Here is a 140,261-nt window from a genome sequence, read left to right on the forward strand (position 1 = left end):
CTTCACACACTTCAAAACATCAGCGGCTGCACACATTTGAACCATCGAACGCCTGAGCGCGACCAACACGTTCTCGCCCTCTTCTTCACACACTTCAAAACATCAACGGCTGCACACAGTTGAACCATCGAACGCCTGAGCGTGACCAACGCGCTCTCGCTCTCTTCTTCACACACTTCAAAACATCAGCGGCTGCACACATTTGAACCATCGAACGCCTGAGCGAAACCAACGCGCTCTCGCTCTCTTCTTCACACACTTCGAACGTCAACGGCTGCACACATTGGAACCATCAAACGCCTGAGCGCAACCAACACACTCTCGCCCGCTGCGAACAGTTTGAACACCTGCACAAAGCCATCACACACATAAGCTTTTCGTCGCACGATCGAACCAAATCGCAACCAACCCGACCGATGTTTTCGAGCAAGGGGAAAATAATTTCGCACGATCGAACCAAATTGCAACCGACCCGACCGATGTTTTCGAGCAAGGGGAAATAATTCTGCCTGCAAACTGCCGAAGCGCAGGCGCAGCGGCAGCAACGCCGACGCTATGCATGGGGAACGCGCGCAAATATCCAAGAGGGGAAAGGCAATTACTCTTGAGGCTTCGCGCGTGCCAGACAAAATTCGTGAGACTTGAAAAAGCCGGGAAACCGCCCCTCCGTGCAAATTTTCGGACAAGTGCGTGAAAAACGTGTAACAAAATGTCAACCGACAGTGGCGATGTGGATGGAGTGCGCGACGCTATTCCCGGTGCGGAGGCATGGGGAATCAACTGGCTGGATTTGCTGTGGACGGAAACGTAAGCGTCTAATATTTTTTTTGGATATATTTGGTTTTGAAAACAACGACTGGACTGGAGTGGCGTGACAAGGAGGCTCTGTACACCCCTTGCACAAAACTTAAATAAAGAAAAAAACGAAATATTTGAAACCTAAAAAAACTATTTGCCTGACTGTGTTTTGTGTGTGAGTGAACATAGGAGGGGAATGGGAACTATTTTCTCTTGCCTCCATCTAGGAAAACCCCTGTTTCTCTGCCGATCGTTGCCGGACCGCGTGGTGGCCAGGGATTACGACGGAGTCTTGCACTCGCTTGTCGGATCCGAGGCTGTTGCCGGTCCCGGAGCGCGTAGTGGCCGTGGATTACGACGGAGCTAGGCTCGTTTGTCGGGTTCAGGGTCAGTGCGGGTTCCGGAGCGTGCGGCTGAGAAAGATTTCGACGGAGTCTTGTACTCGATTGTCGGATCTAACTCCGCTGCAGGTTTCGGCCCATGATCGGCATCTCTGGGCGACAGTGCCCACAAAACCCCCTTCCTTTTCTTTAGTTGTTGTCTCTGCCGATCAGGGTCGGACCGCGTGGTGGCCAAGGATTACGACGGAGCTAGGCTCGTTTGTCGGGTCCAGGGTCAGTGCGGGTTCCGGAGCGTGTGGCTGAGGGAGATTTCGACGGAGCCTTGCACTCGATCGTCGGATCTAACTCCGTTGCCGATTTCGGCCCATGGTCGGCATCTCTGGGTGACAATGCCCACAAGACCCCCTTCCTCTTCTTTTGTTGCTGTTTCTGTCGATCGTTGCCGGACCGCGGGGTGGCCAAGGATTACGACGGAGCTAGCCTCGTTTGTCGGATCCAAGGATCATTGCGGGTTCCGAGGCGCGTGGCGGGTAGAGATTACGACGGAGCTCTGCTCGATTGTCGGATCCAAACCCGCTGTGAGTTCCGGGTTACGAAGTCTGAATAGGGTCATTTTTATCTCCCCCCCCCTTGAGTCCTTGAACTGAAATAAATTATTGTAAGTGACCCTGGGAGCCCTGAGCACAATATCCCAGCCCAAGGACTTCCTTACATGGCGCCCGAACAGGGACTTCAAGGTACGGGAAATTTTTAAATAATTTTTCCGCAAAAAAAAAATATATAATTTTTTTTTCTCAAGAAAATAAAAAAATTTTTTTTGGGGTATATGGCGTAAAGACCCATGAGATAGACACCCAGACCCTAAGATGAGACCAATTTTTTTGTTTACACACACACACACAGAATTTTCCTTTATATATAATTTTCCCTCTACGAAACCGCGTGGTGGCCCAGGATTACGACGGAGTCTCGCACTCGTTTGTCGGATCCGAAGCCATTGCCGGCCCCGGAGCACGTAGCGGCCGTGGATTACGACGGAGCTAAGCTCGTTTGTCGGGTCCCGGAGCACGCTGGAATTTTTTTTCATGGGGAAAACGGGAATCGGTGTGGTTGACAAAAAAAAAAAATTTTTTTCTCTCTCGCTTCCCACGTTGTCCCGAACGCGGTGGACACGTGGCCGGCGACTATAAGAGGAGCACACCGGGCTACCAGAAGGCAGTCAAGCTCCGGCCCTCAAGCGGGGAACATCGTCGCGAACAACAGACTCCTGTGAACATTAGGCATCCTAGCCCGAATCCTAGCACCGTGCACAACAAGGACCCCCGAGTCCTGTGAACATTCGGCATCTTAGCCCGAATCCTAACACCGCGCACACCAACCAGGACCCCCGAGTCCTGTGAACATTCGGCATCCTAGCCCGAATCCTAGCACCGTGCCCAAAAAGGACCCCCGAGTCCTATAAATATTTGGTACCCTCGCCCCGAAATTTTTTCCGCGTACACAATCAAACGGTACGAAAATTTTTTAATTTTTCCCCCCCTCCGCTCTCTGTCGCTTGGAAACCATGGGCGTAAGATGGATATCGTATCGCCGCAAGGAGGAACTCCAACTCCTCTTAGCCGAGTTCGGGTTACCCCAAGGGGGAACCGTCGAAGAACTGCGCAGTCGGCTAGCGACTTTTCTCACCCGGGAGGATCTAGAGCCGGAATTCCTGGACCGAGCCAGGGAATTGGCTAGTACGTTCCCAGAGGCAGCCGCACCCAGGGATAAATCCCCGACCCCTCTAGGAGGACAAGAACCCCGGGAACAGAAGCTAAGCACAGCAGTCGTCGACACCGGGAGCACCCCCCTAAGACTAGAAGTACCACCAGGCAACCGACCAACAAGGAACACAAACGCGGACCCACCTGCACGCGAGGAAATATCCTCCGCCACCTTGGCAGAAAAACTGCGCAGCTGGGGCATCTTATTTGACGGACAGTCCGACCCGCTCACATTTATCGAACGCCTGGAAGTACAAGCCGAAGCATACCGACTCAGGACCGCACGACTCCCCAGGGTAATCTCCGGATTGCTTACGGGAAAAGCGGAAAGTTGGTACCGCACATTCCAAATGCAGGACGTGTCGTGGGAAATTTTCAGGAAAGAATTTCTTGAATTCTTCCTCCCACCACAATACTTCCAACGATTGGAAGACACGATCCGGTCGAGATACCAGCAACCGGGCGAGAGCTGCAAGGAGTATGTAGTGGAGCTCCGACTCCTGATGCAGCGGGCAAAATTTACTCCGGCGCAGGAACTGGAGCGACTCTACCAGAACCTTCGACCGGAATACCAGCTATTTGTGAGGCGCCAAGACTTTGAGGATCTGGCCACTCTGATCCAACGGGCCACGGCCTATGAGATCACACGCGACCGCGATCGAGCACTGCATACAAACTTTCTAGCAGCTATGCCACACAGACAACCCCGACGATTTCCGGCTCCCATACCATCCACAGTGAGTCACCCCCTGGAAATTCCAGGCACCCCAGAGACAAATCGAATGATGGAACAGGTACCCGAACACTGCATCGATGTACGGAACGCTTGTTCCCGCTGCGGGGAGACAGGACACTTCCGCCAAGAGTGCCCCAATCCCCAAGTCCTGTTCTGCTGGCAGTGTGGAAGAAGGGGAGTGCGGACCAACGAATGCTGTCGGGCCCGAAACCCGGGAAACGGACCGAGTCCTCGCCCATCCGGGGAACCAGCGAGGACCACACACCAAGGACCCCAGAACTAGCCCCACCTTTACTGTTTGAAGGGGGCGCATCGTGGCGACGGTCAGCATCGAGGGGAAGACGTTTCACGCCACCCTGGACACCGGGGCGTCCAGGAGCTTCATCAGCGCGAAAATAGCCGACGACATTGGGAGTACCAATAACCGCCGGGATGTACGAACGAGGATTGCCCTGGCAGATGGATCCACCACCGACGTCACCCACGCCCTGACCACCACCGTAACCCTAGGACGGGATACGGCTAAGACCACACTGCTAGTGCTACCGTCCATCTTGGACGAGATCATCCTCGGAATCGACTTCCTCTGCGGGATCAAGACCACTATCCAGTGTGGGAAAGCCCAGTTGTCTCTCTGCTACTACACTCCGCCGCTAACAAGCAGAAGCAAACCACCCATCGTCATCCCACGAGTAGTCGTCAGTCCAAGCGCCGTCGGACCAACACCATCACCACGCTGCACGGTACCACCCGTGGCAGCTCCTCGACGATCGGCGTCTCGAATACAAGTCAACGAGCCTACCGCAACCCCACGACGATCACCGGCACTTCTACAAGTGGAGACCCACACCGTAACACCGCGACCCTGACCCACGCCGTCACCAGGGAATAACTCTTTTTATTTAAAACCTTTGGCCGACGCCGCCGCAGCACGGAAAAACAACCCCTTTCGAAAGTCACCAACGACTACCCACCCACCGGGAAAAAAAAAGGGGTAACAGCCAGCCTAGCAACGGTCATCACTGAAGGACCCGAGGAATCCCGGATCCAATCCTTTCTCGAAGCGGAACTCGCCCCATTTGAGCATATGACCGGTACCTCTCACATAGCCGAACATTGGATTGTCATGAAGGACGACAAGCCCATCAAGCAGAGGTACTTTCCAAAGAACCCTGCCATGCAGAAAATCATTAACGAACAGGTTGATGAACTGCTTCGCGACGGACGCATTGAGCCCTCCCGGAGTCCTCACAGCGCACCCATCGTCGGCAAGAAGACAGGAGATGTGCGCATGTGCGTGGACTATCGTCAGCTAAACGCTCACTCGGTGCCCGACGCCTACCCATTACCGCGGATAGGACACATCTTGGAAAGACTTCGCAACGCTAAGTTTATCTCGACGCTGGATTTAAAAAGCGGTTACTGGCAGATCCCGGTGGCCGCGGACTCTTCCAGTGGAAAGTAATGCCATTCGGCTTGCACTCGGCTCCTGCTACATTTCAGCGGGCACTGGACAGCGTGATAGGACCCGACATGGAGCCTCACGCATTCGCCTATCTAGATGACATCATCGTCATCGGGACCTCGTTGGACGAACACTTCACCAACCTACGGGAAGTACTCCGACGGCTTAGGCAGGCCAACTTGAAGCTGAATAAAGCAAAGTGTAAGTTTTTCCAGCGCAGCATAACCTAACTAGGGCACGTCATCAGTGAAGACGAAATCCACACCGACCCAGACAAGATAGCCGCTGTAAGAGAACTCCAGCCACCCACTAACTGCAAGGAACTTCGACGATGCCTTGGGGTAGCATCCTGGTACAGGCGATTTGTGGAGAACTTCGCCACAATCGTCCAACCAATGTCCGCCCTGCTCAGGAAGGGAAGGAAATGGACCTGGAGCGACCCTCAACAACAGGCATTCGAGGAGTTGAAAAGAAAACTCACCGAGGCACCAGTACTGGCCTGCCCGGACTTCAACCTCAAATTCCAACTACAAACCGACGCAAGCGACTTCGGCCTTGGAGCCGTCTTAACCCAGCAAGTCGATGGAACCGAACGAGTCATCGCCTATGCCAGCAGGAGGTTGCTTGCAGCAGAGGAAAATTACTCGGCTACGGAAAAAGAGTGCCTTGCTATAGTGTGGGCAATCAGGAAAATGAGGTGCTACCTCGAAGGATACCGATTTGACGTTATAACAGACCACCTCGCCCTGAAGTGGTTGAACTCAATCGATAACCCGACAGGCCGAATCGCACGATGGGCCCTCGAACTCCAACAATTCCAGTTTGACATCTCATACCGACGGGGAAAACAGAACGTCGTCGCGGACGCCCTGTCCAGGCAACCGCTAGCAACGCTCCAGCAGGTGAATGAGACCGACGAACCGTGCAAGTGGATCACCGCGAAGATCAGGCAAATCGAAGCCAATCCGGAGAAATTTCCTGACTACATCCAAGAGAACGGGCAACTCTACCGACACCTCGACAACGCGTTTAGGACGGAAGACCGTGGAGCATGGAGACTTTGCGTACCCAACAGCCATCAGCGTCGGGTTCTGGAAGAATGTCATGACCACCCCACTGCAGGACACCTAGGGATCAGGAAAACGAACACTCGAGTCTGCCAACAATATTATTGGCCGGGTTTGTTTCGAGACATCGCTTGTTACGTCCGACAATGCCCAGCCTGTCAGCAATTTGATTCAAATCGTCTTTGACTTTCAAAGTGAACGGTCGTGTTTTTTTCTGCGCTTCGAATTTTGTATTTTGTTTTCGTTTATTCCCATCGGTGGGTTTTATAAAAACAACATTAAATTTTCTTTCGGTTATTTAAACATAAATTTAAACTCCGTTCGCTTCGCGAGTGCACTTTGTATTGATACTAATAAATTGTTTTAGTTTTTCGTAATTCTTATCTGTGGTTTCTATCCTATTTATATCCACGCTGTTTCTCTTTTGTACATGCACTTTAACTTTTTTACGCTCCCGCTCTCTTGCTCTCTTTGCTTTTGAAAGTTCTAAGCGTGCGGTTTCTGCGCTCTTGCGGTACTTGTAACTGCTCGCTTATAAATTTCAATTTCGCTTTCTTGGTACAGTGGTAAATAAATAAAATGAATAATAAAAATTTAGTCTGCTTCTGCAAAAAATGCAGCCTCGTAATCAGGGCTGACCAGTCGAATATGACTTGCTGGCTGTGTGAAAATATGGTGCACACCAAGTGCGCCGGTTTTACTGGCCGGACAAGTGATGACCTTTCAAAGGGGCCCAATTTGCAGTTTTGTTGTGACGCTTGTGTCGAGGTTGCGAACGAGATGAAATCGTTCATGCGCCAAACTAAAGGCGGCCTGATGGGACTGATTAGCTGTTTCGGAGTGGCTAGAGATAGTTTTCGCCGAGCTGATGATCTCCTATCTGCGCTGGACTCGCAGTTTAATAGTCGTAAGCTATTAGAAGAGTCCCCTAAGCGCAAAAAGGCCGCTGGTGGTAAGGAGCAAAAGGGGAACACCCCGCAACCGAAATCAAAAGAACAACAGAGCATTCCGGCGGATCAGCAGCTGATTTCAGCAAACCCTCAAATGTTGCTAAGATCAGCAGCTAAAAAAGATTCGGTATCCGAACAATCCGTTACAGAATGCATGCAACCAGGGACTTCTAAGAATTCCGATTTGTCCGTAGTGGTTTCACAATTAGTGGATCCACCTATCTCTCAGAATGTAGTATCACCACCACAAGGGACTACTGAGTCCGGACAACCGGCTCAAGTTGGTTTTGCAGAAACAATGTCTGCTCCACCAAAATCCCTTTTAGTGGTTCCACTAAAGAAACAAATTTTCGTTTCTCGGCTTTCCCCTGATCAAACATCTTCTGATGTATTGTCTTATATACAAGACAAAACTAAAGCCGATTGTAATAGTGTAAAGGTGGAAAAGTTTAAGTTTTCTTATGCTAGAGACATTTCATCTTTCAAGATAACTGTCCCTAACGAGCTTTTTGAAGCCATATGCTCGGGCGACTTTTGGCCGGATAATATGGTTGTAAAAGAGTTCGAGGCTAAGATAAAGAAGAAGGGGCCCGTAGGAGTAAAACTTCCTAGTCGAGGCCAAACCAGTGTACCAATTTCAAAAAACTAACTTCTAACCTCCTTCTTTCCTATCAGAATGCAAGAGGTTTGCGTAGCAAACTCACTAAATTGTATTCTGATAGCCTTTCCTTTGCATCTCATATTATTGTGTTCACAGAAACCTGGTTAAAGCCGGAGATCTTTAGCTCCGAAGTTTTTCCAGGTAAGTACACAATATATAGGTATGACCGTCCCTCTAGACGGGGAGGTGGAGTCTTAATTGGAGTTGATTCAAACTTCCCGTCTGAGGAGTTATTTTTTGATGAATTCAATACCATTGAATTTATTTGTGTAAAGTTATCGCTTCCTGGTAACTTTATATACATAACTTGCTCTTATATTCCGCCGTTGTCTGAACTTCCTGATTATTTAAATCACCTATCCGTTATTAAGTCCGTTGCAAATAAGCTTTCCGATAGGGATCAGTTGATAGTTCTAGGTGATTTTAATATACCCGGAGTTACTTGGTCCACTGAGGATGGATCGAATGTCTAACTACCTATAGCACAACATGATTTTATTGATGGCCTGCTTGACATATCTCTATCTCAAGTAAACCATGTTCGAAATTCATTAGGTCGCCTACTTGATTTGTGTTTTGTATCGAATCCTGAAGGTGTGTTTCTGTCCAGAGTAGCACCACTCACGCAACCTGAAGATCCATATCACCCAACAATCGAACTTTCATTTGATACGGGTAGAGTTATAGAAGAAAAATCAGAAAAATCCAAACGAATACATTGTTTTCGCAAGGCAGACTTTCTGAGGCTTAATAATTTTATTTCTGGCTTTAATTGGTCTGATCTTTACTTATGCAATAATATGTCCGATGCAGTTAATGTTTTTTACACTGCAATAAACTCATTTTTTAATTCCTGTGTTCCGTGGTACTATCCGTCAACTTCCAATAAATCACCTTGGTTTAGCAAAGAGTTGACACACTTAAGAAATGTAAAGTCCAGACTTTTTAGGAAATATAAAAATACCGGTTCTCAATCTGTTTTTACTAGATATCTAAGTGCTCGGTCAAGATTTACCGTGCTTAATGCTCAGTGTTATAATAGTTACTTAAACCGTTGTAAGGTCCAGTTCTCTCAGGACCCGAAACAGTTTTATAATTTTGTTAACACCAAGCGTAAATCTAATTCTTTTCCTTCCTCGCTGTCGTTCGAAAACATGACGGGAACCACAGATCAGGCAATAGCCGATATATTTGCCCAATTTTTTCAAACGACTTACTCTACTTTAGATTATTCATCTCTGCCTTATTCTTACACCATGCCCAAGTCAAACCTCATATTCTGTCCCACTTTAACAGAAAGCTCTCTTCTTTTGGATCTTCTTCGTATTAAGCCTGTTTATTCGCCAGGGCCCGATGGTATTCCTGGGTGCGTGCTTAGGTATTGCGCTAAGGCCCTGTGCAAACCTCTTCACAAGATGTTTACCTTATCTCTAGAAACGTCCCAATTTCCAAATATTTGGAAGGAATCATTTGTTATTCCTCTTTTCAAAAAAGGTAACAAGTTAGAAGCCATTAACTACAGAGGTATTTCTAAGTTGTCAGCTATTCCTAAGCTTTTTGAAAAAATTATTACTCCTCATTTGCAGCACTTTTGCAGATCAATTATTTCTCCGTGTCAACACGGATTTATTAAACGTAGATCCACAATTACAAACCTTCTAGAGCTCACTACATTTGTGATAAAAGGCTTCAATGGTAGTTTTCAAACAAATGTCATTTACACTGACTTTAGTAAAGCATTTGACTCTGTAAATCACTTACTTCTTATTCATAAACTTGACCTTTTAGGTTTTCCAGTTGATCTGCTTAAATGGATTTCAAGTTATCTAAATGGCAGGTCACAAAGGGTCCTTTTTAAAAATTCAATTTCTGAAATTCTCCGTGTTACCTCCGGTGTCCCACAAGGGAGCCATCTGGGTCCGTTACTTTTTACATTATTTATTAACGATCTTCCCTCCATTATAAGTCATTCTCGCGTACTTATGTACGCAGATGATGTTAAGTTGTGCCTGCAGTATAAGGACATTTCCTGCCATTTAGACTTGCAATCCGATCTAGATAATTTTCAAAACTGGTGTCGAGATAATTTACTAAATTTAAACGGCTCCAAGTGCAAGCTGATGACTTTTTATCGGGCCAATCCGATATACGCGACTTACACGTTAAGTGGCAGCTCTTTGGATAGAATAACTCTTGTAAACGATCTTGGCGTTCTCTTGGACCCTAAACTAAAATTTTCTAATCACATTTCGTCCATGGTTAATAAAGCCAGAGGAGTGCTTGGATTTATTAAAAGGTGGTCAAAAGAATTCGATGATCCTTATTTGACTAAAACTTTATTTATTTCGCTAGTCCGTCCGATTCTGGAGTATGGGTCTCCCGTCTGGAGTCCACAATACGGAATACATATTGGTCGTATTGAATCTGTACAAAAAAACTTCCTTCTTTTTGCTTTACGGCACCTAAACTGGGATGCAAATCTTATCTTACCTTCTTATTCAAGTAGACTTCTTTTGATTAATTTACCATCCCTAGCCAACCGTAGAACGATGCTTGGTACTATCTTTATTTATAACCTTATACATGGTGATATTGACTGCCCCGACTTGTTAAGTCGGCTAAACTTTTCTGTGCCAAGTAGATTAACTAGAAATTATATTCCCCTAATTTTAAATCATTGTAGATCTAACTATGCCTTGCATGAGCCTTTCAGAGTATTATGTTCTGACTATAATAGACTTTTTCCTGTAATATCAAATCTTGACTCTCTGCCGCTCCTAAAACGATTAATACTTGCTTCATTGGCACAAGATTGATCTAACTATTACTTTTTTCCCCGGACCTTTACCTTTATTTTCCTATCTCGCGTCTATCCTATCGCGAATCGTGCCGTACGATACACGGCTGCGCCCCTCGGTCGGTTGGGCGGGTAAGTGGGCCGTGGGACTCCGCGAAAAAAAAAAAAAAAAAAAAAAAAAATTTAAGGTGAGTCAACGCAAACAAGCAGGGAAGATGCTAACCAGAAAATCGGAGGGACCATTCTCAACTCTGTGCGCGGACTTTGTAGGGCCTCTGCCCAGGTCCCGCAAAGGACACACGATGTTACTGGTGTTTTTGGACCATTTCACCAAATGGGTGGAATTAATACCCTTACGCCGAGCTACCGCCACCAGTCTGGAATTAGCCTTCCGGGAGCGAATACTGGCTAGGTTCGGAGCCCCAAAAACTTTTATCTGCGACAATGGGACCCAGTTTACCAGTAGGGCCTTCAAAGCATTCTGCAAGAAAGCAGGAATAGAGGTCCAACATACTGCTCCATACTCCCCCCAACAGAACCCTACAGAGCGAGCCAACCGCACCATCAAAACGATGATCGCGCAGTACGCCACAGAGGACCAACGAACAGGTGATCTGTTGCCGGAAATCACCCTGGCCATCAACACGAGTGCCTCCGACAGCACCGGAGCCCCGATTACCCGGAAGCTGGTTCAACGAGGTTACACCAGGGGCCGGCGAAGCGCCCAGAGACCCCCAGAGTAAGGCAGAGCATCTCAAGAACATTTTTCAAACAGCCAAGGAAAACATGGAGAGAGCAGCCCAGGGACAAAGTCGCTATTACAACTTGCGCCGACGGGAATGGGGACCGACCATTGGGATGTGGGTCTGGGTCCGAACCCACCTGTCCAACGCCGCGGAGGCGTTTAATGCAAAACTAGCACCAAAGTTCGAAGGTCCCTATAAGATCATAAAATTTCTGTCACCAAACATCGCCAGAGTCCAACTCCGAGGAACACGCAAGCGTCGCAACGCAAATCTAGCCGATTTGAATCCCTTTCATGGGGATCAGACCGCCGAGACCCAGAAGAGGACGCCGAAGGGATCCACGAATCCACTCTAGATATTCATCAAACCCGAGACACCTGTGCGCCACTGCCGGGTGGTCAAGGGAAAAGGGCAAACTAAAATCTGCCGCGGGGCCCTTGCTACGACAAGGAGATTCAATAGGGCCACTTGAGCCTGGGACCCCCCAGCCCCAACGCCCCACAACCCTCCCCATGGGTAGGGCGGGGATTTCTAACTCCTTAGGGTAAACCACGCCAAATTAGTCACGCCTAGTTATCACCATAGTCACCGACACACGACGACACACGACTAGAACTTCCATAACATCACTGACTCTCCACGCTAACACGTTCTTCTCTCCTATCTAGCGCCGATAGCGGGTACTTCACCCCGTCCAGCCGTGGGTCTTCCCCCACCGAGGCCTCTTGGACACCGCCCATGAGCCCCCGGCCTTGGAAGTTGCCACTATCCTGGCCCGAGTCAGCCAGTACGCTGCCCAACACGCCCGTCGACTCATTGGCACTCAGCAGCCATAGTGACCACCAGGGATCAGAACGTCCGACAGACGACGTCCCGAAGTGCAGCCAGGCTGACCCACTATGGTGCTCCGTGTCTCGACTGGCCTCCATCCACGTCCTGGAACCCCTGAGCGAGGAGGTCCAATCGGTCGCGCGGGCCGCTAGCAGCTGGGTGGACGTAGCCGGATCAGGTCCACAGCCTGGGGACGACACTCCAAGTTGCAGCCAAGCGGACTCACACCTGCTTACCGCGACCCCACTAGCACAGCTGCAAGCCCTGGAGCCCGGGGACGAGGCCACACAGCCAACCATAAGTGCCGTCAGCCACTGGGTCGACGAGGTAGGACTGCCCTCCTTCGGACCCTCCATGTTGGAAGAGAGCCTCCGCCAAATACGGATTGTAGCCACCGGTTCGGTTGGCAGTTCCGAGCTCGTCTACGGAAGCTCATCTGAGTCGGCGAGCACTTCCGAGACATCGTCTGAGCCGGAGAGACTGCACCAACACGCAGTTCTCCCTCCAGTGGCCATGCGCCTGGCTGCAGCCAACGCAGCATGGGACCAGATCCCCGTTGCGGACGATAGCTCGAGCGAGGAGTCGAACCCGGATTCTGCGCTGTCGACGGAACAAAGCTCCCGCAGCAGTCAACCGGTAATCGGCTACGACCAGGGCAGTTCCAGCAGGTCCAACAATAGCAGCATCCAAGGCGAGGACGATCCACGCGGGGAAACTCACAGTCCTCAAATGGCGGCGCCCCGGCAAGACGACTGCTACAGCGACGTCAGTGAGGAAGAGCGACCTCTACCATGGATCGTCGAGGTGGCGAACGAGGCGATGGCAGCCCTGCAGCCGGCAGACGACGTCCCCGGTGGCAGCCACGTCCAGGACGAGTGTCCAGTGCCCTGGGAACTCTGCCTCGACTTGGAAGAGGAAAGGGAGCTCTGGAACGCACTGGAGGACAACCAGCTATCTCCGGGCACCACGGAGGAGGATCAGTGGACAGAAGCCCCCGCAGAGTGGGCAGTGGACACAGAGCGACGCAGACTCCCCAACGAGCTCATCGTCTTCATCCAACAACACGAGCGCCGAGGGGTACGCTTCCTACGGAAGGTGAAGGGACGAACGTACAGGGTTGCGATCAGCAATCATCGCTTCATCCGCGTCTCGCTCCAGCACCCCGAAGGAAGGGGGGGGGGTGTGAGGAACCGTAGAACGGCCCTCACAATTTACTTTGTAGCCATGTAGGATTTTGTAGCCATGTAGGATTTTTGAAGCCATGTAGGATTTTGTAGCCATGTAGGAATATTTTTAATTTAGCTTTTAAATAGCCAACGCACGCAACACATTTGAACCATCGAATGCCTGAGCGCAACCAACACCCTCTCGCTCTCTCCTACACACACTTCAAACATCAGCAGCTGCACACATTTGAACCATTGAACGCCTGAGCGCAACCAACACACTCTCGCTCTCTCCTACACTCACTTCAAACATCAGCAGCTGCACACATTTGAACCATCGAACGCCTGAGCGCAACCAACACGCTCTCGCTCTCTTCTACACACACTTCAAACATCAGCGGCTGCACACATTTGAACCATCGAACGCCTGAGCGCAACCAACACACTCTCGCCCTCTTCGAACAGTTTGAACACCTGCACAAAGCCAACACACACGCAAGCTTTTCGTCGCACGATCGAACCAAATTGCAATCAATCCGACCGATGTTTTCGAGCAAGGGGAAAATAATTTCGCACGATCGAACCAAGTTGCAACCAACCCGACCGATGTTTTCGAGCAAGGGGAAATAATTCTGCCTGAAGACTGCCGAAGCGCAAGCGCAGCGACGCCGACGCAATGCATGGGGAACGTGCGCCAATATCAAAGAGGGGAAAGGCAATTACTGTTGAGGCTTCGCGCGTGCCAGACTAAACTCGTGAGACAAAAACCCGGGAAACCGCCCCGCCGTACATAAATTGAAAAGTGCGTGAAACGTGTGATACAATGTCAACCGACAGTGGCGATGTTGATGGAGTGCGCGACCCTGTTCTCGGTGCGGAGGCATGGGGAATCAACTGGCTGGATTTGCTGTGGACGGAAACGTAAGCGTCTACTATATATTTTCCGAATATATTTTGTTTTTGAAAACAACGACTGGACTGGAGTGGCGTGACAAGGAGGCTTTATACACCCCGTGCACAAAACTTAAATAAAGAAAACAAAGTATTTGAAAACCCAAAAGCTATTTACCTGACCGTTTTGTGTGTGAGTGAACGTAGGAGGGGAATGGGAACTATTTTCTCTTGCCTTCACCTAGGAAAAACCCCCCTTCTCTGCCGATCGTGGTCGGACCGCGTGGTGACCAAGGATTACGACGGAGCTAGGCTCGTTTGTCGGGTCCAGGGTCAGTGCGGGTTGCGGAGCGTGCTGAGAGAGATTGCGACGGAGTCTTGTACTCTATTGTTGGATCTAAATTCGCTGCAGGTTTCGGCCCATGGTCGGCATCTCTGGGTGACAGTGCCCACAAAACCCCCTTCCTTTTTTTTGTTGCTGTCTCTGCCGATCGTGGTCGGACCGCGTGGTGGCCAAGGATTACGACGGAGTCTTGCTCTCGCTTGTTGGATCCGAGGCTGTTGCCGGTCCCGGAGCGCGTAGTGGCCGTGGATTACGACGGAGCTAGGCTCGTTTTTCGGGTCCAGGGTCAGTGCGGGTTCCGGAGCGTGCGGCTGAGAGAGATTGCGACGGAGTCTTGTACTCGATTGTCGGATCTAAATTCGCTGCAGGTTTCGGCGCATGGTCGCATCTCTGGGTGACAGTGCCCACAAAACCCCCTTCCTTTTCTTTTGTTGCTGTCTCTGCCGATCGTGGTCGGACCGCGTGGTGGCCAAGGATTACGACGGAGCTAGCCTCGTTTGTCGGATCCAAGGATCATTGCGGGTTCCGAGGCGCGTGGCGGGTAGAGATTACGACGGAGCTCTGCTCGATTGTCGGATCCAAACCCGCAAACAATATCCCAGCCCAAGAACTTCCTTACAGATTATTAAAAATGTCCTATAGTTGGGCGCCAAATCTGACACTACAGGCATCATTTCGCAACTGACCCGAAAAATGTATTTTAAAGTATTTTTAAGGCAAATTGTTATTTTGGGTTGTCTACGAAAACTGTCTTCAGGATTTAAATTAGGCAGTAATGAAATGTTATTGCGGTAAAATAAAATGAAAAGCAAGTCTGAACTACTGGAAATTTCGTTATATTGCGGGCATAACTTGATGTCATCTGCGTACATAAGGACACGCGATTTGTCAAGACTAGAGGGAGATCCTTAATAAATAAAGTAAAAAGAAGTGCGCCAAGGTGGCTTCCTTGTGGGATCCGACATACCTAAGTTCATAAGGATCGGCCGACTATATCTTATAGCTGCCATATAACTGAACGATTGGAAATGCTATAACTTTGGTGTTTTTAAAGTTAGGAAGTTGGGATTTTTTATGAGTATTAAGAATGCATCAAATGAATAATTTTGGAGAATATAATTTACAGAGTATTCTGCAAGGGTATATCAACTTCCGCTCCGCCCGAAGTTAGCTTTCCTTTCTTGTTTAAAAGGACAATTTGTCCTTCTTCTAGGTTAGGACTTTCCCTATTCCATTTGTGCCTCTGCTGAAGAGTATGCAAATACTCCCCTTTCCACTTCACCCAGAAATCTCTTTTTATACCCTTGCAGATGGTATTATAATTTTGGTCAAAAGTGTGCAACGCAGTGAAGGAGACATCTCCGACCCTATAAAGTATATATATTCTTGATCAGGATCACCTCCTGAGTTGATATAGCCATGTCCGTCTGTCCGTCTGTCCGTCTGTCTGTTTCTACGCAAACTAGTCTCTCAGTTTTAAAGCTATCGAGTTGAAACTTTGCACACAGCCTTCTTTCCTTTGCACGCAGTATATATGTCGGAACGGCCGGGATCGGCCGACTATATCCTATAGCTGCCATATAACTGATTGATCGGAAATGCCATAACTTTGGTGTTTTGTAAAGTTAGGAAGCTGGAATTTTCTATGGGTTTTATATTTGGCCAATCAATCCGACCTACCAAATTTCATAAGGATCGGCCGACTATATCTTATAGCTGCCATATAACTGAACGATTGGAAATGCTATAACTTTGGTGTTTTTAAAGTTAGGAAGTTGGAATTTTTTATGAGTATTAAGAATGCATCATATGAATAATTTTGGAGAATATAATTTACAGAGTATTCTGCAAGGGTATATCAACTTCGGCTCCGCCCGAAGTTAGCTTTCCTTTCTTGTTTTTTTTTTTATAGTTTATTGAACACGCCACACAAGAATGGAACTTGTTTTAGTTTAGCTTTTTAATAGCCAACGCAGCAGTTGCACACATTTGAACCACCGAACGCCTGAGCGCGACCAACACGCTCTCGCCCTCTTCTTCACACACTTCAAAACATCAACGGCTGCACACAGTTGAACCATCGAACGCCTGAGCGCGACCAACGCGCTCTCGCTCTCTTCTTCACACACTTCAAAACATCAGCGGCTGCACACAATTGAACCATAGAACGCCTGAGCGCGACCAACGCCTGAGCGCGACCAACGCCTGAGCGCGACCAACGCGCTCTCGCTCTCTTCTTCACACACTTCGAACGTCAACGGCTGCACACATTGGAACCATCAAACGCCTGAGCGCAACCAACACACTCTCGCACGCTGCGAACAGTTTGAACACCTGCACAAAGCCAACACACACATAAGCTCTTCGTCGTAAGATCGAACCAAATCGCAACCAACCCGACCGATGTTTTCGAGCAAGGGGAAAATAATTTCGCACGATCGAACCAAATTGCCACCGACCCGACCGATGTTTTCGAGCAAGGGGAAATAATTCTGCCTGCAAACTGCCGAAGCGCAAGCGCAGCGGCAGCGACGCCGACGCAATGCATGGGGAACGCGCGCAAATATCCAAGAGGGGAAAGGCAATTACTCTTGAGGCTTCGCGCGTGCCAGACAAAATTCGTGAGACTTGAAAAAGCCGGGAAACCGCCCCGCCGTGCAAATGTTCGGACAAGTGCGTGAAAAACGTGTAATAAAATGTCAACCGACAGTGGCGATGTGGATGGAGTGCACGACGCTATTCCCGGTGCGGAGGCATGGGGAATCAACTGGCTGGATTTGCTGTGGACGGAAACGTAAGCGTCTAATATTTTTTTTTTTATATATTTGGTTTTGAAAACAACGACTGGACTGGAGTGGCGTGACAAGGAGGCTCTGTACACCCCTTGCACAAAACTTAAATAAAGAAAAACGAAATATTTGAAACCTAAAAAAACTATTTGCCTGACCGTGTTTTGTGTGTGAGTGAACATAGGAGGGGAATGGGAACTATTTTCTCTTGCCTCCATCTAGGAAAACCCCTGTTTCTCTGCCGATCGTTGCCGGACCGCGTGGTGGCCAGGGATTACGACGGAGTCTTGCACTCGCTTGTCGGATCCGAGGCTGTTGCCGGTCCCGGAGCGCGTAGTGGCCGTGGATTACGACGGAGCTAGGCTCGTTTGTCGGGTCCAGGGTCAGTGCGGGTTCCGGAGCGTGCGGCTGAGAGAGATTTCGACGGAGTCTTGTACTCGATTGTCGGATCTAACTCCGCTGCAGGTTTCGGCCCATGGTCGGCATCTCTGGGCGACAGTGCCCACAAAACCCCCTTCCTTTTCTTTTGTTGTTGTCTCTGCCGATCTTGGTCGGACCGCGTGGTGGCCAAGGATTACGACGGAGTTTTGTACTCGCTTGTCGGATCCGAGGCTGTTGCCGGTCCCGGAGCGCGTAGTGGCCGGGTTCCGGAGCGTGTGGCTGAGGGAGATTTCGACGGAGCCTTGCACTCGATCGTCGGATCTAACTCCGTTGCCGATTTCGGCCCATGGTCGGCATCTCTGGGTGATAATGCCCACAAGACCCCCTTCCTCTTCTTTTGTTGCTGTTTCTGTCGATCGTTGCCGGACCGAGGGGTGGCCAAGGATTACGACGGAGCTAGCCTCGTTTGTCGGATCCAAGGATCATTGCGGGTTCCGAGGCGCGTGGCGGGTAGAGATTACAACGGAGCTGTGCTCGATTGTCGGATCCAAACCCGCTGTGAGTTCCGGGCCACGAAGTCTGAATAGGGTCATTTTTATCTCGCCCCCCCCTTGAGTCCTTGAACTGAAATAAATTATTGTAAGTGACCCTGGGAGCCCTGAGCAAAATATCCCAGCCCAAGAACTTCCTTACAACCCCCAAAGCCGACGAGCTGGTGCCGGATCTACAGCGTGCCATCGCAGATTCTTTCGAAAATTAGCCATTCATTCGAACGTTGCACGTCACACTTTTATTCATCGGTAAGGCTATAGTTCTTTGTAAAGAATACGTACCCTTTTTAAAAACCGGTAATTTTATGGAAAATATTACGTCTGTCCTTTTCGTTATTGCCTTTAGTTCTAGAAATTCGTACATATGTTCTTCGGACATTATTTGTATACCTTGTCCTTTTAGTTCTTGCACACACTTCATTGCTTCCTGTTTGTCAAATATAAATTTCGAGATTAGCCCCATCTTTGCTAGCAACAAGCTTTCTGCTATATCATTTAGATTTAATCCTAAGATATCTATTGTTACGGAAATCCTGTCTTTGTACTTTAACATATAAATCCTTTTGTCCTCCTCTAAGAACGTCTTGCTTATTCCGTTCTTATAATTGTTTATGAACATGGTTACTCTGGTTTATTCTTCATTAATGTATTTTGTTAGATTTTTGAACATTATATTGATCTTGCTACCTGTTTTTTCCTGAGAGCTTATGGCTTCTCTTCCTTTTTCTTCTTCCTGCATTCTTCTTATCTCTGCTCCTAGCCTTTCTGCATCTAGATTCCCTGTTATCGATTTGACGACTGAACCTAATCCGTTTATCAATCGTCTCGTTTTCTTACTCTTTGGACATATAGCTTCCAGTCTTGCCTTCATCATTTGTAATTTGTTCTAAAGTGCTCTTACCAGATCCTTCGTTTTTGTATCTTCAACTATGTCTCTGAGCGTTTGCTCTATGCCTTCTACTGCTTCTGGGTATTCCTGTAGCCTTACTATGTGTACGAATGTCTTGTGCGTCTGTATTATCTTCGCCGGGCCTAAGTTGATCTGTGCCAACGGCTCGTTTCCTTTCAACGGCCGGATCTCAAAGCTCCTTTCCGCAGCCATGGTCCTTGGCCACCTGTAATTATTTATTCGTTTGGTTTGGTTAATCTTCTGATTTCCTCTTAGTGAATCTTCTGTGGTCTGGTTGACACTAGTGTCAGGCCATTGTCTTCCAACACCTTGTGTTTTGAGAACCGAGGTGTAAGCTTCTGTTTTCCTTCCTAAATATAGTATCTCCTGCCTGTACCGGACTTGGTTCTTTTCTACCTGTATTTGCTGTTTCTATTCTCTTGGTTTTCTGTTGCACAAGTTGAAAGGACGCATTCTACATTAACAGAATTAGCTCGATGCATAAAAGAAGAATTTAATTTAACCAACTATTCCGAAATAGTAATAAGAGCCGCTCAAGAACATAATCAGAGCATTCATTCTACAACTAGCCGAAAACCTTTTGATGAAATTTAAAAAAAATACAAAAGAAAAAATGTTAGAAACACATAATGAAAACAGAAAAGAAAAAGAATATCATGTAGGACAGGTAGTTTATGACAAGAAACACGGGGAAAGAAATAAATTAGATATAAAAAACAAGTAGTTAAATAAAATGTACGTAACAAAATAATGATCAACAATAGAAATAGGATTATTCACAAAGATAATATAAAATTCTAAATATTAATATATTACTTTTTTAACTTTTCCAGAAAATGTTTTATCAGGTGCTCATATTACACCTTATTTTATTAACAAAATCAGAAATAATTGACTATACAAGTCACGAGTATCCTTTATTCAAGGACAATAAAGACATATGATTCATACGCAGATTTATTCCACGTAACCAACTTAAGTTTTTATAAAGAAATATTAAAGTTGGAATCAGATAATATAAAAAGGGATACTAATAAAAGGTCACAATGGGAAATTAAGTATGACATAGAAGTAATCGAATTAATTTTATCACAATTAATATCAACTAGATCAAAAAGAGGTATATATGAGTTAGGCACTGTATGGAAATGGTTAGCTGGAACCCCGGATCATGATGATTTTATTAAAGTGCAGAATAAAATCAATGAATTAATTGAAAATAATAATAAGCAATCTATTATCAATTCCAATTGTTCAAAGAAATTGAATCTCTTTCTGATGATTTTAAAAATGTTTTTATTGATCAAGATTTACGATTACTAACATTTGATCTGCAAAATTTAATTGACACAATCACACTAGCAAAAATTGACGTTTTTAATACCAAAATTTTGAACAATGATGACATCATGGAAATATTAAAACATGAACAAAAACCAGTAATTATTGCTGACATCTCTGTTTTTAAAATTGCACTGCATAAAGAACTTTTAATAATTTATATAAAATACCCAAAAATTAAAAATAGATGCGAAATTTATCACGCTAGAGCGATTTCCCAAAACGATGGGAAACTAGTATTAAGCAACCAAGTCGCAAAATGCGCAAATATGTATTATGAAATGTCTTTAAGAACAAACTTCTCAATAATTATTGCACATAATTTAAGGAAAAAACTTGTTTTACCCGATTATTAAATGGAGAGAAAAAAAAATAAGAGAAAAAATAAAAAAATAGACATCATACAAGATGGTGCCATTCTTATAAATGGTAACAATATTGTTAACAACTCCCGTTTAAACGGTTCATTTTAAATAACATTTAATGGTACAACCAATATTAATAATATCTCATATACCAATTTGGAAAACAAAATTGTTGACTACATCCAACATATCCGATTATATATTATCAAATAACTAGGAACTTTCTTTAGATAGTATAAACATTTTAAATAGTTTTATTAAAATTAATAATACTAAATTTCACTTAAATTTATATTATTCATTTTAATCATTATATGCAAAAATGCTACATTATTTGTAACCAAAAAACAACGGCCAGAATTAAAAAACCAAAAAAATTTTTTAACAGAATTAAGAGATCAATTAAATGAATTTCATATTGAATCGGGACGATCTATTTTAGAAGGGGGAGAGTTATCCATATCCAAGAAATGAGGAAGTCAGTCCTATTTCTATCGCGACCGCGATCAGTTGTCAAGTATTGAAACTTAAATCCAAAGTGTCTTGTATTAAATGTGTTTAAGAATAAAGGTTCAACACCAAAGTAATATAATAAAAAAATTATATTTTTTGAAATCATCGAGTAACAAGAAATTTAATTTGTATGGCTATTGCATAAACTAGGATTTTTAAATTCGCACACAAATTTTCAAAATGGCGGACCTTTGAATATTTTTTTTTTAAATCGCCTTCTTTCCAGCCACAAATTAGGTTGAAAAGTAAAGAAGATCTTCACCGATATGATTTTTCCTAGTTCATGCTATATATGTGTAGAACAAAATGTATTAAAATTTGGAACCGATTGGATTAATAGTTTTTGAGTAACCTCATGCGCCAGTCGTAAAAATACTATTTCGAGAAAAACGCGTTTAAAGTTTTGAGAAGCTTCGCCGTCGCCTGACGCTTCCACCATAAATCAAGAAGAAGAATCAAAAGTCTTTAAAATTTTCACTTGCAATTTTAAAGTAACATTCTTGAATAAGATCGAATGAAATAAAAAAAAATCGATTTTTTGAAACCGAGAATGGGGGGTCCCCTTAAATAACTTTATAAATCCGGCTCTGGTTACGCCAAAAAGGGCGTAAGCATCATCCTCAAGATTTAGCGGGTTTTAAAAGGACTGATTCTCGATTGAGAAAAGTTTTTTGTAATGCTAAAACTGCCTTTTTCGTTTAATTAATTCGGATGCTGATCGCGGATGTGAACATTAAAAGCTTTCTATTCTGACGGTACTTGGGTTAAAAGGGACTATGAAATAGCTTATAAACTTAGTGAAATACAAACTTATTGATTAAAACACGCTATGCCGATTCTTCTTCCGTTTCGGTCTATTGCCAAACGTTCTCCAAGATCTTCGACTTTTGCCAAAAAGGGCGTAAGCATCATCCTCAAGATTTAGCGGGTTTTAAAAGGACTGATTCTCGATTGAGAAAAGTTTTTTGTAATGCTAAAACTGCCTTTTTCGTTTAATTAATTCGGATGCTGATCGCGGATGTGAACATTAAAAGCTTTCTATTCTGACGGTACTTGGGTTAAAAGGGACTATGAAATAGCTTATAAACTTAGTGAAATACAAACTTATTGATTAAAACACGCTATGCCGATTCTTCTTCCGTTTCGGTCTATTGCCAAACGTTCTCCAAGATCTTCGACTTTTGCCACTGATGCGGCGATGATGAGACGATGGTTTGCGGAGGGTTTTGGACGTAAAGCAAGTCTTTGATTGCGATTGGCGGCTAATCCTCTTAAAACACACTTTTGTCTTTTTTGCTCAAATTCTATGGGCAGAACCTTCATGGTGAATTTTTTTGGAAGGTCCGTGCGTACGACCGTCTCACTAAGCAGAATTACTTAGATAGGCATTCTGTCAAGTAAATATGGCTCATTTAATGGGGGTCTCACATGAAAGCAACATATAATGGCGACTTGTGCTTTTATTGAAATTATTATAACACATTAGTAATTAAGAATATCGTTCAACTCCACATTTATGTATCTTTTTTTCTGTCTACAATTTATACAATACATTTTCAATGTCAAATCAAGTTAGTAATCATATATTTATTACTTTATTACCATAATGTAATCAATACATCTAAAGATTTAAACATGACTTGGTAAAAACCGATTTCGGTGGGTGCTTGAGGCCTATAAAGAACCACGCTCACATATGACGAGCTTATGCCGGCGGTTCTTACTCGTCCCATGTAGTTCGATCTGGGGACTAATAAGACTACAAAATTGGCGATTAACAAAAGGACATTTTTTCACTCCAACTAAAGAGAGAGTCAAAATCACTCATTTCTAAGCGGCTCCTCTTATCCCTCTATTATTTGGACTACTCTGTCTGAGCCCGCCTCTCAACGCCTACGGTCCGTCGCCAGCGCATACATTTTGTTGTTGTTGATTGCAATCTGCGGTGTTCGCAATGCACGTAGCCTTGCATACATATAAACGTTATTAAACTGAAGTATTAAATTTATCTCGCCTTGTGATTTGTTTTAAATAGCTGACAAAAAGACTTGTAAGCTCAACATTTGCAGGCCCCGGCGAGATCTTTAAATTCAAGTTTGTGGAAATTCGTTTGTGCAAAAGAAACAGTGCACAAAGAAGGCAACAAAACAACTGTTACATTAGGCTGGTTCCGCTGGTCCTAATAAAATATCGTATGTTATATAATTGGATAAATATCGGCATATTTTGCAAGGGCTTATATACATATAGGGCGCTGGTTATTTTGTATGATATCATAGTTCGTTAATTCACAGTGCCTCGCCAACTGGTGACTGTACTTTCTTGCCGTTACATATACATATAGGGCGCTGGTTATTTTGTTTGATATCATAGTTCGTTAATTCACAGTGCCTCCCCAACTGCCGTTTGTCAACGGATAGGATTCCAAGCGAGGAGGATTTGCTCTCGTACCTTGAAGGACGATGCCAGAAACTGGAGAACGTTCAGCATGCCTTGGCTTCCAACATGGCCCATGACCATTCAGTTCCAAGGCCTGCGAGAAGGACGTTACTTGGTGCCCTGGTCAGCCAGAGTAGCTGCGCCTTTTGTGATACTCCTGCTCATGGAATATACTCCTGTAGCTCCTTCGCCGGTCTGTCTCCTAGTCTACGACAAAGGGAATTAAAAAGACTTTCCTTGTACTTCAATTGCCACTTGAATCCTCGCAGCCATCTGCCTCGCTTGCGGCCCAAGGATTTCATCCTGATATTGTGCTCTTGGCCACCGCTATAGTTCTTGTAAAGAACAGAGCCGGTTCCCTGGTACCTTGCCAATTCCTACTGGATTCTGGATCTCAACTACACCTAATTAGCTCTCGCTTCGCCCAGGAGTTGCAGTTAAGGAAATATTGGTCAGCAGCAACGGCAACTGGCCTTGGTGAAGGAAGTAATTACAGTCAACATCTCCCTCCAGTCGCGTTCTTCTGAATACTCTGTGGCTCTAACGGCGCTTGTTGTGCCAACGATTACGGACAATCAGCCTAGTTACATCATTGATATCGCTGATTGGAATATGCCGTCTAACATACAGTTGGCTGACCCTGCATTCAACTGTCCCCAGCGCGTTGACCTGCTCTTTTGTTCCGGCCTATTTTATGACCTGTTATGCTGGTTCATGGATTGCCTCTACTGCAGAAGACTCGCCTTGGCTGGATCGTGACTGGTGGTGGAGATAGGCTTCGCGGCATTACATCTCTTTTGGCATCTCAAGGATTGGAAAATGGAGCTACACTATATAATGTCCGCTTGGAGGATCTGGTTTGGACAGTGGAGTCATAACGTCCAGCAAGGAAGAGCTGGAGTGTGAGGATCATTTTATCAAAAACTTCTATCGTCTTCCCTCTGGCACTTACTCTGTTCGTTTGCCGTTGAAGCACCATGCTAAAGCCCTTGGCTATTCCTACACACAGGCACACCGGAGATTTCTTAATCTTGAAAACAAACTGCAAAGGAATCCTCATTTAAAGCGTCAATATGTGACCTTTATTAAGGAATACTTGGAGTTAAACCATATGTGCAGAGTCAGCCCCGAGGCTGTGGGCCTTTGCAAGTATTTCCTGCCGCACCATTGTGTTCTAAAGGAGGATAGCACAACAACCAAGCTTCGCGTTGTTTTCGATGGATCGGCTTTAGCCTCATCCGGGTCGTCTCTTAATGATATCCTTATGGCTGGGCCCGTTATACAGCCAAGGCTGTTTAACATTTTGATAAAATTTCGTACTTATCAGGTGGCCCTGAGTGGAGACATTTGCAAGATGTATCGGTGCGTAAGGGTGAGTGAACCCGATAACTACTTGCAATGCATTTTATGGCGAGACGACAAAGAGCTACGGAACCAAGCCTGCCTCATTCCTTTCTGTTCGTACAATGCACCAGCTGGCCATTGATGATAGGGATTCCTTCCCTGCTGGCTCAGTTGCTCTGCAACAAGATTTCTATGACGATGATTTCATCTCCGGTGGTAGCTCTGTTGGTGAAGCTATCGAGAAAATGCGACAGACCACTGAGATACTTGCTCGAGGTGACTTCAAGTAACGAAAGTGGTGCACCAGCCACCCTGAGATTTTAAAGGATGTGTCAGATGATGACAAGGAGAAGTATTTGAAGTTCGGCGATGGCAGCGATATAACCAAAACTCATGGTCTTGCATGGTATCCGGCAACAGACGAGCTGCTGTTCTCTTTATCGTCTCTAGATCCCGGCTCCAAGGCCTGCCGACGATCTGTTCTGGCCACCATTGATCGTTTCTATGACCCGCTAGGCGTTCTTGGCCCAGTAATCACAAAGGCCAAGGTGTTTCTTCAACAACTCTGCAAGGATAAATTGGATTGGGATGAAAGTTTGCCCTTGGCCCGTAACACCTGCTGGATTGAAATGTACATCAGTTTTCAGAGCGTCCAACGCATATCATTCCCAAGATTTTTGCTTCTTTCAGAAACTCATGTTGAAATTCATGGTTTCTGCGATGCCAGCGAGGATGCGCCGGATCTACTGGCGCTTTCTGAGATCTGGTTTCATGGCCCACCATTCTTACATGGTGGTCTGCATTATGACGATCCGAGCCTTGAATTACGTAAACAGGTGCTGATGGTCAAGTCTCCTCAGGTTGATGTTACCCTTAGATCCAAGTATGGCAACTCGTTCCCTTCCATGCAGCGCGTGTGTACATTTACAAATTTTCTCACCGCTTGTGGCATCGTGGTCTCGAGGTATCTGATATGCAACGTGGGACATATATGGTCTGGCGAGGCGTCCAATTGGCTCATTTATGGGAGGATATAAAGGAGCTTCGTTCAAATGGCATTGTTAAAAAATCAAGTTCAATTGCTTCGCTCTTGCCCTTCGTAGATGCATGTGGCCTCCTTCGAGTTGGTGGACGTCTCGAAAATTCAAAATTCATCCTATAATAGTGCCACGTCGTCACCAACTCGCCTTAGCGCTCATCATGAACTTCCATAAGATGAACCAGCTTGCAGAACCGCGCGTTCTGTTGGCCAGCATCCGACAACAATACTGGCCTATTGGAGGACTGCGAACGGTCTCAAATGTAGTGAAAGGCTGTGTGGAGTGGTTCCGGGCCAGGCCCAAATTTCTGGAACCAATCATGGCTAATCTTCCGAAGGAACGTTTGGAGTGCTTACGGGCCTTTGCTGTTTCTGGCGTCGACTATTGTGGAGCTTTCTTCTACAAATCAGAAGTTCGCACTAGGTCACCCACAAGTGCTACGTATGCGTGTTCATCTGCTTTACAAGCAAGGCTGTGCACTTAGAGCTTGTCAAGGATCTAACAACTGCCTCGTTTTTAAGTACTTTAAAAAGATTCATTTCTACACGTGGAAAGCCTAGTCAAATTTGGTCGGACAATGCTACCAACTTTGTAGGAGCAAAAAATGAGTTGGCGGATTTGAAGCGGCTGAAGCGGACATCAGGAGAGCTGTCAATAAGTTGTGCCTGCTGCCCATCAATGATGAAGTTGAAAGTTAATTGGACTACTCTGTCTGTGCCCGCCTCTCAACGCCTACGGTCCGTCGCCAGCGCATATATTTTGTTGTTGTTGATTGCAAGCTACGGTGTTCGCAAGGCCGTAGCCCTTACATACATATAAACGTTAATAAACTGATGTATTGAATTTATCTCGCCTTGTGATGTGTTTAAAATAGCTGACAAAAAGTCTTGTTAGCTCAACAAATTCTTTTAAAAGTCATTTTTGGTGCACCATAGACACATGGAGGATATACGCCTATAGTTTGGCCCATGAACGATCTTTGCAGCCCCAACGCAAGCGTCACAATACAATTAGAGATTGGCCCCTTGGAAAGGTTCGGCCACTAAACCAGTACAAATGCAGTGTATATTTTTACACAGCCAGCAAGTCATGTTTGATTTGTCACCCAGATAAACTAAATTAGTGCTAATAATTTGTCTTATTAGGACTACTGTACTAAGTAAAGGGAGCAGTTACATGTACCGCAAAGTTAAGTCTTTTCAAGATGATTTAATCAGCTGCTTTTCCAAAAAGTTTAAGAACCAACGTTATAACTATCGTTGAACAAACGTTATTTCTATTGTCCAACTCAACGAAAATGATTCCATGATCCTAAAAAGATCCTTCAATTCATATCAAACTGAAAACCAGAAAATTAAAAAAAATTTTATTTTGATAAATACCTAAAAATCTTGTCCATTTAATATCTTTAGCAATACCGTCAACAAGAAAGAGACTAGGCTAAATACATGAAAGATTTTAAAAACCGTCACAACTCCAATTTTCTTAATTTGTATTCATACCAACAAGTTAAAGCAACCCATTTGTGTCGATCCGATCGAACCATCACAGCAGATTTTTATTTTGGTAGTCGCCTCCTCACACTATCCACTATTAAATTCCATGACGGATAGGCAAATCAACGAACTTATTTATGTTGGCCAAGGAGGGACTGACAAAAACTAATGTACAAATTACAAATTTGTATAACTTTATTTTTAGTCATTAACAGATTTAAAAATAAAAATGTTAAAATTCATGTTTTTGAAAAACAAAATGTTTTGTGTCTTTTTCATACAGCATATTTGAATAAAATATGTACCACTGTAAATTTTTAAGCTTTTGAGCATTATTATTATTGTATTAATTAAATTTTAAATTTTCAACTTAATCTAGTGTCTGCATGAATACAGAAAGTCATTAAGCACATAGGGTTTAATAACTATACCAATACTAAAAGTAGTTACATTTTTTTACTTTCAGAACAACACTATTTTAATACGCACCTGTACTGACGTCATAGGAATAAATAACACGTATTCAAATTTTTCTGGTAAAAATGATTTTAGCAACTCCGCTTCTTTTCTCTGAAATTAAAAACGGTTAAACCCATTTAACTCTGCTTCAACCGTTATACATGAAAAATTAAACATAGCAATTTGGTATAAAATTTAAACATACAAATTTTTGAACGTGAAGAAATAATTTGTATACCCTTGCAGAGGGTATTATAATTTCAGTCAATAGTTTGCAACGCAGTGAAGGAGACATTTCCGACATTATAAAGTATATATATTCTTGATCAGCATCACCAGAAGAGTCGATCTAGCCATGTCCGTCTGTCCGTCCGTCTGTCCGTCCGTCCGTTTCTACGCAAACTATCCCATCAGTTTTAAAGCTATCTGCTTGAAACTTTCCCAAAAGCTTTCTTTCTATTGCAGTTAGTCGGAACGAGGCGGGTCGGGCGAATATATCATATAGTTCCCATAGGAACAATTGTAAAAAGTATTCAAAAATATTATAACTTTTGTTGTTTTTAATTGTTTTTTTGTTCTTTGGAATTTGGTTATATTTAAATATTTTGGTATTACGCTTTTAATTTAATCAAAATCGGACAACAATATCATATAGCTGACATAGAAACGATGGCAAAATGCAGTGCAAAATCGACATAGCTTTATTTTTTTTAGTAATATAGGCATAGAAATCGGAATGAAGTAGATTTGCAACAACTGCAAGGGTATATAAACTTCGGCTTGCCAAAGTTTGCTTCCTTTCTCGTTTTTTGTGTTATTTTATTATTTTAGTCTAGGTCTTTTATGTGCTAGTTCTAGTCTAAACATAGATTATTTACCATAATCATCTAAGTTATATAGCGGATCTGTAGTATCGACGCTATTAAATTACATAGCTCCTTGTGACTGCCTTGGTTTAGACCTTTATCACGGTCGCCTCGTAATTCAGAGTTCCCATCACAATAAGTTTTAGATTTTTATTTTATATATTTTTATTTGAGCAGCAAAAGTGCCATTTCAAGCTCTCAAGAGTTTCTGTTTTTACAAAATGTAACTTAGGAGCTAAAAAGGGCTAAACCACTTGGTTTAGCGACAGGGACTCGGAATTTTTATTTTATAATTGTTCATACATATGCAACAATGTATGAAGTAAAGTGTGCATTGGATAAATGTGCATATTATAGAATGTAAAATTTGGTGAATAGTGCTTCGAGTACTAAAAATGTTTGAGTGTCTTGCTGGTCTCGCTTGCCAGGCTACTACTTCACGCAGGCTGGGAAGTTTTCGTCTGATTCTGGCGATTGAAAGGTTCTCATAGGGTGAGGTCTGTGACTACTACCACTGCTTATTTCTTTCCTATTAGTATGTTTGGCTTTATTAAATTATTTTCTGCACTCTTGATTTCTGTTATTGCTAAAGATCTACCTTTCGTGCTGTATTTCTGGGTAGTCGTTTTTTAAAGCTTTTATACGGGTGTCTGTAAAAATATTTTTGTCTATGTTGTCCAGTTTCAGTTTTAGAATGTTGTATAAGTTTTGAAGTGTTCTTATGGTAATAGTAAAAACCTCCTATTTTCTTTAGGTTATTAATATCCTTCGTTGGAGTTTGGGTCATAACATTTGTTGCAGATGTATAGATTTGAGTAGGAGTAGGAATCTATCAAACAATAACTTTAATTTATGTTGGTAAATTGACGAGTTTGCTTCCGCTGCAAAGTTGAGTTCTTTGGACGACTATGCATGTATGAGTTTTTTTACTCTTGGCCTAGGTAGAATGATGCAATTTAGTGTTGTGTATGTTGGCTTAGCTCGCGTCTGACCGTATTGAGAGGAATACCATTAAAGTGTGTCTATATTAAGATGCAATTTTTTGATTTGCTTAAGGTATAAATTGTTGCATAGTGGGGTTGATAAGCCACAGAGCTCTTGAATTGTATCTTTTTTGTCCAATTTAAGGCTCTTTAAATGGGCTTCTGATGCTGTCTTGCTGTGATGCATATTACCCTCTGCCTCCTCTGTTATATTCTGCAGCATGTGCTGGTAAGCTCCGTGTCTGTTGGCGAGAATCCGGTAGGCTACTCAGTCTCTGGTATGACGTCACTTAATGGTTTAAAGCACACGCTGCCAAGTTGTCCGCCGCTGGCTTGTCCGCATCATAGATGCGAGGCGCACCTTCTCGAATATTAAGTTGATCGAGTGCTGATACGCAAAGGGTTCCAGGCACTTTTTGTTGACATTTGCCACCTTTCTCTTATCTATTGGTAACTCTGGACTCAAATGGTAAAGAATGAGTTCTGTGCTTTACGGAATTTTCGTGACTTCGCGGACGTCTGCGAGATCTGGGGTTAACCTCGGCAGCCTTAGACAGTACTGACGATTTTTTGACCTCTCAGACAATCGGTGTTATAAAGTCTTGATACCACCCTGCATCGGTGTAGTAAGGCGGAGGTCCTGGGTTTTAGACTAAGGCTCCGAATGCCACAGGCCGAATAGGTTTTTTCAATGGACCTTACACGCTTTATGATGTCGCAAGGGGGAAAACTGGTATGACTGGCTTTGCCCAGACTATATCATCTTGAAGTTTTTGTGAGAAGTCTGGTCTGCCGTAGCCAAGCAGTTAAGTATGCGGTAAGCTATTGACATCGTGCTTACCACGAAGCCGGAGTTAGACCGACCGCCAGACCGGGCCTTTGGCTGGTGCCCCATGTGAGAGTGTCGTTTTCCTAGTTGGTTTGACTTGTTGTTCTCCATGTTCCGCTCCCACGAGCTGCGGAGAAAGGACAGGTCCACCTGTGTAGAGATTCGCTGTGCTCGGGATAGCCAAGTTACAAGACAAAGTTATTTGTTAACTCGGGCTCGGGATGCTACGAGCGACAGCTTATCCAGCCCAAGGTAAGAGGATTGTTCGGAGAAGGATAGAGGTAGGTTCGCGTGTGGGGAGAAGGGGTGCCTGTAAGATTTTTGACGGAAGCGACACAAGTGTCAGCTTCAACGTCAATGCTGCTATGTCGAAGGTACCCAATGACTGTCCATGGTTGTTTTTTTGCGGTTGCAGTGTTTCAGTGTTTCATGGCGCTTGCAGTGTCATCTTATTTCCACACTTATGCGCATTTATCCTATCAAAAACAAAGCTTTCGCTATCTGCAACCAGCGAACCGTTGGGTTGCCTTCAGCTCGGCGAACTACAAGCCATCCGCCGACTAGCTCTTTGGCTAAAACGTAATGGTATATGTCACTGAGAATATTAACGTACGTTCCAATTATTTCTTTATTTCGTTGCAATACGTGTACAAATCCTCCGCTCTAAGGAAACCTTTCCTATGAATTTGAATTAATTTCTTGGGCTAACATTGCTTTTTATTTAATTAAATGCAGTTGAATTGTGAGCTTAAAAATATTTCTCAAATCGTTACTCCCATTTTACTTCGGGGTACCTCTGGTAAAAACGCTTCCATGAATTTCCCTAGGTGTGAGTCTGTAAAAGGTTCGAACTAGGATCAAAATGCTAGGTTGCCTTCTTAGTACTATATGTCGCGGAAGCGACACAAGTGTCAGCTTCAACGTCAATGCTGCTATGTCGAAGGTACCCAATGACTGTCCATGGTTGTTTTTTTGCGGTTGCAGTGTTTCAGTGTTTCATGGCGCTTGCAGTGTCATCTTATTTCCACACTTATGCGCATTTATCCTATCAAAAACAAAGCTTTCGCTATCTGCAACCAGCGAACCGTTGGGTTGCCTTCAGCTCGGCGAACTACAAGCCATCCGCCGACTAGCTCTTTGGCTAAAACGTAATGGTATATGTCACTGAGAATATTAACGTACGTTCCAATTATTTCTTTATTTCGTTGCAATACGTGTACAAATCCTCCGCTCTAAGGAAACCTTTCCTATGAATTTGAATTAATTTCTTGGGCTAACATTGCTTTTTATTTAATTAAATGCAGTTGAATTGTGAGCTTAAAAATATTTCTCAAATCGTTACTCCCATTTTACTTCGGGGTACCTCTGGTAAAAACGCTTCCATGAATTTCCCTAGGTGTGAGTCGGTAAAAGGTTCGAACTAGGATCAAAATGCTAGGTTGCCTTCTTAGTACTATATTAGTAATGCTCAATTTGAATAGTTAATCGTAAAGCTATGCTGGGTACTACCCTCATACATCATCTTGTCAGAGGTGATATTAGTATCTTAGGCCAACCCGCAATTTTCATCCTCTCAACTTTTCAAGATGTACATCTAAACCCTTTAAATAGGAACCATATCATGTTCGTTGTAAAAATTATCTTAATCTATATTATAAAATTTATAAGAAGCTCGTGTTTGGTCCGCTGAGCAATTTGTTTTCACTGTTTAATCTAGTAACAGTAATCTAAATCCTTGGTCTACTAATGCTCAAAGTGGTATCCATCCTCCATTCAAATTACGCCGTGACCAAATAGTTGGTTTTCCCGTTCGTGATACAACAAATGCATTTGTCCCTTTCTGCCCATGTAATAACTCATGTAACAACTCTGTTTCCACTTAAAAGCGCTTGGAAAGTATATATTTGTATACTTGGAACAAAATTGTACTCGACGCACAAAACTGCACTTCTCCGTGATAAGCTAATGACAAAATTTTAAATAATTTGTGTCCCGACCCGTGGAGTGTGTCTTTGTAGTCTGACTGCAAATATTTCAAATATTTTTTTATCAGTTTTTCTTTTACTTATCTTCATATAGTTACTGTCCGTGCCGTTCCAATTTTCTTAGTCATATTTCAGCATAAGATAGATCAGAGTCTAATTAAATGCGAAAATTTAGATTTTTTTTTGTATATGTGTCACTGCCTTTAATTAATAATTTATAGTTCACCCGGGGTCGCCATGCAAATTTAGAATAGTTATCTAAATATACAAAAACCGAGGACTTGGTGTATCGGGAAAGAACTTTATTGTGCTCCCGCCTTCGCCTTAAACTAACTTAAATCAAAAAAAAAAAAGTCAGCTTAACTGACTTCAGCCAACACCGCCCCTTTGAACACCTATCGGGCGGCTTCAACTCATTGGAAGCGGCACCAACTTGTGAATGGCCCGCCGAATGCCTCCTCCGCTAGTTCTGACGTCGCCGACCCTGGCCATGCCGTTCTCCCCTGCGTGCCAGGCGACTATTCTCCCGAGGAGCAATTGTTGGGGCTGCAGGTTGTCCTCGAGGATGTTTAGCTGCTGCTGGTGCCACTTGCCCCGAATTCGCAGGCCCAGGACATATTCCCGGGACCATCGCCGCCAGAACGTTTCCCTGATTGACGAGACAAGCCGCCATCGCCGCAAGGATCTGAGACCCTCCGGGGTCAGCGGTCCGCCTGTCAGCAGGTCACCGGGAGTCAGCTCCTCTCCGTCGCTTGGGTATGTGTTTCGTCCCGTTGTCGCAATGGACGACTTGGGGACATCCTCGGCGCCCAACGAACCTTTGAAAAGCCAATTAAAAGGAAATCTGAAACACCATCTAGATGGACGCAAAACAAACGAAGAGCGCAATGTAGGACTTATACGGAGGCCTACCACGAATTTTCAAAGTCTTATAGATAGGGCCACAAAAATCAACGTCACATATATCAAATAGGCCGAAAGCACGGAGACGATCTGCGGGTAAATTTCCCATAGCATAAAGCAGCGTATGCATAATCGAACTATCTCACATAATCGAACTATCTGAGCGTTTACGATCCAAATACGCTGTCGTAGGAGACTCACAAATGCTCGTGGACCAACATTAATATTGGAATGGTGAAGATGCCGAACATAGCTCTTACAAATTGGGAGTGTTTTGTTGAAGACTTGAGCAACTCTGGAGCCTTTACGAACTTTCTCCCTTTCCTCATGATACTCGTGCTTCTGTACTATCTCGACAATTTTTAGAAAAGCTTCATTATTTATACTACTATACTACAATACTATACTTTTGTCGCACGAGTTAACTAAAGGAAAGGTATTCCAATTTGGTTTGGGAGCTATTCCAATAATTAACAATACCAAGTTGTGGTTTCTTTAACAATATATTTCAAATTGAATTCTTTATTTAATTATTCGTCTTTCAATGCTCAAATGTTCGCTTCTAATTCAATCATATAACTGATTGATCGGAAATGCCATAACACAGCAAATTTTGGATGGATTACTGATTCAAATCGTCGTTCACAAGCTGGATCAACGGACTCCGGAAAAATGAGAAGAGGATTTGCCAATCGCTGAGATATCTTCCTGGACTGCTATGGAGTCGTTTTTGGAGAGGAGGTGCAGGATGATGGAAAATTTGGATCAAGCCTTGGTAACGCAAACACCAGGCCATCAGGTGGGAAAAAATGTGCATAAATATAACCCAAGTGTACTCATTGCGTCTTCTACTAACTTAAATCATCCAAAATGCCTATTTTGCGATGCGAGAGATCATTATTTGCCAAAGTGCTCTCGATTTTTAAATTTGAGCCCGCATCTTCGATTTAGAGAAGCCAAGAAAATGCACCTTTCTCTAAACTGTTTGCGCAAGGGGCATAGTTTGCAGCAATGTAAATCAACTCATTGCAGATATTGTCGCATGAAGCACCACTCACTATTGCATATGACCCCTGACTCATCCGCACCACCTCCATTATCAGACCCACTCTCGAACTCTCAGTCATCATCATCTACTTCATCAGCACTAGTGTCATGCTCACAACTTGATCGTCAGGTATCCCACCCTTCACCAAATACTTCAAATACTGTGCCAATAAATTACGTGTTGCTGCCTACTGCTATTGTCTATGTAAAAAATAGGGTTGGTTCATTTATGCCCTGTCGAGCAATCTTAGATTCTGCTTCTCAATTAAACTTCATAACTACGCGCCTAGCTAGCCAGTTTAATTTGAAATATAGGCATTCGCATACACTCATTTCTGGAATCGGTGAGTCCTCTATGAACTCTGATAAATCAGTGGATATGTTTGCGCAATCACGGGATGCAGGCTATCGTGCGTCATTTACAGCTGTTGTGACTCACAGTATCATTGATTATCAGCCGAATTTGAACATAAATACATCAGGATGGAGGATTCCACAAAACATTTCGCTCGCTGACCCTTATTTCAACCAATCGACTTGTTAATTGGCGCTGGTCTGTTTTTCGAAATAATTGGTATGGGGCAAATACATTTGGATAGCATGTTGCCAACACTCCAAAACACCAAACTTGGTTGGATCGTATCTGGTGGGATGTCGACTACTACAAATCATAAGTCTGTCTCAGTCGCCATTGTCAAGGATACTACGGATCATTCTGAGGATGACGCACTTGCTGCCATAGTAAAGCGTTTTGGGAATTTGAGGATTGTAATCCATCAAAGCCAGCACTGTTGCCTGAGGACTTGCAATGCGAACAACTGTTCAAGGAAAACTGCACTAGACTTGGGAATGGTCAATACTCTGTTCGTCTCTTATCCACTTCGGTATTCGAAACTTTAGGTGATTCCTATCGCCTAGCTCGTCGTCGTTTTAGGAGTTTGGAAGCTAAGCTAGATAGAAACCCTGTTCTCAAAGCTCAGTATTCGGCTTTTCTCCAGGAGTACATCAACTTAGGCCACATGTCTCTCGCACCAAAGGATCCAACAATACCACAATTCTTCTTGCCACACCATTGTGTACATAAGCAGGAAAGTACGAGCACAGAGCTTCGAGTCGTGTTTGACGGGTCTGCTAGAACTACTTCTGGCAGCTCTCTGAACGACTTGCTCCTTGCAGGGCCAACAATTCAACAAAAAATCTTTAACATTCTACTTCGCTTCCGATTTTTTAAAGTTGCCCTCTGTGGAGACATCTGCAAGATGTAGGGCTTCTGCGTGGGTGTTTACTCTTGAATTGAGTTAGATTGTCGTCAGGCCAGCTATTGTCGCGACCTTTTCATCCGCAAGTGGTATTGTAATTGGCGGGAAGGAGAGTCTCACGGATAAGAGTTGAGTGTTTACATAACTGTAACAGCGGTGACTTAGCCTGGGATACTTCTTAAGACCAGCTTTGTTCAACTTTTTGGCTATAATATCGAGTCACCAACCGTATTGCACTTTCAAACAATAGTCAAATTCTATGACCCGCTCGGTTTAATAACACCGAATGTCACAAAGGCCAAGATCTTCTTCTTATCAATCGTCCAAAACTTGAAATTTTCACGATTCGTAATGCAACCTCAGGCTTTCATCCAGTTGCATGGATTCTGCGATGCTAGCATAGCGGCCAATGGAGCGTGTTTATACTTGCGGTCGGAGGCCAATGGAGAAGCAAAGGTCCATTTGCTCTGCGCCAAGTCGAGAGTGGCCCCTTTAAAGGCTTTGACAATTCCAAGATTGGAGTTGTCGGCAGCGCTTTTATTTCATTGCTGGTCAGACTCGTCTATCGTACTGGCGTGGATTCGGCAGCCTCCGAGGGATTTCAACGTATTTGTATCCAACAGAGTCGCGAAAATTCAGGAGATGACAAAAGGCATGACTTGGCATCATGTTCCAACAAGCTTAAATCCGGCGGATGTCGTGTCGCGAGGCTGCACCCCGAGAGAATTGCTGGACCACTTCCTGTGGGCTAACGGGCCTCCATTCCTGCAGCAAAGCTCGTCAAAATGCAGTTAAGGATCTTCCAGAACGTCGTTCCGCAGCGTAAATTGGAACTGTTTGCACTGACATTTCGATCAACTGCAAATTTCTTAACTCTTTTCATAAGTTGCAGAGTGTATTTTCGTACATTTATCGGTTCATTTCGAATTGCAGAGCAAAATCTTCACCTTCAAGGAACCGTTTTACCGTTAAGGAGCTCAATTTGGGGACCGTACTTCTTCTGAGGAGCATCCAACAGGTTCACTTAGCCAAGGAGTATGGATGTCTTAGCCAGGACAGGCCGTGTCAACAGAAGAGCAAGCTTATTTCGCTGAGACCAATAATCGGCTCCGATGGTTTACTTCGCGTTGGTGGAAGAATTCAGAATGCAAGCCTGGACTACGATATTCAGCATCCGATATTGTTACCCAAGTATCATCCAGTTACCAAGGCAATCATCGCATATTTTTATAGAAAATACTTGCACGCAGGATCGCAAGCATTACTTGGCACATTAAGGCAAAGGTATTGGCCAATTGGAGGACGAAAGTTCGTGGCTACCGTCATCAACAAATGCGTCAGATGTTTTCGGATGAAGCCTGTCACTTGGCAGCACGTTATGGGCAGCCTGACCCAGCATTTTATACCACGGGAGTGGATTATTGTGGACCATTTTATCATAAGGCAGAGGCCCGCAACAAGGCGCCTCACAAGTGCTACATCGCCGTCTTTGTCTGCTTCTCTACGAAGGCCACGCATTTGGAAGTCGTCCAGGATCTCACAACGGATTGTTTCATCGCAGCGTTGAGAAGATTCACCAGCCTGAGAGGCACTCCGCGCACTATTTGGAGTGACAATGCGACGAGTTTTTTTGGCGCCAAGAGCGAGCTAACCGAGCTGAAGAATCTATTTCTGAGCGAACCCCACACGGCTGCGATAGCTTCCTCCTACTTAGCTGATGGGATTGATTGGAAATTCATACCTCCGCGTGCCCAACATTTCGGTGGTTTATGGGAGGCTGCTGTTAAATCGGCCAAATTTCACTTTTATAGAGTCGTCGGTGCTTCCATCTTGGGCCTCGATGAATTGAGAACTCTCGCTTATAAGATTTCTGCCATCCTTAACTCCCGTCCACTCTGTCCAATTTCAGAAAACGCTGAAGGTCTTGAGTTGCTAACGCCGGCCCATTTCCTGAAAGGCTCCAGCTACACAAGGTTTCCTCAGCCTGATATCACGCATCTCCGAGAAGGCCGCCTCGGCGTCGTCAGGGTAGCTATGGTCCGTACAGCTAGGGGTCTAGTCAAGAAAGCCGTCGCCAATTAGCCGTTCTGCCCATCGATTCCCATTTAGTTGGAGCCCTACTTCCTCCAACGGGGGGAGTATGTTCGGAGCAGCCCGCCAGCGCCTAGTCTAGTGCGCATAGGTGTATGGCTGAACCTGTTGCGCTCTTGCGCTCTCCTCTTTATATTTGCCTTATCTCGCTAAGCTGTCGAGCTACCTATTCAGCGACTACATTTGTAAAAACCGAATTAAAATATGTAGCCAGGCTTTCGGCTGCAGCAGTGCAGATTCGACTGGCAGAATAAACACGACACGTACATAAACTGATAAAACTAAAAAGCGTTATTATTACATAACATGTTGTCTCCCCCAAACAACAATTTTAAATAAGTTGTTTCCGCTTGCCGAAACTCACAAATAAAAACGACTTTTAAATTAAAGTAAATTTAGTTTTTAATTTTTTTTTCTACAACACTATTTAAAAATTAAATGGATTATAAAAGAATATAAAATATTGGTGAAATGAATTTGGATAATATATATATATATATATATATATATATATTCTTAATATTAGTTTACAATCAAAAATATAAATCTTTGTGTGGCAATATAAACGTTAGAAATTATGATGTGTAGATTATTATATATATGTATATATAAATTGAAGTTGGATATATTTTAATATCTTCTACAACACAACGTTTTTTCAACTTGACCTTTATCACACTTGCACTCACTGGGGAGTGAACCCTATGAAAGGACTAGATAGTTTCGTCTCCACGTCACCTCAGACTCATCAGCTATCTAGGGGGATAGAAGAAGAGCGTCAGAAACTTCTCAATTTTACGATCAGAGAAGCTTTTTTGCAATTGTGGAGTTCCGTCGTTAAAGCTTCTATTAGTTTGTGAAAGTTTTCAGTGTTTTGTCTGTTGGAAAAAAAAAAAAAAAAAATAAAATAAAAAAATAAAAAAATAAAAAAAACGATCAGAATTGCTTTTTTCCATTTTGAGTACCAAACTTCATTCGTTTTTACATAGATGGAGTTCTGCCGTTAAAGCTTCTATAGTGTTTTTTTTTTGTTTTATATTTATTGTTAAAAACGCCACACAAGGATGGACCTTGTTGCCAAATGTCTTGCAAGACAGTTTTTATATGTGAGCAGACGTTCCCGGTATCGACTTTTTGCTCATATTAATTTTAATCTTCTGCTGAGCATAAAAAAATATCAGTCCACAATCAATTTCTTCGCTATTAGCTTATAAACAAGTCGTAGTGCTGTTTTTAGTGTTGCTTTTGCATGCACTTTAACTAATTTACGTTCCCGCTCTCTCGCTCTCTTTGCTTTGAAAGTTCTAAGCGTGCAGTTTCTGCGCTCTTGCGGTACTTATAACTGCTCGCTTATAAATTTCAATTCGTTTTCTTGGTACAGTGGTACGAATAGATAAAATGAATAATAATAATTTAGTCGGCTTCTGCAAAAAATGCTGCCTCGTAATCAGGGCTGACCAGTCTAATATGACTTGCTGGCTGTGTGAAAATATGGTGCACACCAAATGCGCCGGTTTTACTGGCCGGACAAGTGATGACCTTTTAAAGGGGCCCAATTTGCAGTTTTGTTGTGATGCTTGTGTCGAGGTTGAGAACGAGATGAAATCGTTCATGCGCCACACTAAAGGTGGTTTGATGGGGCTGATTAGCTGTTTCGGAGTTGCTAGAGATAGTTTTCGCCGAGCTGATGATCTCCTCTCTGCGCTGGATTCGCAATTTAATAGTCGTAAGCTATTAGAAGAGTCCCCTAAGCGCAAAAAGGCCGCTGGTGGTAAGCAGCAGAAGGGGAACACGCCGCAACCGAAAACAAAAGAACAACAGAGCATTCCGGCGGATCAGCAGCTGATTTCAGCAAACCCTCAAATGTTGCTAAGATCAGCAGCTAAAAACAGATTCGGTATCCGAACAATCCGTTACAGAATGCATGCAACCAGGGACTTCTAAGAATTCCGATTTGTCCGTAGTGGATTTACAATTAGAGGATCCACCTATCTCTCACAATGTAGCATCACCACTACTGAGTCCGGACAACTCGCTCAAGTTGGTTTTGCAGAAACAATGTCTGCTCCACCAAAATCCCTTTCAGTGGTTACACTAAAGAAACAAATTTTCGTTTCTCGGCTTTTCCCTGAGCAAACATCTTTTGATGTATTGTCTTATATACAAGCCAAAACTAAAGCCGATTGTAATAGTGTAAAGGTGGAAAAGTTTAAGTTTTTTTATGCTAGAGACATTTCATCTTTCAAGATAACTGTCCCTAAGCGGCAGAGAGTCAAGATTTGATATTACAGGAAAAAGTCTATTATAGTCAGAACATAATACTCTGAAAGGCTCATGCAAGGCATAGTTAGATCTACAATGATTTAAAATTAGGGGAAAATAATTTCTAGTTAATCTACTTGGCACAGAAAAGTTTAGCCGACTTACCAAGTCGGGGCAGTCAATATCACCATGTATAAGGTTATAAATAAAGATAGTACCAAGCATCGTTCTACGGTTGGCTAGGGATGGTAAATTAATCAAAAGAAGTCTACTAGAATAAGAAGGTAAGATAAGATTTGCATCCCAGTTTGAGCGCCGTAAAGCAAAAAGAAGAAAGTTTTTTTGTACAGATTCAATCCGACCAATATGTATTCCGTATTGTGGACTCCAGACGGGAGACCCATACTACAGAATCGGACGGACTAGCGAAATAAATAAGGTTTTAGTCAAATAAGGATCATCGAATTCTTTTGACCACCTTTTAATAAATCCAAGCACTCCTCTGGCTTTATTAACCATGGACGAAATGTGATTAGAAAATTTTTGTTTAGGGTCCAAGAGAACGCCAAGATCGTTTACAACAGTTATTCTATCCAAAGAGCTGCCACTTAACGTGTAAGTCGCGTATATCGGATTGGCCCGATAAAAAGTCATCAGCTTGCACTTGGAGCCGTTTAAATTTAGTAAATTATCTCGACACCAGTTTTGAAAATTATCTAGATCGGATTGCAAGTCTAAATGGCAGGAAATGTCCTTATACTGCAGGCACAACTTAACATCATCTGCGTACATAAGTACGCGAGAATGACTTATAATGGAGGGAAGATCGTTAATAAATAATGTAAAAAGTAACGGACCCAGATGGCTCCTTGTGGGACACCGGAGGTAACACGGAGAATTTCAGAAATTGAATTTTTAAAAAGGACCCTTTGTGACCTGCCATTTAGATAACTTGAAATCCATTTAAGCAGATCAACTGGAAAACCTAAAAGGTCAAGTTTATGAATAAGAAGTAAGTCATTTACAGAGTCAAATGCTTTACTAAAGTCAGTGTAAATGACATCTGTTTGAAAACTACCATTGAAGCCTTTTATCACAAATGTAGTGAGCTCTAGAAGGTTTGTAATTGTGGATCTATCGTTTAATAAATCCGTGTTGACACGGAGAAATAATTGATCTCCAAAAGTGCTGCAAATGAGGAGTAATAATTTTTTCAAAAAGCTTAGGAATAGCTGACAACTTAGAAATACCTCTGTAGTTAATGGCTTCTAACTTGTTACCTTTTTTGAAAAGAGGAATAACAAATGATTCCTTCCAAATATTTGGAAATTGGGACGTTTCTAGAGATAAGGTAAACAACTTGTGAAGAGGTTTGCACAGGGCCTTAGCGCAATACCTAAGCACGCACCCAGGAATACCATCGGGCCCTGGCGAATAAACAGGCTTAATACGAAGAAGATCCAAAAGAAGAGAGCTTTCTGTTAAAGTGGGACAGAATATGAGGTTTGACTTGGGCATGGTGTAAGAATAAGGCAGAGATGAATAATCTAAAGTAGAGTAAGTCGTTTGAAAAAATTGGGCAAATATATCGGCTATTGCCTGATCTGTGGTTCCCGTCATGTTTTCGAACGACAGCGAGGAAGGAAAAGAATTAGATTTACGCTTGGTGTTAACAAAATTATAAAACTGTTTCGGGTCCTGAGAGAACTGGACCTTACAACGGTTTAAGTAACTATTATAACACTGAGCATTAAGCACGGTAAATCTTGACCGAGCACTTAGATATCTAGTAAAAACAGATTGAGAACCGGTATTTTTATATTTCCTAAAAAGTCTGGACTTTACATTTCTTAAGTGTGTCAACTCTTTGCTAAACCAAGGTGATTTATTGGAAGTTGACGGATAGTACCACGGAACACAGGAATTAAAAAATGAGTTTATTGCAGTGTAAAAAACATTAACTGCATCGGACATATTATTGCATAAGTAAAGATCAGACCAATTAAAGCCAGAAATAAAATTATTAAGCCTCAGAAAGTCTGCCTTGCGAAAACAATGTATTCGTTTGGATTTTTCTGATTTTTCTTCTATAACTCTACCCGTATCAAATGAAAGTTCGATTGTTGGGTGATATGGATCTTCAGGTTGCGTGAGTGGTGCTACTCTGGACAGAAACACACCTTCAGGATTCGATACAAAACACAAATCAAGTAGGCGACCTAATGAATTTCGAACATGGTTTACTTGAGATAGAGATATGTCAAGCAGGCCATCAATAAAATCATGTTGTGCTATAGGTAGTTAGACATTCGATCCATCCTCAGTGGACCAAGTAACTCCGGGTATATTAAAATCACCTAGAACTATCAACTGATCCCTATCGGAAAGCTTATTTGCAACGGACTTAATAACGGATAGGTGATTTAAATAATCAGGAAGTTCAGACAACGGCGGAATATATGAGCAAGTTATGTATATAAAGTTACCAGGAAGCGATAACTTTACACAAATAAATTCAATGGTATTGAATTCATCAAAATATAACTCCTCAGACGGGAAGTTTGAATCAACTCCAATTAAGACTTCACCTCCCCGCCTAGAGGGACGGTCATACCTATATATTGTGTACTTACCTGGAAAAACTTCGGAGCTAAAGATCTCCGGCTTTAACCAGGTTTCTGTGAACACAATAATATGAGATGCAAAGGAAAGGCTATCAGAATACAATTTAGTGAGTTTGCTACGCAAACCTCTTGCATTCTGATAGGAAAGAAGGAGGTTAGAAGTTAGTTTTTTGAAATTGGTACACTGGTTTGGCCTCGACTAGGAAGTTTTACTCCCAAGGGCCCCTTCTTCTTTATCTTAGCCTCGAACTCTTTTACAACCATATTATCCGGCCAAAAGTCGCCCGAGCATATGGCTTCAAAAAGCTCGTTAGGACCAGTTATCTTGAAAGATGAGATGTCTCTAGCATAAGAAAACTTAAACTTTTCCACCTTTACACTATTACAATCGGCTTTAATTTTGTCTTCTATATAAGACAATACATCAGAAGATGTTTGATCAGGGGAAAGCCGAGAAACGAAAATTAGTTTCTTTAGTGGAACCACTGTAAGGGATTTTGGTGGGGACCCTGAAGTCAGCCACAAGAGAGAGAATAGGTTGCTTGGGGACCCTGAAGTCAGCCACAAGAGAGAGAATAGGTTTCTTGGGGACCCTGAAGTCAGCCACAAGAGAGAGAATAGGTTGCTTGGGGACCCTGAAGTCAGCCACAAGAGAGAGAATAGGTTGCTTGGGGACCCTGAAGACAGCCAAAAGAGAGAGAATAGGTTGCTTGGGGACCCTGAAGTCAGCCACAAGAGAGAGAATAGGTTGCTTGGGGACCCTGTCAGCCACAAGAGAGAAAATAGGTTGCTTGGGGACCCTGAAGTCAGCCACAAGAGAGAGAGAGAGCGCGGCCGGTAAACCGAGCGTAAGGAGGCGTGATACTGAAATCAAACGTCTCCTAGTGAAACCTTCGGATCGGCAAGCCGAGCCGGGCTTCAGGAGAGTAGTGGGAGAGAGAAGTACTACGGGAACTAACTACAATTTATAAGCGGACTCAGATCGAATGATCCAGTCCACCAAAAAGAGACTTTGCTGCTCACCACCTACTGGGGAGTTACCTCTGGTCCCAAAGTCGGTCTGCTGCTCAGTGACGTTTTATGGCGCGTGGTCCGCTTTATATAGGGCTCGCCGAGATCTAGTGTGCCCGCTGCCTGTGTGAGATTTGCCGTTATAAGTGTGGCCACCTCTCTCGGTCTAGTGTGCCCCTACCCACGCGATCGTTGGCGCGCGCGCGTTCTTAGTTCGAATTTGAATTAAACGCTCTTTCGTTTAACTTTTTTAGTCTTTTTATTTACATATTGTTTTGTGCGCGCACAGCGTCACACCGCCATTGGTATCGGCTCCACCAACTTGGCACTAGTCTGCGCTGCCGCTATTTCGCCTGCTTTTCGCGGGATTTCCGCACTGTCTCCGTGAACTTGTTCATGTTTTGGTGTTCGTTCTGTATTGTATTTGTTCCTACGTACGGCTTAGTGTCTCCAATGTATACCCTCTTTGTTTTCTGTGTGTTCGGATCTTTTACTGCCACTTTCATCAGCATCTTCCTTGCTTATCTCTGCTTTAATACCTTGTATTTCTCTTCGATCCAGGTCTCCGTGTACTGTATCGTTTTCAACTTGTCCTGTGCTGCTCTGGTAAGGCGTCTGTATGAAGGGCGTCATGATCTGCAAACTTGGTTGTAAAACATGTCCTTTTTTAATTTTCTTGTATTCTTCTATAAAGACATTTTTATACCCGTTAGTCGTAGAGTAAAAGGGTATATTGTATTCGTGCAAAAGTATGTAACAGGTAGAAGGAAGCGTTTCCGACCCTATAAAGTATATATATTCTTGTTCAGGATCACTAGCCGAGTCGATCTAGCCATGTCCGTCTGTCCGTCTGTCTGTCTGTCCGTCTGTCTGTCCGTATAAACGCTGAGATCTCGGAAACTATAAAAGCTAGAAGATTGGCATTTTGCATGTAGATTTTAGGAGTTTCTACGCGGCGCAAGTTCGTTTCAAAATGGTGCCACGCCACGCTGTGGCCACAGTTTTGAAGCTATTATGAAAATCTTAATTGACATGTATTTGTTTCGTCAATACCTATCGATTGGCCTAATAAAAGTTTGCCACGCCCACTCTAACGCCCGAAAACTCATTAAACGCTTAAGCCTGGCTAGCGCCTGCATTTCAGCCTTTCATGGCCCGTGGTACCGATGTCTTGGGGTAGATGGCGCAATACAATAGAGCCATCTAACGGATGACTTTGGAACAGCTGGCCAAGGTGCTCAATTCTCGATAAGGATTTCTATTAAAGGAAATTGCGATGGTTTTCATTTGTCAATACCGAACTAGATCCCAAGAACTATGCAAATCAAATCAAGTTAGCCAAATTGGAGGTCTGGCTCAAACAATGGCGTATGTGTGTATGCTGGTGCAGGACAAAAGCTGCCTGTGCTAAAGCAGCGCTGGTGCTGATGCTCGTGCTGTAAAGCTGCCAGCTCTAAGAGATCGCCTAATTGAAATTGATAATTTGAACTTTTTGTCCTTTTTCCTGTGGTCACTCTAATTCACATTATGTTAATACAAAATCTGTTTAGCTGAGTAACGGGTATCTAATAGTCGAGGCACTCGACTATAGCGTTCTCTCTTGTTTTGGATGATTTCCATCAGTTTAAAAAATGATAGTTGTAACTCTCTAGCAGTCAGACTTACTGATCTTTCTCGTGATTTAGCTAGGTTTAGAAATCTGTAAACGTATCCAAGAATTCTAGTGAGTTTGGGAAACGATGAGATACGAGTAATGAATTCAAACGGAGTTGATAGCTCGACGGCTGTACTACACTTGGGCAGCTCTTTTTTAACTCTGAGTTTTTTAATTCGGAAGGTATAGACAAAATGCGAGTCTTTTCTGGCCATGATGACTCATTTTCATACAGAAATTTCGGACCTTCGAACCAGATGGACTCAGTCAATTCAATTAGCATTTTTGATAGGTGATACCATTGATTTGGTTGTAAAAATGTCCTTTTTTGTACTTTTACAAAGAATTTTTGATTTCCATCAGTTTAAAATAAGATGGTTGTAACTTTCTAGCAGTAAAATTTTTTATTTTTCTCGGTAGAGGTTAGAAATGTAACGATCCAGAATTCTAATGAGTGGGTTATCACCTACATCGTAGCCACGGGACGCAATGTCTGCTGGATTAAACTGCGAAGGGACATGTCGCCAGGATATATTTTCTGATAGCTCTTGAATTGTGGCTACCCTGTTTGAAACAAAAACTGCAAGTGACGAAGGCTGCGACTTTATCCAATGTAAGGTTATTTCTGAGTCTGTCCAGAAATAAAGACTCTCGATTTCACATTTGTCAAGAACTTGTTTGACGTAGCACCAAAATCGTGCCAAAAGTGTGGCGGCGCATAATTCAAGCATTGGTATGGTTTTCGTTTTTAGTGGAGCCACTCTCGATTTCGCTGCTAGCAATCGACAATGAACCTGACCGTTTTCGATTGCTCGAATGTATATGCAACATCCATAAGCTTGGCTGGATGCATCTGCGAAACCGTGAACTTGAACGGCTGAGCACCCACTGGCAAACGTGTACCTAGGAATGGTGACTGCGTGAAGATTAAGTAGATTCTTCTTTAACCTTTCCCAACTCGTATGTAACGACATCGGAATGGATTCATCCCATTCCAGTTGAAGTTGCCAAAGGCTTTGAAGAAGAATTTTAGATGTAAGGCCAATGGGGCATAGCAATCCCAAGGGAGCAAAAAGCCGCGCGCTTACTGAAAGAATTGTACGTTTTGTGGGAGTCAATTTTGTAAAGCTCTCATCTAAATGAAATCAAAACGTGTCTGTGTGTGGCATCCACCGCACACCCAAGGCTTTGGTCGAATCGGTATCATTGAAATTTAGGGATTTTTCAGTGTTGTTTCCTTTTTCTAGTTGTGGATGGTTTGAAAACCGTTTAGACAGCTGGAAACCGCCACTATTGAGAATTTCTGACACTTGATTACACAACACGTTCAAGGTGTCAATATCATCGGCTCCAGTAAGCATGTCATCCACATAAAAGTCGTTGCAAATTACGTAGGAACCAATTTCATGCTTATCCCTATTACGCACTCCAAGTTCTTGTAAGCTACGGATGGCCAAAAATGGAGCTGAAGACGTTCCGTAGGTGACTGTATTAAGACGAAATATTTGTAGCTCATCAGATGGATTCTCGCGCCATACTATCAGTTCATAGTTACGATCTTCTTCTGCGAGACTTACTTGCCTATACATTTTCGATATATCTGCTGTTAAAGCGAATCGATTTAAACGAAATTTAACAAGTGATAACAACAGTTCCCTCTGAATAGTGGGCCCCACCATTAAAATGTCCTTTAATGACTGCGCTGAAGTTGTCTTTGCAGACGCATCAAACACGACTCGAAGTTTGGTTGAGGTACTATCAGGCCTCAGAACGCATTGATGTGGTATGAAGTAGTGCGGTCCTGGTGGAATCTTATTGCATGTTGGAGACATATGACCCAGCTCCAAATATTCTTTCATAAAAGCGATGTACATTTCTCGAAGTGAGCTGTCTTTTAGGCTTCTACGCTCTAACGATAAAAATCTACGTTTAGCGACATCGAACGAGGATCCAAGCACGAGCGGATCAGATTTAAAAGGTAAACGGACTAAAAAACGACCACAATTAGAATTGGCTACGTTTTTCACGAAGTGATCCTCGCAGGCAATTTGTTCTGGTGAAAATTTAGCAAGTGCTTTATTTTCTGGGACGGTATCTAACTCCCAAAGCCTTTCAACAAGTCCTCCTAAAACCATGTCTTCCTTCGACAAGGCGATACAAGAAGTAGCTTCTTTTTGTTGTTGCTTACACCGTCCAGAAACAACCCATCAAACTTGGATTTGGTGTACGGATCTACCTTTGAAAGAACTATATGTATAATCACCGCATTGACAATATCTTTTTCGTCCCCTAGGGAAATAAGCGAATCGAAAATTGCACTAACTGTATCAATTATTAACCTCAAGGCAGACGCATTAAGGTTTTGTTATTGAAGGGATTTCAAACAGCTGCGCTAGAGTTTCAAAGGAAATTAAACACTTGTTGTCATAGACTGTCTTAAAACTCGCTAATGCCTTTTTATAATTTGCATCTGAGACTTGAAGAGCTTTTATTGTTCCCAATGCCTCGTCAGAAAGGCAGGCTAACAAATGGTTAAATTTTTCGATGTTAGATAACGAATTATCAGAGTCAACCAATTGCTCAAAAATTCCAATAAATGGTTTATACTCTGAATGTTTGCCGCTAAATTTTGGTAACTTCATTTTTGGCAGATTTGAATGTGAACTGCCCATGACTAAAGCCTGCTGTTTATGATTTTCACCTGTACTAGCAGCTGACATATATAATGCCTTGGTAATTACGCAATTTTCTTCTAATGCCGACCTATTCCAGTTATCTGGATCTATTATATCAATTTCCGACTGCAATGCCATGACTTTTGCAATATATGAATTTAAAATTTCCAGTCGACATTGAATTTGAAGCGGATTAAACGAAATTGTATTCTCCTCGAAAGCTTTTCTCATTCTTGTAATATCTTCACCAACCCTATCTACCTGCGGAAATAATTTCGTTAATTGCACCAAGGAGCAGCTATCTTCCATCTCCCCTTCTGTCTCCGATGCGCTATCATTCTTTTTGATTTTTGTAGGTGCCATTTTAATTAAAAATTATTTAATTTATTTACAATATAACCAATAGTTTTCTTTTATTTTTTTGTGTATTTATGTAGTTATTTCTGGGTGGCTCGAATAAATTTGTTTAAGTGTAGAGCATTTGGCGTAACAAAAGAAATGAGAGACGAGAACGTAATTAAGAGCGTGCACCAACACCCGAAAGAGAAAACACAAGCAGTTGCAGTTCGTTGCACTGGCGCTTAGCGGTCTGCAAAAAATTCGAAGTTAAAACAGCTAAAACAAAATCGAAACGAAAAGGCAGACACAGCGAGAACTAACTGTTACTTTCCACCGGCACTGAAGCTGTTACGCTTGTTATTTTCTTTCGCGAGGGCGGCACCAAAACTATGTGGTTGTTCACTTTAATTTATTTATTGATTTTTTGTTTTATTAATTTTGTATTGGTTATCTCACAATTTTGTAGCGGTTTTTATTTGTGGTTATTGGGAATATATAGGCACAAAAATTGTTTTGCTTCCAATTATTATTATTATTTTGACCAATGCCAAGGCAATAGTTGCAACTATTATTTTGCAGCGATAAACTATTGATTTGACACTGTTACCTGGTCATCAGATGAGTCCACTTCCCTCGAGTTGGTGTTGCGGTCCATAGATGTTGGCTCCAGTTCCACTTCCACTTCCGAAAAATGCCAATTGTTGGCGCCGAAAATTGCAAATACAAAATGCCAAAAAATGCCAAGTCTTGGCCCCGAAATTCGCAAGCAGCGATCTTTGAAATGATTTTAAATCCGAACAAAACTTTTCGGTAGTCCCTGTTCGGGCGCCATGTAGAAAATCGAAACGAAAATAATTAATTATTAATAATTGAGAATGCCGAAAAGTGAAAAGACTTGGCTTGGCTGCTGCAAAATTTGGGGGAAGGAGAAAACACAAGACTGGCCGATTCGATCTTCAAAATTCCACTACTTTATTGTGCCCAGCAGAGCAGTTTTGTGAGAGCCTTTGTAGGCCCGCTGAATTTGATTTTAGCTTTGGCGCTGAGCATAACGCAGTTGGGCTCTCTTAAGCTGTTACTTATGTCTATCTTAACATAAACTTCATCATTTGCGTTCTGCGCTTCAACACCATTGTTATTTCTGCTCGGGTTCCACACCATTTGCCTTGTTATTTCAAATCTGCTTCAGCTTGCTGCGCTTCTCGACGCTCCTGTGTCCACGATTCCTTTCGCTGTCTTGTTTCCGACCCTTATCCGGGCTACTATTTGGAACCCGTCGCAACACAGCTGTTCCCCTGCTGCTGGGTCTTTTATTGCCGCCTGAGCTGCCAGCTTCATCTGCTCAGGCCTCCTGCGTTTCCCGGCCCTGCCCTGCAGCACTCCTTGGTTCTCGTACCGTTTCTTCCACAGATCCAGCAAAACAGCCTCGGCGAATTGCTGCCGCATATCCGGTTCTTCCGCAGCGCATGCATATCTCCGGTCTTAGTTGCAGCTGTGCAGGTTGGCTTGTCTGTGTCAGGTCCTCTGCCTCTATTTCTTCTACTTCCTCCGCTAGTTTGAGGAATTTTGTCAACGAGCTGAATCCTGTCCTCCTAGCGTATAGCTTTATCTTACTCGGTCCAGTTTTGCTTCTTCTGAGAGTTTTGTGAATTGCATCAGTTTTCTTAGTCCCATTGCGTATTCTCTTACGGGCTCCGTTTCTCTCTGTTTCATCTGTGCAATTTGAGTCTCCAACTGTTCCTCATACCTCGGCGGCAAAAAGTATTCCAGCAGTTCCGTTCTAAGATGAGTCTACGTTACGATCCTGTTCGGCGTGGTGTTCCCCCATTCGCTCGCGACCCCTTCCAGGATGAATGGCATCGTCTGTATTCCATTTAGCTTAGGAACTCCAGTGGGGTTGTTGTTCCTTGGTACCGGATGCCCCAACCGCGTATCCGGTCTATGACTTCTTTTTCCATTTTCCTCTCCATTTTTATTTCTCACTTTTCGTCCATTTCGTCACTTAGACTTGCGCCTTTGGTGGCCATTATACCAGCTGTTGTCTCCTTGTCTGACTGTTTCTGTATGATCCGTTTTTGTGGCGAACGCTGCCAACAAACGTCTTAAATCTTCGCTTCTTTCTGCCGTTCCAAACCCGAACTCTTCCGTGTATTTCGTTAGTTCACTCTTTGGTGCCAGATATACCCAGCTCGACATTACTCCGCCGGAGTCGGTCGGGCGCCACTGTGGCGGTTTGTCATTGTAGGTTGGCTCAGGGATGGCCAGGGTTCGTCACAGAAATTTGTTTGTGTACGGAGTGGTTGCTGAAAGAGAATTCCGACCCAGCCCAGAGTAGAAGTCGTGGAGAATTGATTATAACTAGGTTTATTTCAATAAGATTATTGACATTTGATTGATTCTGACCAACGAATTCTCCTGACTGGCGGTGTGCCTCCCTTGCTGCTTTTGCTTCCTTCGTCCAATCCGACTGTTGGGTGACAGGAGTCGTCCCGCTGCTCAAGAGGCACAGAACGGGATTACGGCTGCTAGTAGAGTAGAACCCGGTGCTGGTTGCCACATAGAGAGCCTGAAATAATAGTACGTTGCTTGGGGATTTGCTTTTTATTTAAATATATATATGATATTGTGACAGCGTCACAACTTTTCCGTTATTAAGTCTGTTGCAAATAAGCTTTCCGATAGGGATCAGTTGGTAGTTCTAGGTGATTTTAATATACCTGGAGTTACTTGGTCCACTGAGGATGGATCGAATGTCTTACTACCTATAGCACAGCATTATTTTATTGACTGCCTGCTTGACATATCTTTATCTGAAGTAAACCATGTTCGAAATTCTTTAGGTCGCCTACTTGATTTATGTTTTGAATCAAATCCTGAAGGTGTGTTTCTGTCCAGAGTAGCACCACTCACGCAACCTGAAGATCCATATCACCCTACAATCGAACTTTCATTTGATACGGATCGCCTTGGTATAGCAAAGAGTTGACACTTTTAAGAAATGTAACTTTTTAGGAAGTATAAAAGTACCGGTTCTCAATCTGTTTTTACTAGATGTTTAAGTGCTCGGTCAAGATTTACCGTGCTTAATGCTCAGTGTTATAATAGTTACTTAAACCGTTGTAAGGTCCAGTTCTCTCAGGACCCGAAACAGTTTTACAATTTCGTTAACACCAAGCGTAAATCTAATTCTTTTCCTTCCTCACTGTCGTTCGAAGACATGACAGCAACCACAGATCAGGCAATAGCCGATTTATTTCCCCAATTTTTTTCAAACGACTTTCTCTACTTTAGATTATTCATCACAGCCTTATTTTTACACCATGTCCAAGTCAAACCTCATATTCTGTCCCACTTTAACAGAAAGCTCTCTTCTTTTGGATTTTCTTCGTATTAAGCCTATTTATACGCCAGGGCCCGATGGTATTCCTGGGTGCGTGCTTAGGTATTGCGCTAAGGCCCTGTGCAAACCTCTTCACAAGTTGTTTACCTTATCTCTAGAAGCCTCCCAATTCCCAAATATTTGGAAGGAATCATTTGTTATTCCTCTTTTCAAAAAAGGTAACAAGTTAGGTGCCAGTAACTACAGAGGTATTTCTAAGTTGTCAGCTATTCCTTAGCTTGTTGAAAAAATTATTACTCCTCATTTGCAGCCCCTTTGCAGATCAATCATTTCTCCGTGTCAACATGGATTTATTAAACGTAGATCCACAATCACAAACCTTCTAGAGCTCACTTCATTTGTGATAAAAGGCTTCAATAGTAGTTTTCAAACAGACGTCATTTACACTGACTTTAGTAAAGCATTTGACTCTGTAAATCACTTACTTCTTATTCAAAAACTTGACCTGTTAGGTTTTCCAGTTGATCTGCTTAAATGGATTTCAAGTTATCTGAATGGCAGGTCACAAAGGGTCCTTTTTAAAAATTCAATTTTCGAAATTCTCCGCGTTACCTCCGGTGTCCCACAAGGGAGCCATCTGGGTCCGTTACTTTTTACATTATTTATTAACGATCTTCCCTCAGTTATAAGTCATTCTCGCGTACTTATGTACGCAAATGATGTTAAGTTGTGCCTGCAGTAAAGGACATTTCCTGCCATTAAGACTTGCAATCCGATCTAGATAATTTACTAAATTTAAACGCATCCAAGTGCAAGCTGATGACTTTTTATCGAGTCAATCCGATATACGCTACTTACACATTAAGTGGCAGCTCTATGGATAGAATAACTCTTGTAAACATGGCGGTTTCTTTGACCCTAAACTAAAATTTTCAAACCACATTTTGTCCAAAGATTTATTAATAGGTGGTCAAAAGAATTCGATGATCCTTATTTAACTAAAACTTTATTTATTTCGTTAGTCCGTCCGATTCTGGAGTATGGATCTCCCATCTGGAGTCCACAATACGGAATACATATTGCTCATATTGAATCAGTACAAAAAAACTTTCTTCTTTTTGCTTTACGGCGCCTAAACTGGGATGCAAATCTTAACTTACCTTCTTATTCTAGTAGACTTCTGTTGATTAATTAACCCTCCAACCATGCCGCTCTGAGGTCAAAGGAGTCTTTTTTAACAAATTGACTTAGAAGCTAAAGAGGTCTAAGTCTCGTAGCTGCGCTGCCAACAGCGGCAGCGGAGAGACGGTTATATATTCTTAAGTATATAGCTATGCTCACTTAGGCTGGAGCGCGGAGGTATATGCACATACATGAGGTCCGCTCGTGTTACATTTATGCCGACACATGCACTTTCTGTGTGCGGTCCAAGGCATAGCGATCGGTAGGTGTTTCGGCCACTTAGGTTTATGACCGAGACCTTGAATTACGTAAACACTGCAACAAAGTGTTACAGTGTGTACCCTTATAGTATTCTTAGTACAGTGGGTGATCAATACATATATACATCTCCCTGCTTTTGAAAAATAACGTAATATAATGGAGTTATTATCTAATTTAATTATGAATTTTATAGAAATTAAGAAATGATATAGAAATAAAAATTTAATGTTTTTATATACATATATATTTATATATATATATATATATACTCTTATTTTACATATGCTTATCTTATGTATGGCCATACGTGATATATTTATAAAAGAATTCAATTGATTATGAAATAAAAATTTTTAATCTATCTTTATGTACTAATTATTTCTTATTTTTATTGTTTGATATAGTTATGTTATCTCTATCTCCTATTTGTTCTACCTTATAAGGACATGTATATTTAAAATCTAGCTTATGTCCTTTTTTATTTTTCAATAAAATCTGATCTATTTTTAAATCAAAATCCAAAGTATTTTTGTCGTAACTAATTTTTTGTTTTAGCTTATGAGTTTCTAGCATTAGTCTAGCTCTCTTAAATGCCTGTTCTAATCTAAATTTTGATTCCTTAGCATGGTCTTCTATATTATAAAGGGGTTTTATGTTATCTATACTATTAAAATGTTTTGGTAAATTTGAAGTTTTACCAAAAACTAGCTCATATGGACAATAGTCATGTGCCATAGAGGGGGTCGTATTAAAACAATAAACGGAGTATCGTAGCCATACATCCCAATCTGTTTTGACAACTGAGATGTATGAATGAATGCACTCATTGAGTGTTCTGTGCCTTCTCTCCAGGGTACCTATAGTCTGGTGGTGATCTGCAGTTTAAGTTATGTTTTTAATATATAGATTTTTACATAGATCTTCAATAATTCAATTTTTATATTCCGTTCCCAAGTCCGTAATGAACGTCTTCATTGGACCGTACTTTAGAATAAAATCTTCAAATATAGTTTTCGCTACTGTGTTTAGTATAGCTACTAGATATTTAGTTAAATCGCAGATGAGTTTTACTGCGTATTCGTTTCCATTATTAGATTTTAGTAGTGGACCAATTGTATCCACTATTACCCTATCGAAAGCTCTTTGGTTTTGGTTATAGTTATTGCCCATAATTTTAAAATTATCAATTGAAACATGTTCAAAGATATTTTCCCACGGTGCCACTTTGAGTTGGTTGACTTTGTGAATACCGGCCTGCTTTTCAAGCCTTTGAAAGAATTGACCTAAGTCAATGGTTCCATTAGTATACAAGTCGCTAACATCATATCTTGCTGTAATTTTCTTTCCGTGCTTAAATAAACACATTTTATAATTTACAAGCAAGGTCACTAGTTTACGTACTTCATCATTATTAATGACTTCATATACGTTGGGCTTTGAAGCTTTTTCTAGAGATTGCTTATGCAATTCTATTTGTTCTTTCCCTGCACAGGATTTTTGTCTACTTTGGTTTCTGGTAGTGACTTTCAGAATTGTATTGTTTGTTAGTATATTTTTTAAGTCTGTGATGGTTATTCTAGAGAGCGCATCGGCTACATAGTTATCATTACCCTTTAGATACTCAACCGTAAAATTATATTCCTCCAATTCAAGTCTCATTCGTGTTAGTTTGGAACTGGGATTTACCATTGAAAATAAGTAGGTAAGTGCTCTATGGTCTGTTTTGACAGTGAAGTGTCTACCTTAAATATATGGTCTGAAGTGTGTTGTTGCCCAATGAATGGATGCTAATCCTTGATCTGTAGTGCTCTTGTTGCTTTCACCTTTTGTAAAGGATCTTGATGCGTATACAACTGGAACCGTCCATTTTTTTTTTGAGTTAGGACTGCTCCACAAGCGTATTTGCTAGAATCTGTGATTATGCAAAATTCTTTGCTAAAATCTGGGTATTGCAACACAGTCGGATTTATTAATGCTGATTAAAGATGTTCGAAGGCGTTTTGACATTGTGTTGTCGATTCGAATTTTACATATTTCTACATAACCTTGTTATGTGACGGGAGTATTCAGCAAAATTCTTTATAAAACGTCTGTAATAATTGCAAAATGCAATGAATCTTCTAGCGCTGTCCGCATCATGTGGGACTGGATAATTTTGAATTACGTCGTATTTTTTGTCGTCAGGCAAGATTCCTTTATCTGTGCATTTATGTCCTAAGAAAGTGACTTCATGCATGAAAAATTAACATTTTTCAGGATGTAACTTTAGGTTGTGTTTCCTACATTTCTCGAAAACATCATCTTGAGCATATGTTTTTCGGAACAACCTATGACTATTAAGACATCCATATAAAGAAATGCTTGCGAAGGTTCTAACCCAGAGAAAGCTATAGTCATGATCTGAAAAGAGTTTGGCGCTATTTTTAAACCGAATGGTAATCGCGTGAAGCGATACGAACCATTGTTTGTTGAAAAGGATGTTATATCCCGTGAACTTTTTTCCAGTTCAATTTGATGAAAACCTGACATTAAGTCAAGGCATGAGAAACATTTTGCTCTACCTAGTTGATCTAAAATATCATCTATTCTAGGGAGTGGAAATTTATCAGACAAGAGTTTTTTATTAATTTGACGATAGTCAATTACTAATCGCCATTTTTTATTTTCCGAATTTGGAAGTGACTTTTTTGGTAAAAGTGGGCTATTATAAGGTGATACAGAGGGTTCCACTATTTCATCATTGATGAGTTTTTGGACTTGTTTTTGAATATCGTCTTGTTGACTATGAGGATTTCTATAATTTTTTTATATATACGGGTTCATCATGAATTAATCTCAGCTTTTGTTGAATTGAGGCGGGAAATTTTTTGCAAGTTGGGATAATACAATTTTTTGTCTGGTTTCAACTACTACTACTTCGTAGTTTGAAAGTGGTTCATGATGAATATTTTTGATATAAGCTACTTGATCTGTGTTTGTCGTATTTAGTAATCTTATATATGCATTTTGGACTGTTGCTTTGGTATTTGAGAATCAAGAAATTCAGCATGGTATCTAATGCTGAATTTCTTGATTCGGAATTAATACACTGTCTTCTTCTGAATTTATTTCGATTTTTCGCACGACTTGGGATCTTGCCGTCAGAATTAGGGAGTTGTTGCCAGAACTGTATGTTATTTTAACATAAATTGGATATTTTAGGTTATTTGGTCTTATTATAAGCCAGTCCTCAGACGGCTTGAAGTCTAATTGACAGTTGTATCTTTTGATAAAATCGATCCCTAGTATTCCATCACATGGAATAGCGAATTGCATATTTACGATATGGAAATCGTGTGGGATTATATATTTAGAAGTTTGTATTTCAATGAGAGTTAAGCCTTTTGATTTGGTAACTTCCTGACTTATTCCCTGTATGTTTATTATATGATTATTTTTATTTTATTTATCTACCTGCGGAAATAATTTCGTTAATTGCACCAAGGAGCAGCTATCTTCCATCTCCCGTTCTGTCTCCGATGCGCTATCATTCTTTTTGATTTTTGTAGGTGCCATTTTAATTAAAAATTATTTAATTTATTTACAATATAACCAATAGTTTTCTTTTATTTTTTTGTGTATTTATGTAGTTATTTCTGGGTGGCTCGAATAAATTTATTCAAGTGTAGAGCATTTGGCGTAACAAAAGAAATGAGAGACGAGAACGTAATTAAGAGCGTGCACCAACACCCGAAAGAGAAAACACAAGCAGTTGCAGTTCGTTGCACTGGCGCTTAGCGGTCTGCAAAAAATTCGAAGTTAAAACAGCTAAAACAAAATCGAAACGAAAAGGCAGACACAGCGAGAACTAACTGTTAATCTCTTTCGCAAGGGCGGCACCAAAACTATGTGGTTGTTCACTTTAATTTATTTATTGATTTTTTGTTTTATTAATTTTGTATTGGTTATCTCACAATTTTGTAGCGGTTTTTATTTGTGGTTATTGGGAATATATAGGCACAAAAATTGTTTTGCTTCCAATTATTATTATTATTTTGACCAATGCCAAGGCAATTTTGCAGCGATAAACTATTGATTTGACACTGTTACCTGGTCATCAGATGAGTCCACTTCCCTCGTGTTGGTGTTGCGGTCCATAGATGTTGGCTCCAGTTCCACTTCCACTTCCGAAAAATGCCAATTGTTGGCGCCGAAAATTGCAAATACAAAATGCCAAAAAATGCCAAGTCTTGGCCCCGAAATTCGCAAGCAGCGATCTTTGAAATGATTTTAAATCCGAACAAAACTTTTCGGTAGTCCCTGTTCGGGCGCCATGTAGAAAATCGAAACGAAAATAATTAATTATTAATAATTGAGAATGCCGAAAAGTGAAAAGACTTGGCTTGGCTGCTGCAAAATTTGGGGGAAGGAGAAAACACAAGACTGGCCGATTCGATCTTCAAAATTCCACTACTTTATTGTGCCCAGCAGAGCAGTTTTGTGAGAGCCTTTGTAGGCCCGCTGAATTTGATTTTAGCTTTGGCGCTGAGCATAACGCAGTTGGGCTCTCTTAAGCTGTTACTTATGTCTATCTTAACATAAACTTCATCATTTGCGTTCTGCGCTTCAACACCATTGTTATTTCTGCTCGGGTTCCACACCATTTGCCTTGTTATTTCAAATCTGCTTCAGCTTACTGCGCTTCTCGACGCTCCTGTGTCCACGATTCCTTTCGCTGTCTTGTTTCCGACCCTTATCCGGGCTACTATTTGGAACCCGTCGCAACACAGCTGTTCCCCTGCTGCTGGGTCTTTTATTGCCGCCTGAGCTGCCAGCTTCATCTGCTCAGGCCTCCTGCGTTTCCCGGCCCTGCCCTGCAGCACTCCTTGGTTCTCGTACCGTTTCTTCCACAGATCCAGCAAAACAGCCTCGGCGAATTGCTGCCGCATATCCGGTTCTTCCGCAGCGCATGCATATCTCCGGTCTTAGTTGCAGCTGTGCAGGTTGGCTTGTCTGTGTCAGGTCCTCTGCCTCTATTTCTTCTACTTCCTCCGCTAGTTTGAGGAATTTTGTCAACGAGCTGAATCCTGTCCTCCTAGCGTATAGCTTTATCTTACTCGGTCCAGTTTTGCTTCTTCTGAGAGTTTTGTGAATTGCATCAGTTTTCTTAGTCCCATTGCGTATTCTCTTACGGGCTCCGTTTCTCTCTGTTTCATCTGTGCAATTTGAGTCTCCAACTGTTCCTCATACCTCGGCGGCAAAAAGTATTCCAGCAGTTCCGTTCTAAGATGAGTCTACTTTACGATCCTGTTCGGCGTGGTGTTCCCCCATTCGCTCGCGACCCCTTCCAGGATGAATGGCATCGTCTGTATTCCATTTAGCTTAGGAACTCCAGTGGGGTTGTTGTTCCTTGGTACCGGATGCCCCAACCGCGTATCCGGTCTATGACTTCTTTTTCCATTTTCCTCTCCATTTTTATTTCTCACTTTTCGTCCATTTCGTCACTTAGACTTGCGCCTTTGGTGGCCATTATACCAGCTGTTGTCTCCTTGTCTGACTGTTTCTGTATGATCCGTTTTTTTTGGCGAACGCTGCCAACAAACGTCTTAAATCTTCGCTTCTTTCTGCCGTTCCAAACCCGAACTCTTCCGTGTATTTCGTTAGTTCACTCTTTGGTGCCAGATATACCCAGCTCGACATTACTCCGCCGGAGTCGGTCGGGCGCCACTGTGGCGGTTTGTCGTTGTAGGTTGGCTCAGGGATGGCCAGGGTTCGTCACAGAAATTTGTTTGTGTACGGCGTGGTTGCTGAAAGAGAATTCCGACCCAGCCCAGAGTAGAAGTCGTGGAGAATTGATTATAACTAGGTTTATTTCAATAAGATTATTGACATTTGATTGATTCTGACCAACGAATTCTCCTGACTGGCGGTGTGCCTCCCTTGCTGCTTTTGCTTCCTTCGTCCAATCCGACTGTTGGGTGACAGGAGTCGTCCCGCTGCTCAAGAGGCACAGAACGGGATTACGGCTGCTAGTAGAGTAGAACCCGGTGCTGGTTGCCACATAGAGAGCCTGAAATAATAGTACGTTGCTTGGGGATTTGCTTTTTATTTAAATATATATATGATATTGTGACAGCGTCACAACTTTTCCGTTATTAAGTCTGTTGCAAATAAGCTTTCCGATAGGGATCAGTTGGTAGTTCTAGGTGATTTTAATATACCTGGAGTTACTTGGTCCACTGAGGATGGATCGAATGTCTTACTACCTATAGCACAGCATTATTTTATTGACTGCCTGCTTGACATATCTTTATCTGAAGTAAACCATGTTCGAAATTCTTTAGGTCGCCTACTTGATTTATGTTTTGTATCAAATCCTGAAGGTGTGTTTCTGTCCAGAGTAGCACCACTCACGCAACCTGAAGATCCATATCACCCTACAATCGAACTTTCATTTGATACGGGTATAGTTATAGAAGAAAAATCAGAAAAATCATCCAAACGAATACATTGTTTTCGCAAGGCAGACTTCCTGAGGCTAAATAATTTTATTTCTGGCTTTAATTGGTCTGATCTTTACTTACTGCAATAAACTCATTACACTGCAATAAACTCATTTTTTAATTCCTGTGTTCCGTGGTACTATCCGTTAAATTCCCAAAAATCGCCTTGGTATAGCAAAGAGTTGACACTTTTAAGAAATGTAACTTTTTAGGAAGTATAAAAGTACCGGTTCTCAATCTGTTTTTACTAGATATTTAAGTGCTCGGTCAAGATTTACCGTGCTTAATGCTCAGTGTTATAATAGTTACTTAAACCGTTGTAAGGTCCAGTTCTCTCAGGACCCGAAACAGTTTTACAATTTCGTTAACACCAAGCGTAAATCTAATTCTTTTTCTTCCTCACTGTCGTTCGAAGACATGACAGCAACCACAGATCAGGCAATAGCCGATTTATTTCCCCAATTTTTTTCAAACGACTTTCTCTACTTTAGATTATTCATCACAGCCTTATTCTTACACCATGTCCAAGTCAAACCTCATATTCTGTCCCACTTTAACAGAAAGCTCTCTTCTTTTGGATTTTCTTCGTATTAAGCCTATTTATTTGCCAGGGCCCGATGGTATTCCTGGGTGCGTGCTTAGGTATTGCGCTAAGGCCCTGTGCAAACCTCTTCACAAGTTGTTTACCTTATCTCTAGAAGCCTCCCAATTCCCAAATATTTGGAAGGAATCATTTGTTATTCCTCTTTTCAAAAAAGGTAACAAGTTAGAAGCCAGTAACTACAGAGGTATTTCTAAGTTGTCAGCTATTCCTTAGCTTGTTGAAAAAATTATTACTCCTCATTTGCAGCCCCTTTGCAGATCAATCATTTCTCCGTGTCAACATGGATTTATTAAACGTAGATCCACAATCACAAACCTTCTAGAGCTCACTTCATTTGTGATAAAAGGCTTCAATAGTAGTTTTCAAACAGACGTCATTTACACTGACTTTAGTAAAGCATTTGACTCTGTAAATCACATACTTCTTGTTTGGAAACTTGACCTGTTAGGTTTTCCAGTTGATCTGCTTAAATGGATTTCAAGTTATCTGAATGGCAGGTCACAAAGGGTCCTTTTTAAAAATTCAATTTTCGAAATTCTCCGCGTTACCTCCGGTGTCCCACAAGGGAGCCATCTGGGTCCGTTACTTTTTACATTATTTATTAACGATCTTCCCTCAGTTATAAGTCATTCTCGCGTACTTATGTACGCATATGATGTTAAGTTGTGCCTGCAGTAAAGGACATTTCCTGCCATTAAGACTTGCAATCCGATCTAGATAATTTACTAAATTTAAACGCATCCAAGTGCAAGCTGATGACTTTTTATCGAGTCAATCCGATATACGCGACTTACACATTAAGTGGCAGCTCTATGGATAGAATAACTCTTGTAAACATGGCGGTTTCTTTGACCCTAAACTAAAATTTTCAAACCACATTTTGTCCAAAGATTTATTAATAGGTGGTCAAAAGAATTCGATGATCCTTATTTAACTAAAACTTTATTTATTTCGTTAGTCCGTCCGATTCTGGAGTATGGATCTCCCATCTGGAGTCCACAATACGGAATACATATTGCTCATATTGAATCAGTACAAAAAAACTTTCTTCTTTTTGCTTTACGGCGCCTAAACTGGGATGCAAATCTTAACTTACCTTCTTATTCTAGTAGACTTCTGTTGATTAATTAACCCTCCAACCATGCCGCTCTGAGCTCAAAGGAGTCTTTTTTAACAAATTGACTTAGAAGCTAAAGAGGTCTAAGTCTCGTAGCTGCGCTGCCAACAGCGGCAGCGGAGAGACGGTTATATATTCTTAAGTATATAGCTATGCTCACTTAGGCTGGAGCGCGGAGGTATATGCACATACATGAGGTCCGCTCGTGTTACATTTATGCCGACACATGCACTTTCTGTGTGCGGTCCAAGGCATAGCGATCGGTAGGTGTTTCGGCCACTTAGGTTTATGACCGAGACCTTGAATTACGTAAACACTGCAACAAAGTGTTACAGTGTGTACCCTTATAGTATTCTTAGTACAGTGGGTGATCAATACATATATACATCTCCCTGCTTTTGAAAAATAACGTAATATAATGGAGTTATTTTCTAATTTAATTATGAATTTTATAGAAATTAAGAAATGATATAGAAATAAAAATTTAATGTTTTTATATACATATATATTTATATATATATATATACTCTTATTTTACATATGCTTATCTTATGTATGGCCATACGTGATATATTTATAAAAGAATTCAATTGATTATGAAATAAAAATTTTTAATCTATCTTTATGTTCTAATTATTTCTTATTTTTATTGTTTGATATAGTTATGTTATCTCTATCTCCTATTTGTTCTACCTTATAAGGACCTGTATATTTAAAATCTAGCTTATGTCCTTTTTCATTTTTCAATAAAATCTGATCTATTTTTAAATCAAAATCCAAAGTATTTTTGTCGTAACTAATTTTTTGTTTTAGCTTATGAGTTTCTAGCATTAGTCTAGCTCTCTTAAATGCCTGTTCTAATCTAAATTTTGATTCCTTAGCATGGTCTTCTATATTATAAAGGGGTTTTATGTTATCTATACTAAAATGTTTTGGTAAATTTGAAGTTTTACCAAAAACTAGCTCATATGGACAATAGTCATGTGCCATAGAGGGGGTCGTATTAAAACAATAAACGGAGTATCGTAGCCATACATCCCAATCTGTTTTGTCAACTGAGATGTATGAATGAATGCACTCATTGAGTGTTCTGTGCCTTCTCTCCAGGGTACCTATAGTCTGGTGGTGATCTGCAGTTTAAGTTATGTTTTTAATATATAGATTTTTACATAGATCTTCAATAATTGAATTTTTATATTCCGTTCCCAAGTCCGTAATGAACGTCTTCATTGGACCGTACTTTAGAATAAAATCTTCAAATATAGCTTTCGCTACTGTGTTTAGTATAGCTACTAGATATTTAGTTAAATCGCAGATGAGTTTTACTGCGTATTCGTTTCCATTATTAGATTTTAGTAGTGGACCAATTGTATCCACTATTACCCTATCGAAAGCTCTTTGGGGAGTTTTGGTTATAGTTAATGGGGTCTTGGTATGTTTAGTCGCTTTAGACTTTTGGCATTTATGTTATTTCTTTATGTACTCTTTTATGTCTTTAGACATATTTTTCCAGTAATAGCGTCTCTGGACCTTGGCCAAGGTTTTTGTAATGCCTGTATGACCTCCTTGTATTGATCATCATGGAATGTGCTTAGCTTTTTTTTATTATTTTTATTACGGTACGGGTTAGTGCCTACTCAATGTTTCAATATATTATTGCCCATAATTTTAAAATTATCAATTGAAACATGTTCAAAGATATTTTCCCACGGTGCCACTTTGAGTTGGTTGACTTGTGAATACCGGCCTGCTTTTCAAGCCTTTGAAAGAATTGACCTAAGTCAATGGTTCCATTAGTATACAAGTCGCTAACATCATATCTTGCTGTAATTTTCTTTCCGTGCTTAAATAAACACATTTTATAATTTACAAGCAAGGTCACTAGTTTACGTACTTCATCATTATTAATGACTTCATATACGTTGGGCTTTGAAGCTTTTTCTAGAGATTGCTTATGCAATTCTATTTGTTCTTTCCCTGCACAGGATTTTTGTCTACTTTGGTTTCTGGTAGTGACTTTCAGAATTGTATTGTTTGTTAGTATATTTTTTAAGTCTGTGATGGTTATTCTAGAGAGCGCATCGGCTATATAGTTATCATTACCCTTTAGATACTCAACCGTAAAATTATATTCCTCCAATTCAAGTCTCATTCGTGTTAGTTTGGAACTGGGATTTACCATTGAAAATAAGTAGGTAAGTGCTCTATGGTCTGTTTTGACAGTGAAGTGTCTACCTTAAATATATGGTCTGAAGTGTGTTGTTGCCCAATGAATGGATGCTAATCCTTGATCTGTAGTGCTCTTGTTGCTTTAACCTTTTGTAAAGGATCTTGATGCGTATACAACTGGAACCGTCCATTTTTGTTTTGAGTTAGGACTGCTCCACAAGCGTATTTGCTAGAATCTGTGATTATGCAAAATTCTTTGCTAAAATCTGGGTATTGCAACACAGTCGGATTTATTAATGCTGATTAAAGATGTTCGAAGGCGTTTTGACATTGTGTTGTCGATTCGAATTTTACATATTTCTACATAACCTTGTTATGTGACGGGAGTATTCAGCAAAATTCTTTATAAAACGTCTGTAATAATTGCAAAATGCAATGAATCTTCTAGCGCTGTCCGCATCATGTGGGACTGGATAATTTTGAATTACGTCGTATTTTTTGTCGTCAGGCAAGATTCCTTTATCTGTGCATTTATGTCCTAAGAAAGTGACTTCATGCATGAAAATGAACATTTTTCAGGATGTAACTTTAGGTTGTGTTTCCTACATTTCTCGAAAACATCATCTTGAGCATATTTTTTCGGACAACCTATGACTATTAAGCATCCATATAAAGAAATGCTTGCGAAGGTTCTAACCCGAGAAAGCTATAGTCATGATCTGAAAGAGTTTGGCGCTATTTTTAAACCGAATGGTAATCGCGTGAAGCGATACGAACCATTGTTTGTTGAAAGGATGTTATATCCCGTGAACTTTTTTCCAGTTCAATTTGATGAAAACCTGACATTAAGTCAAGGCTGAGAAAATTTTGCTCTACCTAGTTGATCTAAAATATCATCTATTCAGGGAGTGGAAATTATCAGACAAGAGTTTTTTATTAATTTGACGATAGTCAATTACTAATCGCCATTTTTTATTTTCCGAATTTGGAAGTGACTTTTTTGGTAAAAGTGGGCTATTATAAGGTGATACAGAGGGTTCCACTATTTCATCATTGATGAGTTTTTGGACTTGTTTTTGAATATCGTCTTGTTGACTATGAGGATTTCTATAATTTTTTTATATATACGGGTTCATCATAAATTAATCTCAGCTTTTGTTGAATTGAGGCGGGAAATTTTTTGCAAGTTGGGATAATACAATTTTTTGTCTGGTTTCAAAGCCAGTTTTTACTACTTCGTAGTTTGAAAGTGGTTCATGATGAATATTTTTGATATAAACTACTTGATCTGTGTTTGTCGTATTTAGTAATCTTATATATGCATTTTGGACTGTTGCTTTGGTATTTGAGAATCAAGAAATTCAGCATGGTATCTAATGCTGAATTTCTTGATTCGGAATTAATACACTGTCTTCTTCTGAATTTATTTCGATTTTTCGCACGACTTGGGATCTTGCCGTCAGAATTAGGGAGTTGTTGCCAGAACTGTATGTTATTTTAACATAAATTGGATATTTTAGGTTATTTGGTCTTATTATAAGCCAGTCCTCAGACGGCTTGAAGTCTAATTGACAGTTGTATCTTTTGATAAAATCGATTCCTAGTATTCCATCACATGGAATAGCGAATTGCATATTTACGATATGGAAATCGTGTGGGATTATATATTTAGAAGTTTGTATTTCAATGAGAGTTAAGCCTTTTGATTTGGTAACTTCCTGACTTATTCCCTGTATGTTTATTATATAATTATTTTGAATGTGTTAAAAAATATCGGAATTTTCCTTCAATATGGATATTTCCGCACCTGTATCTAGTAGAAAAACTAATTCTTTTCCTGTTGATACGTTTATGTACTTTGTACTTTGACTGAGATTTATGGTGTGAATTTTGATGTTATCTACTGCCGTGTATCTAAAGGTGTTTGGGAGTTTTCCGAATTTGTTTGGGCTACCCTAACATGGTTGCTTTGATTATTGTTGTTATTGCCATTGTTGTTTCCCCCGCTGTTATTCTTTCTATAATAATTGTTATTTTGGTTATTATTATTTCGGTTGTAACCGTTATTTTGGTTATAGCCGTTGTTTTGGTAATATCCGTTGTTGTGATAGTTACATCTATTGTTACCCCTACCGCGATAATTGTTTTTGAAGATATTGCCGCGATAGTTGTTTCCTTTTTGGGTGTACAATATTGAATAAGCATTGCCAGTCATTTCAGTACTGCATTGTATGTACTTGGTGACGGCTTCGTTCATAGTTGCAAAATTGCCTGCTTTCAATATAGTTTTTAGGCGGCCGTGCTCACAATTTTTAACCATTGTGGTGATGGCTTTCTTTGTTCTGAATTTGTCAGCGTGTTCGGCCGATAGGCCTTCATCAATGTACGAAGCTTCAAGGAGCTTTCGTAGGTTGTCTATTTCTGTTGTACATTTTTCTGCTGTTTTGCCTTTCTGGCTTGTTTTTGCCATTTTGGCTTTAACTACGTCGGACGTTTCGCCGTCTATAGTGTCCTGCAGTTTTTTGATTATGGCATCTATCGTTGTTTCGTTTTGAACTCTGTATAATGTCGATCATATTATTTTGGATTTGATGACTTCTACAGCCAAAACTTCGAATGTGCCTTCTGTCAGGTTAACCAACTTCAAAGCTGTTATGAATCATTGAAGGTTTAGCCTTGCCCGTTGAACTCCGGAATGGCATTCGATATTTCTTTTATGTATGCCCTTTGGGCAATGGTTTCATCAGCCATTGTGGTCGGTTTTACTTCTACAATGCTATCGTTATTATCAGAGTCTGTCAAGTCCTGATCTGACAATTCAGATTGAATAAGGACTGCAGGAATAGTGAGGTTCTTTAAGTCTTTTTCCTCTATTTCGGGACCTGTAGAGATAGGTTCATCAGTCTCAGCCTGCTCAAGTGATGGTGAATCTGATAATTCTGACTCTTCTCCAGTTTCGATTGTCAATGGGGTGTTTAGGATAGTTGGTACAGAAATGGTTAAATCGTACCTTTGTTTTATATATATGAGGTTGTCTCGTAATTTGTTTAAAAATTTTGATACTTGAGACCAATGGGCTTTGTTTAGCCGGTCTCTCTGATCATGTTTTAGTATACGAGCTGTATTGAAGCGGTTTACTAATATTTCGGCATGCTTATTTACAGTGTTTTGCTGTGCTGGCCGAGGTCTTGATAATGACTTATAGGATTTGTCAAAATCAACTTTGAAGTTATTCAATTCCTTATATAATTCATTCCATTCCATTATTTAATGGAATATCTAGAATATCTAGATCCATGAAACCATCATTAAAAGATGTCTTCCTAGTATCTCATTATTTTCGATAACAGATCTAACCTTTAGACTTGGAATTGTACTCAATACTATTGCTTTCTAGGTACTTGAGCAATGTATTAGAGGACCTATACCTATTCATATATTCGTATTCCAAATCAGAAACTAATATAGGCTCTGCTCCGTTGCCAATTATGGCTAATACCATATTCTCAAAATTAGGCTCCTTATCAACAGTAAGTCTAATGCACTCAGCAGTATTCATATTTAGTTTTTATATTGTTTTATTTTTATTTTATTTTATTTTATCTTCGAAATACATAAGATAAGGTAATTTTAATTATATTTAAGTTCTATCTTCAAAATACATAAGATAAGGTCATTTTAATTATATTTAAGTTCTATCTTCGATATATCACTATATGGATATACATATTTGTATTTAGAGGGGTTTTTTTGTAGTTTTTCTTTTTTTTTTTTTAAAACATCTTTTTATAATTAATGTTAATTAATATTGCCTTTTGCCTTATTGGGCTATAAGTTAATTAAGAAATATTCATAAAATATTCGTGTTTATAAAAAGGAATTTTTACATGATAGCCTAGTTTTTGCATGGTTTTCAGGCCACACGCTAATTGGGCAACTTTAATGTCGCTCAATTTTACATTCATTTTTTATACTATAAAAAAAATATGCATCACAGTGCAATATAAAAAAAATTTTGCAACGCAGTGTACGGTGAAAAAAAAAATGCGCTCTAGGAAGCGCTGTCGGTTCACTTTCCTTGGTCTTACTTGAGTGGTAAGACGTTGCCGGTGCTGGCTGCACAGACTGGACTTCTACAATAGGACACCGGTGCTGGCTGTGGTCCCTCACAGTCGTTTGGACACTTCTTCTTTAGCTACGGGATCTTTTGTTTCTCTGGCGGAGGTAATTTTTCATAAGTTTTAGCAAGGCTTTGGATTGCAGGGTAGGTGGATGGGTGGCTGTGGTTTGACTTTTTCTTTCAATTAGTAGATTTTTTATATGCTCAACTTCGGCGTGTATTTTTACCGAGTTGTTCCAGTTCAGTTTACTTCCGCTATTTAGTAGCTTCAGCCCTTCTGGCTTTAGGTCTCTTAACCACACCACTGCATTTAGCACACATCACACTCTACTCACTGCGGTTGTTGTTTTTTCATCGGCTTCTGTAGTCCATCCTCCGTTGACATTCACTTTAATTCTTTGTGCGTTTTTGCTAGTGTCTTATGCTTGCGGTTATGCTTATGTTGGATTGCGGTCCTTCGATGTCATCTTCCTTGTTTTCCTTCGATGTCATCATAGAATCACTGTCACGGTCGCCATGAAATAAATTTAATCCTCCGACCCATGTTCCTCTAAATAATATAAGTCCGATTGGTTTATTTTGGTTTGTTTCATTTATAATTTTTATTCAATGTATTATTTAGAGCAGAGCAGCCGTTGTTGCCGCTCTGAGCTCAAAAGAGTTTCAATTTGATCGAATTGACTTAGAAGTTAAAAAAATATAAATTTTATTTTTGATGTATTGGCTGATTAAAAAATTAAATTTTTTTTTTAATTTCACTTTATTGGTGCAGACCTTAATTCACTAACTCTTTATTACATCAAGACACTTTCACTTATTATTATTTCTTATGACCGATCCCGGTTTCAATCCTAATAAGACTGACTCCTTAATTCTAAAATCTTCTCCAACGAACCTCGGCCAGAAGCTTTTCTTTTTAAGCTTCTAGAACTTTGATTTTTGTTTAAAATAAAAGCTTATGCTGAAACTGTCGCATCTCGTTGTGAAATTCAATTATGCTGACCGATGCAATTTTGATTAAAAATTGGAACGCAATACTTTTGTCTTTGAACGTGAGAGTTTGGCTTCGAACGGAAGCTGTTGTTTACTTTACTATAGGTTTATTTATCTTAGCAGAACGGTCAAGCGCGGCCTTCGAAGTTAATGAAAAAGGCGAAGGCAGAATCATAAATAAAGGCAAAGGCAATGTAGCTCAGATTGAATTTAAAAATTTGTTTATTAATCCCATAAGTGGAACCGTTGGATAATTGAATTTAAAAATTTGTTTATTAGTTCCATAAGTGGAACCGTTTCACGGGTTGGATAACTCTCCCCCTTCTAAAATGGATCGTCCCGATTCATTATGGATTTCGTTTAAACGATCTCTTAATTCTGTTAAAAATATTTTTTCGTTAATAGGTTTTTCTAATTCTGGCCGTTGTTTTTTGGTTACAAATATATGTCTGTATTTAATAATAGGTAGAGAAATCAAATATATAATGATTAAAATTAATAACATAAAGGATATAGATATTTTGGTATTATTAATTTTAATGAATGGATTTAAAATATTTATATTATCTAAAGAGAGTTCCGAGTTATTTGAAAATATATAATCGGATATTTCATAATTTTTGAAGTGGTTTGTGGTAATATAGTTAAGAATTTTGTTGTCTAAATTGGTATATGAAACGTTATTTATTGTGGTTGTACCGTTAAATGTTATTAAGAATGAACCACCTAATTCGGAGTTGTTGACGATGTTGTTACCATTTACTAAAATGGCACCATCTTGGATAATGTCTATTTTTTTATTTTTTCTCTTATTTTTTTACAAATTGATTGTTCACCGTTTAATAGTCGGGTAAAACATGTTTTTTCTAAACTTAGAGTGCAATAGTTATTAAAGAGTTCTTTCTTAAATGTAGACATTTCATAATATGTATTTTCGCATTTTGCGACTTGATTACTTATTAATAATTTTCCATCGATTTGGGAAATGGGTCGAGTGTAATATAATTCGCATCTATTATTTATTATTGGGTATTTTATATAAATTATTAAAAGTTCTTTATGTAATGCGATTTTGAACACAGAGATGTCCATTAAGTCAGCGATAATTACTGGCTTTTGCTCGTGTTTTAATATTTCTTTTATATCTTCATTATTTAAAATTTTAGTGTTGAAAACGTCAATTTTTGCAAGGGTGATAGTATCAATTAAATTTTGTAGATCAAATGTTATCAATCGTAAGCGATGTTTTCTTAGTGGTAAATCTTGATCAATAAAAACATTTTTAAAATCTTCAGAGAGAGATTCTATTTCTTTGAACAATTTGGAATTAATAATAGACTGTTTATTATTATTTTCAATTAAGTCATTGATTTTATTTTGTACTTTAATGAAATCATCATGGTCCGGAGTTCCAGCTAACCATTTCCACACGGTGCCTAACTCATTTATTCCTCTTTTTGTTCTAGCTGATATTAACTGGGATAAGATTAATTCGATTACTTCTAAGTCGTACTTTATTTCCCATTGTGACCTTTTATTTAAATCCTTTTTTATATTATCTGATTCTATATTAATTATTTCCTTATAAAAACTTAAATTAGTTACGTGGAATAAATCGTTGTAAGATTCATACGTAAGTACATCCTTGTTGTCTTTGAACAGAAAAAATTCATGGTTCGAGTAATCAATTATTTCTGAACTGGCCAATATTATAATTGATAAAATATGTATTAAAGAATACATTTTCTGTAAGTTAAAAAAAAATAATTTATTAATGCTTAATATTATCTTTGTGAATAATTCTGTTTCTACTGTTGATTATTATTTTATTAGGCATAACATCTTTAACTATTTGCTTCTTATATCTTGGTTTAAGTTTATTTCTTTCTCCATATTTCTTCTCATAAACAACTTGTCCTACGTGATATTGTTTTTCTTTTCTGTTTTCATTATGTGTTTCTAACATTTTTTCCTGTGTATTTTTTAATAATTGTGGAATATTATCGTGTTCGATTTTATTATAAAGAATGTCAATAGGTTTTTGGTTTGTTGTGGAATGAATACTCTGATTATATTCCTGAGCGGCTCTTATTACGATTTCGGAATAGTCAGTTAAATTAAATTGTTCTTTTATGCAGCGAGCTAATTCTGTTAATGTCGAATGTGCCCTTTCCACTTGTCCGTTTGAGGTACTGTGCCTCGGGTCTGCGTAATGTAGAGTTACGCCGCATCTTTGTGCAAAAGATTTAAATTGAGCTGAGGTAAAGCTCGGTTCGTTATCGGTCATAATTACTTTGGCTAGGGGAAAATGTTGAAGTAGTTCCATTACTTTATTTTCGATATTTAATTTATTCTGAATTTCTTTAACTACTAGGAATTTAGAGTACGCGTCAATACAAGTTAAAAAAGTTAAACTTTGCGCATAATATATATCAATGTGTAAATTTTCGCCTTCTTTAGTTGGGACTGGGGCTTCCCCAATTGGAATTTTAATAGGGTGTCTGTTATATTTGTTCTCATTGCAAATTTTACAATTTTTTATATATTCTTTTAGTTTTACAAATAGATTGGGCCAATAATATAATCTACTGATTTGTTTATGATTTTCGTCTAGTCCCCTATGAGCTCGATTGTGTGTTTCCTCTATTATTATAGCTCTATCTTCGGCGTTTTCTACGTCTTGTAAAAATAATCGCGTAAAAAGAAATTTGTTAGTAAAACTATTTCTTAAAGAAACTTGAATATGATATAAATCTTCTAAACTACAATGAATTCCAACCGTTATGTTAGGTGGAAGATACTCTCTTAATATGCTTATTAAATTCTCAACTGTATCATATTCGATTATGTGTCTTGTCTTGTCAAAAATGTCCAGTGACTCATGTATTGTATACCTCCCCGTTGTTAATAACAATTGTTGTTTAAATTGATTTAACGGTTTACGGGTCTCTTGTATTACATTTTCAAAACTACTTTCAGCTGAATGCTGTGTGTCTTGGTCTGAGTTTGACTGTTCAGAAACGTCTATATCGCTGTTTGTAATATTATTTATTTGTATTCGTGATAATGCATCGGCTACAACATTTGTTGTTCCGGGTTTGTATATAATTTTTGGGGTAAAACTTTCAATGAAAGAATACCATCTTTTCATCTCTACGTTTGGATTTTTATCCGAAATTGTGAACGATAAGGATTGATGATCCGTTTGTATTTCTATGCCAATTACTCCATATAAATAATTCCGAAGATTTTTTAAAGCCCATACTATAGCTAACAATTCTTTTTTATTTGTGGCATAAAGTTGTTCCGTTTTATTTAATGTTTTTGAAATAAACGTAATTGGTTTATTATCTTGTGTTAGTACTGCCCCGATAGCTACGTCTGATGCGTCTGTAGTTAAAACGAATTTCTTACTATAATCTGGCTGAATTAATTCGACTTGTGCTATTAGATTCTCTTTTAGCTCGTTGAAAGCTTGTACAGCTGATTCGTCAAACTGTATTGAAACTTTAGTAGACATTCTTTTAGAAACCTTTCCATTTTCCCCTCCTAGATATTTTGTTAATGGTTTAGCAATTTTTGCATAGTTACGGACAAATTTTCTGTAATACCCTGTTAAACCTAGAAAACTTCGGAGTTCTCTAATATTACGTGGAATCGGATATTTTTTAATTGTGGCAATTTTTTCGGGATCCGTTTTAATTACATTATGAGAAACAATGTACCCTAGAAATGTGGTTTCTAATTTAAAGAATTTAGATTTTTCGAGAGAAATTTTCATATTTGCTCTTTGTAAAATATTAATTATTTTAATTAAATCAGCATAGTGTTGTTCAATAGTGTTTGAAAAAATAATTATATCGTCCATATAAACATGGCAAGTTTTTCCTACTTGTTCTCTTAAGATATCATCCATAGCTCTTTGAAAAATTCTGGGTGCGTTTGTTAACCCGAAAGGCATTCGTAAAAATTCAAATTTTCCGTTATTAATAGAAAATGCTGTTTTTTCAATATCTGAATCTTTCATTAAAATTTGGTGGAATCCAGATTCCAAATCAATTGTTGAGAAGTATTTAGCCTTTCCTAAATTAGCTAATATTACAGACGGGTCTTGCATCGGGTATCTGTCCGGTATAGTGTTTTCGTTCAGTTTTTTGTAATCTATTACTAATCTATGTTTGAGACTGCCATCATCATTTTGACCTTTTTGGGTACCACTAACACTGGAGAATTATAAGGACTTCTACTAGGTCTTATAATATTTTCCTTAAGCATTCTATTGATTTCCGTATTAACGAAATCTGATACTGATAAGGCATAAGGATATTGTTTACTATAAATTGCCCTGTCATTTTCGGTGTTTATTTCACTCCGAATATCGGTACGAAATGGAATTTGTAAATTTATTTTTGAGTGTTCCTCCTCGATTATGTCAATTATTTTCTTCTCCAGTACTTCTATTCGATTTGTACTGGTCATATTAATATTGTTCATTTTATTTCGCTTTTTTATTCTTTTGTTGACGGAAAAATCGACGTCGGGGTGTTTAGGATTTTTAGATCCTAAACCAATAATTTTTTTGTTGACGGAAACTACATCGTCGGCGTGCTCAGGATTTGTTGATCCCAAACTATTTAATTTTTTGTTGACGGAAACTACATCGTCGGCGTGCTCAGGATTTTTTGATCCCAAACTATTTAGTTTTTTGTTGACGGAAATTTCATCGTCGGCGGGTTCAGGATTTGTTGATCCCAAACTTTTCTCGCTTCTTTCCACAAATATAAAATCTGTGTTTTCGAAACTTATATAATCAAAATATTTTTTAAAATAAATTCTTTTAATGGAAGAGTATTATTGACTTCCATTAAACTTGTTTCATTTTTTTCCTCACTATCGTAATATAATAACTTTTCTGTATTCCCTTTATACTCCAACACTCTCTTTTCAATATTTATAATTGCTCCGATTTTTCTTAATAAATTAAACCCAATTAATAGGTCAGATTCCAATCCTTCTATTTCATAGAACAAATGTCTTGTTCCAAATATATTTATATAATGGTAATATTTAATAATTGAATACCCATGAACTGTAGATACTTTTTTGTAAATAGATAATTCATTTTTATTCTCAAAAATTCCCTTCTTTATATAGCAAGCCGTAGCTCCCGTGTCTATTAAAATATTTAACTCTTTCTTAGTTTTTCTGTCCACTCTTTTTAGATAAGGCATTCCCCTGTAGGGGTCTGATCTAAAAAATGATCTTCATTGATATTATTTAATCTTGTTACCTTATTAGCAGGCTGATTAACTGTTCCTTCTAGTTCCCTTTTTTGAGCTTGAGTTTGCTCTTTGGTTTGATTTGGACGATAATAGTTTGTGCGATTATTGTTTTGATAATAATTATTATTATATCTACCTCGATTATTATTTGACTGCCAATTATTTCTGGGCTTATTTTGAAATTGGAGCGATGAATCTACATCCATTGGCTCGACAGGTTGTTCTTTTTGATTGGTATTCTGATTATTATTTTGCCAAAAATTCTTATTCTGTGGCCAATTATTATTTTGATTATAATTCCAATTATTTCCGTTCCCTTTAGTATTAGTGTTTTGTTTAGAATTAAATCTTAAATTATTTCCCTGATTTTTATTTTCATTTTTAAAGCCATAGTATCTGTTTGCAAATTGAGCTCGGAAATTGTTTGACTCTAATTCCTGGACCTTTGCCAACGCATTGGGCAAGTCCGGTGGATTTAATGAGAAAAGGGTTTCTGCTATCGGACCATTTAATCCAGAGATAAAAATTCGTAGAGCATTGCTCCTTATTGTTTTGTTTGTTTCTTTGGTAATTACGTTATCTTTTCCGTATGTCATTATAGTTTTGTTTATTAGTAAAGTCATTTTTTTATTAACTTCATTATAGTATTCAGTAACTGTCATTCTACCTTGTCTAAGGATACTTAATTCGGACTCAAGAATATGGATTGGTCGTTTATCACTATATATAAAATCCAATCTAGATAAAATTCCTTGAAAACTTAGAACAGTGCCATGATTGGTAAGAGCGTCGTGGGCTGATCCCATGATTTTATTTCGTAAAATTGTTAACGCGATAAAATACTGCTGACTCTGAATTTTATAAAGGCTCATTGCAGTTTCTGCAGCTTCTCACCAACCTACGTATTGTGTTGGTTCCCCGGTGAAATTCGGTAATGATTTGATTACTTCAAGAGTGGTTTCACATTTTATATTTGGGTCAACTTCTTGAATTTTATAGTCCTCTACTATGTTTGCGTCTGTTGCTAACTTTTCTTCCAAACCATCTATTTTTTTGCTTACTTCGCTCAATTGAACATTAATTAATCTGTTAATTAATTCCACAGTTAGGTTACTGGCTGTGGCTAAACCACCTGCAGAAAAATTAGTTGAACTTCCAGTTGCCATTTTTAAATTTAATTCACCGAAACTATCTATTAAATTTTCCAGATTGTTCTTTTTTATTCTCACTGTTATTTCATAAAAAATTTGCTTGTCTTAAATTAATTTTCTTTTCAAACTCCTTAATTAAAGTAAAATTATATTTATCCTCACGATACTGTCCGATGGGGTCTTCCTTCAATTTATGCGATGTTCTTCTTGTTGTCGACAGAGATTAAAAAATTTTTTCCAGTGTTGGCGAGGGATTGCCCTACAGCCCTTCCTTTCAATTTGTCTTTGGTTGGTTATATTGTTGTCTGATTATTTGCTTGTTGTTTTTGGTTGGTTTTGTAGTTTTATTTGTTTTAGCGGTTTTAGCGGTTTTCGGATTTATTTTATTTTTATAGTGTTCTTGATGTTTGAGATTTAGATCTTCAGTCCACCAACTAATCAACTTAATGGATTATTTCATTTATTGATTTCCATTACACGATCACTGTTTGGTGTTGGATGTTTTAATTTTTCCAATAAAAATTTGAGTTCTTGGCTGCGCGAGTTCCGTTGTTAATTTAACTTTGTTTTTCATTAAATTTTTATTTTTGGAACTTTTTAATGACACAGCCCCACGTTGGGCGCCAATTAAATTTGATCGTATTGGTTGATTAAAAAAATATAAATTTTATTTTTTAATTTCACTTTATTGGTGCAGACCTTAATTCACTAACTCTTTATTACATCAAGACACTTTCACTTATTATTATTTCTTATGACCGATCCCGGTTTCAATCCGAATAAGACTGACTCCTTAATTCTAAAATCTTCTCCAACGAACCTCGGCCAGAAGCTTTTCTTTTTTAAGCTTCTAGAACTTTGATTTTTGTTTAAAATAAAAGCTTATGCTGAAACTGTCGCATCTCGTTGTGAAATTCAATTATGCTGACCGATGCAATTTTGATTAAAAATTGGAACGCAATACTTTTGTCTTTGAACGTGAGAGTTTGGCTTCGAACGGAAGCTGTTGTTTACTTTACTATAGGTTTATTTATCTTAGCAGAACGGTCAAGCGCGGCCTTCGAAGTTAATGAAAAAGGCGAAGGCAGAATCATAAATAAAGGCAAAGGCAATGTAGCTCAGATTGAATTTAAAAATTTGTTTATTAATCCCATAAGTGGAACCGTTGGATAATTGAATTTAAAAATTTGTTTATTAGTTCCATAAGTGGTTGGGAATTTTTAAAAAAAAAAAAAAAAAAAAAAAAAAAAAAAAAAAAAAAAAAAAAAAAAAAAATGTCATTACTTTACACTTTAAATCCAAAAGATTTTCAAGACGACATGTTTGAAAAGCATTTGGGTCCGATTGTAAGTCTGAACTACTGGAAATTACGTTATATTGCAGGCATAACTTGATGTCAACTGCGTACATGAGGACACGCGACTTTGTCAAGACTAGAGGGAGATCCTTAATAAATAGTGTAAAAAGAAGTGCACCAAAGTGGCTTCCTTGTGGGACGCCTGAAGTAACTCGGAACAAATTAGAGATAGAGCTTTTAAAGAGGACTCGTTGAGTCCTACCACAAAGATAACTTAAGATCCATGTTAGAAGTCATGCTGCGCTAAAGGAATTATTACAGTTTTGATCTCGATCCGACAGTTTTTTGAAAATGGACTGAATAACGGAAAGGTGATTTGCGTAAATAGAGAACTCAGATGATGGTGGGATATATGAACAAGTAATATATATAAAACTACCGGGAAACGATAATTTTATACCTAGGAATTCGATGTCATTAAATTTTTCTAAAGTTAGTAATTAAGACGAAATCAAGACACCAATCAAGACTCCACCTCCTTGTCTGGACTGACGATCAAGCCTTTAAATTGTACCGGAAAAATTTCCGAGCAAACAATATCCGGCGTTAACCAGGTTTCTGTACACACAATACTATTACATGGGAAGGAAAAACTATCCGAGTACAATTTAGTCAGCTTACTAAGTAAGCCTCTTGTATTCTGATAGGAAAGAAGAAATGAGGAGGCTAGTTTTTGGGCCGAAGAGGATGTGCAGGGCGCTGGTGTTGGTTCTTTAATGGTATTTTCCAATTCCCCTGAATCACTTTTTGTCCCCGATCTTAGGACGATTTGAGGGCGCCTAGGATTGGCAGCTGAGCTGAAAGCGAATGCTGTCCAGCCGAGATAACTTTCTTGCAATTTTTCAATGAACAGAAAGCCATTATCACTCGGACCACTGTGCAACAATAGCGGACAAAAAATCCGAAAGAACTCAAGAACTTTTTGATGAAACGAGATAGATCGAAATGAGAGAGAGCAGGAGCGTAACACCGATTAACTCCGATATTACCCACCTCTGAGAGATATTACCGTTGGAGTGTGTGCCGCTCCAACAGCGCCCAACGCCGAAGAAAAACTTAAAAGGGAGGCAATAGAAAAGAATAACAACAAGCCAGCACCGAAATAATGTTGAAAAGTTTTATTTTCTTAATACAAGTGCACTCGCGAAGCGAACTGAAAGTTTTTAACTAAACCGAAACCGAAGCAGTTAAAAAAAAGTTACACCAATATAAATAAATACAAAAGAATTAAAGATTAAAGAAACAAAGAAGCTGTAAAAATAAAAGTGAAGTAATAAGAAATAATAAAAGTGAAATAAACACTAATTGCCCAAAAACAAACAAGAAAGGAAAGCTAACTTCGGGCGGAGCCGAAGTTGATATATCCATGCAGAATATTCTATAAATTATATTCTCCAAAATTATTCATATGATGCATTCTTAATACTCATAAAAAGTCCCAACTTTCTAACTTTAAAAACACCAACGTTATGGCTTTTCCGATCGTTCAGTTATATGGCAGCTATATGATATAGTGGCCCGACCAGGCTCGTTCCGACTTATATACTACCTGCAATAGAAAGACAACTTTTGGGAAAATTTCAAGCAGATAGCTTTAAAACTGAGGGACTAGTTTGCGTAAAAACGGACGGACAGACGGACAGACTAGATCGACTCTCCTGGTGATGCTGATCAAGAATATATATACTTTATAGGGTCGGAAATGTCTCCTTCACTGCGTTGCAAACTTTTGACTGAAATTATAATACCCTCTGCAAGGGTATAAAAACTGGAGAGAATCAGCGGAAAATATGTTTGGGGAAGTAACAGATATTACTTAGCCTTACCAATATTTCGAAGTAAAATTACAGGAATCGCGAGTGATTAACTAACTCATAATACAACCGTATTAAATGTTGATGCCATAATGTCTAGATTTCGAATATAGTATAAGAACAGGAAAATATACTAATAAAAGTGAGCTCCCAATTTATAAAAGAGTGTCAACTGCGTAATATTTAAATATTATCATATGATAACTATGATAACATATTTTTTATGACATAAAAATACGATAAATACAGGAAAGGCTATAATTTAATATAATAGTATGAAGATAAATTGATATTCGGTAATAAATCTGGGAAAAGAAAAAAAAAATTCTTCCTTTAAATTAATTTATAATTGAAACATATTACGACGAAAACAACGAATTAAGAAACCGAATAACTGTAAGTAGAAGAAAATTGGGAAATTAAATCCTGAGCCAGCCGACGTCGAAAAATGTTTTTTCTGCCATCGACTTTGCAAATAGCGAAATCATTAGAATGCTATCAGATGAATTAATACGATCTTACAATTCATCAGTATTGATAGTTGTAAGGAAGGGAAAAAATTAAGACGGAAGTTATAATTTAAGACTCGTCATTGATTATAAAAAATTAAATGAGAGTACGATACCTAACAGGAATCGAATGCAAGACCCTGCAGTAATTCTATCTTATTTTGGAAAAAGCTAGATATTATTTTCAACCATATGTATCGAATCCGGATTTAATCAGATACTAATGAAAAAATCTTTTTTTTTTTGTTTTTTTTTTATTGTGAAAGAAATGGTGACAAAGATAGATGCACTGTTACCTAACTGGGCAACTTAAACAAATCAGAAATAATATACAGAAAAATTAGTTATATCAGCAGCACATAATAAATATAAATTATAGAAAAATTATATAAATTGAGCCTAAGGATATGCGAGAAATTTAAGTTTAGCATTGCTGGTAATCATTAGGTCAAGACCCGAGCCAGCAGGTCTTGAGGATGATGGCGTTTCAGTCACTCTTCTCATGCGATGACTCGGCGTTAGTCGCCTAGCTAGGCTGTTAGGATGCCCTCCAAGCCTCTCCGTGTATTTTTGTGCAATCGCCCGAATTTTATCGCCGTTCTCATGTACCATGGAGCTCCTGAAATCCTCCTCAGCGTCTTGGCTTGAAGTACCCGCATTTTGTTGAGGTGCGTTTTAGCAGTGATACCGTACACCTGCATTGCGTAGAAAAGGCTCGGAGCTAGAATGCACTTGAAGATTCCAACCTTGTTGATCAGCGAAAGCTTGTTTTTAGCGGAGAGTAGCCGGGACATGCGATTTAACTTAGTTCTAGCGTCCTTCCAAGAAGCTCCTTATTACCAAGAAAAGCTGTGGTGTTAGCAATTTCTTGGCTCTGTGAAGAAGTCCGGGATGCCACACTCTGTCAAAAGCTTGCTGGATATCCAAGAAAGCCGCCACCGCGTACTATTTCTCCTCCAAGGCCTCCAGCGCAAAGTTGACAACTCTATGTAGTTGCTCTGGGGTGCCATGCTGTCTGCGGAAACCAAACTGGAACTTGGGAATCGCACGGATGACAGCCTCAACACTCAGCATTCTGTTTAAAATCCATTATTTTTCCTAAAGAAGGAAGAAGACTGATAGGCCTGTACGAATCCACATTTTATGGTTGCTTTCCTGGTTTGAGTATCATAATGATGCTCGCCGACTTCCAAGCTCTCGGTTTGGGAAAACGCAGGATGCTGTTGAAAATGAGGACCAAAAATAGCAAAGCTTGATCTGGAAATAGTCTGATGGTCCTGTTGTCCAGCAAGTCCTCGCCAGGGGCTTTCTTTACTTTTATTTTCGAAATTAGATGCTTAACTTCGTCCAGCGTGACAGGATCTGCTGGCTAAGCCATTTGAAAAGGGGTTTCTAGTGACTCCGCAATCATTCGTCGACGGCTCTCTGGCGTCATGTGGCCTAAAACGTTGCTCTAAATTGTAGCAAACACTTCTGCTTTGTCACGACTAGTGCGGCACCAGCCTCCTGCAGGGTCCCTAAAAGCAGACTTTGTTGTGGGTAGCGTCTTGTACCTTTTAGTTATTTTCCACAGGGAGTAATTAGTAAAAGCATCCGTCCCTAAGCTATCGAGCAAGTAGCAATTTGCATTTGTTTCCTGCGGGCCAGCACTTTGTGAAGACGATTGGCCAATCTATTGTGAATCTGCTGGATTCGAGCATCACCATCTTCTGATTTTGCGCTTAATTCGGAGGAGTTCGATGATTGCAGGAGGAAGCTGAAGCTGTCGTTGTTCATTCGCATGCTGTCGGTTTCTGGGAGCAGCTCTTGTTGCAGCTTGTGTTAGCTGGTTCATGAAGATATTGATGGCGTTGTCAATATCCTCCTCCTCTTGAATTTCCATGTCGAGGTCCAACTCCTCATCCAAGTGCGCCTTGAAAATTCTCATATCAGCACCACGATGATGGTAACAAAAAAATCAATTGCTGATGGTGTAATTTGTGGGTTGTAACAATCTGGTATTGGCTATTCGCTTCTACTTCTTGCAACAGTTTGCTTCTGGAGTAGGCCCTCGGGTTGCCACTCGTGGGGCCCCACCATGCATGTTTGGCATTGTAGTCACCTCCAGCAACAAATTTGTTTCCAAGCTCGGTGAACAGGGATTCGAATCCCACACTGGTCCATGGTTCATTGGGTGGGAGATACACGGCCGAAATTTCCACAATTGCAAAATATTCGCTTTCAAAAAATATTCGGAAACTAAGAAGTTTCCTAAGCCTCACAGGCTATTATACAAAATTTGTTCAAAATTTTGTTTTAAAAGCCAAACCTTTACCAACATATTTGAAAGGTTACAATGGTAAAATATCAAAAAAACAAGAAAGGAAAGCTAACTTCGGGCGGAGCCGAAGTTGATATACCCTTGCAGAATACTCTGTAAATTATATTCTCCAAAATTATTCATATGATGCATTCTTAATACTCATAAAAAATCCCAACTTCCTAACTTTAAAAACACCAAAGTTATGGCATTTCCAATCGTTCAGTTATATGGCAGCTATAGGATATAGTCGGCCGATCCTTATGAAATTTGATAGGTCGGATTGATTGGCTAAAAATAAAACCCATAGAAAATCCCAACATCCTAACTTAACAAAAACCAAAGTTATGGCATTTCCGATCAATCAGTTATATGGCAGCTATAGGATATAGTCGGCCGATCCTTATGAAATTTGGTAGGTCGGATTGATTGGCCAAATATAAAACCCATAGAAAATTCCAACTTCCTAACTTTACAAACACCAAAGTTATGGCATTTCCGATCAATCAGTTATATGGCAGCTATAGGATATAGTCGGCCGATCCCGGCTGTTCCGACATATATACTGCGTGCAAAGGAAAGAAGGGTGTGTGCAAATTTTCAATTCGATATCTTTAAAACTGAGAGACTAGTTTGCGTAGAAACAGACAGACGGACAGACAGACGGACAGACGGACAGACATTGATATAACTCAGGAGGTGATCCTGATCAAGAATATATATACTTTATAGGGTCGGAGATGTCTCCTTCACTGCGTTGCACACCTTTGACCAAAATTATAATACCCTCTGCAAGGGTATAAAAATGTCATCAATAATGTTAATACAGAGTGATGATCCAACTGTGAAGGGTTTTATAAAGCAAAGAAAACCTTATTACTAAATTATTTATTTATTTATTTATTTACCTATGCTTCGGAAGTAGCAATGAGTGCGGTATTATCTTACAAGTGAAAACCAATAACCATTATTTCTAAAATCTTGACTAAATCAGAACAAGCTTACGTAACTAATAATAATGAATTTTAGCCAAATTATGGAGTAATTGGAATTTAAATTCAAACTGATAATCAACCATTATCCTTCTCAATCGCTGATTAAAAGTATTTTTTTATAGAAAGTTTTACACCGACAGTTATTTATAATCCAGGAACAACTAACGTAGTTGCATACACGTTATTTTAAATTCGGATTTATAATTTACAATAATTCTATTCTGATCAAAATACCTCGTATTCTGCAGAAAGTGGTTTTGAAAACTTTATTTACATATAATGGAGTAAGAAACCACGTAATATTGTATATCATAGTCGACCTGATAACATTGTTGACCTGGTGACTTTTATGAAATTTAAAACCTCTTAAAAGAAAGCTTTACTAACTAAACAATACACATAAAATTGAAAATTCTGTAATCAAAATAAATATAATAGGCATTCCTCAGAAATATCTACGACGGAAGCTCCAATACCATTTAGCAGAGGGATAATAGCCATTTATGCTAATAGCCAAATATACATAGTAAATAGTAGTAAATACTCATAGATTCCTATTCAAAATTTTTATTAGTAAAGAAAATTGAAAATAAAAAAAATAAATAAATTCTAGAAATAAATTTCTTTAACAATTGGTGAGAATTTAATGAGAAAAAAAACACGGGGAAAGAAACAAATTTAATTCTAGATAAAAAAAAAATTTTACAACATGGAGTAATAAATAAAAACAGAAGTGGAATATTTAAGAAAGGCAATATTATTTACTTAAGGAGCCTTAGTTAGCGAAAATGAAATATTATATTACATCACCGCTATAAAGTTTCAAAATTTTTAAATTATATGAAATGATTCTGAACTTTCCTTTTGTAACATCGTAAATCCATTTATTAAAATTAAGCAAACCAGAACTCCAATGACCTAAAGGGTTATCCGGGTCTTGACACTTCAAAAAATTCATTTTTATACTTTTTTATATAATAGTACAGTGCCAAGGAATATTGTCCGAAAATTTCAAGTCGATCGAAGCAAAACTAGGAATGTCAGAAATTTAAAGTCCAGCAAGTCGAATGAGTCACAACTGACAATTCGGGCTCTGGCGTCGAGCAGATGCGGCACTTTAAAAGCGTTTTTCTCAAAACCACTTTTTTGAAGTCGGTAGTTTTCTTAAAAACGATTTGCAAATCCTCAAGTCGATACCGGGAACGTTTGCTCACACATGCAAACTGTCTGGCAAGACATCTTGCAACACCACTGGGTCGACGGCGTCTCCGCAGACGAAACCCGGCAGACTTATGGATTCTCGGCCGTGACAGACACGGTCGCCTTCTGTAATAACACATCTTGATTAACTTTTGACCGGCTATGACCACACCTGATTTGCTCAAGAATGGAGCACCCGTTACCCGATTTTTTTTTGGGATCTTTAGAAATAATTCGTCAATACACGAAAACAAGGTCCATCCTTGTGTGGCGTGTTCAATAAACTATAAAAAAAATTGCACACTTCTTTTAAACATGTTTTTGTTGTCGTTGAACGAAAGATTTTTTATCTTCAATTACACTCATTTTATAACCCAAAATATGGCCAAAATTTACGTAAAAAATTAAACTTTTTATGAAAAACTCTTCAAAAAATGCAATTTTTAATTTAAAAAATAATCCTTCGTTCTAAGACAAGCCAGACACATACGCTACCAGAAAAACTTCGGTTTTTTGATTTCAGATAAAAATTGACGGAGATATTATGCCTACCGCAAGGACACAATTTTTGGTGTGGTTAAGTTCAAGCCTTTCGTTCGCGAACGTCGCGAACGTCGGCGAGTGCAGACATGTCTTTTTTGTCTTCTTATCGTGCAACGAAAATTTAAATAAAATCAAAGCATAGTGCAGTGCAAGCTCTAAACAACAATACACAGTGGACGAAAAGACGCTCAGTGCGATTAACTTCGTACTTTTTGTGTAAATAAACAAGAAGAAAACATTAAGCTATGAGTGAATTCAACACTCATACGGTGCTCCATCGTCAGCAAGACAAGTGTCGGCTCTCTCTGAAACCAAACAACGCATACCATTCAATCGTGTCAATGCAAGACAACGCGACCGCAAACCCAACAAAAACTAACCAACCGCGATCAATAACCCCAAGCCCGAGTAATGAACTTAATCCAACATCGCAAGGCAGGGCGCACTCTTGCTCTCAAGGGCTCTTGTTGGATAAAACCCCATACCCTTCCCTCAAGCCAACCTGCTTAGCCACGGTCACCAGTACAGTGACGTCATTAGCAACTGTAACGGCAACTTCTACAACAACTACAACAGGAATCTGCTGTGCAAGCAAATAATGCAGCACTTACACCAGCGCGCTCTCTTCAAAACAATGTTCGGCCGTACAAATTGGTATGGATCGCTACATACAAATGAAACGTAAGCTTAGCCCGCAGAACTCTAGACTTGGTAATTCTGCTAAAAAAAAACTCGCGGCACCTCAAAACAATCTACAATAGAGAAGCCCATAGAAGGAAACAGATTTGCTATTTTGGCAGATAAATCCGATGATATACCTCCTGAATACATCGTAGGGGATAATAAAAAGCCTAAGCCGCCGCCGATTTACATTCGAGAGAAAAGTTCTAATGCTCTCGTAAACTCGATACTGAATCTAATCGGACCAGACAATTTGCACATAATTCCATTAGCAAAGCGAAATATTCACGAGACAAAAGTTCAGACTAATACGGAAGTTAGTTACAAAATTTTATTAACATTTTGAATAGAGAAAGAAAGCCTCAACCTCTTTTCAAGGTAGAACTTGAACCCGAGACCAAATCCAAGCCTATGAAAAAAAAATGAAGTGCATCCAATTTTTACTCTCCAGTTTCTACTACACCGCAGAATAACTGTAGAAGAGCCGCATAAAAGAAATGGGTCGGTGCAGTGTAATAATGGTCAGGAATATGGCCACACAAGGTCTTATTGCACGCTTCGTCCAGTATGCGTTGCTTGTGGAGACCTTCATAACTCCCACAAATGCACAAAAAATAAAGGGGATCCCAGCAGCAAAAAGTGTGGAAACTGTGGAGGTAGCCATACGGCTAACTACAGGGGCTGTCCAGACTACAAGGAACTGAAAAGTCGTACACACCAAAGAGTGACCACAGCGCAAACTCGAGTTAACTCAATTCCTTAATAATAACCATATCGATGTATTGCTACTCGCAGTAACTCATCTTACAAATAAATACAATTTCCAAATTCGAGACTACATCTTCTACAACACGAATCACCCAGACGGGAAAGGAGGCACTGGGATTCTTAGAAAACGCATTAAGCACTGCTTCCACAATAGCTTCGCCACTAACTACATGCAAGCTACATCTCTAGATGTACAGATGGATCACCGTTCTTTAAAGCTTGCCCCCATATACTGTCCTCTTCGGATTACAATATCCGAATCCCAATTCATGGACTATTTCAACTCTCTGAGCGAACAATCTATAGTAGCAGGAGACTTTAATGCCAAGCATACGCACTGGAGATCTCGACTTGTGACTCCAAAGGGAACGCAGTTGTACAATGCAATAATAAAAGCAAGCAACAAGCTTGACTGTGTGTCACCTGGGACAACAGATCCCAGAAAACTGCCAGACTTGATAGATTTTGCAGTCATAAAAAACATTCCACGCAACCTGATAGGCGCCAACTCCTTATCAGATCTATCGTCTGATCACTCGCCTGTACTCCTTCTACTAAATCTACATCCAGTTGCGGTAGATAAACCATTCAGACTAACAACGAATAAAACCAATTGGCTTAAGTACAAAAAAATATGTAAGTTCGCATATTGAGTTGAATCCACGTTTGAATGACGAAGCTGATATCAACTTATCCACAAACACTCTTGAATCCGTCTTGGTCGCAGCAGCTCGCATGTCAACTCCACAAACGCAAAAAACATCGTACAATCATAGATACACGAACGTTGAAATAGAACAGCTTGTTCTAGCGAAGCGACGCTCACGGCGAGACTGGCAATCCAACAGATCACCATCTGCAAAACAAAGGTTAAAAGGCGCTACACGGAGGCTCTCAGCTGCATTACGTCATGAAGAAGAAAGGTCCCAAAAACATTACATAGAGCAGTTATCCCCAATGAGCTCCAAGTTCCCACTTTGGAGAGCACACTCATCACTCTGCGCACCAATCGAATCTGCATTGCCAATAAGGACATCCACAGGCAACTGGACGCGCAGCGACGGAGAAAGAGCCGACAGATTTGCAAAACATCTTCAAAATGTATTTCAGCCCAATACAGCATCAAACGGGCTGCAACATCAGATATCGACACATCTACGTATAAACCAATTATTGTATTTAGGCTACATGAGTTACTTAAAATCATAAACGAACAACTCAACCCAAAAAAATCTTCAAGATGCGACCTAATATCACGAAAAATGCTTCTTGGCACATATTACCCCATATCTCAGAACACACAAAAAATTCCCGACGCATCAATTCGGTTTTCGAGAAAAACATGGAACCACAAAATTAAAGAAATGCTCCCAGCCAACACTCACAAACTTCTGAAGTCATACCTTTACAACAGGAAATTCTCAGTAAGATGTAATGCTGCCTGTCCAATGACTACATCATAAGAGCAGGAGTTCCTCAAGGCAGCGTGCTTGGACCAACACACTACCTTATCTATACTGCGGACATCCCAACGAGCATGCAACTAACCACATCCACTTTTGCTGATGACACAGCGACCCTAAGCCGCTCGAGATGCCCCAAGCTAGCAAACGCGCAACTTGCTAAACACCTGGTGGCAGTGGAGAAATGGCTATCCGACTGGCTAATCAAAGTTAACGAACAAAAATGCAAACACGTAACGTTCACACTTAACAGGCAAGACTGCCCTCCACTTACTCTAAAGAACACAGTGGTTTCGTTAGCAAATGAAGTAACATATCTTAGCGTACACCTCGATAGACGTCTTACTTGGCGCAGCCACATTGAAGCCAAAAGAACACATTTAAAGCTCAAAGCCAACAGCCTCCACTGGCTTATCAATAGACGCTCGCCCCTTAGCCTGTACTATAAAATACTTCTATACAACACCGTTTTGAAACCAATCTGGATGTACGGCTCTCAGTTGTGAGGGAATGCCAGTAACAGCAGTGTGGATATAATGCAAAGAACTCAATCAAAAATTCTCAGAACCATCACCGGGGCATCGTGGTACGTACGGAATGTAAACATTCACAGGGACCTTCATATATCACTCGTCAGAGAAGAGATAGCACAAATCATAACAAAGTACTAGAACAGGCTATCAGTACATCCAAATCATCTCGCGAGAGCCCTCACACGAGTTTCCAGCAGTTCTCGTCTTCGTCGCAACGACCTTCGCATTCAGCGCTAATTATTAAGACCATTTGTCTCTTTTAAGTTAAAATTAAACTGTTAGATAATGTATTATTTTAAGATTTGCAACCTTATTGTTAGACTTATAAAGAGAAGATCCAATAAACAAAAACCAAGCTTAAAAAAAAAACGGTTCATTTTTTAATATCTTTTGTTCAAATTTTTACAAAAAGTTGTTCAAACCTTATACATGTACAATAAATGAAATTTGTAAAATTGTCGTAAGATCTTTTTAAAAAAAATCACGAAAATAGGCCTTTTTTTGTGCTTCAAGACCCGGATAACCCCTTAAATAATGCTTTTGGTAATGTATTTAAACTTATTATTGATATTAAAAATAAAAGAAAATATTTAGGCAAAACTTATCTCGGCCGTGACAGACACGAGAGTCTCCTATATCTTATTTGCCCAAGAATAAGTACCCGCTACCCGCTTTTTTGGGATCTTTAGAAATAATTTGACAATACACCAAAAATCCTTGTGATACATCCTTGTGGGGCGTGCTCAAAAAATTTTATAAAAAGTGCCAAAAAATAAAAATGAAATTAAACCTTTGCATATCTTTAGCCTCATTTCCCACCGTCATATTAATTTTAATCTTCTGTAGAGTATAAACAAATATCAACCCACAATCAACTTTTTGCGCTCCGGCTTTTGCAGCTTATAAACAAAGTTCGGTCCGCCTAAAGTAAACATTAACATTCGGCGGGGAAAATTTAGATGATTAAACACTTTTTTGAATTTGCATCGGAGAATGTAATTTCATTTGTAAAGGGGGGTATAGTATTTAAATTTGTATACCCTTGCAGAGGGTATTATAATTTTGGTCAAAAGTGTGCAACGCAGTGAAGGAGACATCTCCGACCCTATAAAGTATATATATTCTTGATCAGGATCACCTCCTGAGTTGATATAGCCATGTCCGTCTGTCCGTCTGTCTGTTTCTACGCAAACTAGTCTCTCAGTTTTAAAGATATCGAATTGAAACTTTGCACACACCCTTCTTTCCTTTGCACCCAGTATAGATGTCGGAACGGCTATATCCTATAGCTGCCATATAACTGATTGATCGGAAATGCCATAACTTTGGTGTTTGTAAAGTTAGGAAGCTGGGATTCCTATGGGTTTTATATTTGGCCAATCAATCCGACCTACCAAATTTCATAAGGATCGGCCGACTATATCCTATAGTCGTCATATAACTGATTGAACGGAAATGCCATAACTTTGGTGTTTGTTAAGTTAGGAAGTTGGGATCTTCTATGGCTTTTATTTTTGGCCAATCAATCCGATCTACCATTTCATAAGGATCGGCCGACTATATCCTATAGCTGCCATATAACTGAACGATTGGAAATGCCATAACTTTGGTGTTTTTCACGTTAGGAAGTTGGGATTTTTTATGAGTATTAAGAATTTACTGTTCGTGATGAATTTTGTGTGTACTTGAACGATTGATTTTTCATACAAAAATTGTTACTTCTCCGAAATAGATACTTTTGTAGGAATTCTAGCGACCAAAACCTTAATTTTTTGCATAAAACGTTCCCGTATGCACAAAAAAAATTATAACAAGAAAGGAAAGTTACTTTCGGGCGGAACCGAAGTTGATATACCCTTGCAGAATATTCTGTAAATTATATTCTCCAAAATTATGTAGGATGTTACTATCAGCTATTTACCCTATAATTAAGTCGAAAGTATCAGGAGAGTCCAGCTTAAATTTATTTTATGAATAGCCCTTTTTTTTTTAATCGAGGTTATCGAAGACAAAAAGGGCAAACAATCGAGTGGTAGACGATATAGAAGTCGTCGAGAGTGCAGCAAGACAGAAGTGAAGAATAGGGAGAAGTCGTCGAGGAATTTTATAAAAAGTTAAAGTCGTATAAAGTGTGGTTGCGGTTTAGAAGTCGGTCTCGGTAAACATTTAAAGTTATTTTAATCATATTAATAAATCTAAATTTGTACTATCTCACAAATTTAATGGGGGCTCGTCCGGGAAAGTCGCAAAAATAGAAAAAGAACCCTGTATGCGTTAACATAGAAAATACGATTAAGTGAGAGCGCAAGTGTTGATCCTAGACAAAAGACCAAAATTTTAAAAGTCAAAACTGCTTATTAACGCTGAAAACCACTCCAAAATTTTCTTTACGCAACCTTGAAAATTATGGTGAAATAAATTTTCATATGTGTGTGTCACGTGAAGCGTCACTCGCCAGATTTATTTGCAAGCCAAGAAGATTTACTTGTCTAAGTGGATGCTACGTCGTAGGAAATTTTGCAACATAAGATGAACACAGGAGAGAAGGAGACAACCGTAGAATAAACTGAAGACCACACCACTATAGAGAATAACAGCGAGAAGAACGACTGAATTCAAAATTGGCGAACGAGCTGTGACGTTTTTTGAAACACGAGCTAAATATTTCAAAAAGAGACTAAAAAATCTGCTGAACGACAGCTAAGTCAAAAGCAAGGAGTCGGCCGTGTTTTACAAAGTCGCAGGTGCGCTTAACATTACGAGGCTACAACCACAAGGATAAGCAGAGGAGCATCAGAGACGTTCGAAGTGGAGCCACCAGAGAAGGACGGCCAGTAGTAGTTCTATCAGAAGAATGCTATTAGAAGAGGCGCTACCAGAGAAAGTCCTACAAGGACTATTAAAGAAGTTCTGCCCAAGAAGAATCAGCAGAAGAGGTGTTTCCAGAGACGTACTGCTCGAAGAAGTTCTAAGAGCTGCAACTACCCAGAAGAGCTGCAACTACCCACAAGAACTGCAACTACCCAGAAGAGCTGCAACTACCTAGAAGAGCTGCAACTACCCAGAAGAGCTGCAACTACCTGGAAGACCTGCAACTACCAAGAAGAGCTGCAACTACCTAGAAGAGCTGCAAGCCGTGCCAGCCTGTCCTGCAAGCTGAACTTGAGTATTTTCTTTGCATTTCCTTAACATTTATTTACATTTAAAATAGAATTCGAAATTAAGTCACCTTTCTTTTGTAGTTAAACAAAGCATTGTAAACGACATCTTAATCGCAACCATGGACTCGAAAGATATATTATCGATGACAGTAGCTTCTCTGAGGGAAAAGCTGAGTGAGTTGGGCTTGAATACGGATGGTAGGAAGAGCACTTTGCAAGATAGACTTTTGGATCATTTCGAGGTGGCACATACTGTTGATGTTGACGAGGATGAAACCGTAAGCGAGGGTGGATCACACAGTACTGAGTTTCATGAAGCTATGAGCAGCATTAGCTCGAGATTTACATTGAGAGATGTCCAAGATAGCATATCGTCTTTTTCAGGATCAGATCAGCAAGACATAAGCCATTGGCTTAATGAATTTGAAGATGTAGCTATAACTGTAGGTTGGGATAACCTTCAAAGATATATTTACGCAAAACAACTTTTAAGTGGAGCAGCTAAGCTTTTCATTAGAAGTTTGACAGGAGTGCGAGGTTGGAATAAACTTAAGTCCGAGCTGGAAAATGAGTTTGGAAAGCAGTTGTGTTCGGCAGATGTCCACAAAATATTAAGACTTAGGGAGAAAAAAGTGACAGAAACATGTCTAGAATATTTGTACAGTCTAATGGAATTAAGCAAACCTATTAAGCTAGAAGAAGAAAGCTTAGTATCTTACTTTATTGAAGGAGTCCCTAACAGCAAAGCAAACAAAGCCGGCTTGTATAGAGCTAAAACCGTAAAGGAGCTTAAAGTTGAAATATAAATCTATGAGAAAATAAGAGGAAATGCTGTAAATAAAGAAGAAAAAAAACTAATTCTCACCATAACCAGAAGCAAGTTAAGAAAATGCAGAGTAGTTCGACCAGAAAGTGCTACAAATGCGGAAAGGAAGGACATTTCGCTAAAGAATGCGTTGACCAAGTAATTTGCTACAAATGCTATAAAACCGGCCATATTGCTAAGCAGTGTGAAGAAGTGAAACAGTCGTCCACGGTCAAGAAGGAAGCAACAAATGTAATTGAGGATAAATCCCCAAAGGAAGGCCTAATTTTCAAAAACTTCAGCGCACAGAATACTAGCTTTACCGCAATGATAGATTCTGGCAGCGATCTAAGTCTCATGAGAGAAGATGTGTTCAACAAATTCGACAGGCTGCAACTCAGAAAAGAAATCAAGCATCTTAAAGGCATTGGAAGAGGCGAACTGATTACCACAGGATGTTTTGACTTAAACGTTTTTGTTGACAATATAAGCTTTACAATAACTTTTCACGTAGTTAAACAAGAAGAGTTTGAGTATACGGCTATTGTTGGCAATAATATACTACAGAAGGTTGACATATTGTTCAGTACAAAAGGAGTCAGATTCATTGCAAAATCCACTGAGGACGTATTTGCTGAAACTTGATGACGTGCTAGATCGTTTGCAAGGCTCAAAAATTTACTACTTTAGATTTAGCCAACGGATTTTTTCACGTACCGGTCGAAGCAGAGTCCAGAAAATTTACTGCCTTCCTAACTCACAACGGGCAATATGAGTTTACACATGTCCCGTTCGGTATAAGCAACTCCCCCGCAGTATTCTGTCGCTATGTAGGAGCCGTACTAAGAGACCTGATACAGTCGAAGAAAATTGTCGTATACATGGATGACATTATAATACCAACAATTGATGAGGATACAGGTCTATTGGTATTAAGAGAAGTATTGCAAGTAGCATCTAGGGCAGGGCTGCGTATCAAGTGGGAAAAGGGTCAGTTCTTGAAGCGGAAAATTACATTCCTAGGATACGTAATTGAAAACGCAACTATCGCGCCGACAGAGGATAAGGTCAAAGCTGTTGTTAACTACCCAGTACCGCAAAGCAGAAAAGCACTTGAAAGATTTTTGGGATTAACATCATATTTGCGTCGTTTCATGAGAGGCTATGCTCTGGCAGCGAAACCTTTAAGTGATATACTTCGTAAGACAGACAAGTCGCGAGAGGGAAGGAACTTTCAGTTAGACGATCAGTGCTTAGTCAGCTTCGAGAATCTGAAGAGCTTATTAATAACTGCACCAGTTTTAAAACTATATGATCCTATATAACCGAAGTCCACACAGACGCGAGTAAATTCGGATTTGGAGGAATTCTCATGCAAAAAGACTCAGAAGACCAATTATTTCACCCAGTAGAATTTATGAGCAGGAAAACTACACAATGTGAGGAGAAATACAGTGCGTATGAGCTAGAAGTTTTAGCAGTCATCAATTCCGTTAAGAAGTGGCGTATATATCTGTTGGGAATACATTTTACAATAATTACCGATTGCGTGGCATTTGCGATGACGATGAAAAAAGACGATGTCCCACCAAGAGTCGCCCGATGGGCTATGTACTTACAGGAGTTTAAATTTTCCGTTCAACACAGAGCAGGAAATCAGATGACAGAGGCACCGCGTTTACATCAAGGACTATTGCAGTAGCCAGGGAATCCAATTGCTGCAGATAACAACAGGCATGCCGAGAGGTAATGGACAGGTTGAGAGGATCCATAAAAGCGTCATACCGATGCTAAGCAAACTTTGTCAGAATAACAAAGCAAACTGGTATTGTCACGTGGATAAAGCCCAACAAATTATCAATGACACACGACCCAGAACGACGAAATATTCTCCCTTTAAAATTCTTACAGGAATGAATATGATGATGACATTAGAAAGCTTTGCGAGGATATAGAAATAGACGAACTAATTGATGAATGAAACGAAATAAGGAGGAAAGCTCAGGAAAATATTGAAAAAGTACAACAGGAAAATAGGAAAACATTCAATGAAAAAAGAAAGATTGAAACAGAGTACGATATAGGTGAACTAGTGGGAATAAAGCGAACTCAATATGGAGTAGGAATAAAGCTCAGACCTAAGTTCTTCGGACCCTATAAGGACACAAAGAAAATGAAACATGGACGTTACGAGGTCGAGAAAATTTGAAACCAAGAGGGACCAAAAATAACAACTACAGCAGCTGAATACATGAAAAAGTGGAGTTCATTCAGGGGCGAATAAAATTTCATGATGGCCTATTGTAGGATTGGTAAAGTTAGTATCAGTTATTTACCCTATAGTTAAGTCGAAAGTATCAGGAGAGTCCAGCTTTAGTATTAAATTTATTTTATGAATAGCCCTATTTATTTTTAATCGAGGTTATCGAAGACAAAAAGGGCAAACAATCGAGTGGTAGACGATATAGAAGTCGTCGAGAGTGCAGCAAGACAGAAGTGAAGAATAGGGAGAAGTCGTCGAGGAATTTTATAAAAAAGTTAAAGTCGTATAAAGTGTGGTTGCGGTTTAGAAGTCGGTCTCGGTAAACATTTAAAGTTATTTTAATCGTATTAATAAATCTAAATTTGTACTATCCCACAATTATTCATATGATGCATTCTTAATACTCATAAAAAATCCCAACTTCCTAACTTCAAAAAACAACAAAGTTATCGCATTTTCGATCGTTCAGTTACATGGCAGCTATAGGATATAGTCGGCCGATCCCGACTTATATACTGCGTGCAAAGGAAAGAAAGGTGTGTGCAAAGTTTCAATTCGATATCTTTAAAACTGAGAGACTAGTTTGCATAGAAACTGACGGTCATGCTTCAATCAACTCAGGAGTTGATCCTGATTAAGAATATATATACTTTATAGGGTCGGAGATGTCTCCTTCACTGCGTTGCACACTTTTGACCAAAATTATAATACCCTCTGCAAGGGTATAACAATGTAGCCATGTCGATTTTGCACTGGATTTTGCCATCGTTTCTATGGCTGCTATATAATATTGTTGTCCGATTTTGACAAAAGGAATATTTTGATAATTAGAAAAACAGATAAATAAATTTGTATTTATTTTCATTTACATATTTTTTAATTGTTCGATTTTCTTATGGGAGCTATATGATATAGACGTCTGATTTTAATTTAATTAAAAACGTAATTCCATAATATTTAAATATTACCAAATCCTAATAAATATTAAAAACAATAAAATTATAATTTTTTAGCATTTTTTTTCCGATTGTTCCTATGGAAGCTATATGATATAGTCCGGCTCGTTCCGACTTATATACTACCTGCAATAGAAAGACAACTTTTGGAAAAGCAGATAGCCTTGAAACTGATGGTCGGACGGACAGACGGACATGGCTAGATCGACTCTGCTGGTGATGCTGATCAAGAATTTATATACTTTAAGGGGTTATCCGTGTCTTGACACTTCAAAAAATTCATTTTTTTCAAACTTTTTTATATAATAGTACAAAGTTTCAGGAATTTTGTCTGAAAATTTCAAGTCGATCGAAGCAAAACTGTAGGAATGGGAGAAAGCCCAGCGCGTCGAACGTCACAACGGGCAATTCGGGCTCTGGCGTCGGGCAGATGCGGCACTTTAAACACACTTCTTTTAGACATAATTCTTTTGTCCTTAACGGAGGGATTTTTTAAATTTTTAATTACAACTTATTTTATAAGCCAAAATATGGTCAACATTTACGTAAAAAATTACACTTTTTATGAAAAGAGGTACAAAAAATTAAATTTTTAATTTTAAAAAAAATGGCTCGTAGAGGACAAGCGAGACACATACACTATCAGAATAATTTTAGTTTTTTGATTTCAAATAAAAATTGACGGCGATATTTTGCCTACCGCAAGGACACAATTTTTTATGAGGTCAAGTTCAAGCCTACCTCAACGGCTCAATTTCAAAAAATTTTGGTTCAAATTTTTACACAATGTAGGTCAAACCATAAACATTAATGTACAATAAATAAAATTTGTGAAATTGTCGTAAGATTTTTTAAAAAATTCACGAAAATAGTCTTTTTTCGTGCTCCAAGACCCCCTTAAAAGGGTCGGAAATGTCTCCTTTACTGCGTTGCAAACTTTTGACTGAAATTATAATACCCTCTGCAAGGATATAAAAACCAACTTTGACTGCGTGTCGACAGAATTGACTTGAATCGTAGTAGAATGCTGAGCTCGGGCTTGCCTGCCAAACTCCCTTTATAAGGCAAATATAAAGTTCAATAAGGTAGTGTTTAATTTGAGTTAAGGAACATGCACCTTTTAAAAATGCCACTGGTCCAAAGCTTCTCTGCATGGTGGCTTGAAAGTGAAAAAGATAAGTTCTATTTGCTCATCTCCTTGGGCGCCCCCCTGCGCTGCTGGTGTCTCCTGTCCAGCACCACGACGCTGTTTTAAAATTTGTTTTTTAATTATTAATAAATTGTTCTTATTATTGTGCTATTGCTGCTACTGAGATCACTGTAGTTCATAGGCGACTAAACTCCTGAAAGCATGCAAAAGAACGAGAGTGAGAGCATGCTCCTTCAACACATTGCTGACTGAAATTTGAGTATTCTCTGCAAGGGTAAACAAATGCTAAACGTTTCTTAGAAAAAACGATTTATTGAACAATTTATAAACAAAATTTGTTCAGAATCGGTAGCTTACAGATGATATAATTAATCGATTAGATTGTGAGGAACCGTAAAACGGCCCTCACAATTTATTTTGTAGCCATGTAGGATTTTGTAGCCATGAAGGATTTTGTAGCCATGTAGGAATATTTTTAGTTTAGCTTTTTAATAGCCAACGCACGCAACACATTTGAACCATCGAACGCCTGAGCGCAACCAACACGCTCTCGCTCTCTCCTACACACAATTCGAACATCAGCAGCTGCACACACTTGAATGAAAGACCAATATAAACTCTAAGATGCGTAACGCCATACGATTTTTTTGCACACGAATTTTTTGTGCTGGCTTTTCAACTGGCTTTTCGCTCTCTGCCCAAAAGCCAGCAAGAGAGCGCTCTAAAGCCAGCCGCTCTTTTGCGCGCATACTGCGACAGCTGACGAATGTATGTGTGCACATGTATTCACAAGCGAAGAAATTCGCTGCAGCGCGCTGTCGAAATATACTCTATATTTTAAAATTATAACATTATTAAAAATACTTATATTGTATTGCCTTTATATTTACTTTATTTACTAATTATTCGAATGTATAAATGACCAAATATTTCTAAGTATAAAAAAAACATAATTTATTTCATACATGACTTCACATTGGAATAATTGTCATTAGGGTATTCAGTATGCGACGTGTGAACAATTTTTAGGAGCCTCAGAAATTTTGCGATTGAACAGGATGAATATTTTTATATTTATTGTATTTTAAATATATGGATTAAAAAATATGTGGTATTTTTAATTTATACGTATTATAATAACATTATATAAAATTATTATCATAATATAAATTAAATTTACATAAATATTTGTAAATTAACTATTTAAATTATTTAGAAAAAAGAGAAACCCAAATGGGAAACAAAAAGGTTTAAATAATTTAAGTAGTCAATATATTAAAAATACTATTTAATAATTAAAATAGTTAATATACAAATACATACTTAAATATTATATATACATTTTATAAAAATTACCCATTTTTAGTATTTCTTATGAATATTAAATTTGGTTAAATGATTTTGTGCCTTTTAATTTGATTTGTAAAACGCGCGCTTTTGGGTGAATTGTAAGCGACACTAATAAATAAATAATATTTTATTGAAAAATTAAAAAAAAAGGCACCGAAAAAACATTCTAAAAAATATAACAAAACGCTTTCGACAACTTGGAAAAAAGTTATAAATATGTATGTACGTAATATTAAATATAAATAGGATATCCTGTAGCTTAGTTTTATAATTAAGCATTCAATTCGTGTTATTATAAATAGTTTAACTTTTTATAAAATAATAATATTAATAATAATAATAATAATAATACAAAAAAAAGACGGATAAATAAAAATGAATATCTGCAAATTAAATTAAATGTTTCGTTTTATATATTTAAATTAATTATAAAAACATACCTTTTAACACAAAACATATCAAACTGCTTGAGTAAATAAGAATAGATTAAAATGCAGGTTGATAATATTAGATATGATGTTATTCGTATTTACTTAAAATTTTTTAAGTCATTAGATCAAAGTTTAAAATATTTGAAAAAAAATTAAATTTAATATTTCCATTTTAAAGTTAATAAAAACAGCCATGGATAAAAAAAAAGCGAAATATATTTAAATATATTCAATTTAAATATAGTTCCCTTTGTTTTTGTTTAATAATCATATTATATTCAAATCTATTAAACTTTATTGAAAAAGTGTTACATTTAATAAGCCAGTTTTATTTGTTTTGATTTAAAAGTTTTGTTTTCAGCTTTAATTTAAATATGTAAAACGAAACTATGAATTAAAAATGCAGATATTAATTTTTAAGGAATATAAAAAAGTTTTACATCAAGCTTCATTGCCATATCTACATAAATGCAATTTAAATAATCATCCTGTTCAATCATATAAGTTCTTTTGACACACAATTAGTTTCTTAGTCCAGAAATGATTTCTGGACGAAAATCGTCTTTTGGAACAAATACGCACACATACGCACTTTCTTATTCGTGCAATTCTATTTTTAGATTTTTACGCTCCCAACTTTGTGCGAGCGGAGAGAGCGGAATTTTCGTCGCCACCAAAAAACGAGCTGCATATTGCAAAACCAATGTATGGGCGTTACGCATCTTAGAGTTTATATTGGTCTTTGCTTGAACCACCTCCACCCTGTGAGGAACCGTAGAACGGCCCTCACAATTTACTTTGTAGCCATGTAGGATTTTTGTAGCCATGTAGGATTTTGTAGCCATGTAGGAATATTTTTAGTTTAGCTTTTTAATAGCCAACGCAGCAGTTGCACACATTTGAACCACCGAACGCCTGAGCGCGACCAACACGCTCTCGCTCTCTCCTACACACACTTCAAACATCAGCAGCTGCACACATTTAAACCATCGAACGCCTGAGCGCAACCAACACGCTCTCGCTCTCTCCTACACACAATTCGAACATCAGCAGTTGCACACACTTGAACCATCGAACGCCTGAGCGCAACCAACACGCTCTCGCTCTCTCCTACACACACTTCAAACATCAGCAGCTGCACACACTTGAACCATCGAACGCCTGAGCGCAACCAACACGCTCTCGCTCTCTTCTACACACAATTCGAACATCAGCAGCTGCACACATTTGAACCATCGAACGCCTGAGTACAACCAACACGCACTCGCCCTCTTCGAACAGTTTGAACACCTGCACAAAGCCAACACACACACAAGCTTTTCGTCGCACGATCGAACCAAATTGCAACCAACCCGACCGATGTTTTCGAGCAAGGGGAAATTATTCTGCCTGGAAACTGCCGAAGCGCAAGTGCAGCGGCAGCAACGCCGACGCAATGCATGGGGTGCGTGCGCCGATATCAAAGAGGGGAAAGGCAATTACTCTTGAGGCTTCGCGCGTGCCAGACTAAAATCGTGAGACAAAAACCCGGGAAACCGCCCCGCCGTAAAAAATTGACAAGTGCGTGAAACGTGTGATACAATGTCAACCGACAGTGGCGATGTTGATGGAGTGTGCGAATCAACTGGCTGGATTTGCTGTGGACGGAAACGTAAGCGTCTACTATATATTTTCCGAATATATTTTTGTTTTTGAAAACAACGACTGGACTAGAGTGGCGTGACAAGGAGGCTTTGTACACCCCTTGCACAAAACTTAAATAAAGAAAACAAAGTATTTGAAAACCCAAAAGCTATTTGCCTGACCGTGTTTTGTGTGTGAGTGAACGTAGGAGGGGATTGGGAACTATTTTCTCTTGCCTCCATCTAGGAAAAACCCCCCTTCTCTGCCGATCGTGGTTGGACCGCGTGGTGGCCAAGGATTACGACGGAGTCTTGCACTTGCTTGTCGGATCTAAATCCGCTGCAGGTTTCGGCCCATGGTCGGCATCTCTGGGTGACAGTGCCCACAAAACCGCCTTCCTTTTCTTTTGTTGCTGTTTCTGTCGATCGTTGCCGGACCGCTTGGTGGCCAAGGATTACGACGGAGCTAGCCTCGTTTGTCGGCTCCAAGGATCATTGCGGGTTCCGAGGCGCGTGGCGGGTAGAGATTACGACGGAGCTCTGCTCGATTGTCGGATCCAAACCCGCTGTGAGTTCCGGCCACGGAGTCTGAATAGGGTCATTTTTATCTCGCCCCTCCCTTGAGTCCTTGAACTTAAATAAATTATTGTAAGTGACCCTGGGAGCCCTGAGCACAATATCCCAGCCTAAAAACTTCCTTACATGGCGACCGAACAGAAACTTCAAGGATGCGGAAAATTTTTAAATAATTTTTCCTCAAAAAAAAAAAATATATATCATTTTTTTTTCTCAAGAAAAATAAAATTTTTTTTTGTTGGGGTATATGGCGTAAAGAAGCATGAGATAGACACCCACCCCCTAAGGTCAGACCAAAAAAAAAAAGGATTTTTTTTTACACACACACACAGAATTTTCCTTCATATATCATTTTCCCTCTACGAAACCGCGTGGTGGCCCAGGATTACGACGGAGTCTTGCACTCGCATGTCGGATCCGAAGCCATTGCTGGTCGCGGAGCGCGTAGCGGCCGTGGATTACGACGGAGCTAAGCTCGTTTGTCGGGTCCCGGAGCACGCTGGAAAAAATTTTTCCTGGGGAAACGGGAAAGAAAATATAATTATGTGTGGCTGCGCAAAATTTTTTTTTCTCCTATCTCGCTTCCCACGTTGTCCCGAACGCGGTGGACACGTGGCCGGCTACTATAAGAGGAGCACATTAGGCTACCAGAAGTCAGTCAAGCTCCGGCCCTCAAGCGGGAAACCGCCCCGCCGTGAAAATTTGACAAGTGCGTGAAAAACGTGTGATACCATGTCAACCGACAGTGGCGAAGTTGATGGAGTGTACGACCCTGTTCCTGCTGCGGAGGCATGGGGAATCAACTGGCTGGATTTGCTGTAGGCGGAAACGAAAGCGTCCACTATATATTTTCTCGATATATTTTTTTGAAAACGACTAGACTGGAGTGGCGTGACAAGGAGGCTTTGTACACCCCTCGAACAACCTTAAATAAAGAAAACAAAGTATTTGAAAACCAAAAGCTATTCGCCTGCCGTGTTTCGTGTGTGAGTGAACGTAGGAGGGGAATGGGAACTATTTTCTCTTGCCTCATCTAGGAAAACCCCCTTTCTTTTCCTTTTTTTTTTTTTTTTGCTGTTTGCGTGGTGGCTAAGGATTACGACGGAGTCTTGCACTCGCTTGTCGCATCCGAAGCTATTGCCGGTCCCGGAGCGCGTAGTGGCCGTGGATTACGACGGAACTCTGCTCGATTGTCGGATCTGAATAGGGTCATTTTTATCTCGACCCCTCCCTTAAGTCCTTGAACTTAAATAAATTGTTTTAAGTGACCCTGGGAGCCCTGAGCACAATATCCCAGCCCAAGAACTTCCTTACAAGATAAACAATTTAGAAACAATGGATTGAAGACGATTGGTGCGATAAAAAATATCAACTACCCATTCACAGCAAACTACTGGCCAAAAGTTTTAAAAATGTTGTTGAACTTGTTTTGGATATGCTTTAGTTGCCAAAAATAAAAAAATTTAATTAATTTAAAAATTTATATTTTTTGTTATCATTTAAACGGTAGTTACCTGAACAAACTTAGATAGTTTTTTGTGTAGCACATACGATCGCTGCTTCATTACCGTAATATCCTTTTTACTGGAATCTTTATGCTGACCATTTTTTATTGGATTCGCGTATAAATTAGCAAATTCCCGTTCAGTCCCAAGGTATAAAGGTTTAATGAAGTTCACCATGCTATAATCTGTAAATTAAAATTTGTGTCGGTTATAAATAGTTTTCATTATTTAACGTTTTTTATTAACATAGAATTTATCTACAGCACAGTAATTTAAATCGATCGGTTACAAGGGAAACCAGGTTAAACTTAAAAACTGGACATTGGGCCCACTGAACGCGGGGAGTCTAACAATAAATAAATGTCTAACAATATATGGGCATACTTCGGATGCACCGTAAATTATCCGTACATCAGCCCTATGACCCGAACAGTGAGTGAGAAAATGGTTTTTCTGCAAAGAACGTTAGTAACATTACTAACAGGAACAAAGAGCCGCAACCACTCTTCAAGCCGGACAGCAGAGTCTTTATGAAAAATTAGTGCATCCCATTTATAACCTGCAATACCTATTGCACCGAAGAATTAAGGTGGAAGAGTCACATAAAGGGAACGCACCAGACTTTCACAATTCCGCTATCTGCCCTGCCAATAAGGAAGACCCATAAAGAGCCGAAACTTTTGCTTCACATCCTGGAAGCGTTTTTTAGCTTCCTGTCACTAGTCACCCTGTCACTAGTCCACTTCTCCTGCCACAAATCGAATCTTATATAGTTTCCTTACCAACATTGTTTCAGCCAAAGGAGATCGCGTAAATCATTGGGGATCTGAAACTGAAAAAGGGTGACCTAATAACACCAAAAATGATAATAGACCTTCCAAACTCTGCTATTGAGGCTATTTGTAAATTCTTCAATGGGATCATACGTCTCGGCTTCTATCCGAGCAAATGGAAAAAATCTACTATTATAATAAGTTTATTATCGTGTCTGTCTAAATTATTCCAAACACGCATAATACCATATCTGGATGCACACAATGTTATCCCGGCGCATCAAATTGGATTTCGTCAAATCCATGGACAAAAACAATTGCCTACAAACAGAGTCTTCGCAGTAAGGTGCAACACAAAAACATGTGAGGACGCCTAAAGGCGCCTCTCATAATATCTCAGCCATTGAAGCCCATATGTACGTCCTAGCCACTGAAGGCCTGATTAGATATTAAGTTTCTCAAAATATGTTTAAGTCTAAAACCTAAGTAATCCTAGTTTTCAAATAGGCGCGCGCGAGGTCACCAGTATTGATCAGCAAGATCAGTCCGCTGGCCAGTCGGGGCAAATGCCCAACAGTATCGATAAGTTATCGCAATCACCCGTGAGTAAGCGCGCGTGCTGTTAAACGCAATGCGTGCGATTAAGGACAAGCTTAGTTCTGTTAATAGCAAAAACCGTGCTGTAAAGAGAAAAAGCGTGTCGACGTGGAACCGCGATCGACGGGGATCGGCCTCATTCTTTTGCGGCAGCCAAGCAACTCGGACCACAAGGACAACACCAGCAGCAGAAAACCCCGCGGACGGCAACGCCATACCAAGCTATAGAGTAAGACAAGAAGCAGAGACTAGAAACCCACATACTGAGTGCGAAGGTTAGGGAGAAAGACTAAGTGAATAAAATAAACATAAAGTTGTGAAATTCAAACCCCCAAGCCTGGCTACTAAAATTTAGTGAACTTCGCTGAGTGTTTTCGGGTCGGCTAGGTTACCGTATTGCGTATCCGAGGTTTATTTTCTCTACGCAACGCGGACACCAAAGCTACCCACGTGCTACTCCAGGTCGGGCAAGTTCTTGTATTGCGTTTCCGAGGTTTATTTTCTCTACGCAATACGAACGCTTACCAGACTAGAGAAAAGAGCGGGAAACTATCGTCGGCCTTTTCTACTTACGCTCAAGTTAGGGAGAGGCTAATAAGATTTAGTGCATTTCGCGGAGGGGCTTTCGGGTCAGTGAGGTTTCTGAGTTGCGTTTCCGAGGTTTATTTTCTCTACGCAACGCGGACGCCAAAGCTGCCCGCGTGCCTATTCACGTCGGGCAAGTTGCCGTATTGCGCTTCCGAGGCTTTCTCTGTGCAATACGGACGCTTCCCGGACCGGAAAAGCTAAGCCCGATCGCCCGCGCTTAGGCCCAGTCGAAATCCCCGTGAGTTAAATTTGCGGCGGCCCCCGTTTTCGTGTTGCGTTTCCGAGGTTCGTTTTCTCTACGCAACACGGACGACGAGGCTGTACGCGTGCTCGTCCGCGTCAGACAAGTTCCCGTATTGCGCTTCCGAGGCTTACTCTGTGCAATACGAACGCTTGCCAGACCGGAAAAGCTACCCGGGTGCTAATTGGTGTCGGCCAGTTGACATTACGCCTCCGAGTGATCTGCGCTACGTAGAGGTGGAGACCCAGACCACGTGATCCCGTAAACAAAATCCCGGCGGCAACTCCTAGTCCCGTTTCGTCTCCTGTGTTTCTACAAATTTAACTGTAGAGGACTCTGGCCGGACTGAAGTCTATCCCAGCCTAAGAAAAAGACCTTACAAACATTTGACGACTACATGTCCCGAAAGGAAGCGCACTTGGGCCTACTCTGTTTGTCCTATATACAGCAGATATTCCTACACACGAGCAGCTAAAAACATCTACGGTCGCTGACGTTGAAAGGTGGATATCTGACTGGTGTATGAAAATAAATAAACAAAAATGTAAACACATAACGGTTGCTCCCAACAGGCAAACATGACCTCCACTATCATCGAATAGAACGCCGATTCCCCAAGTCAACGAACTAAATTATCTCGGCGTCCACCTCGACATCCGAATTTCCTGGAGAATACACATCGAATGCAGGAAACTACATCTAAAACTAAAAGTCAGCTCGATCGCCCCTGCGTCTGGACTACAAGGTCCTGCTCTGCAACTCCACTCTCAAGCCTATTTGAACATATGGCTCCCAGCTATGGGGGAACGCGAGCAGCAGCAACATTGACATCATACAGCGCCCACAATTGAAAATCCTGAGATTTATGCTTCAAGGAAATTAATCTCGCACTTATAACAAATAATTATAATAGTTTTATTTTCTGCTACATATTATGGTTGAAGTTCGGCATATTTTGAAAAACCAAGGTTTAACAAGAGAGAACGCTATAGTCGGGTGCCCCGACTATTAGATACCCGTTACTCAGGTAAAGGGAGTGCGAGGGAGATGGAGATAGAAATTTTGATCACGCATAACTTTTTAACGAATGGTCCGATTTGAAAAATTTCTTCTACATTTCGATAGGTATTGATAAACACAATAAAACTGCATTTTTACTTTTCCGAAATATTTAAATTTTTAAAATCGCATATGAGCGATTGTGGGCGTTAAAGGGGGCGTGGCACCATTTTGAAACAAACTTGCGCTGCGTAGGAACTCCTAGAATCTGCTTGCATAATGCCAATCTTCTAGCTTTTATAGTTTCCGAGATCTCAGCGTTCATACGGACAGACAGACGGACAGACGGACAGACAGACGGACAGACGGACATGGCTATATATTTATAGGGTCGGAAACGCTTCCTTCTAGCTGTTACATACTTTTGCACGAATACAATATACCCTTTTACTCTACGAGTAACGGGTATAAAAAGGCACTAAAATCTAAATACACATTTATGCCATTTTTTTCTGAACTGCAAGATCTGGAGATATATTATTTTAGTTGGTTCTTCCTCAATTTTTATACCCTTGCAGAGGGTATTATAATTTCAGTCAAAAGTTTGCAACGCAGTGAAAGAGACATTTCCGACCCTATAAAGTATATATATTCTTGATCAGCATCACCAGGAGAGTCGATCTAGCCATGTCCGTCTGTCCGTCCGTCTGTCCGTCTGTTCGTCCGTCTGTCCGTCTGTTCGTCCGTCTGTCCGTCCGTCCGTCCTTTTCTACGCAAACTAGTCCCTCAGTTTTAAAGATATCTGCTTGAAACTTTCCCAAAAGTTGTCTTTCTATTGCAGGTAGGGAACGAGCCGGATCGGCCGACTATATCTTATAGCTGCCATATAACTGAACGATCGGAGAGGCCATAACTTTGGTATTTTTAAAGTTAGGAAGTTAGGATTTTTTATGGGTTTTATATTTGGCCAATCAATCCGACGTACCAAATTTCATAAGGATCGGTCGACTATATCCTATAGCTGCCATATAACTGATTGATCGGAAATGCCATAACTTTGGTGTTTGTAAAGTTAGGAAGTTGGAAATTTCTATGGGTTTTATTTTTGGCCAATCAATCCGACCTTCTAAGTTTCATAAGAATCGGCCGACTATATCCTATAGCTGCCTTATATCTGAACGATTGGAAATGCCATTACTTTGGTGTTTTTAATGTTAGGAAGTTGGGTTTTTTATGAGTATTAAGAATGCATCATATAAATAATTTTGAAGAATATAATTTACAAAATATTCTGCAAGGGTATTTCAACTTCGGCTCCGCCCGAAGTTAGCTTTCCTTTCTTGTTTAAGTTTGGTTGAAATAATTTCAAGGGATTATGGCCGAAGCGAAAAAGAGATATAAACGAAAACCTCGAGTTTTCGCCGAAATGATAGAGCTAAGAGCGTTAGAGTGAAGACGAGAATTAAGGGCAAGAAGAGACAGGAAATATATTTTTATATATTCATTTATTTTTATATCCTAGCAGAGGGCTTTATAATATCAGTCAAACGGTTGCAAGGCAGTGGAGGAGTCGGGCAGATCGGAACGGTCTGAAAAGGCCGGAACGGACAACTATACCATATAGCTCCTATTGAAACGATAAGAAAAATATATGAAAAAATCGTAGACACGGGCTACCTTTATGGCCCGAAACATTATCTCCATATGTGCGGAAACAAATGGGAGCCGTTGTGTTAAAAGACCATCTGCTATTATCCTTACCGGATTTCACCGCTCTTATCATTTAGACACCCATCCAAGCTCGTGATTGCAACCTTATTGCAACCTTTATTTAATCATATAAAAAGTCCAAAGAAGTGTGAATGGGTACTTTGAAAAAAAACCTTTATAGCCAATGTTACAATGGATCCCGAATCCAACAGAATGCGGTGTCGACAGTCGTTCACTACTTGAGCTAGTGTGAGTGAGTTTCAGATTTCGAAGAGCTGCTCTCCGTTGTATTAGCTAAAACCAAAGTGTGAAAAGATTCTTGCCTTTTCTTTTACAAATTATCGACGATTCTTATCGACAAGGTGCATGTCATAATGGAAAGCGGCTGTGTGCAGACCAAACATTTTCGGACAAATTTTAGGTTTCGGTAGTGACTTGTGCGTTGGCGATAATTCTTATAAGTCTTCGGAGACACTAGTATCGAGTTACTTACTTACCCCAAAGTTACTTACAAAGTAGCAAAGGACGATGGACGTATAAGCTTATCCCAGAACTGCAGAGATGGCTGGGACGGAAGCATGGACATGTGGACTTCTACTTAACGCAACTGCTGACAGGACATGGATGCTTTAAATACTATCTTAATAGATTTAAGCATGAACGTTATCCGCACTGTCCACTCTGCGAGTCGGATAACGAAGACGCAGAACACGTGTTTTTTGTCTGTCCGAGATTTAAAAATGAACGAAGAGATCTGAGCATTAGGGTTGGGAGGACGCCAGCCGCTTGTAACCTGGTGGACATTATGCTCGTTTCAGAAGAAAATTGGTCTGCAGTATGCAATATGGCCACAATAGTACTCAAAAAGCTGCGCAACGCAGAAAGACTGCGAAATTCCAATAGGATAGAATCCTAGAAAGCCCTAAGGGCATTCCCCCCCCGGCGAAGTAATACCTAACGGCAGTTCCGCCGGGGAAGCGGGGAGGGGGTGGAGTATTTACTGGGTTAGAGTCCCAGACTTCGGCAAGCTATCTCAGCTCCGAGTTGGCTTTCGATGCTTTAGACCACCAATAAAAAAAAAAAAAAAAAAAAAAAACTTACCCCACGTTTCAATATTATTTTCTTCAGTGACGGCAATATGTTAAACTAAGATAAGTGCTTATTTATTCAAATATGATGTTAGTTAGGTATTGGAATTTCTAGCAGCGTCGGTCCACGGTCCCACGAACATGTCGCAAATAATCAGTAATTCATCACTCTTTAATCAGTAATTCATCACATTTAAATCACTATTTCATCGATTAATAATAAAAATAAGAATATTATATGTTATAGTATATTTTTTAATATTTCAGAATAAATTTCACTTCGGTTTATATGTATGTATTCTAATTAATAGAAATCAATCTCCTGAGATAGGAACAGGGCATATCGCAGTCGATGTCACTTAAAACACCGACTACTCCTAAGTGGTTGAGAAAACTTTAAACTAAATCAGCTATTGTTGTCGTTCTACCCTACTGACGACTGCATTTTAGGGATATGGGCAGAAACAAAGACAGCTGTTTGGCTATTGATCTGTTTACATTTTTTAATGATCTTTGGTTGATTTCTTTTTTTATGATTTGCAGTGTAATTTTGTTTAATGTTGTTATTAAATGATCTAATTGTATATATTCTTATGTATGTTTGTTCTGTTGGCCCTGTCGCTAAGAATTTTTTGTGTCCATTTTCGTTGTATGAAATGACTAGTCTATATGTTGTATGGTTAGTGGTACCACGTACAAGAGAAAGGCTACAATAAGGAATCATACGGGAAGTTATAAACAGAAGTGCATAAAGTGCATATAGCCTTACCAAGCGCAACCGCCATATGGAGCAGTGATGTGCTCCTACCAAGAATCACCAAGAGTTGAAAAAATTGAGAGCTCTCTCTTGCAGAAATAATTATACGTTATATGGATCTGAAGGAAGAAAACAATATGCAAGCATAGGAAATACTAATAGATTTACATAACAATCCGTTTACGGTACCAAAGCGCAGTTCGCGAAAGAGTTCAGTCACTACAGTTCTTAATTATTACCACAATAGAATCCCTCGCCTTATTAAGGGATCTACATTTTAATATATCAACGTGGGATTCCGTTGCTGGTAATTTTGCTAATAGATAAGCTAGATATGACCAATAGGTCACACAACAGAAATAAAACCTTTACATTCGTTGCTCGATTTCGTGGAGCAAAGAATAAGGGTATAGAACACTAGAAAATCTCGGCAGACTTTTATGCAAGCATTAAAGAAATCAACATGAGCGTGTTCCACAAACACCAAATGGCGCATAATACAAAAAGGAGAATCAGGAAACCGTATACGAAAGATTGAATTGGGTACTTAAGCAAATAATGTCTGCAAATTGATTGAGCACTGATCACAAAACTAAGGAGTATCGGTGAAAATGTGTTTTAAATCTTGAAACCCTATTCGGAGCAATTGAGCATTGGGGCATAACAGTAGGTATCTAGAAGTCCCTCAGCACAGCCAAAGTACAATACAACAACGGATACTGTGCCAACTTCAGAGTTTATCTCAAATAAATTTGGTATATGAGAGGATAACATCAATGCTAATATTACATTTCGATAGGTATTGATAAACACAATAAAACTGCATTTTTACTTTTCCGAAATATTTAAATTTTTAAAATCGCATATAAGCGATTGTGGGCGTTAAAGGGGGCGTGGCACCATTTTGAAACAAACTTGCGCTGCGTAGGAACTCCTAGAATCTGCTTGCCAATCTTCTAGCTTTTATAGTTTCCGAGATCTCAGCGTTCATACGGACAGACAGACGGACAGACGGACAGACAGACGGACAGACGGACATGGGTATATCGACTCGGCTAGTGACCCTGATCAAGAATATATATACTTTATAGGGTCGGAAACGCTTCCTTCTAGCTGTTACATACTTTTGCACGAATACAATATACCCTTTTACTCTACGAGTAACGGGTATAAAAAGGCACTAAAATCTAAATACACATTTATGCCATTTTTTTCTGAACTGCAAGATCTGGAGATATATTATTTTAGTTGGTTCTTCCTCAATTTTTATACCCTTGCAGAGGGTATTATAATTTCAGTCAAAAGTTTGCAACGCAGTGAAAGAGACATTTCCGACCCTATAAAGTATATATATTCTTGATCAGCATCACCAGGAGAGTCGATCTAGCCATGTCCGTCTGTCCGTCCGTCTGTCCGTCTGTTCGTCCGTCTGTCCGTCCGTCCGTCCTTTTCTACGCAAACTAGTCCCTCAGTTTTAAAGATATCTGCTTGAAACTTTCCCAAAAGTTGTCTTTCTATTGCAGGTAGGGAACGAGCCGGATCGGCCGACTATATCTTATAGCTGCCATATAACTGAACGATCGGAGAGGCCATAACTTTGGTATTTTTAAAGTTAGGAAGTTAGGATTTTTTATGGGTTTTATATTTGGCCAATCAATCCGACGTACCAAATTTCATAAGGATCGGTCGACTATATCCTATAGCTGCCATATAACTGATTGATCGGAAATGCCATAACTTTGGTGTTTGTAAAGTTAGGAAGTTGGAAATTTCTATGGGTTTTATTTTTGGCCAATCAATCCGACCTTCTAAGTTTCATAAGAATCGGCCGACTATATCCTATAGCTGCCTTATATCTGAACGATTGGAAATGCCATTACTTTGGTGTTTTTAATGTTAGGAAGTTGGGATTTTTTATGAGTATTAAGAATGCATCATATAAATAATTTTGAAGAATATAATTTACAAAATATTCTGCAAGGGTATTTCAACTTCGGCTCCGCCCGAAGTTAGCTTTCCTTTCTTGTTTAAGTTTGGTTGAAATAATTTCAAGGGATTATGGCCGAAGCGAAAAAGAGATATAAACGAAAACCTCGAGTTTTCGCCGAAATGATAGAGCTAAGAGCGTTAGAGTGAAGACGAGAATTAAGGGCAAGAAGAGACAGGAAATATATTTTTATATATTCATTTATTTTTATATCCTAGCAGAGGGCTTTATAATATCAGTCAAACGGTTGCAAGGCAGTAGAGGAGTCGGGCAGATCGGAACGGTCTGAAAAGGCCGGAACGGACAACTATACCATATAGCTCCTATTGAAACGATAAGAAAAATATATGAAAAAATCGTAGACACGGGCTACCTTTATGGCCCGAAACATTATCTCCATATGTGCGGAAACAAATGGGAGCCGTTGTGTTAAAGACCATCTGCTCTTATCCTTACCGGATTTCACCCTCTTTATTTAGACACCCATCCAAGCTCGTGATTGCAACCTTATTGCAACCTTTATTTAATCATATAAAAAGTCCAAAGAAGTGTGAATGGGTACTTTGAAAAAAAACCTTTATAGCCAATGTTACAATGGATCCCGAATCCAACAGAATGCGGTGTCGACAGTCGTTCACTACTTGAGCTAGTGTGAGTGAGTTTCAGATTTCGAAGAGCTGCTCTCCGTTGTATTAGCTAAAACCAAAGTGTGAAAAGATTCTTGCCTTTTCTTTTACAAATTATCGACGATTCTTATCGACAAGGTGCATGTCATAATGGAAAGCGGCTGTGTGCAGACCAAACATTTTCGGACAAATTTTAGGTTTCGGTAGTGACTTGTGCGTTGGCGATAATTCTTATAAGTCTTCGGAGACACTAGTATCGAGTTACTTACTTACCCCAAAGTTACTTACAAAGTAGCAAAGGACGATGGACGTATAAGCTTATCCCAGAACTGCAGAGATGGCTGGGACGGAAGCATGGACATGTGGACTTCTACTTAACGCAACTGCTGACAGGACATGGATGCTTTAAATACTATCTTAATAGATTTAAGCATGAACGTTATCCGCACTGTCCACTCTGCGAGTCGGATAACGAAGAGTGGACGCAGAACACGTGTTTTTTGTCTGTCCGAGATTTAAAAATGAACGAAGAGATCTGAGCATTAGGGTTGGGAGGACGCCAGCCGCTTGTAACCTGGTGGACATTATGCTCGTTTCAGAAGAAAATTGGTCTGCAGTATGCAATATGGCCACAATAGTACTCAAAAAGCTGCGCAACGCAGAAAGACTGCGAAATTCCAATAGGATAGAATCCTAGAAAGCCCCCTAAGGCATCCCCCCCCGGCGAAGTAATCCCTAACGGCAGTCCCGCCGGGGAAGCGGGGAGGGGGTGGAGTATTTACTGGGTTAGAGTCCCAGACTTCGGCAAGCTATCTCAGCTCCGAGTTGGCTTTCGATGCTTTAGACCACCAATAAAAAAAAAAAAAAAAAAAAAACTTACCCCACGTTTCAATATTATTTTCTTCAGTGACGGCAATATGTTAAACTAAGATAAGTGCTTATTTATTCAAATATGATGTTAGTTAGGTATTGGAATTTCTAGCAGCGTCGGTCCACGGTCCCACGAACATGTCGCAAATAATCAGTAATTCATCACTCTTTAATCAGTAATTCATCACATTTAAATCACTATTTCATCGATTAATAATAAAAATAAGATAGATATGTTATAGTATATTTTTTAATATTTCAGAATAAATTTCACTTCGGTTTATATGTATGTATTCTAATTAATAGAAATCAATCTCCTGAGATAGGAACAGGGCATATCGCAGTCGATGTCACTTAAAACACCGACTACTCCTAAGTGGTTGAGAAAACTTTAAACTAAATCAGCTATTGTTGTCGTTCTACCCTACTGACGACTGCATTTTAGGGATATGGGCAGAAACAAAGACAGCTGTTTGGCTATTGATCTGTTTACATTTTTTAATGATCTTTGGTTGATTTCTTTTTTTATGATTTGCAGTGTAATTTTGTTTAATGTTGTTATTAAATGATCTAATTGTATATATTCTTATGTATGTTTGTTCTGTTGGCCCTGTCGCTAAGAATTTTTTGTGTCCATTTTCGTTGTATGAAATGACTAGTCTATATGTTGTATGGTTAGTGGTACCACGTACAAGAGAAAGGCTACAATAAGGAATCATACGGGAAGTTATAAACAGAAGTGCATAAAGTGCATATAGCCTTACCAAGCGCAACCGCCATATGGAGCAGTGATGTGCTCCTACCAAGAATCAATTTTCCAAAGAAGAATTTAATGAAGAGTTGAAAAAATTGAGAGCTCTCTCTTGCAGAAATAATTATACGTTATATGGATCTGAAGGAAGAAAACAATATGCAAGCATAGGAAATACTAATAGATTTACATAACAATCCGTTTACGGTACCAAAGCGCAGTTCGCGAAAGAGTTCAGTCACTACAGTTCTTAATTATTACCACAATAGAATCCCTCGCCTTATTAAGGGATCTACATTTTAATATATCAACGTGGGATTCCGTTGCTGGTAATTTTGCTAATAGATAAGCTAGATATGACCAATAGGTCACACAACAGAAATAAAACCTTTACATTCGTTGCTCGATTTCGTGGAGCAAAGAATAAGGGTATAGAACACTAGAAAATCTCGGCAGACTTTTTATGCAAGCATTAAAGAAATCAACATGAGCGTGTTCCACAAACACCAAATGGCGCATAATACAAAAAGGAGAATCACGAAACCGTATACGAAAGATTGAATTGGGTACTTAAGCAAATAATGTCTGCAAATTGATTGAGCACTGATCACAAAACTAAGGAGTATCGGTGAAAATGTGTTTTAAATCTTGAAACCCTATTCGGAGCAATTGAGCATTGGGGCATAACAGTAGGTATCTAGAAGTCCCTCAGCACAGCCAAAGTACAATACAACAACGGATACTGTGCCAACTTCAGAGTTTATCTCAAATAAATTTGGTATATGAGAGGATAACATCAATGCTAATATTAAATTGCCTGGTATTGGACGCTATCCAAAAATAGTGGTGATAGCCGATTAACCAGCTCAGGCATTATATATTTCATGTTAAAAATTTTAAGCGATATAATGCTGGCAGACCTGAATTTTGCTATGTCAGGAAAATTATATATGCTATACATAGAATCGTACTGCATTCCTGACAATTTTTAATACAAAAGAAAACATAGGTTAGCAACTGAGATTCACTTCCACGTTGCTGCGTTGCTCCTGGCTTGCTGCTGCGCTGCCCCTGGCGAGCTGCTGCGTCGCTCCTGGCTTACTGCTGCGTCGCTCCTGGCCTGCTACTGCGTTGCTTCGGCTTGCTGCTCCGGGTGACTGAGATCGGGACGAGCTTCCCCACCGGGACCGGCAAGGTGTATTGCCTAGCAGGTAGAACAAAGTTCTCCCTTAACGCCTAGCCACCTCTATCGCCTGACACCGCGCAAGGACTCCCTAAGCCTTTCCCGCCTCCTCCGCTGTTACTAGGCCGATCTCCTGCTTCGGGATTTGTGGGGAGTTTAAGACTCCACCAACAAAACGCAACATTTTGTCCATCACAGCTCGTTTGTTTGATGGGTTTATTGTGCCCTTGATCATGAGAGCAAAAATTTGATTCAGAAACTGTGATGACGGAAATAGGTGTGCATACCAGCTGGAATAGGTTCCAGCGGTATTTACTAAAGTTAATGAAGTCCTCCATACCTTGATATATCTGCCTTAATGAAAGTGTCTAGATCCATGGCTTTGGAAATGCAAAGTGAAGCATACGGATGTTGCAAATATGTATTTACCACTGGTCACCGCCAAGTCGCGAGTCCCCATAAAACAATATCAATTTCAAGACTCGAGTGGTGTGTAGCCAATTTTCTTGCCAAGCTATTCGCTATATTGGTTAAAAAAAGATCAATCCACAGTATTAACGTTCGTTGCAAATAGAGTTTCTGAGATCCAAGAGCTCGCACTGGACTACAGTGTCATGTGCCTAGAGAACAGATTTCGGCAGTTTGCTATCACTGAGAACAGACATAGACGGTTTGAAATAAACTCAGTGGGAAAATTAACCAGAATTCTTGATCAGAAGTCACGATGAGTGGCTTCGTCTTCATCTGGTATAGGTAACAGGTTCTCGAGAGCAAATGAAACATGACACTAAGTTCTGTAACAAAAAGGCGACAGGCGTGCACGAAGATGATTTGTATCTGCGCCCACTGTGTTCGTTATAAGCCCAAGCCCAAGTCAGATTATCGGTAATTGTTCCGCCGATAGGGTTAGATTTGCAAGAATATGGATCAATTCAGGGGGTTCGCTGGTAAAGAGGCGTTCTCGTTCGATTTTCTGCCAACGACGCCAAAGATGGAAAGGCTCTCTTTTTAACGTGACAAAAATCCACGATCTCGTATTGGCAGACCGCCGATTGAAGATACGCCAGATAGCTGAGACAGTAGGCATGTCAAAAGACCGCGTGGGTCATATCCTGCATGAAATTTTGGGCATGAGAAAGCTGTCGGCGCGATGGGTGCCGCGTTTGCTCACTCCGGACAACAGACCGGACCACTTAAGAGCAGTTTTTGACGCTGTTTAAGCGCAATCCGAAGGAGTTTCTGCGTCATTTCGTTCTTGTCGACGAAACATGGATCCACTGGTACACACCAAAGACCAAGGAACATTCGAAACAGTGGACTTCACCCGGCGAACCTGCTCCGAAAAAGGCGAAGACTGTCCCATCGGCCGGAAAGGTGATGGCCAACATTTTTTGGGATTCACAAGGTGTGATCTACATCGACTACCTGGAGAAGGACAAAACGGTCACAGGGCTGTACTGCGCCAAATTATTGGGCCGATTCGCCGCCAAATTGCAGAAAATACGGCCCCATTTGGCGAAGAAAAAAGTGCTCTTCCATCATGACAACGCACCGGCTCACACTTCCGCTGTCGCTAAGGCCAAATTGGTCGAATTGGGCTACGAACTGCTACCCCACCCACCATATTCTCCAGATTTGGACCCGTCTGACTTCTTTGTGTTTCGAAACTTGAAAAAGTCACCCGCTGGGCAGAAATTTGCCTCGAATGAGGAGGTCGTCGCCGCCACAGAGACCTATTTTGCAGACCTAGAGAAAACGTATTTTTCAGACGGGTTAAAGAAGTTGGAGCATCGCTGGGTTAAGTGTATCGAACTAAAAAGAGATTATGTTGTGAAATAAATCGCCACTTTTCCAACATTTTCGTTTTTCTTTTGAGCTGCAGTTTGCCTTTCAATGACAGCTATATGATATTGTTGTCCGAATTTGAGAAAACTAAAACCTTAATTATAATATAGTTAGTATCTCAAAAGAATATTTTGATAAATAGAAACAGCAAAATAAAATTTTTTTTATTTTGATTTTTTTTAGTTTTTAGAATTTTCTATGGGAGCTATATGATATAGATTTTAATTTAATTAAAACCGCAATTCCATAGTATTTAAAAAGAACAACAACAAGAATTAAAAACAAGAAAGGAAGAAAACTTCGGCAAGCCGAAGTTTTTATACCCATGAAGTTATTTAAAATCGACTACATTTCGATTTATAGGCCTATATTACTAAAAACAATGAAGCTATGTCGATTTTGCGCTGCACTTTGCCATCGTTTCTATTGCAGCTATATGATATTGCTGTCCGATTTTGACAAAACTAAAAGCGTAATTCTGAGATAGTAAATACTTACTAAATCTCAAAGTAATATTTTAATAAAATCCACCAAAATACATTTTTTTTTTCATTTTTATCTTTTTTTAATATATTGATTTTTCTTTGGGAGCTATATGATTTAGATGTCCGACTTTAATTTAATTAATCGCAATTCCATAATATTTGATTATTACCAAATCACAAAGAACAAAAAGAAAAAATTAAAAACAACAAAGTAATAATTTTTTGAATTTTTTTTTCGGTTGTTCCTATGGGGGCTATATGAAATAGTCGCCCGATCCGGCTCATTCTGAAAGCAAGTTTCAAGCAGATAGCTTTAAAACTGAGAGACAAGTTTGCGTAGAAACGGACAGACGGAAGGACATGGCTAGATTGACTCTCCTGGAGATGCTGATCAAAAATATATACACTTTATAGGCTCGGAAATGTCTCCTTTACTGCGTTACAAATTTTTGACTGAAATTACAATACCCTCTGCAGAGGTATAACAACAAAGTTATACATTCTTAAATTTTTTTTCTTATTGTTCCTATGGGAGCTATATGATATAGTCCCCCGATCCGGCTCTTTCCGACTTATATAATACCTGCAATAGAAAGACAACATTTGGGAAAGTTTCAAGCATAGTATATAGCATTAAAACTGAGGGACTAGTTTGCGTAGAAACGGATGGACGGTCGGAAAGACGGACGGACAGACAGACGGACAGACAGGCGGACAGACAGACGGACAGACAGACGGACAGACTTAGCTTATATTTTTGTCAAAATCGGACAACAATTTCATATAGCTAAAAACGATGGCAAAATGCAGAGCAAAATCATTGTTTTTGGCAATATTGGCATACAAATCGAAATGTTGTCGTTCCATAACAACTGCAAGTGCAAGCCGAAGTTTATTTGAAAAATCATAAATTAACCGTGAAGAACCTCACGGTTTTAAAAAAAAAAAAAAAAAAAATAAAAAAATAAAAAATATTTTAGTTATAAAAAATTTGGTAAAAAAAAAAACAAAAAAAAAATAAAAATTATTTTTTTTATTTAGAAAAATAAAAAAAATTAAAAAAAAATTTTAAAATTTAAAATTTTAAATTTTAAAAAAAAAAAAAAAAAAAAAAAAAAAAAAAAAAAAAAAAAAAAATAAGGGGGAAAAAAAAAAAAAAAAAAAAAAAAAAAAAAAAAAAAAAAAAAAAAAAAAAAAAAAAAAAAAAAAAAAAAAAAAAAAAAAAAAAAAAAAAAAAAAAAAAAAAAAAAAAAAAAAAAAAAAAAATAAAAAAAAAAAAAAAAAAAAAAAAAAAAAAAAAAAAAAAAAAAAAAAAAAAAAAAAAAAAAAAAAAAAAAAAAAAAAAAAAAAAAAAAAAAAAAAAAAAAAAAAAAAAAAAAAAAAAAAAAAAAAAAAAAAAAAAATAAAAAAAAAATAAAAAAAAAGGAAAAAAAAAAAAAAAAAAAAAAAAAAAAAAAAAAAAAAAAAGTAAAAAAAAAAAAAAAAAAAAAAAAAAAAAAAAAAAAAAAAAAAAAAAAAAAAAAAAAAAAAAAAAAAAAAAAAAAAAAAAAAAAAAAAAAAAAAAAAAAAAAAAAAAAAAAAAAAAAAAAAAAAAAAAAAAAAAAAAAATAATTAGACAGACGGACATGGCTATATCGACTCGGCTAGTGACCCTGATCAAGAATATATATACTTTATAGGGTCGGAAACGCTTCCTTCTAGCTGTTACATACTTTTGCACGAATACAATATACCCTTTTACTCTACGAGTAACGGGTATAATAATGGAAATCTACTATGGCAAATGTCTTAAAAACTATGTCATTTTAAGCCAGGCATTCCTAAAGAAGAAATAATTCAAAATACCGAAAATCTTACATAAATTATAGATTACAACAAGAAAGGAAGCAAACTTCGGCAAGCCGAAGTTTATATATCGACTACATTTCGTTTTTTATGTTTGTATTACTAAAAACAGTGAAGCTATGTCGATTTTGCGCTTCATTTTGCCATCGTTTCTTTATGATATTGTTCTCCGATTTTAATTTAATTAAAACCGTAATTCCATAATATTGAAATATTACCAAATCCCAAAGAACAAAAAAAAAAAACAACAAAGTTATAATTTTTTTGAATTGTTTTTTCGCCCGATCCGGCTCGTTCCGACTTATATACTTATGCAATAGAAAGACAACTTTTGGGAAAGCAGATAGCCTTAAAACTGATGGACGGGCGGACAGACGGGCAAGGCTAGATCGACTCTCCTGGTGATGCTGATCAAGAATATATATACTTTATAGGGTCGGATATGTCTCCTTTACTGCGTTGCAAACTTTTGACTGAAATTATAATACCCTCTGCAAGGGTATAAAAACAAAACAGTGAAACAAAATTTTTTTTCACTTTGCTTCAGTTATACAGCAGCCACGTCCTGCAAAGGAACGATTTGTGCATGGGACCGTTGTCCGGTTACAGCTTGTACTGTAGTCTACTTTGGTTTTTAGGATTAACGAACCCAAAATCTGACAGTTAATTAATTTTGTAAGTATCCAACTACAACTTTTGGTCGTTATATTAATAAAAATTCGTACGCATTTGGATAGAAAATCCAAACATCCTAACTTTACAAACACCAAAGTTATGGCATTTCGAGCAATCAATTATATGACAGCTATTTGACCGTTCTGACTTATATGTATACTGCGTGCAGAGGAACGAAGGGTATATCCAAAGTTTCAATTCGATATCATTAAAACTGAGAGTATAGTTCGTGTAGAAACAGAAAGACGGACAGACGGACATGCTTATATCAACTCAAAACGAGATCCTGATCATGAATATATATACTTTATAGGGTCGGAGATGTCTCCTTCACTGCAATGTACACTTTTGACCAAAATTATAATACCCTCTGTAAGGGTATAAAAATAACGTCGTTCTAGTACTCTGTCTCCTTGTTAGCATTGTCGCTGTTTCTTTCTGGCAACGAGTAACGAGTAATGTTAAGTATTGAGAACTTTTCTCACAGTCTCGTGGCTCACTTTATATTGCAATCATTTTTTATTTATTTATTTTATTTTGTCAAATTAAAACTATTATATAATACTAAAATTAATATAAAAGAAAATGGCACTGGAAACTGAAGTCCTTCGGCCTAGCTATTGGAGTTTAATTAGTTGATTTATATTCGGAGATGAGCTTTATTAACAAATTTATTAATTTTTTTAATATTTGATTTGGAGGGGGATGTGAGTAGGAAAGATGGAAGGGTGAAGGATCCAAAAAACAAAGTGGGTGTGGGCTTTAAGGCCTGGCAAATGTTAAGAAGATAGTGTATTGAAGAAATCCTGTCACCGCAAAACCGGCAAGGAGGGCAAGCAGATCCTTGAAGAAGGTGTTCGTGCGTTTCCTGTGTGTGTCCAATGCGAAGGCAGGTGAAAATCCTACGATTGAGTTTATTGAGGTCGGTGGGAAATATGGGTTTTTCGCAGGCTGCGTTTAGTGTTTTAAATCTGTGGTTGAAACCTTTCCAACCAGTAATTTGCTTTTTTTTGTTGGTAGTTTTAATTAGCATAGGGATGTCTCTGGAACTGATGGGTGAGAATTGGAAGGTTGATGCTACGCTCATATATCAGGCAGCCGCGTCAGCTTGTTCGTTCCGAAGAATTCCTTGGTGTCTGGGGGCTCAAACGATGGTTATTTTTGATTTTTTTTTGGGCAAGAATGTTCCTTATTTTGCTTATTGTGGGATCTCTTTGCAAGGGGTTTTCCAGCGCTGCGATGGAAGGCTATTGGTGCAGATGGCGAATTTCCCTTTAACGTTGAAGGACTGCGAAAGCCTCGATGGTAAATATAGAGTTGAAGTTGGGAAGGGTTCCTCCCCAGCCATAAATTGAGATTTTGGAGAGGATTAGGGCACGGGTTATGTTAATTAGGATATTGGGATGAATGTGCGAAAATTTAGAACTTAGAAATTTAATTATGTTATCCCGCACATCAAGTTGTTTTCTTAACGTAATACAGTGTTCCTTAAAGCTAAACCAAGAGTCGAAAGTTATTCCAAGTATTTTTAAATGCTTGACTGGTTCGATGGTCTTATTTTTAAGCTCCAACAACATCTGATCTTACGACAAATGTGAAGAGAGGCGCCTGAAGATAATCCCCAGGATGAAAACTCCTCGACAATTTTTAGGAAAGTATTTTTTACATTGCTAAGGTTTTTTTTTTGTATAAATTATGGCGTCATCTGCGTATGAAGATATATTTATTTCCTTGTATTTGGCTATTACGAGATTGATGTGATCAAAAGCTATGATGAAAAGAACTACCGATAAGGGTGAGCCTTGTGGGACTCTGTTTAGCAGGTTTGCCGAACCTGAAGTCTTGTCGTTGATTCTAACTTTAAAGATCAGATTATGTTTTCAACTAGTTTACTTAGGCAGGGTATTAGAGATATTGGGCGATAGCTATTAATTTCTGAAGATTTTTTATTTGGCCTTGGGATGGGAATAACGATAGAAGATCGCCAGGTGTGGGGGTAATTGCCAGTGGATAACATGCAGTTATATATTACATGTTAAGTAATCTTTGCTTAAGGCATGGAGGGATCTGTTTAAGGATGGGATAGGAAATTCTATCAGCGCCAGGGGATTTACCTTTGGCTGTTTAAAGAGCTGCCTCGAGTTCATGCAGTCTAAATGATGTGTCCATACTTAGTGCCGTTGGGGATATTTGGGTAGTGTTGTATGGTGTGATATGAATCTTTAAGACCTGTCTAAGCGTTGTGAAGAATCACATTTTTTTCTTTTTAAATATAATTCTTATGATTTTGTTAGATCTAAGTTAAAGCAATAGGTTAAGAGACATTAATTATGAAGTTGATAATTTAAATTAGCCCTAAGGAATATAATTGTTAGATCTAAGTTTAAGCAGTAGGTTAAGAAAACATTAATGCTGAAGTTTATAAATTTGAATTAGCCCTAAGTGGCCGCCAAAACTATCGAATAAGCTAGGAGAATAGTTAAGTTTCCCCGCCGAAGTCAGTACACGAAACACGATCACGCCACTGAAAATACCAAAAGGAAGCCACCACGACGGAATCCCACAGGAAAGGTTTTCTAGAAAAGAGAGCAACGGCCAAACTGTGATCAGAGACTTGAAGCGGGAACGACGCGCGTGAGGTTAAATTGTGGCGCACTAGAAGATTGGAAGCCAAGAAAACGCAAGTCCTCGAGGCACGTGGCGAAGGAGCAAAGAGAACGCAGAACCAAAACACCAGGACACTGGCTTCGGCAAGCAGGGTGAGCATAATGAGTGCGACAGGGACAGACAGGGCTTAGAAAAGGAACCCATTGAAATAAAACTAGAGTAACTCAAAAATCAAAACGCTAAAATACTTTGTGCAGCCAGTGTTACCTCCGATTATGCCGTCTGCGAGTATTCCGGGCTTTTTCGTAGAGGTTTTTCTCAGCAGGGTTAGCTGCGACAGTGCCGTCTGCGAGTATTCCGGGCCTGTTCATAATAATTAGAGCCACCAGTGTTACCTCCGATTATGCCGTCTGCGAGTATTCCGGGCATTTTCGTAGAGGTTTTCTCAGCAGGGTTAGCTGCGACAGTGCCGTCTGTGAGTATTCCGGGCCTGTTCGCAATAATTAGGGCCACCAGTGTTACCTCCGATCATGCCGTCTGAGAGTATTCCGGGCATTTTCGTAGAGGTTTTTCTCAGCGGGGCTAGCTGCGACAGTGCCGTCTGTGAGTATTCCGGGCCTGTTCGCAATAATTAGGGCCACCAGTGTTACCTCCGATTATGCCGTCTGCGAGTATTCCGGGCATTTTCGTAGAGGTTTTTCTCAGCAGGGTTAGCTGAAACCGTGCCGTCTGTGAGTATTCCGGGCCTGTTCGCAATAATTAGAGCCACCAGTGTTACCTCCGATTATGCCGTCTGCGAGTATTCCGGGCATTTTCGTAGATGTTTTCTCAGCAGGGTTAGCTACGACAGTGCCGTCTGTGAGTATTCCGGGCCTGTTCGCAATAATTAGGGCCACCAGTGTTACCTCCGATTATGCCGTCTGCGAGTATTCCGGGCATTTTCGTAGAGGTTTTCTCAGCAGGATTAGCTGCGACAGTGCCGTCTGCGAGTATTCCGGGCCTGTTCTCAATAATTAGGGCCGCCAGTGTTACCTCCGATTAGGCCGTCTGCGAGTATTCCGGGCATTTGCGTAGAGGTTTTCTTAGCAGGGTTAGCTACGACAGTGCCGTCTGCGATTATTCCGGGCCTGTTCGCAATAGTTTGTGCCACTAGTGTTAGCTACAATTACGCTGTCTATATCTCCCCAGACATTTTCATAGAGTTTTCACTGTAGTGTCAACCGCTATGTGGCCGCCGGTGCATGTCCAGGCCGGTCCACAGCGTTTTGTACGCGACTCGGTGACCCGAGTCAAATTTACCAAAGAAAACATAGTGATAGCCGCCCCTCAACTGTCTCAAAGATAACAAATTTTATCTGATGAGGATCCTGAGCGGACTGAGACGCCGACCCCAGCTAAAAGCATCCTTACAGATTGGCGCCCGAGCAGGGACTCGTTGCGAAAATTTGGGGAAAATTCCAACCATCGTGGCCTAAAGAACCACTAGATCATTTTGTTTTCCACCATTTGGGTGTTGGAAAATTTTGTCAAGGGGTCATTTGTAAAATTTGTAAGAACGGCAGAGAAATAAATAACGTGATCGCTCCGCCATCGGGTATATAACAGCGGGACTCATCATCATAAAGGAGTCGGTCGTGAGAACTCAAGCAGGCAACATCGTTCAAAACGAACAAGATTTTATCGTCGTCAAGTGTACAAATCAAACGAGTAGTGTACAAACCCCGTCAATTAAAATCGCGAACCACGTGCACCGCGCAGATAAATCCCAATTAATTTGGCATTCGCTGCAGGGATTCTGAACAATAATCAGCGTCGTAGACCGTGACCGTCGAAACAATTTCAAAAGAATTCGTAGTACCCCCGAGAACCTAAATCAAGAACGTCGAGTGACAAGAGTTCCGTAATGGGACGTCAAGTGGATCTCGTATCGTCGAAAACAGGAACTCGTGACCTTGACCGCCGCGTTCGGGTTAAATAGCAGTGGAACTGTCAAAGAGTTGCGCCAACGACTCGCCGAGTTTTCGAGGCGGGAGGATCTGTCACCGGAAACACAGACACAGTTGGCAAAAATGGAAGCGGTGTACAGGAACGCCGTTACTCCTGACCAAAAGTCGCCCCTTTCTGTCGTGGTCGACCATCCGAACGAAAAAGGACCTGGCGGCTGTAGGAGCAACTCTCTCCAGTTACCACGGACCACTTCTGCTCCTAATTTAACCACGCTACTACAGACCGACGAACGTCGTGGGGCACAGGCGCGACCTGAGGTCACTTCCTGCGCCACATTGGTGGACAAAATGGACGATGGGGGCTTACTTTTGACGGGTCCGGCGACCCACTACGATTCATGGAACATATCGAAGAAAGGGCAGCCACGTATCAAGTCGATCTTCGGACGCTACCCCGAGCGATGCCGGTGCTACTAGCCGGAAGGGCGGAGAGCTGGTTTCGTACGAGCAGACTGCAGGGTACAACATGGGAAACTTTTAAGAAGGAGTTCCTTGAGTTTTTCTTACCGCCGCGCTACTTCCAAAGACTGGAAGACCAGATCCGGACATATACGCAGCAACCAGGTGAGCTGTTCAAATTCTATTTGATCGATCTCCGCATACTAATGCAGCGGGCAGGATACACCATGGCGCAAGAACTTGAACGCGTGTACGAAAATATGTTGCCTGAGTACCAACTGTACACTCGACGTCAGGATTTTCGAACATTAACTGAACTGACACAGCTCGTAGTTAACTTCGAGGTCATAAGGAGCCGAGGAGAGGGGAATCAAACAAGTCTTCAGGAGCGCGAGGGATTTAACCTCCCACCTCGAGAAACTCAAGGTGCCCCGATGGGTGCGCGTGTGCACTCGAACTGGGAAGGGACAACAGGGAGAGGTACCGAAATACAACATGGGACCATCATGCCGGAATCGGAGGCTCCGATCAACGTCCAAAACGCCTGCAGGAACTGCGGGTAAAACGGCCATTTCCAACGGGAGTGCCGACAACCCAAAATTTTATTCTGCTGGGACTGTGCCTTCGCACCGTGGAATGTTGCCGGAGATCGGGAAACGGCTACGGGCCTCGAACAGGCGGGGATCGCCCGAGGAACCCGAGAGATTTCCCAAACCAGTAAGTCAAGCATTAAAGTTATCATCAAAGGGAAACCGTTTAAAACCACCCTGTGGCTCCCGTAGCCACACGGAGCTTCATTAGCGAACAACGAGCAGCGAAGATCGGTCGTGGAAGAGATTGGTGAGAGATTCGCACTCGGATCCGATTGGCCGATGGCTCCCACCGTGCCCTTACGAGGGGCCTGGTAGTAACCATCCACCTGGGTCTCCAACAAGTAAAGTTATTCTTGCTAGTGATGCCCACGGTACTAGATGATCTCCTGCTAGGAATCGATTTCCTTTGCGGCATCAAGGCCACCATTTGCTGCGGGGGAGAATTATTGCAACTGGACTCGAGGGCTGAACTAACCAGCGACCGGCAAGGCAACGAGAAAACCATGGAAATTCCAGCGAGGGACAACGCACCGAACGAGGAGTGCGTGGTTGCCCCTTCTGGAATCTTGCGAGGCAACGAGGAAACCATGGAAATTCCAGCGAGGGACAACGCACCAAACGAGGAGTGCGTGGTTGCCCTTTCTGGAATCTTGCGAGGCAACGAGGAAACCATGCAAATTCCAGCGAGCGACAACGCACCAAACGAGGAGTGCGTGCTTGCCCCTTCTGGAATCTTGCGAGGCAACGAGGAAACCATGGAAATTCCAGCGAGGGACAACGCACCAAACGAGGAGTGCGTGGTTGCCCCTTCTGGAATCTTGCGAGGCAACGAGGAAACCATGGATATTCCAGCGAGGGACAACGCACCGAACGAGGAGTGCGTGGTTGCCCCTTCTGGAATCTTGCGAGGCAACGAGGAAACCATGGATATTACAGCGAGGGACAACGCACCGAACGAGGAGTGCGTGGCTGCCCCTTCTGGAATCTTGCGAGGCAACGAGGAAACCAGGGAAATTCCAGCGAGGGACAACGCACCGGACGAGGAGTGCGTGGCTGCCCCTCCTGAAATATTCAAGAGCAACGAGAACACAACGGATCCAGTCGTGGAACTCATATTCGAATCTAGGCCCGACCATCGTCGTCGATAGACTTCCGATGCGAAGAAAGTTTGGCCATCATCGACACCAACCCGAGCTTGACAACGGCGCCGGAAGCCATGGATCCGAGGGTGAGTGCTTTTCTACAGACCGAGCTAGACAAGTTCGACCATCTGAAGGGTACATCTAATATCGCGGAACTTCACATCATTCTGAGGGATGGTAAGCCCATCAAACAGCGATATTACCCGAAAAATCCAGCGATGCAAGCAGTTATCAATAAACAGGTGGACGAGCTATTGCGTGATGGACGGATCGAACCATCAAAGTGCCCCCATAGCGCGCCCATAGTGCTGGTCGGCAAGAAGACAGGTGATATCCGTATGTGCGAGGACTATCGTCAGTTGAATGCGCGATCCGTACCCGAAGCGTACCCACTACCCAGAATCCTCCACATTCTGGAACGTTTACGAAACGCTCGGTGTATCTCAACGCTTGATCTTAAGAGTGGATACTGGCAAATCCCGGTCACACCCGCCAGTCGGGAATACACCGCCTTTACCGTGCCGGGGCGAGGCCTCTTTCATTGGAAGGTGATGCCAGTCGGGTTACATTCGGCCCCCGCGACGTTCCAAAGAGACCTCGATAGTGTCATAGGTCCGGAGTTAGAACCTTCGGCATTCGCGTATTTAGACGACATTATCGTCATCAGTACGACCCTTCTCCGCCCTGGCCGTTCGCGTAGCCTTTACATTGATGGGAATAGGCTCAAGCACGAAGATAAGGTGACGTACCTCGGAGTTACCTTAGACTGTCGCCTTTGTTGGAAGGGACAAATTGATCGAGTTTGTGGATCAGCAAGAACAAAACTTGACAAAATGAACTGGCTCCTTCGTCCAGGCAGCGGCCTATCCCTTGAACCAATATCCACACTCCTCCGAAAAGGCAAGAAATGGAGCGAGTCATAGCTTACGCCAGCCGACGATTAACGCGAGCCGAGGAAAACTACTCAGTAACTGAGAAAGAATGCCTCGCGATCGTATGGGCCATTCGGAAAATGGGTTGCTACCTTGAAGGGTATCGTTTCGAAGTCGTGACAGACCATCTGGCGTTGAAATGGTTGAATTCAATTGACAACCCGACCGGGCGAATCGCAAGGTGGGCGCTCGAACTTCAACAATATCAGTTCGACGTTCAATATCGACGCGGAAAGTTTAACGTAGTTTCGGACGCTCTCTCGCGCCAATCCCAGTGCAAGTGGATACGTAAGATAACGCTTCAGGTAACTCAAGAACCTGAAAAAATTTCCAGACTATCGGATCGAAAGTGGCCATCTGTACCGAATGACGGGAAATATACCCCAGGAGGAAGATCAAGTCCCGAGGAAACTATGTGTCGGCCAGGAGTACCGCCAACGGGTCTTGAAGGAGTGCCACGATCACCCAACAGCCGGACACTTGAGCACACGGAAAACCGGCAAACGCGTATCACAAACGCGTATCAGGGAAGTTACAAAGTATGTACGAAGTATGTCACACTTGCCAGAAATATAAGGTAAGCCAACTTAAACCCGCCGGTCGGATGTTCACACGCCAAGTCGAAGAACCATTCAGCGTAGTATGTGCAGACTCCATGGGCCCTTTTCCACGTTCTCGTCACGGAAATACCATGCTACTGGTATTTTTGGACGCATTCACTAAGTCGGTAGAGTTAGTCCCACTTCGGAAAGCGACCACACCCTATCTAGAGCGATCATTTCAAGACAGAATTTTAAGCCGCTTTGGAGTTCCCCGTACATTCGTATGTGACAACGGGACCCAGTTCACAAGACGGTCTGTTAAAACATTCTGTAAAAGTCTAGGAATGGAACTTCAACACAAGGCTCCCTACACGCCCCAACAAAACCAAATGCTGGTCCTGTACTTGGATGGAGCCGAACAAAACACTTGGGATGAACTGCTCCCCGAACTTTCGTTGGCCATAAACTCGAGTATTTCGGATACAACAGGGTTCAGCCCCGCCTTCATCGTGCAAGGGAGGGAACCAAGACTACCCAAAACCCTATTCGATCAAGCCACCACCCGGAGAAAAGGCAGAGCAGATGCGGGAATTGTTCCGGATCGTCAAGGACAACAGCGAGCGGGCATCGAACGAACAGAGACGACACTACAATCTCAGACGCCGGGAATGGCGACCCGCCGTGGGATCACTAGTACTCCTCCGCCGACACGTGCTATCCAAGGCCTCAGAGGGATTCACCGCAAAACTTGCGGCCCAATACGACGGACCATACACTGTGCACAAGTTTCTGTCTCCTAATCTCTTACAATTACAGATACCTGGGAGTCGACGGCGACGTACAGCCGGCCTAAGTGACATAAAGGAATATCATCACGACGACACCGAAGACGACAAGCCACCTGATACCATCGAGGAAGCCACGTCTTGAGTAATGGGGCCACTTGCTGGTAGTCGCGACTACCCAACGTCCCTCCCCGCCAGGGGAACTCAGTGCCAGGCCACTAAAGTATTCCACCACCGACGTTTAATATTACTATTAGATACTTAGAAAACATTGTTAAGATAATGCATACAAATGAGTTACGTAGGAAGAAGTTAGGTTTAGTTTAGACAATCGCACTCATAGGGACAACGAGTATGTAAGATATAATAAGTTTCTTTCCCCACAGCTCCATGAGTTCCAGGGATCCGAGACGCCCAGTGGGGGGCACAGTGGCCGACGACGACGACGACTACGACTACGACGTTATCGCCAATCAGATGGACGAGGCTCTACAGCATTCCATGAGAGACCTCCTGACTGACCCGCTGTGGGAACCCGGTGAACTCATGCAAGAGGCTGAGGCCACGGGTTTTTCCATCGACGACGTGCTCGACCTCTGCGCACCAATAGGAGAGCACTTTGGGAGCGCCAGCGACATGGACGTGGAACCAGACAACCGATTCGGGAACTACCGCAACCCGACCCCGCCAAGGCCAAGCGACGTCGTGCTGTCCATCAATGGCGAATTGTCTCACGACACCCTGCTGGCCACTACTGGTGAGTTGCCCAGCGCCGCTGTGCTGGCGACTACTAGAGAGATGTAAAGCGTCGCCGTGTGGCCCACTCCCGTCGAAATGCCTACCCAACCTCAGCGGTATGAAGCCATTTCCAGCGCCGACGAATCGGAGACTACGGCCAGGTCAGCCGCCACGACGAACGCAAGTACGGCGTCCGGAGCGCAGTCATCCCCCATGGCGCCCGTCGAAGTCATCGAGCTCTCGGACTCCGACGACTATCGCCCACCCCTGTGGAGGGAGACACAGCCACGACAGGTCACCCCACCACCGTCCTATCAGGCACTATATGGACCAGGTCCCTACGACAGTCCTCGTACAATGGCTAGGAATCACTTGCCGTCACCGGGTATCGCCGTACCAAGGGTCGAAGGAGTCGCCACCAACGAACCGCTGTTCGATGGCCCCAGTACCTTCAGCCAAACAGCCAACACGGCGCAACCTCAAGCGGCCGCTAAGAGGAGACGTCAACGCCTAGAAGCTGTCTACCAGACATGGGAAGAGGTCGCTTGCGGAGCCGTGCACGAGATCGAGTGCCCAGTGGCCGCCATACGGTCCAGTCAGCGTCGCCGAGCCGTCCAGTCAAGGAGCAACTCGTCTACGGACAGTTCACTTGAGCCGAGGCCTGGACCGACCAGACCACCCACAAGCAGTAGGTTAAGAAAACATTAATGCTGAAGTTTATAAATTTGAATTAGCCCTAAGTGGCCGCCAAAACTATCGAATAAGCTAGGAGAATAGTTAAGTTTCCCCGCCGAAGTCAGTACACGAAACACGATCACGCCACTGAAAATACCAAAAGGAAGCCACCACGACGGAATCCCACAGGAAAGGTTTTCTAGAAAAGAGAGCAGGCCAAACTGTGATCAGAGACTTGAAGCGGGAACGACGCGCGTGAGGTTAAATTGTGGCGCACTAGAAGATTGGAAGCCAAGAAAACGCAAGTCCTCGAGGCGCGTGGCGAAGGAGCAAAGATAACGCAGAACCAAAACACCAGGACACTGGCTTCGGCAAGCAGGGTGAGCATAATGAGTGCGACAGGGACAGACAGGGCTTAGAAAAGGAACCCATTGAAATAAAACTAGAGTAACTCAAAAATCAAAACGCTAAAATACTTTGTGCAGCCAGTGTTACCTCCGATTATGCCGTCTGCGAGTATTCCGGGCTTTTTCGTAGAGGTTTTTCTCAGCAGGGTTAGCTGCGACAGTGCCGTCTGCGAGTATTCCGGGCCTGTTCGCAATAATTAGGGCCACTAGTGTTACCTGCGATTATGCCGTCTGCGAGTATTCCGGGCATTTTCGTAGAGGTTTTCTCAGCAGAGTTAGCTGCGACAGTGCCGTCTGTGAGTATTCCGGGCCTGTTCGCAATAATTAGGGCCACCAGTGTTACCTCCGATCATGCCGTCTGCGAGTATTCCGGGCATTTTCGTAGAGGTTTTTCTCAGCGGGGCTAGCTGCGACAGTGCCGTCTGTGAGTATTCCGGGCCTGTTCGCAATAATTAGGGCCACCAGTGTTACCTCCGATTATGCCGTCTGCGAGTATTCCGGGCAATTTCGTAGAGGTATTTCTCAGCAGGGTTAGCTGAAACAGTGCCGTCTGTGAGTATTCCGGGCCTGTTCGCAATAATTAGAGCCACCAGTGTTACCTCCGATTATGCCGTCTGCGAGTATTCCGGGCATTTTCGTAGAGGTTTTCTCAGCAGGGTTAGCGCGACAGTGCCGTCTGTGAGTATTCCGGGCCTGTTCGCAATAATTAGGGCCACCATTGTTACCTCCGATTATGCCGACTGCGAGTATTCCGGGCATTTTCGTAGAGGTTTTCTCAGCAGGATTAGCTGCGACAGTGCCGCCTGCGAGTATTCCGGGCCTGTTCGCAATAATTAGGGCCGCCAGTGTTACCTCCGATTGGGCCGTCTGCGAGTATTCCGGGCATTTGCGTAGAGGTTTTCTTAGCAGGGTTAGCTACGACAGTGCCGTCTGCGAGTATTCCGGGCCTGTTCGCAATATTTTGTGCCACTAGTGTTAGCTACAATTACGCTGTCTATATCTCCCTAGACATTTTCATAGAGTTTTCACTGTAGTGTCAACCGCTATCCAGGCCGGTCCACAGCGTTTTGTACACGACTCGGTGACCCGAGTAAAATTTACCAAAGAAAACATAGTGATACCCGCCCCTCAACTGTCTCAAAGATAATCTGATGAGGATCCTGGGCGGACTGAGACGCCGACCCCAGCTAAAAGCATCCTTACAGGGTTGATGAAATTTGCATCAGCTTCGTATTTGGCCCAGACTTCCCTTAATTCTTCCGATATGGAACTGGAGTCAGTTATCAAAGAGTTTGTGGTTTTAATGCATTTTATGGGTATTTTGGGAGAGCCGGCCAGACGATTAATGTCTGACCAAATCTTCTTAATGGTGGAAAGAGAAGAAATACGTGATGTGAAGTTTTCGAGGCATTTCCGTTTTTCTTTTGTATTTATTTTTCTCTTTTGTATTTATAAGGTTGGTGGAAGACATTCGGGTCTTAAATGTGTGGAAAAGTTTTTTCTTTTTATCCCTGAGCTGATGAAGCTCCGGGCTCCACCATGGAATTTTAGCTTTATAGGGAATCCGTTTTGTTTGGGATGGAGGAATTAGCAGTTGTTCCAATGAATTTCGAGAGATGAGCAACCAAATCGTTTAAGCATCCGGGAGTCCACCTAGTCTCGAGTTCAGTGCAGGTTTTGCCGAACGTATTCCAGTCAGCGAGATCGGTTTTATATTTCGGGATGGGTAGGGTTACGTCTGGGGAGAAAGGAAAAGCTAAGAAAATACAAATGGGGAAATGATCGCTACCATGTAATTGATCACAAAAGGACAAACTGCTACGGTGAGCGAGCCTGGGTGAGATCAATGAAATATCTCACAGCATGTGCACAATTAGGTGAGAGATTGGTTGTTGTGGGAGATTGTTGTTCGAGAATCAGTCTAGCTCTCTTATACTACATTTTCGTGTATGTTGGATCAACGCAAAACTTTCTATTAAAACTTATATAATTAATTCTGATAAACTAGTTGAAATGTATTTAAATCTCGCGCGTATCATGCTTGCGTTTTGTCTTCACCATTCTCGCATTTGTATTCACCATTCACCATTCTTGTATTCACCACGAGTTAGCCGCTGCGCCGACACGAAAATGGTTATTTTTAAAAATACGATCGCCTAGAACAAACACAATTCGCAATTCGAGTTTTATTAATCAAATTCGCTAAATCACACCGCCCAAATCACACCCCGGCAAGAAAACGCTCTTGTCCCTACATTTTGGCGCACAACGTGGAGCTGTGTGATTAATTTCGCTTAACTTGGATTTTTCGTCGTTGGATTGCTTAACCGTCATCCCCCTTCTGACGTCGCTTCGCACAGTTGCCATTTACCGTTGATCTTCGCCTCGCTGGAAATTTGCCTGGAAAACACGCCGTTCGTTTACAGTTGGTATATTGGAAATTTCCACTCGCACACAAAGCTTGAACTCGTCGTCGCTGGCTCAATTGGAACTTCGCTGGATAACCAATTAGTATATTTAAGTATTTTCGTCGCCAACGGTACTTGAAGGTATTCTGGTCTATTTTGTTTCGCTACAAAAAGCGGAAAATTCTATTGCAACAATATGAGTCTCGATCAGCTAAAACAACAGCGTGCAAACATTCGCAGGAACATTTCTCGGGTCGCTAGCAAACTACAGGGTACACACGAAACTACCTACCATCGAGCTCCCCAAATTTGACGGAAATTATTCTGGCTACAAAAACTTCATTACATCGTTTAAGCAGGTGATAGATCAACATGCAGGCTTATCGAATATTGAAAAATTCAATCAGCTTATCAGTTGCTTATCTGGAGCAGCTTTAGAGACAGTAAAGGCCTTTCAAATTACTCCCGACAACTACCCAAAGGCTCTCGAGCGCCTCAAGGAGCGCTATGATAACCCCACTCTGGTATTTTTAGATAGCATATCATCCTTGTTCAACCTGCCAGCCGTTACCAAACCAAATAGAAACCAACTTCGTAGCCTAATAGATAATGCAGCCGCCCTATATAACTCGTTGAAGTCATTGGGCTCTGAATCCGAAATTGCTCAGGCTATGCTAATTTCAATTATAATGCAGAAAGTTTATCCGCTCACCAAGAAGAAATGGAATGAGTCATTAAGCTTTGCGGGCTTACCCTAATGGAATGAGTGTAAAGCATTAATTGAGAGGCATTGTAAATACCTGGAAACTTCCGACCAGACCGAAACTAGTACGAAAGCGCACCAAGCAGTTAGTGGCGGTAGATATCGCTATCAACAAGGACAACGTCTAGGGGCAAGCTTTAAGTGTACCACTCAGACCTGCATCTATTGCTCCGATGCTAATCATAAAATATTTAGCTGCCCCCAATTCAAAACTCTAACAGCCCTGACGCCGTATGAGGTTGCTAAAAGACAATTGCTCTGCCTAAACTGCTTAGAAAAGGGACATCATCTGTCTAAGTGTTCTTCTAGCCAGAAATGTCGTTTGTGCTCTCAATCACATCACTCCCTGCTTCATTGTGAGAGTACAAATTTAGCTCAGCAAACCCATTCGGAACCACCATCCAGCGTCGACGTTGTTTCTCACACTCATATAGGCTATTCACATGACCAAGTTATCTTGGCCACGGCCATGGTTTTGGTAAGGGATGCAAACGGTAGTTATAGAATTGGTCGAGCATTACTTGATTCATGCTCGCAAGTCAACTTTCTTTCTGATAGTTTCGCTCAAGCCCTTCGGTAAATACGGAGTAACAGCAATATAAATATCTGTAGCATCGGGGACAGCCAAACTCGGATAAGACAACTGGCAACAACAGCAATTAAGTCTCGGCTTAACAATTTCGAACTTGCGCTTGAATTCTGTGTCACTAAGCATATCGCCTATCAGCCAGATTCCGATATAAGCACCTCATCTTGGAATTGGCCTCGAAATACTCCACTAGCAGATGATACATTCTATAGAACTCGCCCAATAGATTTGCTGTTAGGAACTGAAGCATTTTTCGACATAATTTCAGTCGGACAAATCAAACTTGGTCCTAGTCTTCCTACCTTACAGAAAACCTTGTTTGGGTGGATTGTCACTGGTCGCTGTAAACGGGCTAGCCCGACAACATCGCACTGTTATTCTCTTACATTAGAGGAATCGATAAACAAAAACCTGGAAAAACTTTGGCAGTTAGATGAAGTGGAAAAGGTGGACAAGGTCTTCCCCGAACATCGTAGTTGTGAGCAAGCCTTTCTGAAAACAGTATACCAGGAGGCGAATGGTAGAGTAGTCGCACAGCTGCCATTAAAGGATGATCCTTCAATGTTGGGCAAGTCCTACGTCACAGCTCGTCGCAGATTTGAAACTCTTGAGCGTCGTTTAAAGGCATCACCTGAAGTCAAGGCCGCTTATGTGGATTTCATGCGAGAGTACGAAGAGCTCAATCATTTAACACTGGTTCCTAAGCCCAGGTTAGATGAGCTTCACTTTTATATTCCCCACCACTGCGTATTCAAACCAAGTAGTACCACAACTAATTTGAGAGTGGTTTTCGACGCGTCATGTAAGACTTCTACTGGAGTATCGTTGAATGACCTACTTATGGTGGGACCAACAATACAGAGTGATTTGTATACATTGCTTATTTGCTTTCGGACCTTCAAATATGCCATTACTGCCGATGTTGTCAAGATGTTTAGACAGGTTTTAATTGATACGCCACATCGCAAATTTCAGTATATACTTTGGAGAAACTCGCCAGAAAGTGAGCTGAAAACGTATCAATTGAACACCGTTACCTACGGTACAGCGTCAGCGTCGTATCTTACCATCCGCAGCATGGTCTATCTGGCCGACTTGTACGGCGCAAATAATAAAGCTGGTTCACAAGCGTTAAAATCATCATTCTATGTGGACGATTTCCTTTGTGGCCATGATACCCTAGACGGACTTTTAATTAAACGCGTTACTGACATTTTGAATAGGGGTGGTTTCGAGCTAAGGAAATGGCACTCGAATCACAAGGAATTCGTGGAGGATCATAACTTGAAACCTCTGAACATCGAAGACACTACAGTTGCAAGTTCGCTGGGCATGAATTGGAACCAAACAGATGATGTATTTCTCTTTGAATTCACGCCTAAAGAGACAGTTTCGGTGACTAAACGCTCTATACTGTCGATTTCGTCATCAGTCTTCGACCCTCTGGGATTGATTTCGCCGATCATCATAACAGCAAAGATTTTATTACAGGAGTTATGGTTGATAAAGCTGAGTTGGGATGAATCGGTTCCACAAAACATCGATCATGGTTGGAAATCATTCATCGAATCGTTATCGTCACTTCAAAGGCTCTCAGTGCCTCGATATTGCTTACAGCCAAATAGGGACGGATTCGAACTTCATGGATTTAGCTATGCCTCGATACGTGCCTATGGCTGCTGTGTCTACACACGCACGATGTGAGTTTGCTTACATCAAAATGCAGAGTGGCTCCAACACGAAAACTGTCCTTGCCAAAATTGGAATTGGCAGGGGCACATCTTTTGGCAAAGCTGATCGCAAGAATCCATGGAATCCTTACAAATCATCGGTACAAAATATTTCTATGGTCAGATTCGCAAATCGTTCTATATTGCCTAGAACAGCACTCTGCTACATTATCAACATTTGTGGGAAACCGTGTGTCCGAGATACAGGAGTTCGCTACTGATTGTACTTGGCGATACGTTCCGACAAAGGTCAATCCAGCGGATATGGTATCCAGAGGGTGCACCCCCTTAGAGCTAGCTGACACAATTTGGTTCACTGGACCCTCTTATCTACAACAACAAATAGAATACTGGCCAAAGGACAAACGAGGTCAGATAGATCCCGAAGTAGTCTCATGTGAGAGGCGCAAATCAGCATTCGTCGCAAAAATACATGACAATCCCTTGCTCAACTTAGTCGCAAACACTAGCTCTCATCTCCGTTCCCTTCGTATCGTAGCGTGGATGCTTCGGTTCCTAAATAGATCACGAAAAATAGCGTCATTTGATACAACTTCTGACGCCGTATGAGGTTGCTAAAAGACAATTGCTCTGCCTAAACTGCTTAGAAAAGGGACATCATGTGTCTAAGTGTTCTTCTAGCCAGAAATGTCGTTTGTGCTCTCAATCACATCACTCCCTGCTTCATTGTGAGAGTACAAATTTAGCTCAGCAAACCCATTCGGAACCACCATCCAGCGTCGACGTTGTTTCTCACACTCATATAGGCTATTCACATGACCAAGTTATCTTGGCCACGGCCATGGTTTTGGTAAGGGATGCAAACGGTAGTTATAGAATTGGTCGAGCATTACTTGATTCATGCTCGCAAGTCAACTTTCTTTCTGATAGTTTCGCTCAAGCCCTTCGGTAAATACGGAGTAACAGCAATATAAATATCTGTAGCATCGGGGACAGCCAAACTCGGATAAGACAACTGGCAACAACAGCAATTAAGTCTCGGCTTAACAATTTCGAACTTGCGCTTGAATTCTGTGTCACTAAGCATATCGCCTATCAGCCAGATTCCGATATAAACACCTCATCTTGGAATTGGCCTCGAAATACTCCACTAGCAGATGATACATTCTATAGAACTCGCCCAATAGATTTGCTGTTAGGAACTGAAGCATTTTTCGACATAATTTCAGTCGGACAAATCAAACTTGGTCCTAGTCTTTCTACCTTACAGAAAACCTTGTTTGGGTGGATTGTCACTGGTCGCTGTAAACGGGCTAGCCCGACAACATCGCACTGTTATTATCTTACATTAGAGGAATCGATAAACAAAAACCTGGAAAAACTTTGGCATTTAGATGAAGTGGAAAAGGTGGACAAGGTCTTCCCCGAACATCGTAGTTGTGAGCAAGCCTTTGAAAACAGTATACCAGGAGGCGAATGGTAGAGTAGTCGCACAGCTGCCATTAAAGGATGATCCTTCAATGTTGGGCAAGTCCTACGTCACAGCTCGTCGCAGATTTGAAACTCTTGAGCGTCGTTTAAAGGCATCACCTGAAGTCAAGGCCGCTTATGTGGATTTCATGCGAGTGTACGAAGAGCTCAATCATTTAACACTGGTTCCTAAGCCCAGGTTAGATGAGCTTCACTTTTATATTCCCCACCACTGCGTATTCAAACCAAGTAGTACCACAACTAATTTGAGAGTGGTTTTCGACGCGTCATGAAAGACTTCTACTGGAGTATCGTTGAATGACCTACTTATGGTGGGACCAACAATACAGAGTGATTTGTATACATTGCTTATTTGCTTTCGGACCTTCAAATATGCCATTACTGCCGATGTTGTCAAGATGTTTAGACAGGTTTTAATTGATACGCCACATCGCAAATTTAAGTATATACTTTGGAGAAACTCACCAGAAAGTGAGCTGAAAACGTATCAATTGAACACCGTTACCTACGGTACAGCGTCAGCGTCGTATCTTACCATCCGCAGCATGGTCTATCTGGCCGACTTGTACGGCGCAAATAATAAAGCTGGTTCACAAGCGTTAAAATCATCATTCTATGTGGACGATTTCCTTTGTGGCCATGATACCCTAGACGGACTTTTAATTAAACGCGTTACTGACATTTTGAATAGGGGTGGTTTCGAGCTAAGGAAATGGCACTCGAATCACAAGGAATTCGTGGAGGATCATAACTTGAAACCTCTGAACATCGAAGACACTACAGTTGCAAGTTCGCTGGGCATGAATTGGAACCAAACAGATGATGTATTTCTCTTTGAATTCACGCCTAAAGAGACAGTTTCGGTGACTAAACGCTCTATACTGTCGATTTCGTCATCAGTCTTCGACCCTCTGGGATTGATTTCGCCGATCATCATAACAGCAAAGATTTTATTACAGGAGTTATGGTTGATAAAGCTGAGTTGGGATGAATCGGTTCCACAAAACATCGATCATGGTTGGAAATCATTCATCGAATCGTTATCGTCACTTCAAAGGCTCTCAGTGCCTCGATATTGCTTACAGCCAAATAGGGACGGATTCGAACTTCATGGATTTAGCTATGCCTCGATACGTGCCTATGGCTGCTGTGTCTACACACGCACGATGTGAGTTTGCTTACATCAAAATGCAGAGTGGCTCCAACACGAAAACTGTCCTTGCCAAAATTGGAATTGGCAGGGGCACATCTTTTGGCAAAGCTGATCGCAAGAATCCATGGAATCCTTACAAATCATCGGTACAAAATATTTCTATGGTCAGATTCGCAAATCGTTCTATATTGGCTAGAACAGCACTCTGCTACATTATCAACATTTGTGGGAAACCGTGTGTCCGAGATACAGGAGTTCGCTACTGATTGTACTTGGCGATACGTTCCGACAAAGGTCAATCCAGCGGATATGGTATCCAGAGGGTGCACCCCCTTAGAGCTAGCTGACACAATTTGGTTCACTGGACCCTCTTATCTACAACAACAAATAGAATACTGGCCAAAGGACAAACGAGGTCAGATAGATCCCGAAGTAGTCTCATGTGAGAGGCGCAAATCAGCATTCGTCGCAAAAATACATGACAATCCCTTGCTCAACTTAGTCGCAAACACTAGCTCTCATCTCCGTTCCCTTCGTATCGTAGCGTGGATGCTTCGGTTCCTAAATAGATCACGAAAAATAGCGTCATTTGATACAACTTCTCCGTCGCCACCAGAGCTAAATCGAGCATTCCACTGTATTATTTGGAATCTACAAGGGCAGTAATTTCCTCAGGAGCTTCGATCTTTACAAAGAAGTAAAGTTCGTACACAACTAAAGTTTTTAACCCCTTTTCTAGACACCATAGATGGATTTCCGCTAATAAAGGTCGGTGGCAGGCTACAACAATCGAATCCGCCAGAATCTCAAGTACACCCAATCTTGCTCAGCAAGGACGAGTTCGTTCAGCGCTTCATCAAACATCTTCACATCCGAAATTTTCACGCGGGTCCGAAGGCTTTAGTGGCTATCATTCGACTTAGTTTTTGGATTGTAAATGCTCGAGATGCAGCCAGACGCGTTGTTAGATCGTGCATACATTGCGTGCGTTATAAGCCACAGCTGCAGCGACAAATCATGGGAAATCTTCCGGTGGAGCGTCTAACAGTCTCAAGACCATTTGCACGATGCTGTGTTGACTTCGCTGGACCAGTCAATATATACATGCGTATAAGAGGAACCTTTCAACAGAGGCATTTATAGCGGCCTTGAAACGCATGATTGGGAGACGCGGACTACCAACCGATATATTTTGTGACAATGCCACAAATTTTGTTGGGGCTTGTAACAAATTGAAGGCTCTCCGTGAATTTTTGATTAAAATCGAAACTACATCAGCTATTTCATCCTTTTGTCAAACGAATTTATAAACTTTCGATTTATATCCCCCAGGGCTCCACACTTCGGAGGACTGTGGGAGGCCGCCTTGAAGAGTGCGAAGGGACTTTTAAATCGTTCTATCATAAACGCGCGCCTAACCTTCGAAGAACTCAGCACGGTCCTCATCGACATCGAAGCGCTCCTAAATTCGCGACCAATATCGCCACTATCATCCGATCCTAACGACTTGGAGGCCCTCACTCCGGGTCACCTCCTCGTAGGAAACTCGGTACGTGCGTTGCCTGAAGACCCGTCTCAAGTCGGAACCATCGACAACTTGGAGCGTTGGAGAAGAGTCAGCGCAATAAAGCAACATTTTTGGCAGCGATGGGTCCATGAGTACGTAGTAGAGCTACAGATGCGATCGAGCTGGAACAAGGTAATGGACAACGTAGCCATTGGAAGCATGGTCATCGTTCATGAAGACATCGTGCCTCCACAACGCTGGATAATGGGTCGAGTCGAAGCTACTACGTCAGACAAGGATCGTCGAGTTAGAGTGGCTGACGTTCGCACATCCAAGGCCATCATCAAGCGTCCTATACATAAGCTGGCACTATTACCTGTCTGTTGAAATTCACGAGCGTAATTTCCATGGGGAATTCTGATAAACTAGTTGAAATGTATTTAAATCTCGCGCGTATCATGCTTGCATTTTGTCTTCACCATTCTCGCATTTGTATTCACCATTTACCATTCTTGTATTCACCACGAGTGCGCACGAATTGGTCATTATTAAATATACGATGCGCCTAGAACAAACACACGAAAATGGTTTTATTATTTGACACAAATGGTATTAAATATACGATCGCCTAGAACAAACACAATTCGCAATTCGAGTTTTATTAATCAAATTCGGTAAATCACACCGCCCAAATCACACCCCGGCAAGAAAACGCTCTTGTCCCTACAGTGTAGTTTTAATTTTGATGAGTTCTTTTTGTTGTTGGTATCTTTGGCAACAGGAGGAGGAGGAAGCGCGGGCGCCTAAGCAATTTGCGCACTGGGCTCGTGCACAAGGTTGGGGGTGTGAGAGGGCAGATTGCATGCTTCGCACGTGGGCGTATTTTTGCAGAATTTGGTTGGATGACCAATCAGTTGACACGACTTTCACCTCATAGGGTTGGGAATGTAATCCCTTACCTTTATTGTGTGCCAGGAGACGTCAAGTTTCCTTGGTAAGTTGTACTGATCGAAGGTTATGAGTATAACACCAGAAGGTTTTAGTTTGCCGTCTATTTTCCTAGATAATTTATATACGGAGTGCACATTTTGGTCAGCCAGTTCTTTCATGATTTCATCATCGGGAATGTTTATAAGGAAGGGGGCATATATAGTGCCCTTGACAAAGTTAAAGCATTGATGGAGATTGCAATCAATAGCGCATAAGCCAACGAGACTTTTGGATTCCAGAAATTTTTCTGCAACATTTTTGGTTTTCACCAGTAATAGGAGGTTTCCATCGCGAAGGATGGAGATGTTTACTATTTCTTTGCTTATAATATTCAACACACGGTGGACTGCGAAGCAGGAATATTCCGAAATCTTTTTCTTGGGGTCTTTTGATGATATAATTATGAATTTAGGGTTTTCTTTTGTTTATT

The 140,261-nt window shown here is 40.7% G+C and overlaps 2 protein-coding genes across 2 annotated transcripts; one reads left to right on the forward strand and one right to left on the reverse strand.

The window, feature by feature from the left end:
• The first annotated feature begins 36,840 nt into the window (after positions 1-36,840).
• LOC123037679 lies at positions 36,841-38,137 on the forward strand. Its single transcript, XM_044459366.1, has 3 exons — positions 36,841-36,890; positions 36,989-37,246; positions 37,306-38,137. Exons 1-3 carry the CDS (start codon positions 36,841-36,843, stop codon positions 38,135-38,137), a joined length of 1,140 nt encoding a protein of 379 aa, XP_044315301.1.
• A 20,933-nt stretch (positions 38,138-59,070) lies between these two features.
• Positions 59,071-101,574, reverse strand: LOC123037680. Its single transcript, XM_044459367.1, has 2 exons — positions 101,403-101,574; positions 59,071-59,543 (listed from the first exon to the last, which is right to left on the reverse strand). Exons 1-2 carry the CDS (start codon positions 101,568-101,570, stop codon positions 59,229-59,231), a joined length of 483 nt encoding a protein of 160 aa, XP_044315302.1. The 5' UTR covers positions 101,571-101,574; the 3' UTR covers positions 59,071-59,228.
• Between the last annotated feature and the right edge of the window lie 38,687 nt (positions 101,575-140,261).

This window comes from Drosophila rhopaloa, unplaced genomic scaffold (genome assembly GCF_018152115.1).
Source record: "Drosophila rhopaloa isolate 14029-0021.01 unplaced genomic scaffold, ASM1815211v1 contig_197, whole genome shotgun sequence".
Classification (NCBI taxonomy): Eukaryota; Metazoa; Arthropoda; class Insecta; order Diptera; family Drosophilidae; genus Drosophila; species Drosophila rhopaloa.

What these genes read in the sequence shown, in the direction of transcription:
- LOC123037679 (XM_044459366.1), top strand. Translation starts at nt 36,841, where the DNA reads ATGCAGTTAAGGATCTTCCAGAACGTCGTTCCGCAGCGTAAATTGGAA. An exon ending in CCGCAGCGTAAATTGGAACT is followed by an intron (nt 36,891 to 36,988) that starts GTTTGCACTGAC and finishes TTCGAATTGCAG; the next exon opens with AGCAAAATCTTCACCTTCAA. An exon ending in CATCCGATATTGTTACCCAA is followed by an intron (nt 37,247 to 37,305) that starts GTATCATCCAGT and finishes ACTTGCACGCAG; the next exon opens with GATCGCAAGCATTACTTGGC.
- LOC123037680 (XM_044459367.1), bottom strand. Translation starts at nt 101,570, where the DNA reads ATGGTGAACTTCATTAAACCTTTATACCTTGGGACTGAACGGGAATTT. An exon ending in AACTATCTAAGTTTGTTCAG is followed by an intron (nt 59,544 to 101,402) that starts GTAACTACCGTT and finishes CTATTATTTCAG; the next exon opens with GCTCTCTATGTGGCAACCAG.